Source organism: Carcharodon carcharias, chromosome 10 (assembly GCF_017639515.1).
Source record: "Carcharodon carcharias isolate sCarCar2 chromosome 10, sCarCar2.pri, whole genome shotgun sequence".
In the NCBI taxonomy this organism is placed as follows: Eukaryota; Metazoa; Chordata; class Chondrichthyes; order Lamniformes; family Lamnidae; genus Carcharodon; species Carcharodon carcharias.
The window spans coordinates 96,026,599-96,160,182 of NC_054476.1; the positions used below are offsets into that span (position 1 = coordinate 96,026,599).

A 133,584-nucleotide genomic window follows, 5' to 3' on the forward strand; every position below is an offset into this window, starting at 1 on the left:
CAAAGCATGGTGGGAATCTGGAACCCGCTGCCAGAAAGGGTGGTAGAAACAGAAATCCTCATCGCGTTTAAAAAATACTCAGATGTACATTTAAAGTGCTGTAACCTACAAGACTATGAATCGAGGGCTGGAAAGCTGGATTCGGTTGGATAGCTTTCTTGGCTGGCAGATGTGATGCGCTGAATGGCCTCTTTCTAAGTGTTTTTAGGGCCTAATTGTAACTCTGCATCACGATCATGTAATTATGATATTACAGATTTTAAGGGCAACTGTTTTAAAGGCACATTTTTGTTTTTAAAGCTTTACATTCAAAGAGCTATCCAATTCCTTTTTTCAAAGTGGGAGTATGGATAGACAATATGGCATCTTTTAGTGTTTGTTCAAACCTTGTGAGACTTATATCTCTAGAGCTGGCTACGAAAAATCATTAAAATGCAAAGACCCCTCCAAGGATGACCACTGAATTATAAAAGGTGTGAAAAATCTTTTTACTTCTGAGGGAACAGAGACAGGAAGGGATTTCAAAGGACCTCAACATAATTAACTTCTTTGCCTGGTGGATCACTGCTTCATCGAAATTAACATAGCAGCCATTTTGTTTTGGTTGTGATGGAGACAGGCTGAGAACAGCCATTTTGTGTGCAGAACCCCAGGAAGAACTCTGAGAAACAACGTCAGAGATGGTTCTTGGCCAAGGGAGGACAAAGAGGAAGGTATTAAGAAATCAACTGTTGTTCTGCCGAAAGAGTCCAGGCAATGATAAGAGCTGTGACCACAGAATTAGTGGGGAATAGAAAGCCTTCTCTCCCTCTCTCTCCCAAAAACCTGCTGAGACCACCTGAAAAGGCAAACCTCCAAATCGTTAACTGCAGAAGCCCCCGCAGGTGTTAAACAAAACCTCAAGTTTCAACCCCTTCACTTTGGAAAGAAGGAAATCAAGCTACAGGTCCACAATGATATATTGCAGAGACTGATTTGAAATCTAATCTTTAAGTATCTTTTTTCTTTATCTGCTTTTATCTTTTTCACACACACACAAACAAATTCTTAGCTCACGGACCACTTTAAGGAAACGCCTTTTATGTGGTCATGACACTCTGTGTAAGTGGGGTTTTGAGTGAGTTAATATTGGGCCTTTTGTTTCTAATGATCGAGGAAAAACTCCATTACTGATCAGAATGGGGGAGGAGGGTTTGAAGTGAGTGCATCACAAGGAGTTATAGATTATAGAACTTGCCAAATGCCAGGTCTCAGGTAGGAAGATTTAGAAAGTTGTGTGAGCTGAAATGGCCAAATCAAAGTCACAAATTACATCCTCTATACCTGTGACCATGGTGCTTTATGCTTCCTCCTTCTCTGCAGCCTTTGGTATGATTGTCCACACAATCTTCCTCCATACTTCTCCTCCATTCCTCAGTTCAGTTGGATGGCCCTCTCTTACTTATCTGATTGTGGCTAGAGAATCTTGGGCAATGGTTTATTTTCCTGCACTGTTCCCTTTGAAGTCCTCCAAGGATCTATCCTTAACTTACTTCTTTTCTTCATCTACATTCTATCCCTTAATGACATCTTTCACAAACATAGGGCGGAATCATCCCAGATTTGCACTAAGTGCGAAGCAGGCGAGTAAAACATCATTTTACCCACCAGCCACGATGACGGGTTTCCACATCGTATCATTTCAAACCTGCCACATTATTTATGCATTCCCGGGAAACATGCCATTTCCATGGCGGGCAGGCTGTCATTCACCCACCATCATCTTGCCGCTTCACCACACCAGGTGCCATATTTAAAGTCCAGCCGAGCACACATCTGAGTGCTTCCAGCCCACAACTGCTGCAAGGAAGATGTATATGAAAGGCAAAAAGACTGCAGGCCTCAGGTTTAGCAATGTTTCACTGGAACACCTTTTGGATGCCTTGGACTCCCACCGGGATGTCCACTGCCTCCGCTCTGGCCGCAGGATGGGCAGCGGCGTGACCAACCAAGCTTGGGAGGCAGTGGCAGCGGTGGTCAATGCCAAAGCCCTTCAAAAGATGTCAGCCAATCAGTGCCACAAGAGGATGAATGATCTCCTCGGTTCCAGGGTAAGTCACTCTTCTCATCATTCTCAACTCACACACACACAAACCCATCACATATCCGCAGAGCCCTCACTCACTGCTGGTTCAAGGGACATCACCATTCACTCTCTCATGCTTACCATTATAGTCCTCAATCCATCCATGTGACCATTCACCACCCACATGTGCCAGGCATACTTATTATCTGGCATGTGGTTAGAATGGGTGCACGAAGAACCTGTCCTGGTTAAGTGTGCAGACTTCTTAACGCTTCCCGGAGTGTGCTGGCCACGACTTGCATGGCCAGAGATTAATGCACTGCTTGGCTGTCCGAAACCCCACCCACCTCTGCCCCACTCCACCTGATCGATTGGCATCAGCTTTGCCCAATGGACTGAATGCTATGCTCTCAGCTCAGGTACAGGCATTCTCCTAACCCACACTGCAAGGTTGCACTGTTAGCATGAACCATGAGGGAGACTGGTCCAAACCGGGATGCTGACATTGCAAGGTGCTGTGAGCGTCTCCAGCAGTGACTGTGCTTTAGTGAGGAGATTGTACAATATGTACAGTCGTCCAACTGTTCTGCAATCCACTAAAATGCTCATGGCTTTGCAGTCTGTGCCAGGGGCGTGGTGAAAAGCTTTGGAGTACTTGATGGCACTTTGATGCCTCTGCATTGCTTGAGTAGGCAGATAAGTTAGCCTCCATCATTTTCACATGGTCCATCTCTGACACTTCCCTTCCTTTCCTTGACACCTCTGTCTCAATTTCTGGTGACAGACTGTCCACCAATATCCATTACAAGCCTACTGACTCCCATAGCTACCTCGACTACAACTCCTCAGACCCCGCTTTCTGTAAGGACTCCATCCCATTCTCTCAGTTCCTTCGCCTCCGGCGCATCTGTTCTGATGAAGCCACTTTCAAACAGTTCCTCTGACATGTCCTCCTTCTTCCTTAACCGAGGATTTCCACCCACGGTGGTTGATAGGGCCCTCAACCGTGTCCGGCCCATCTCCCGCGCATCCACCCTCACACCTTCTTCTCCCTCCCAGAAACATGATAGGGTTCCCCCTTGTCCTAACTTATCACCCCACCAGCCTCCGCATTCAAAGGACCATCCTCCGCCATTTCCGCCAACTCCAGCATGATGCCACCACCAAACACATCTTCCCTTCACCCCCCCCCCAAGCCCCGGTGGCATTCCATAGGGATCGTTCCCTCCGTGACACCCTGATCCACTCCTCCCTCATTCCCTACACCTCCACCACCTCCCACAGCACCTTCCCATGCAACCGCAGAAGATACAACACCTGCCCCTTTACTTCCACTCTCCTCACCGTCCAAGGACCCAAACACTCATTTCAAGTGAAGCAGCATTTCACTTGCACATCCCTCAACTTAGTCCACTGCAATCGTTGCTCCCAATGCAGTTTCCTCTACATTGGAGAGACCAAACGCAGACTGGGTGACCGCTTTGCAGAACACCTTCGGTCTGTCTGCAAGCATTACCCAGACCTCCCTGTCGCTTGCCATTTCAACACTCCACCCTGCTCTCATGACCACATGTCCATCCTTGGCTTGCTGCATTGTTCCAGTGAAGCTCAACGCAAACTGGAGGAACAGACCTCATCTTCTGACTAGGCACTTTACAGCCTTCCGGACTGAATATTAAGTTCAACAATTTTAGATCATGAATTCTCTCCTCCATCCCCACCCCCTTTCCGATTTTCCCCCTCCTTTTTGTTTTTTCCAATAATTTATATAGATTTTTCTTTTCCCACCTATTTCCATTATTTTAAAATGTATTTCCATCCATTGTTTTATCTCTACCTTTTAGCCTTTTTTGATTCCTTCACCCCACCCCCACCAGGGCTATCTGTACCTTGCTCGTCCTGCTTTCTACCCTTAATTAGCACATTCCTTTAGATAATATCACCACCTTCAACACCTCTTTGTCCTTTTGTCTGTGACATCTTTTGGTTATCTCCACCTATCACTGCCACTCTATCCAGCTCTTCTTGTCCCACCCACCCCCTCCCTTAAACCAGCTTATATTTCACCCCTTTTCTATTTTTCCTTAATTCTGTTGAAGAGTCATGCGGACTCAAAATATTAACTGTGCTCCTCTCCACAGATGCTGCCAGACCTGCTGAGTTTCTCCGGGTATTTTTGTTTTTGTTTTGGATTTCCAGCATCACCAGTTTTTTGCTTTTAGATAAGCTAGAAGCCCGACTCCAATCATATCAATGTGGCTGAGCCGGAACTGTCTGAGCTGCAGAGGAATATCACTTTATACGGGTTTCCCTAATGCGTGGCTGCTTCCCTCACCCACCCTACGATCCACACCAAATGCTTGTGTGCTATATTCAAAGGCAGGGCTGCCTTGGCTCCTCTCCCCCCCAACCACAAGTCACTTCAACGGCAGAGCTGTCCTTTACGCCCCCCCCCCCACCCCCCCCAACCAATAACACTCCTCAAACTTAAAGTCCAACAGACGGCCCCAATGATTGAGGTGAATATACAGCAATGATGTGCAGCAGAGTGCCCCTTAAAGTGCAGCCTGCCAAGTACACGCCTTTTAGTACCGTTATGAAACATGTCAATGTGCTTTCCCGCTAACGTGGATGATCCAGCGGTTGCGGGGGTGGGGCGGGGTGGCTGGTGAGGGCGAGGGTTATGGATAACTTTAAAGAGGGTGGTTCACTCTGTCTGATCCTCTTGCAATTCTGCATGATGGTGAGTTAGCATGGGGTCCATTCTGGCTGGGGTCCCTCTGCTGCTCAGTTGCGTGATAGGTTCAGTGTTTTTTGGGACACTACTACCCTCTGGGGAATGATCAGCTCTTGCTGTATCTCCAGGTGGCTTATCAGCTAGGTGAGGCATCACCCTTATTCTTCCTGAGGCAATTTGGGAACTTTTCTGTCCCACATTTAAATTCACCATGAAGTGGTCAGCAAAATCAATCAATGGCTTCTTGGCCAGGGCCTTTGGCTTTGGAAGGGGCATTCTCTCACCATGTTCCATGTCCTCTGGAACACCACTGCTCTCGAGTGGAGGTGCAGCTCTAGCCTCCCTGGTGGCTTTTCGACTGGGGGAGGCTCCCTATCTGCATATTAGTTTGGGAACTCTCTTTGTCCCTATTTATTGCTGGAAAGAAGGTTTCTGCAAGCATACTTCAGGCAAGTCCTTAACCGTTTCCTTTCCAGGCTTAATAACCTGTCCTCTTTCAGGCTCTTTAGCTACATGGGACATCTCCCTCATTATTTCTTTCCCTGCTTCAGGACTTCTCTGGTCCCTATTCAACATGTAGATATTTGGGGAATCTATTTCAGATAATAGGGGCCTTCTCTGGACCCCATCTAATTTTATTGGCCTGGTTTGGCCTTGCCATCATCAAGTAGCTCTCGCTCGAGATCTATGACCCTTTTGGGCCTCTGGACCTACTGGCCTGGTTTGGCCTTGCCATCTTCGAGTAGCTCTCACTCAAGATCTATGAGCCTTTTGGGCCTCTGTACCTTCTCCAGCTATCTACCCTTCTGCAGATTTCCACTGTTTAGCCTTAGCCACTTATTTTTCGCTGGCTAACACCTGGCTGCCAGCCAAATCATCCCCAAGGAGGAAATCGATTCCTGCTATTGGTAGCTTGCGGACAATTCTTACTGTAACAGGGCCTGAAACAAGGTCACACTCTAGGTGGACCTTATAGAGTCATAGCATTATACAGCACGGAAACAGGCCCTTTGGCCATCGTGTCCAAGCCAGCCTTCAAGCACCTATCTATTCTAATCCCATTTTCCAGCACTTGGCCTGTAGCCTTGTAACTCTTTCGAGTACAAACCTGTTTCCATCTGTTTCAGATGAAGTTACATTGTTTCATAGTTTGCTATTGTGAGATTTGAACTCTTGATCTTGGGGTTACAAACCCAGTACCATAACCACTTGGCTATTTAGGCCAAGCTGTAGCCTTGTATGTATGGCGTTTCAAGTGCTCATCTAAATACTTCTTAAATGTTGTGAGGGTTCCTGTCTCTGCCACCCCCTCAGGGAAGGCTCAGGGGGTAGGTTTAGGTCTCCCTCCAACATTAAGGACTGAGTGGCCCCTGTGTCCCATAGCAATACCACAGGCTTGCTCATATATTGGGATGGGTAGGGGACACTGTTCCTGAATGGATAAAATTCTTTCCTAACTAGATTGCCTTGCTTGTCTTTCCAATGTTCATGGGAATGGTTTGGAAAGGATCTGTCTGAGTTCCCAGGCCTATGGGTGAGGTCATAGCTTTCCGCTGTGACTTCTGAACCCCTGGCTGTGAGGATTCTCTGCTCCTTGAGGTATATTTGCAGGTTGGAGGGTAGGCAATTTTACTCCAACAGTACTAGCTCATGCAGCCCCTCATAGATGTGTGCAATTTTAGGGATTTTTATCCATCGTCAAAAGCAATTTGTTTCAACCATTCAAACTCGAAGTAGGTTTGGGTTGGCTTCATATGAGTGTTCTGGGATTGCTGGGACTAATCTTATTAATATTAGTCTTCTGGGGCTAACTCGTAGGTACTTAAGATGGCAGCCTTAGTCTGAGAATACAGCATGGAGTAGACTCAATGGGTTCTCCCTGACAGCTGCCCTTGAACTAAAAATGTTCAGATCCCTGAGGGCCATTTTAGTTGCCCTGCTCATTTCTCAAAGATGGCAAAAATGACTCCACATCACTCTTTTCAAATTTGGGAAGGAATCTCACATACTTGAGGGCTTCAGAGAGTGGTTCTGGGTTAGGAGGATAGGGGGTACTGCCAGGTAGAGAGAGATTTTCCCTTGCAGTGGCGAGCTATCTGCTGCCTCTCTTTGAGCAGCTAGCTCCATTTCTAAAAATTGGAGCTGGAATTTTCTTTCCTTTTCCAGCGCTTCCCTTTCTTGAGCTTCCCACTATTTCTCTCTTTCCCTCTCCTGAAATTCTAGCTGCAATTTAAGCTTTTCCAGCTCAAAATTGACTAGGGATGGGGATTTGGAGCGATGATTGAGCTCTTCATCTGATTGTTCTACTGGTAAAGTCAGGTCCAGGATCAGTTCCTTTCTTTTGATTTTGCTGGGCAATTTAAAATGTTTCTCCCTAGCTACAGCTTTCAACTGATCTGTGCTAAAGGTCTCCAAACTTTCCCCATTTAGATTCTCTTGCTGAACAAACATTTGAGCATCAAACATTGCCATTTTCTTAGTATTAGGACAAGGAATTTGCTGTGGTAAGTTATTTGTATTAAAATTAGTTCCAGCCATTGAATTTTCCTTCTTTGGCTTCTAATTGGTTTCTTTCAGTATCCAACTGAGGCTTGTTTTGAAATTTTGGTCTCTGCCAAATTCCAATTGGATTTTCCCGGACTGAACTCCCAATTTCTGTTCCAGACCAGAGGGGGATTAATTTAAACAGCCCTGATCTCTCCCCTCACTACCTGTCCGTATACAGAGAGGTTTTTTTGATTTCTGATTTCTCCCTATTATAAGTGATGGCATGCTTTCCCCAACCCTTCAGTTTGGAGTGATCCAATCCTCTATTAATAGCAAACTCCGATAAGGTACAGTAAGAAGGTTGGTTTATTTTAGACGCCCACAAATCACAGGAAAGGGGTTTCGCAAAATCTGCCTCTTATTGCATTCATTCAACAAAAAAATAAGAGGAAGAAAAGGGTACAGGTCAAGATCATGATAAAAATAAGAGCTATGGTTTCATGTGAGTCCAGATGCCAGAATCAAAAGGTCCAATGGCGTATTCCTCCAGAGTTTAGCAGGCTGAAACTGTTGCAGGGTGATCTGACTTTCCAGAAGGGAGGACTTCCACAATGCAAGAAGGCACATAGAGATGAATTAGTCTTGAAAGCACAGATACAGAAGTTCAAATGTTCCAGTAGTTCACAGTGTAGATGAGGGCCAGGCAATTAAACTGGACAGAGCTCTTTCTGCTGATACCTGTTATATCGTTTCAGTTCCATGCAGCAATGTTAAAGGTTCTAGCAACTGGGGAAGTCATGTGACATATCTCCCACCACTTCTCCTGGGTCTTGGTCAAAGGATGTATTTCCCAGGTCTGGAATCTTGAGATGTTTAATAGAGGAGGCAGCGTCCCTTTAGTCCTTTGTAGACATACCGTCTCTGTTGGTCGGAGCTCTGCCTTAGAAATGCACTTCTTTAGAATGTGATTGTCAGCCGCCATAGAGGATATTAGCACCTCTTTAAAGATAACGAGGTCCCTGCTGGTTTCTGAAGGTTAGAAATTCCTCTGGTATGAGTCATAGCTAGTCAGGATAAAGCCTTGCCCATTTATGAAATAAAAGTAAAAGTATATATATTTACTTCCTATCTTCTGGCTGGGACATACATCACTTACTCCATCTCTGTATCATCCAGTTCTGCCCCTACATCAGCTTATCCTTCATACAAGACTTTAGTCAACTTCAGACTCAAATATTCCATGCTCTCCAGAGACACTTCCGCTCATTCAAAACTCACCAGTTCCTGCTCACTCTTCAGTCTTGTGTTTGCTGACATACATTGTTTTCCTGAATACCTCAAATTTAAAATTCTCATCCTTGAATTTAAATCAGTTTATGATCTTGCCCCTCATCTCTATAACTTTGATGGTCAAGTGACAGATAACTATCTGATTTTAGGGATCAGCTGAAGTAGATCTACACATTTTTTTTGTGTTGTGTAAACCTCAGGGTTAACTGACTGCAGTTTCTGTAACTAAAAGAAATGAGAGTTAATCAGTGCAGACTGTATTTTCCTAGTCATAGTATAAAGTATAAAGCTTTTCCAACTGGGCGATTAATTGAGCTTATGATGGATGCTGTTTTCCAAAACATTTTGATGATTAATCTTAAATAGTTTAGTGATTATTGCAAGATTTATTTGAAATCATTTGGGGGATTTTGTACTGAATAAATGGAGTGTTTCTTAGCTACTGCAGATTTGTGTGAAATTGTGCAAGATATCTCAAAATAACAGTGACAAAGCATCAACCACTGCTTCTTCTGCCTAGTTCCCAGACAAGGCTGATATCTGGAATTCTATCCAAAGCCTTTAACCCTTCTTATATTATCATAGAGTTACTGGGTTTGTGCAGCTGACAGCAAAATCTGCATCAACTCAGATTCTTAGCAAAGGCTAAAACAGCTTGGATGATCTCAGCTGGCAGCCTTAGCAAATCTATCAGTTTATCTTGCATTGCAGCTGGCTGCATGATAACCTGCACTAACGTCTGGCACCAGCATAACGTAAAAGTGTTTTCTCTGGACTCTTGATGCTATCAAATATCTGACATTGTTAAAGTTATCCTTGCTACACAGTCTTGCTATATCACCCAGACCAATAGATCTGTGTCTGAATTCAAAAGCATCTGCTGAACACAGTACTTTGAATAAAAACTGAATAACCAGGTGAGAAAAACAGATGATGTAGAAACCCCTCTTTTCTTGACATCTACCAGGTTGCTTTGACTCTTACCTTCTGCACTCTTGGCAAGTGCACCCAGGTTGGAACAGTTTGCTTTCTTTTCAAATAAAATCTGGAGCTGAAAAACAGTCACAAATTACAGAATCTCACAGTGCAGAAGAGGCCCTTCGGTCCATTGAGTCTGCACCAACACGTGAGAAACACCTGACCTACCTACCTAATCCCATTTACCAGCACTTGGCTCATAGCCTTGAATGTTATGACGTGCCAAGTGCTCATCCAGGTACTTTTTAAAGGATGTGAGGCAACCCGCCTCCACCACCCTCTCAGGCAGCGCATTCCAGACCGTCACCACCCTCTGGGTAAAAGAGTTTTTCCTCACATCCCCCTAAACCTCCTGCCCCTCACCTTGAACTTATGTCCCCTCGTGACTGACTCTTCAAATAAAGGGAACAGCTGCTCCCTATCCACCCTGTCCATGCCCCTCATAATCTTGTACACCTCGATCAGGTCGCCCCTCAGTCTTCTCTGCTCCAATGAAAACAACCCAAGTCTATCCAACCTCTCTTCATAACTTAAATGTTTCATCCCAGGCAACATCCTGGTGAATCTCCTCTGCACCCCCTCCAGTGCAATCATAACCTTCCTATAATGTGGTGACCAGAACTGCACACAGTACTCCAGCTGTGGCCTCACCAAGGTTCTATACAACTCCAATATGACCTCCCTACTTTTGTAATCTATGCCTTGATTGATAAAGGCAAGTGTCCCAAATGCCTTTTTCACCACCCCACTAACGTGCCCCTCCGCCTTCAGAGATCTATGGACACACATGCCAAGGTCCCTTTGTTCCTCAGAACTTCCTGGTGTCATGCCGTTCATTGAATACTTCCTTATCAAATTACTTCTTCCAAAGTGTATCACCTTACACTTTTCAGAGTTAAATTGCATCTGCCACTTATCTACCCATTTGACCATCCTGTCTATATCTTCTTGTAGCCCAAAACACTCAACCTCACTGTTAACCACCCGGCCAATCTTTGTGTCATCTGCACAAGAAAGAATCAATCAATCTCCTAGAACCAACACAGGAAACCACTCCAGCTGGTTTTAAACATTATTTTTCAGCTCCCAATGCCTCAACTGAGTAAGGATGTGGTTTTCAGAGATCAGGAAAGTTCCAATCCCAAATCTGGGATTAGTTAGGTGATCCTAGCCAGGACAACGGGATGAATGCTACAATTGGCTCCAATGTCCTGTTTAGAGATGGAAGATTAGACAGTTTTTTGGTATTCAGTGATTCCTCCACACCCCATCTACCACAGCAGAATATGACTGAGTGTGTGAACATGTGGTAAAGTCAGGACTGAAATCAGCCAGGATGACCTGCTACTACTCATTATCTCTACTCACATTTGAAAAATCTCACTTTACGATTTCCATATTCCTTTAGCCATGCCATTTCGCAAGGCCTCCCCGTTGTCTCAATCACTGACAAGGCCATCGCTGACCACTTCTTTGTATCCTATATCATTACCTACATTGTCCTACTTCATTCTGATTCCTTCCATTTTGCATAGGTTCTTCGGAAAAAAGTGCCGCAACCCCCATCACTTAAAATTGAACTTTCAAACACCAACTGTATTGCATTTATCCCCTGCTGGTCATGATATATCTGCAGTTGTCAATCTGCCCAATCACCCAGGCAGACCTTAGATGCCCTCATTTCTAGTAAAGTCTTTACTTTCTCCTGCTCTGTTTGACCCTTACTGTCATGGCCTCCATCTTAATGCCCTCAGTCCAAGGGTACAGACTTGAATGCACCTGGCACTAACCTGTTTTAGAAATCCATTGTCAGGTCCGAATGGTCCTTCCCCACCCCCTTTCTCTCTCCCATTTCCCCACCTCCTATTCCACCTCGTCCCATTCCCTCTCCTCTGCCCTCTCCATTAACCCTCCTCCCCATTCCCCATCCTCTCAGCCTTGTCCCTATCCCTCCATTCACTCACTCCATCCCATTGCCCCAGCCCCGCCCCCACCCCGTTTCCCCTACCCCATTCCCGCAACTCCAATCATCCTAACCCTCCATCCACCCTACACCCAACCACCCCTCCCCAAGCCCCCTCTTCCCCTTCGACTCCATTACCCCACTGCTCAATTGCTCCTCCTCCCCGTTCCCCATCCCCTCCTCATTAACCCTCCTCCCCTATTACCCCCCTCCCCCATTGCCCCTCTGTTTCATCCTCCCATTCCCCTTCCCCCATTCCTACTCATCCCATTTCCCCTCTCCCAATTCCCCCTCATCCATTTCCACTTCCCCTCCTCCCCATCCCCTACTCCTATCCATTTCCCTACACCCCATTGCCCTAATCCCGAATCCCCCTCACCTCTCCCCAATTTCTCCACCCACCACTTCACTTCCCCGCCCCCACCTTACTTCCCTGCCCCGCCACTGTACTTCCCCGCCCTGCCCCACTTCCCCGTCCCTTGCACCACTCCACTGTACTTCCCCTCCCCACCCATTGCCCATACCCCACATTTCTCCACCCCCTCCCATTTCCCTGTTTGCCCCCCCAACCCTATTTCCATGCTCCCTTCCCATTTCTCCTCCCCCCATTTCTTCCCTCCCCCTCCCACGCCCCATTTCTTTCCTCCCCCTCCCTCCCCCCATTTCTTTCCTCCCCTGCCCTCCCACCATTTCTTTCCTCCCCCATCCACCATCTCTGTCCCCCCTGCCCTCCCTCCCCATCCTCCTTCCACTCCCTCCGCGTCCTCCCACTCCTTATCCCCATCCTACCCCTCCCTCCCTCCTCCTTTTCTTCCCTCCCCGATCCTCCCCCTCCATTTCTTCCCTCCCTCTCCCCCCATTTCTTCCCTACCCCTCCCTCCACCCCAATTTCTTCCCTCCACCCCATTTACTTTCCTCCCCCAATTTCTTCCCTCCCCCTCATTTCTTTCACTGCTCCCCCTCTGCATTTCTTCGCTCCCCCCCATTTCAGCCCTCCCCCATTTCTTCCCTCCCTCCACCCCATTTTCCCTCCCTCCCCCATCTTCCCCCTCCTCCCCCATTTCTTCCCTCCCCTCCCTCCCTCCTTCCCCCACCCATCCTCCTCCCCCTCCTTCCCTCATCCTCCCGCTCCCTCCCCATTTTTGCCCCCTCTCTTCCCCATTCCCTTCTCTTCCCCATTTCTTCCCCCTCCACCTCTCTTCCCCCATCCCCTTCTCTTCCCCGCTCTCCCTCTCTTCCCTCCCCCTCCCTCCACCCCCATTTCTTCCCTCCCCCTCCATGTCTTCCCTCCACCCCCGTCCCATTTCTTCCCTCCACCCCCGTCCCATTTCTTCCCTCCACCCCCGTCCCATTTCTTCCCTCCACCCCGTCCCATTTCTTCCCTCCACCCGCGTCCCATTTCTTCCCTCCACCCGCGTCCCATTTCTTCCCTCCACCCGCGTCCCATTTCTTCCCTCCACCCCCGTCCCATTTCTTCCCTCCACCCCCGTCCCATTTCTTCCCTCCACCCCCGTCCCATTTCTTCCCTCCACCCCGTCCCATTTCTTCCCTCCACTCCCGTCCCATTTCTTCCCTCCACCCCGTCCCATTTCTTCCCTCCACCCCCGTCCCATTTCTTCCCTCCAACCCCGTCCCATTTCTTCCCCCATCCTCCCCTCCCCGTCACTCCCTCATCCTCCTCTCCCCCATTCCTTCACCTTGTCGTCACTCCCTCATCCTCCCCCCACCCCTTCCCCCCTCATCTCCCCTTCCCCCATCTCCCCTTTCCCCCTCATCATCTCCCCTTCCCCCTATCCCCCCAATCTCCACTCATCATCTCCCCTTCCCCCTATCCCCCCAATCTCCACTCATCATCTCCCCTTCCCCCTATCCCCCCAATCTCCACTCATCATCTCCCCTTCCCCCTATCCCCCCCATCTCCCCTTCCCCCTATCCCCCCAATCTCCCCTTCCCCCTATCCCCCCATCTCCCTATCCCCCCCATCTCCCCTTCCCCTTATCCCCCATCTCCCCTTCCCCCTATCCCCATCTCCCCTACCTCCTATCCCCCCATCTCCCCTTCCCCCTATCCCCCTCCATCTCCCTTTTCCCTATTCCTCTCATCTCCCCTTCCCCCTATCACCCCATCCCTCCTTCCCCTATTCCCCCATCTCCCCTTCCCCCTATATCCCCATCTCCCCTTCCCCCTATCGTCCCATCTTCCCCCTCCCTCTCCCCTTACCCTCCCTCCTCCCCCATTTCTTCCCTCCCCCTCCCTCCACCTCCATTTCTTCTCTCCCCACCCCCGTCCCATTTCTTCCCTCCACCTCCCTCCCATTTCTTCCCCCATCCTCCCCTCCCCATCATCTCCCCTTCCCCCATCTCCCCATCCCCCCATTCCCCTACCCCCCCATCTCCCCTTCCCCCTACCCATCTCCCCTTCCCCCTACCCCCCATCTCCCCTTCCCCCTATCCCCCCTTCCCCCTATCCCCCCATCTCCCCTTCCCCCTATCCCCCCCATCTCCCCATCTCCCTACCCCCCCATCTCCCCTTCCCCCTACCCCCCCATCTCCCCTTCCCCCTACCCCCCATCTCCCCTTCCCCCATCTCCCCATCCCCCCATCTCCCCATTCCCCTACCTCCCCATTTCCCCTTCCCCCTACCCCCCCATCTCCCCTTCCCCCTACCCCCCCATCTCCCCTTCCCCCTACCCCCCCATCTCCCCTTCCCCCTACCCCCCCATCTCCCCTTCCCCCTACCCCCCCATCTCCCCTTCCCCCTATCCCCCCCATCTCCCCTTCCCCCTATCCCCCCCATCTCCCCTTCCCCCTATCCCCCCATCTCCCCTTCCCCCTATCCCCCCCATCTCCCCATCTCCCTACCCCCCCATCTCCCCTTCCCCCTACCCCCCCATCTCCCCTTCCCCCTACCCCCCATCTCCCCTTCCCCCTACCCCCCATCTCCCCTTCCCCCTACCCCCCATCTCCCCTTCCCCCTACCCCCCATCTCCCCTTCCCCCTATCCCCCCCATCTCCCCATCTCCCTATCCCCCCATCTCCCCTTTCCCTATTCCTCTCATCTCCCCTTCCCCCCATCTCCCCATCCCCCCTTCCCCTATTCCCCCCATCTCCCCTATACCCCCATCTCCCCTTCCCTATCCCCCCACCCTCTCCCCTATCTCCCCATCCCTCCTCCCCTCCCCCTCTCCATCCTCCCATCCCCCTCTCCCTCCTATCCCCCATCTTCCATCTCCCCTCCCCCTCCCATCCCCCATCTCCCCCACCCCCACATCTCCCACCACCCCCCCCCCCATATCTCCCCCTCCATCTTCCCCTCATCTCCACTTCCCCTCGCCCCGAACTCCCCTCCCCCATTTCCCTCGATTTCTTCCCCCCACCCCAGCACCCGCAGTACTGCACTCAGTAACGGACAGAAAATTCAAAACCGGCACGTTTCCAGTTACTAGCGACCTAGCGGGCGGGGCTGTAGTTTGGTATTGCGCGTGCTCAGCTGCCTCACCGCGTTTACACGGGCCTCGTGCCCGCTTTTCGAAGGACCCATGCCTGCTCGCTCTCGCAGCCTGTGGATCCCATGTCGTCCCGCGTACGTTGCGTCAGAATCCCTTTGTGCCTAGGCTGCCTCAGGATCCCATGCGTGACCGCGCACGCTATTATAGGATCCCGTGCGTGCTCGCGCACGCAGTCTGCAGCTCGAGCTCTACATTCTCCGCTGACTACGTGGCGGCGGCTGGATCCGCAGGATCACAGGGCGAAAGGGGAAGGAGGAGGAATAAACATCGGGAGCCGGCGGCGGCAGCAGTGTCTGTTCCTGGCGACTCGGTGGAGATTCCCCGAGGATCCCGGAGGAGGTGAGTGCTCAGGGTGGATGAGAGCGAGTTGGGGTTCCCCTATCACCCCCCGCCACCAACTTTCTGTAAAGTTGATGCAACCTCAAACTCCACACAAACTAGAAATCACTTTGCCCCTATAGGGCAAAAGGTAGAATAGGGCCCCGCACCCACTCCTACCCTTACAGCTTACAGAATGGGCATATGAGTGGCATAGATAAATATGACAAAAAAACCCCACCACGGTCAAGGGTGGAATTTAAATTCAGTAAATGTCTGGATAACCATGAAACCATTGTCGATTCCTGGCCTCGCTTACATGTGACTCCAGACCCACAGCAATGTGATTGACTCTTAAATGCCCCCTCAAATGTCCTACTAAGCCATTCACTAACATATGGGGGCTAGTGTCAAAATAGGGTGAGCTGTCTCACAGACTAGTCAAGCAACATCCTGACATTGTTGTACTTATGGAATCATACCTTACAGTGTCTAGGACATCACCACCAACAGGACAGACCCAGCAGAGGTGGCAGCACAGCCGTATACAGTCAAGGGGGAGTTGCCCTGGGAGTCCTCAACTGTCGACTGTCACCCCCATGAAGTCTCATGGCATCAAGTCAAACACGGGTAAGTAAACCTCCTGCTGATTACCACGTACTCCCACCCCTTAAGTGATGAATCAGTGCTCCTCCATGTTGAACACCACTTGGAGGAAGCACTGAGGGCGGCAAGGGTGCAGAATGTTCTCTGGGTGGGGGACTTCAAAGTCCATCACCAAGAGTGGCTCGGTATCACCACCACAGACTGAGCTGGCCGAGTGCTAAAGGACATAGCTGCTAGACTGGGTTTGTGGCAGATGGTGAGGGAAAAACGTACTTGACCTCATCCTCACCAATCTGCCTGCCGCAGATGCATCTGCCCATGACAGTGTCGGTAGGAGTGACCATTGCACAGTCATTGTGGAGACGAAGTCCCATCTTCACGTTGAGGATACCCCCCATTGTGCTGTGTGGCACTACCACCGTGCTAAATGGGATAGGTTTCAAACAAATCTAGCAACTCAAGACTGGGCAACCATGAGGTGCTGTGGGCCATCAGCAGAATTGAACTTGACCACAATCTGTAACCTTATGGCCCAGCATTTCCCCCAATCTCCCATTACCACCAAGCCAGGGAATTAACCCTGTTCAATGAAGGGTGCAGGAGGGCATGTCAGGAGCAGCACCAGGCATACTTAGAAATGAGGTGTCAACCTGGTGAAGCTATAACACAGGGCTGCTTGCTTGCCAGATAGCATAAGCAGCAAGTGATAGAGCAAAGCAATTCCACAACCAACAGATCAGACCTAAGATCTGCAGTCTTGTCACATCCAGTTGTGAATGGTGATGGACAATTAAACAATTCACTGGAGGAGGAGGCTCCACAAATATCCCTGTCCTCTATGATGGAAGAGCCCAGCACATCAGTATAAAAGATCAGAATTTGCTGCGATCTTTGGCCAGAAGTGCTGATTGGATGATCCACCTCAGCCTTCTCTGGAGGTCTCCAGCATCACAGATGTCAGCCTTCAGCCAATTTGTTTCACTCCAAATGATATCAAGAAACAACTGAAGGCACTGGATAATGCAAAGGCTATGGGCCGTGACGATATTCCAGCAATAATACTGAAGGCTTGTACTCCAAAAACTTGCTGTACCCCGAGCCAAGCTGTTCCAGCACAGCTACAACACTAGCATCCACCCAGCTATGTGGAAAATTGCCCAGGTATGTCCTGTACAGAAAATGCAGGACAAATCCAAACCGACCAAGTTCTGCCCCATCAGTCTAATCTTGATCATCAGTAAAGTGATGGAAGGGGTCATCAGCAGTGCCATGAAGCAGCACTTGCTTAGCAATAACCTGCTCACTGACACTCAGTTTGGGTTCCACCAGGGCCACAAGGCTCCTGACCTTATTACAGTCTTGGTTCAAACATAGACAAAAGAGCTGAACTCCTGAGGTGAGGTGAAAGTGACTACCTTTGACATCAAGGCAATATTGGACAGAGTGTGGCATCAAAGGAGCCTTAGCAAAACTTGAGTCAATGGGAATCGGGGAAAACTCCGCTCGTTGGAGTCATACCTGGCACAAAGGAAGATGGTTATGGTTGTTGGAGATCAGTCATCTCAGCTCCAGGACTTTGCTGCAGGAGTTCCTCAGGGTAGTGTCCTCAGCCCAACCATCTTCAGCTGCTTCATCAATGACCTTCCTTCCATAACGTCAATAGTGCAGGTGTTCGCTGATGATTGCGCAATGTTCAGCACCATTCGGGACTTCTCAGATACTGAAGCATTCCATGTCCAAATGCAGCAAGACCTGGACAATACCCAGGTTTAGGCTGACAAGTGGCAAGTAACATTTACACCACACAAGTGTCAGACAATGACCATCTTCAACAAGAGAGAATCTAACCACCGCCCCTTGACATTCAATGACATTACCATCACTGAATCCCCCACCATTAACATCCTGGGGGTCACCATTGACCAGAAACTGAACTGGAGTAGCCATATAAAAACAGTGGCTACAAGGACAGGTCAGAGACTAGGAATCCTGTGGTGAGTAACTCATCTCCTGACTCCCCAAAGCCTGTCTACCATCTGCAAAACACAAGTCAGGAGTGTGATGGAATACTCTCCACTTGCCTGGATGAGTGCAGCTCCAACAACACTCAACAAGCTTGACAGCATCCAGGACAAAGCAGTCTGCTTGATTGACACCACATCCATATTCACTCCCTCCACTGCCGACGCACAGTAGCAGCAGTGTGTGCCATCTGCATGATGCACTGCAGAAACTCACCAAGACTTCATAGACAGCATTTTCCAAACCCACGACCATTACCACCTAGAAGGACAAGGGCAGCAGACACATGGGAACACCACCGCCTGGAAGTTCCCTTCCAAGTCGCTCACCATCCCGACTTGAAAATATATCACCGCTCCTTCACTGTCACTGGGTCAAAATCCTGGAACTCCCTCCCTAACAATGCTGAGGGTGTACCTACACCACATGGACTGCAGCAGTTCAAGAAGACAGCTCACCACCACCTTCTTAAGGGCAATTAGGGATGGGCAATAAATGCTGGCCTAGGCAGCAATGCCCACATCCCATGAATGAATAAAAAAAAGAACTAAGTAGGGTCAAGGAGCAAAAGAATCTAGGAATACAAATACACAAATCAGTAAAATTAGTGATGCCGGCTAACAAGGCCGTTATTTATTTCTAGAGGAATAGAACTGAAAAATAAAGTTACACTCAACTTGGATCAAACCCTGTATTACTGTGTACAAGTCTGGGTTGCCATATTGTAAAAAAGACATGGAGACTCGGGAGAGGGTGCAGAAAAGATTTCTAAGGATGATAACAGAAATGTCAGGGTATGTCCAACCGGAGAGGATGTACAAACTCGGTCTGATGAAAAGAGTAAACTGAAAGATGAGCTAATGGAGGTCTTTAAAATTAGGAAAGGTTTTGATACAGTAGACAGAGAATGATTCCACATTTTAAAATTAATTTACAGGATGTGGGCATCGCTGGCTTGGCCAGCATTTATTGCCCATTCCTAATTGCCCTTGTTTGGAGGACATTTAAGAGTCAACCACATTGCCGTGGGTCTGGAGTTGCATGTAGGCTAGACCAGGTAAGGTCAGAAGATTTCCTTCCCTAAAGGACATTAGTAAACCAGATGGGTTTTTACAACAATCAACAATTATCTCATTAGACTTTTAATTCCACATTTTTATTGAATTAAATTCTGCCATCTGTGGCAGGCTTCGAACCAGGGTCCCCAGAGAATTGCCCTGGGTGTCTGGGTGACTAGTCCAGCAACAATACCACGACTCCATCGCCCCCCAGATGAGGAAGTGGGGAAGAGCAAAACCAGAGGTCATCAGTATAAAATGGTGACCAAGAAATCAAATAGAAAATTCAGAAAAAACTTCTTTAGCCAGAGACTGGTGAGAATTTGGAACTCCCAACTACAGGGAGTGGTTGAAGTGAATATATGGATGCATTTGAAAGGGGGCTAAAGATATGAGAGAAGGGCTATGCTGATGGATGAGGAAATATGGGAGGAGGATTGAGTACAGCACAAACACTGGCACAGACTGGTTAGGCTGAATGGCCTTTTCTGTGCTGTACATTCTGTGTAACTGTTGTAGTCACTTTGACAATTGGACCACGAGTCTCAAGAGTAGGTCACGATCGTTTATTCGAGCAATTGCAAGGAGAGAACCATCTCAATGCAGGTTGAGATAGCACTCTGCTAAATTACAAGTGTTCAACATATTTACACTTTATTGGTCACGTACAAGAACAGTTTCCAGATTCCGATCTCATCAACATATAGGTTTACATTAAACAGACATCTCTGGTACATGAATTATATGTCCCTATTTTCACCCAGGCAGAGACCTTCCCTCCTATCTAAGCTGGGACCATCTGTCCTTCCCCTATCTGTTGAAGAGCACACTTAATCTATGTTATTGCCATCCTCTGACTCCAGTCCGGTTCCCAAAGCCTTTCTGTTGCTTACAGGCCCGAAGGCTGTGCAAGGTTCATCTGGTAACCTTTAACTCTTAATGCGCTTGGTAGCACTGGCAGCCTGAAGATTTTAAGTAATGCATTCCTTTTCAATAAATTCTCCCTTACCATAAATTCTTTCTTACTTTCTTCCCCCTAACAGTCCTCCTTTTTGGCCCTTAACCTAGCACAAGGAAGCCAACTATAGTGGTACTGTCCATCCCTTTACGCACCACCGCCCATTGATGCTGGCCAGTCATCCAGCTTTGGGTTGTAAAAGGTGTACCGTCAGACCATCTGTATCATCTGGCCCTTCAATTCAGGCCTCTGGTTTACTAAATTTCTTCTCCACCTGCTAAAACACCCCCCCCCCCCCACCGGGCACCACCTCTTTTGCCACCTTCAGGTACGATGAATCAAGTATGTTAAATATATAACTAGTATCAGCTGAATCACAACCAGGGAATGGGAGATAATCCAAATCCACAGGTGTATTTGTACATTTGAGCCCCAGTTCCACCACCACCATGTGGAGGAACCTATTTGCTCGATATCCTCTTTTACGGCTCTAACCTGTTGCTGCAGTGTATAGTAAGTTCTGTATATCTGCTGAGCCTGTCTCTGAATCGTAGTTAGGTGCTCGGGTAATAAGGGAATTTCATAGGACAACTGGTTCAAATATTGTGTCAGGTTATCCTTAAGGCTTTCCTTGACCTGAATAGTAGTCGTTCCTCTCTTGTATATTTCGACCAGTTCCACTTTCCCTACCCTTGCTGGTGCCTGTGGGTTTAGGCACACTGAATGATTATGGGTGGGGCATATCCAATTGTTCCCGTATTGGATCTTCTGCTGCCACATGGTAATACAATATCTTCCAATCGCCGTGTATGCAACATGCGTCGGTTCTTTTGCAGTCCATATAGTTTCCATTGTACAATTTGTTTCTTTTATTTTTGAAAAATATACTTTATTCATAAAATATCTGGAAGAACATTCCAAAACATTTCAAAAACACCATCACAAAAGTACAATCAGATTCAACTTTTACACATGGATCACGAGGTGCATCAATACAATCAATGAATATTACAATCATTTCAGTATGGTCAATGCAGACAATCAGACAGTGATATTGGAGTTATCATCATACATCATGTTGCACTCTGAGGTGCTTCAATACAATTATAATACAATTAGTATTCACTGCAAACGTTGATTTTGAGCTGTACAGCCCAAGGGACTCTCAACAGTTCCCTGCCCCTCGGTGCCCTATGGCAGAAAGGTCATGGACAGCGACCTTTCCCCATTGCGCCTTTGCGGTGGCTGCCCCAAGCTTTAGTGCGTCCCTAAGCACGTAGTCCTGGACCTTGGAACGTGACAGTCTGAAGCACTCGGTCAGGGACGACTCTTTGCGCTGGAAGACCAACAAGTTTCAGGCAGACCAAAGAGTGTCTTTCACCGAGTTGATGATCCTCCAGCTGCAGTTGATGGTTGTCTCGGTGTGTGTCCCTGGGAACAGCCCATGGAGCACAGAGCCCTGTGTCACAGAACTGCTCGGGATGAACCTCGACAGAAACCACTGCATCTCTCTCCAGACCTTCTTTGCAAAGGCACAATCCACAAGGAGGTGAACAACGGTTTCGTCCCCACCACAGCCACCTTGAGGGCAACGTGCGGAGGGGGTGAAATTCCTGGCACGTTGGAAGGATCTGACAGGGAGGCCCTTTCTCACCACCAGCCAAGCTACATCTTGGTGTGTGTTGGAAAGTTCTGGTGATGAGGCATTCTGCCAAATGGCTTTGACGGTCTGCTCAGGGAACCATCCCACAGGATCCACCCTCTCCTTTTCCCGCAGGGCCTCTAAGACGTTACGTGCCAACCACTGTCTGATGGACTTCTGGTCAAAGGTGTTTCTTTGCATAAATTTTTCCATGAGGGACAGGTGGTACAGCACGGTCCATCTACTTGGAGCGTTCCACGGCAGTGTGGCCGGAACCATCCTTTGCAACACCAGGGACTGGTAGAACCTCAGCACGTAGTGACACTTGGTGTTTACGTACCGAGGGTCTATGCACAGCTTGATGCAGCTGCACACAAAGTTGGTCATCAGTATGAGGACGATGTTGGGCACGTTTTTACCGCCTTATCTAGAGGCTTGTACATCGCATCCCTGCAGACACGATCCATTTTCGAACTCCAGAAAAAGCGGAAGATGGCTCGGGTGATCGCCATCGTGCAGGAGTCTGGAATGGGCCAGACCTGCGCCATGTACAGCAACAGCGAGAGTGCCTCACACCAGATGACCAGGTTCTTACCCGCAATGGAGAGGGAGTGTTGCTCCCACAAGCCCAGTTTTCTTTTCACCTTAGACACTCGTTCCTTCCAGTTTCTAACGCATGCCCTGGTACCTCCAAACCATATCCCCAGCACCTTCAGGCCGTCAGCCCTGACGGTGAAGGGGATACAGGATTGTTCAGTCCAGTTCCCAAAGAACATGGCCTTGCTCTTCCCACGATTTACCTTGGCTCCCAAAGCCAGTTCAAACTGGTTGCAGATGTGGATCAGTCTGTGCACCGACAGCGGATCCAAGCAGAAGACGACGACATCGTCCATGTACAGGGAGGCTTTGACCTGAGTGGGATTGTCACTCCTCTTATGCCCAAATCCTTCCTGATGGACTCAGCAAAGGGTTCTATGCAACACACAAACAGAACAGGGGAGAGAAGGCAGCCCTGCCTGACTCCAGATTTAATAGGAAAGCTATCTGATTCCCACCCATTGATTGAGACTGCGCTACTGATAGTGTAGAGCAGTTGGATCCAATTGCAAATTCCCTCCCCAACCCCCATTTTGGAGAGCACATCCACCATGTAGGTGTGCGATATTCTGTCAAAGGCCTTCTCCTGATCCAGGCTGATGAGGCAGGTGTCCACATCCCTGTCCTGCACATGGGTAATCGTATTCCTGAGCAGCGGGAGGCTGTCAGAGATCTTCCTGCCCGGCACAGTGCAAGTGTGGTCAGGGTGGATCACCAATTCCAGAGCGGACTCGACCCGATTGGCGATGACCTTGAACAGAATCTTATAGTCCACATTCAACAGTGAAATGGGTCGCCAATTTCTAATTTCCTCCCTTTCCCCCTTGTGCTTGTAGATGAGGGTGATGATGCCTTTCCTCATGGATTCTGACATGCTGCCGGCCAGAGGCATACTCTCGTACACTTCTAGCAGGTCTGGGCCGATCCAGTCCCACAGAGCCGAATAGAACTCCGCCGGCAAGCCGTCGCTTCCGGGAGTTTTACTCTTCTCAAAGGACTCAAGGGCCTTAGTCAGTTCGTCAGGAGTTAACGGTTTGTCCAGGCTCTCCCGTATACTGTCGTCCAGGACCTCCGCGATAAAAGACAGGAAGGACTGGGAGGCCATGCTGTCTGTGGGCTTCACGTCATACGATCTGGCATAAAAGGATTTGCTGATCCTCAAAATGTTGGGCTGCGATGACTTTACTGAGCCATCTTCTTCCTTCAGGCTGCTGATCACAGAGCTCTCTCTGTGTACCTTTTGGAAGAAGAAACGTGAGCACATCTCATCCTGCTCCACGGAGTGGATTCTGGAACGGAAGATGATCTTGGAGGCTTCCGAGGCAAAGAGCGAGGCTTGCTGGCTCTTCGCCTCCTGGAGTTCCTCGTTGACATCGACCCCCATTGACTGCAGCCGCAGCATGTCCTGCATGTTTTCTGGAGTCGGGACATTTCCCTCTGTCCCTTTCTAGCTTTCTGGGCGCCTTTGAGGATGAAAAACCTCTTGATGCTTCCTTTGATTGCTTCCCACCAGTGTGTCAGGGACTCAAAGAGGGGTTTCATGGTTCTCCAACCTTTGTAATCCCTCTTGAGCTCCTCAATGTTCTCTGGGGTCAGCAGTTGCACGGTTAGCTTCCATGCCCCCCTGCCCACCCTCTGGTCTTCCTCTAAGTGACAGTCAGCCAGTAGGAGGCAGTGGTCAGAGAAGAACCCCGGCTTGACATCGGTGGATCTGACTGCGAACGCACAGGACAGAAACAGGAAGTCTATCCTGGAACGGATGGACCTTTCTGGCCGCGACCAGGTGTATCTACGCTGCGCTCTATCTGCAGGGTTGCTGAATACCGTTGTACAATTTGTTGCTGCTTTAATTCGGTACTTAGCTTCATCTGTCTGGTATATTAGGTGTGCATACTACTGTCGTGGCCTCTATCCTAGACCCTTCTAAAGAGGTGCTAACTATATTCCCTTCTATGTCTACTGCATATGGCAGAATATCGTGGTACTTAATATAGTAATCCCTCCATATCACCCCAATATTTTCTACTCCATGCAATGTTCTGCCAGGTGTTGACATAGATATAACAGGTATCACTAAGACAATTAGCATATTATTATTCACTGTACATTCAACATTCATTCTATATATACATGTTAAACCTCTGAGCTGGCAACCAGTCAAGTCATGATCCTTATGTCATGAAAGATTAAATGAGTGTTCATTAGTTACCTCTTCATTAATCTGTCTGAAATTCTCTCGGGCTTGTTCTAGTGCCCAAGATCCATAGGTGCTGCAAACGTCATTTCTGCTTGCTTCATCTGAAATATTTTTCCCTATCCCAATCAGTTTATTGATAGTCCCCGCATGACTTTCCGGCATGGTAGTCAGGTTTTGAATTAACCGTGTCATGTCCTGGTCTGTATTTAATTGGGTGTTATGAATTCCCTGTCCCCGCTCTAAAATCTCCTTAAGCTTAAAGCTCAAGGTCCAGACCTTCTGGTCAAAAGTTGCCAGGTTCTGAATTAACCACTGATGTCCCTATATTGAATATCGTAACGGCATCATTTATCAGGCTGCACTTAACACGGTTCCCTCCCAAACCTGATCGCATCCCACCGTTGAACTGAGATGCTTCAGACATCAACTGGCCCATCAGAGCTATGTATAGTGCTCGAATATAGGTTGAGCACCACTGGGGCGGGGCAATTCCGGATATGTTCAAGACTACGGGTACCAGCTCATGGTGTACATTATCATACAAAACTTCTGATTAACCATTACCAAACCATTCGTCGGTCCTGGATGCATAGTCAGACAAGGTGGGTCAGTCGGTGTGGTTTGAGAGGCTTCAATTATCTCTACTCGAACTGTGGATGTAGACATGGGAGGTGGCTGGGTAGTGGTCTTTTGGGTGGACCGCCCACGCCCGACCTGAAGCAAACCCTTACACTTGTTCTCCTACTGTTACATTTATCATTCCCCGTTGCATGTCACATTCGGCACTGTCTGTGCTGTACCAAAGTTCCTCCTGTAGTGATGAGTAGTGATGATCCCGACTTTGTCAGCTGATTGTCACTGATTCGCCCACCACCAGGATCGTAAATCTGTGGAGACATTAAAATCGACTCCCGTTCTCCGGGTTACCGCTTGGTCAATTGTCATGTATCTTTAACTGTATATAATGCCTCCATTTACTTCCCATTCTCATATCTACAAGTGCCCAAGTATCACCTGTCATAATTACCTCGTACGGTCCATGCCTGTTCGCCCCAGGCTCACCTTGACCATCACCTTATTCCCCACTTGGAGGGGGGGGGGGGGGGGGGGGGGGCGGGGTCCATTGTTGCTCTTTGGATTTGCCCATTTCCATATCCTTATCACCTGTTGGTCTGTGACTTCCTTCCTTAACTCAAGCAATTGCTTACTCATTTCCCCCTCTCAGTCTCGCACACCCTTCCTTTTAGTAGTCCTACATCTCCCCCTCCTACTATGATTCTCTTGGTAACTGCATTGCTCTCCTTGTCATTAGTTCAAATGGGGTGAACCTAGTGGTCCTGCTTGGGGTAGCCTTAAGGCACATTAGAATATTGGGCTATTCCCTGTCTCTTGAATTGCTTTTGCTATTGATGTTTTTTTTAAGTTCGGTTCATCCTTTCCACCATCCTCAAGCTCTGTGGCTGGTAGGGAATGTGGAATTTCTGTTTATATTTAAATTTATACATTTCTTTAATGACCCTTCCTGTGATCCCTGATCTGAATCCATCTGGATAGGCACCCTCCACTCCTTCCAATCTACTGTCTCCTGTTGCTGTCCCAGGTCGGACATCAATTCCTTAAACTGCCTACACAACTCTCCAGTGCACCTTCTTATCCTATCTTTCAATGACTCAGTTTCTTCACTTCCAGTGACGGTTCTCCCTGCGAGCTGCTTAACTCTGTCATCATAGTGTTAATCTTGTGGTCTTGCTTTTTGTAGCTCACAGGCACATTAATACAATCAGTAATATATATATTTAGCCTTTTTCCAGCTTTCCCTTTACCTATGTCCATCTTGTGGTAAATTGTTGTTAAGTATTACTTCTCCTTACATTTCAATTCCTGAACTACAGATTCCCCATAGTTTTACCTCTAAGTTTTTTTTCCCCTGACCATGATCATCCTAAGATTCTTTTGAGGTCAGTTTCTCTATTTTCTTGATCGTTTATAATGTTTCCTTGCTCTTTAGGCCAAATTAACTATTCCATGTCAACGTGGGTCTCTGTCTCTAGATCCTTGCTTATCTTCCCCTGTGCATTTCCAATGTCTCAGTTGATGGCCAGATTATCTTCTCTTAAAATAGTTTGTATATTGTGTCCTCTTTCCTTAACTGTCTCTCCTATTTGCCTCATACCATTTTACACATACAACAGACTACAATCTTATTTTGTTCAGGTGTCTGGAGAGAATTTAAAATCCAATAAAGTATTCTCATAACAATTTTAAAACAGAAATCAGGCATTGACATTGCTTCCTTACCTTCTTCTCAAACAACATTTTATTGTCTCAAAAGTAACCCACTAAATTGTGTCTGACCCGTTTCTTTTAGAATTATCACAGATTCATTAACTCGGCCTAAAATTGGATTTCTGCCAAACTTTGTCAAGGTGTTGAGCTTAGCTTCGTATTTTGGGAACAGACTTACAAATATAAAAGCTTGCAGCATTTGAATTAGTGCCAATTGTTGTCAAACCTTTTAAAATGAAAATTCCCTTTTGAGAAATCAGGAACCAAACCTCAAATTCTAAACATTGTAAGAAATGAAATTTACACTATCAAAATTAAAACAACCTCTTTTTCATGTGTAATGATTTGTATCCAAGTCAAAAGTCCCATATGTTTATCGATACATTCTTAAATTACAGTGCTGTTGGGATGCCGATTTCCTTTCATATTTAACTCAGCTCTTCAAAATAAACCCCTTTTTATCCATTGGAACCACCTGGACCGTATGTTTATGTCTTTTGGTTTTCCTGGAATCCTTTTGAATTTCAGGTTATCTTTTTTTTCCACAGAATTTTAGAATACTAACTCGTATGAGTTAATGCAACTTGTAAGTATTAATCCCAATCAGCTTGGAAGCTGGTGATACTAGTCTGCAAGGGGGTGGTACAAAGGTTGGTTCATCTAACCCTGTTTAGCTTTATGATACCTTCAAATTGCGATATTTTTTTTGCCAGAAATCTCAACTCAAACCTTATTCTCAAAACTTTGGAATGTTTTAGTATACTTTTCCTTTAATCTGACATGGGGCTTTCAACCCTAAAGTGCTGAACTACACACAAACGACAATTTACAGAAGAAAACACATTAAAGCTCACATACAAATGCTTCCTTGCACACAACCAAACATATAATTAGAGGTATGTATTTATATTCCTGTATCCTTAACTTAATGACTTAAAACTCTCATATTCTAACCAAAACTTCAAATAGCAATGGGGGAAATAAAGGGATCTTGAAGGCTCCACCTATAGGGACCATCAAACTGTCAAAAGCTCACATTTCCCCTGCTACTGCTGTCAGTGCTTATTAACCTCCCTAGGGTACCCCCCTTTTCTCTCTTTCTCTCTCTCGCTCTCTCTTCAGTACAAGCAGCTCTTGTAACTTAGATCAATTCATTTTTTTAAGTTACAGAAGATTCAGTGGTGGCCCTTTTGAGGCCCAATTATTCTTCCACATTTTCAGGAAAATCTCGTCATCCCGCATGGGATGCAGTTGTCCTGAAAACTGTACATACGCCTCCTACTTCCGCTCTGCATAGTCCATTACGGACTCACCCTTCTTCTGTACTACGGATGTTATACACCCCCAATTCGTCTCTCCCTCCCCCAAGGCTTCCTGAACTGCCTCCTCAAAGTCCCTTCTCCCGACCTGGGACGTCCCCAGGTTTCGCCCAGTCTCCACTTCTAAACTGCAGGGGTAATCTTCCCCAGATATCCCCTGGGCATTTAGCCTTCACCAGTATATGGGTATCAAGGGGGTGCATTGCATGGAAATCTTGCATTTCCTGCAGTTTGGTCCAAAAATCTGGGTTGTTATGCCGAGTTTTAAGTCTCGGCAGTTCTTTAAGCAAAACTTGCTTCTCCCTGGGGCTGAATGGTACATGCTTAACTTGCTCCGTAACCCTCTCAACCTCCTCATCCTCTTCCTATTCCTCAGCCCCCTTACTTCTCCCCTTGGCTTTTAATCCGCCTTTTTTGACTTTTCCTAACATTTACTGCCATAGGGGCCATGGGATTCAACGAGCACAGTGGGGTGGTTGGTACAGTGTTGTATGAGGGTGGTTTTGTCCAAATTCTGTCATAGGTTTCACCTCTGGAGCTTTCCTCCTCCTGGTCAGTATCACTACAAACTGCCGCCACTGCTCTGATCTGTCCTGGATCTGTCATTGTCTCTCCCTCTCTAATCAACTGGACCTTAGTAGTAATCTGTCTATACAACTGCAGATACAAGGTAATAATAACCATCACCCCTTTCTTTTCCTTATCCTTTTTCTGTTCTCCCCACTACTGTTTTTGTTCTCTAGGGGTTCCCTGTGGATTCCACCCCCCCTTTCTGCATTTTTGTGATTAATCTTGACTGTTGTTCCTCTATGAACCTCGTAATGGAGTCCGCGGTTCCCCAGTCGAGTTCCATAGCACTATTCTGCTTCCCTGATGGCACTCTGTTCTTATTCCCATCTATCTCTGTGCGGTACGTTCACGCGGTCCTAACAACTTAGTTACTTGCGGTATGTGCGGTTTCACTTATTTCACTGGGGTCTGGCCTTCCTGCGCAGCTTCAGCTATGGTTGTATTTCAAATCATAACCTGCCAGCACAGCTCTGCTTCCTCTTAACTGGGGTCTGGCCTTCCTGCACGGCTTCCCCTCCTACCCTGACGCCTTCTATCTCTATCCTGTCCTGAATCCTCCCCTTAATTCTTTGATACTCGGCTGGACTATACTCGGGTAGGCTTACTGCACTAACTACGGGTAGTAAATGAAATATACTCACCCACTTTGTAGAGCTGTCCTAAGGGTCCAATCTGAGTATCCTGCCAACTACGCCAAACTGTTGTGGTCACTTTGACAAGTGGACCACTGGAGTCTCAGGTACAGGTCACAATCGTTTATTTGAGCAATTGCAAGGAGAGAACCATCTCAATGCAGGTTGAGATAGCACTCTGCTAAATTACAAGTGTTCAACATATTTATACATTATTGGCCACGTACAAGAACAGTTTCCAGATTCCGATCTCATCAACATATAGGTTTACATTAAACAGACATCTCTGGTACATGAATTATATGTCCCTATTTTCACCCAGGCAGAGACCTTCTCTCCTATCTAAGCTGGGACCATCTGTCCTTCCCCTATCTGTTGAAGAGCACACTTAATCTATGTTATTGCCATCCTCTGACTCCAGTCCGGTTCCCAAAGCCTTTCTGTTGCTTACAGGCCCTAAGGCTGTGCAAGGTTCATCTAGTAACCTTTAACTGTTAATGTGCTTGGTAGTACTGGCTGCCTGAAGATTTTAAGTAATTCATTTCTTTTCAATAAATTCTCCCTTACCATAAATTCTTACTTACTTTCTTCCCCCTAACATAATCCTATGCAAATCACTGAAATTCAGCTTTTATTCATGTTTCGACCAACTCTGTAATGCTCTACCACACTGCTCTTGCTCTGTCTCTCCGCTCTGCCGCACAGGGCTCTCGCTCTGCTTCCGCGGGTGCTCTTGCTCTGCTCCCTATACGGTAGAATTGAAGGCTCTTCATCTGAATGCACACAGAAATCATGACAAGATGGATGAATTGATCGCACAAATAGAAATAAATGGTTGCTTGGTTGAACAGAACTTGAATGTTACTGAAAAGAGAGACATGTTGCTGAAGCTTTTCATTTTACACTCATCAGGCCAAATACAAGAATGCCAGATTTCAAACAATCACAACAATTTATACTGCAGAAAAAAGGGTGCTGATTATTTGGCAAGTCAACTTTGATTAGCTCCTCAAGCTCCCGGGTAACTCAAAAAAGGCGCAAGGCTTGAACATATTCCTTTTGTTTGCAAGAAACAGATCCTGCATATAAATGTATGTTGCTTCTAGTATACGTAAATGAGCCATGTTACCATAAGACCTAGGAGCAGAAATTAGGCCATTCGGCCCATCGAGTCTGCTCTGCCATTCAATCATGGCTGATAAGTTTCTCAACCCCATTCTCCCACCTTCTCCCCATAACCTTTGATCCCCTTACCAATCAAGAACCTATCTATCTCGGTCTTAAATACACTCAATGACCTGGCCTCCACAGCCTTCTGTGGCAATGAATTCCATAGATTCACCACTCTCTGGCTAAAGAAGTTTCTCCTCATCTCTGTTCTAAAAGTTCTTCCCTTTACTCTCAGGCTGTGCCCTCAGTTACTAGCCTCTCCTACTAATGGAACCAACTTCCCCACATCCACTTTATCCAGGCCTTTCAGTATTCTGTAAGTTTCAATCAGATCCCTCCTCATCCTTCTAAACTCCATTGAGTATAGACCCAGAGTCCTCAAACGTTCCTCATATGTTAAGCCTTTCATTCCTGGGATCGTTCTCATGAACCTCCTCTGGACCCTCTCCAGGGCCAGCACATCCTTCCTGAGATACGGGGCCCAAAATTGCTCACAATATTCTAAATGTGGTCTGACCAGAGCCTTATAAAGCCTCAGCAGCACATCCCTGCTTTTATATTCTAGTCCTCTCGAAATAAGTGCCAACATTGCATTTGCCTTCCTAACTACCGACTCAACCTGCAAATTAACCTTAAGAAAATCCTGGACTAGGACTCCCAAGTCCCTTTGCACTCCAGATTTCTGAATTCTCTCCCCATTTTGAAAACAGTCTATACCTCTTCTTCCTACCAAAGTGTATGACCTCACACTTCCCCGCATTGTATTCCATCTGCCACTTCTTTGCCCGTTCTCCTAACCTGTCCAAATCCTTCTGCAGCCTCCCCACCTCCTCAATACTACCTGGCCCTCCACCTTTCTTTGTATCATCTGCAAACTTAGCCAGAATGCCCTCAGTTCTTTCATCTAGATCATTAATGTATAATGTGAAACGTTGTGGTCCCAACACTGACCACTGCGGAACTCCACTAGTCACTGGCCGCCATCCTGAGATAGACCCTCTTATCCCCACTCTCTGCCTCCTGCCAGACGGCCGATCTTCTTTCCATGCTAGTACCTTGCCTCTAACACCATGGGGTCTTATCTTACTGAGCAGCCTCCTGTGCGGCACCTTGTCAAAGGCCTTCTGGAAGTCCAAGTAGATAACATCCATTGGCTCTCCTTTGTCTAACCTACTCGTTACCTCCTCAAAGAATTCTAACAGATTTGGCAGGCATGACCTCCCTTTGATGAAACCAAGCTGACTTTGCCCTATTTTACCATGCACTTCCAAGTATTCTGAGATCTCATCCTTACTACTGGACTCTAAAATCTTACCAACGACTGAGGTCAGGTTAATCGGCCTGTAATTTCCCGTCTTTTGCCTCACTCCCTTCTTAAACGGGGGGTTACATTAGCGATTTTCCAGTCCTCTGGGACCCTCCCTGACTCCAGTGATTCCTGAAAGATCACCACTAGCGCCTCCACTATCTCTTCAGCTATCTCCTTCAGAACTCTGGGGTGTTATCCATCTGGTCAGGTGATTTACCCACCTTCAGACCTTTCAGTTTTCCTAGCACCTTCTCCTTGGTAATGGCCACCATACTCACCTCTGCCTCCCCACTCTCTTGAACTTGTTACTTGTGTCTTCCACCATGCAGACTGATGCAAAGTACCTATTCAGTTTCTCTGCCATTTCTTTGTTCCCCACTACTACTTCTCCAGCGTCATTTTCCAGTAGCCCAATGTCCACTTTTGCCTCTCTCTTACCCTTTATATATCTAAAAAAAACTCTTGCAATCTTCTTTTATATTACTGGCTAGTTTACCCTCATATTTAATCTTCTCCCTCTTTATTTCTTTTTTAGTTGTCCTCTGTTGGTCTTTGTAGGCTTCCCAATCCCCTGGTTTCCCACTCTTCGCCGCATTGTATGCTTTCTCTTTAGCTTTTATGTTGTCCCTGACTTCCCTTGTCAGCCATGGTTGCCTTGTCCTCCCTTTAGTGTGCTTCTTCTTCCTAGGGATGAATTTTTGCTGTGTCTCCCAAATTACTCCCAGAAACTCCTGCCATTGCTCCACTGTCTTTCCTGCTAGGCTCGTCTCCCAGTCAATTCTGGCCAGCTCCTCCTTCATACCTCTGTAGTTTCCTTTATTCAACTGTAACTCTTTAGAGTACAAACACGTTTCCATTTGTTCCTATTCAGATGAAGTTACATTGTTTCATAGTTTGCCATTGTGAGATTTGAACTCTTGATACTCTTTTTGAGTAAACCTGTTTCCATCTGTTTCAGATGAAGTTACATTGTTTCATAGTTTGCCATTGTGAGATTTGAACTCTTGATCTTGGGGTTACAAACCCAGTACCATAACCACTTGGCCATTTAGGCCAAGCTTTATTCAACTGTAATACCATTAAGAGTCAAACTAATTATCTTAAATTGGTTGTTGGTGTAGCTGTTAGCACACTTAGGATTGTTCAAATGCTGTCCAATCACAGTTAAGTTTTGGTTTTGCAAGCACGAGCTGGTTGAGTACAGTCTGTACTCTGCCTACTATGAACAACTGAAGGAACATGCTATTTGATTCAGCCAATCGCTGGGAAGTACAGCCTACGTACCTGGCATCGCATCGGTACTGAAATTCATGCATGTTGCTCAATTGTGTGGTAGGCAGAATATCTTTTTGGACTGACAGCAGCATCCTTTTAAGAACATAAGAACTAGGAGCAGGAATAGGCAATGCAGCCCCTCGAGCCTGCCCCGCCATTTAATACAATCATGGCTGATCTCATCAGCTCCAATTTCCCACCCTCTCCCCATAACCTTTCAACCTGTTACTAATTAAAAATCTGTCTATCTCCTCAAATTTATTCAGCGTCCCGGCATCCAATGCACTCTGAGGTAGTGAATTCCACAGATTCACGATCCTTTGAGAAAAGTAATTCCTCCTCCACTCTGATTTAAATCTACCACTCCTTAGCCTAAAACTATGGCCTCTCGTTCTAGAATGCCCCACAAGCCACTCCACATCTGCTTTGTCTATCGCCTTTAGCATCTTATATACCTCAATTAGATCTCCTCTCATCCTTCTAAACTCTAGCGAGTATAGGCCTAAATTGCTCAATCTCTCCTCATAAGACAAGCCTCGCATCTCTAAAATCAATCTAGTGAACCTCCTCTGAACCACCTCCACAGCAACTACATCCTTCCGCAAGTAAGGGGACTAAAACTGTGCAGAGTATTCCAGGCTTTAACAATAAATGTCAAAATTCCATTTGCCTTCCTTATTACCTGCTGTACCTGCATACTAGCTTTCAGCGATTCATACATGAGGATATCCAGATCCCTTTGCACTGAAGCATTCTGAAGTTTCTCTCCATTTAAATAAGTCGTCTTTTTATTCTTCCGACCAAAATGGATAACCTCACACTTATCCACGTTACACTCCATCTGCCAAATTTTAGCCCATTCAACTAACCTGTCCATATCGATTTGTAAATTTCATATTTCTTCATTACAGCTTACTTTCCCACCTATTTTGGTGTCATCCGCAAATTTAGGTATAGTACCTTCTATCCCTGAATCCAAGTCATTAATATAGATTGTAAATAGTTGGGGCCCAAGGACCGAACCCTGTAGCATCCCACTAGTTACAGCTTGCCATCCAGAAAAAGACCCATTTATCCCAACTCTGCTTTCTGTTGGATCTTCTATCCAAGTTAATATATTACCCCCTAACTCTGTGTGATCTTATCTTGTGTATTAATCTTTTGTGCGGCACTTTATCAGAGGCCTTCTGGAAGTCCAGATATACTGCATCTACAGGATCCCCATTATCCACTTTGCTTGTCACATCTTCAAAGAACTCTAGCAAATTAGTCAAACACAATTTACTCTTCGTAAAATCATGCTGACTCTGATGGATTGCATTTTGACTTTCCAAATGCCCCATTACAACTTCCTTTATAATGGATTCCAACAATTTTTCAACAACAGACATTAAACTAACTGGTCTATATTTTCCTACTTTCTGCCTCCCCCCTTTTTGAATAAGGCCATTTAGCATTTTTCGAATCCACTGGAACCTTTCCTGAATCCAGGGAATTTTGGTATATTGGAGCCAATACATCCACTATCTCCGCTGCCACTTCCTTTAAGATGCTGGGATGTAGGCCGTCAGGTCCTGGGGACTTGTCACCCTTTAATCTCAACAGTTTGCTCAGTACTTTTTCTCTAGTGATGGTGATTGTTCTAAATTCCTCCTTATCCATATCCTCTGCACTACCTGTTACTATTGGGGTGGTACTTGTGTCCTCCACCATGAAAACTGAGGCAAAATATTGATTAAGCGTCTCTGCCATTTCTGCATTCCCCATTATTAACTCCCCAGTCTCATCTTCCAAGGGACCAACATTGACTTTAACTACTCTCTTCTTTTATATACTTGTAGAAGCTTTTGCTATCAGTTTTTACATTTTGTGCTAGTTTTCTTTCGTAATTTACCTTTGCTCTTTTTATCATTTTTTTTAGTAACCCTTTGTTGATCATTAAAAGTTTCCCAATCTTCCAGCCTGCCACCGACCTTTGCAATTTGGTATGCCTTAGTTTTTGCCTTTATGTTACCTTTAATTTCCTTGATTAGCCACGGATGCGTTTTTCCCCTCTCACCATCTTTCTTCCTCTTTGGAATATATTTTACTTGGGAGGAATTGAATATCTCCTTAAATATCTGCCACTGTTCGTCAACTGTCCTACCTTGTAGTCTTCCTGCCTAGTCCACTAGGGCCAAATCTGCCCTCATGCCTATGTAGTTACCTTTGTTTAACTCCAGAACACTAGTTGGGACTCACGTTTCTCACTCTCAAACTTGAAATTCTAGCATGCTATGATCACGCTTCCCCAGAGCATCCTTTATCATTAATTAATCCCATCTCATTACACACAACCAAATCCAGAATAGCCTGCTTCCTGGTTGATTCCACAACATATTGCTCCAAGAAACAATCTCTAATACACTCTATGAACTCTCCCTTGAGGCTATCCTTGCCAATTTGATTAGCTCAGTCTATATGCATATTAAAATCACCCATGATTATTGCGTGCCTTTCTTACATGCTCCCAGTATTTCCTGGCTTATGCTGTGCCCTACTGCTGAACTACTGTTTGGGGACCTATAGATTACTCCCACCAGGGATCGCTTTCCCTTGCTATCTCTTATTTCTACCCAGACTGACTCTACATCTTACTCTGCAGTGCCTATATCATTCTCACTATAGCACTGATCTCTTCCTTTACTAACAAAGCTACACCACCTCCTTTTCCTTCCTGCCTATCTTTCCGAAACACTGAGTACCCTTGAATATTCAACTCCCAGACCTGTTCTCCCTGTAACCGTGTCTCATAATCGGCACCAAATCATACCTATTTATCTCTATTTGCGCTGTTAACTCATTAGTTTTATTCCGAATGCTACGTGCATTCAGATACAAAGCCTTTAAGTTTGCCCTATTGTCAATTTTCCCTACCCTTATATGATTCTTTGGTGCAATATGGCGTTCACACACTCTGTCCCTTCCTTTCACTTTTTGGTATCAATCAGCCTCGTCACTAACCTGCACTGTTACCCTTTCCTTAAACTTTGATTTTTTTATATTTCCATGCAACTGAACCCTTTCCCCCACTATTTTAGTTTAAAGCCCTATCTACAATCCTAGTTATGCGATTCGCCAGGACACTGGTCCTAGCATGATTCAAGTGGAGCCCATCCAAATGGAATAGCTCCCTCTTTCCCCAGTACTGGTACCAATGTCCCATCAATTCGAACCCATTTCTCCCACACCAATCTTTGAGCCACGCATTTACATCTTTAATCTTATTGACCCTGTGCCAATTAGCTCGTGGCTTGGTAGTAATCCGGAGATTATTACCTTTTTTGGTCCTGCTTTTTAATTTAGCCCCTAGCTGCTCATATTCCCTCAACAGAACCTCATTCCTCATTCTACCTATATCGTTGGTATCTATGTGGACCATGACAACTGGATTTTTCCCCTCCCACTCCAAGTTCGTCTGCAGCCTAGATGAGATATCCTTAACCCTGGCACCAGGTAGGCAGCACAGCCTTTGGGACTCTCGATCCTGGCTACAGAGAACAGTATCTATTCCCCTAATTACTATCCCCAATTAGAACTACATTTCTTTTTTCTTCCCCCCACTTGAATGGCTCCCTGTATCACGGTGCTATGGTCAGTTTGCTCATCCTCCCTACAGTCCTCACTCTCGTCCACACAGGGAGCAAGAATCTCAAACCTGTTGGATAAGGGCAAGGGCTGAGGCTCCTGCTGTGCTACTTCCTGGATCCCTCTACCCGTCTTGCTCATAGTCACACCCTCCTGTCCCTGACCACTGGCCGAATTTAAGGTAGTTAATCTAATTAGTGTGATTATCTCCTGAAACACAGCATCCAGGTAACTCTCCCCCTCCCTGATGTGTCGCAGTGTCCAAAGCTCAAACTTTAGCTCGTCAACTCTGAGCCGGAGTTCATCCAGCAACCAACATTTGCTACAGATGTGGTCACTAGGAACCACAATAGAGTCCATCAGCTCCCACATCATGCAGCTACAGCACATTGCCTGGCCCTGCATCTCTTTTATTTAATTAGTTTTTCAGTTTGTTTTTAAATTTCCTACTGGTCGTTAGTTTATCTGTAAAATATTTCTCCTATTTACCTTTAATCTGAAAGCAAGTTAGAATAGAGATTCAAAATACACTTTTTAAAATCGACTGGCATTCTCTCTCTGCTGAGTTGAACCTAGAATGTTAGGCCTCGAATCCTTGGTTTTAATCTGAAATCAACTTAGAATAGGTAGTTCAAACTAGCAGTTACTTACCAACCAATGAACTTACGGTTTTCCTGTGATGTCGCTCTTTGTTTTTTTTAAATACCACTTGCTTTGCCACTGCATAGTAGCAGCGCAAAGCATCTTCCTTAACATGTACAAATTTTTGAAATACTTTACCTTTGCAGTGTAATTTGAAGTAGACCGGGCACTTTTCAGGACCGATAGCGGTGGCCTTTGGCCCATTTGTAAGTTTGCTACCAATGAGAACGAAACAAAAAGTTTTTACAGCATTTCTTGATATAAATTAATTTGATATGATATGACAACCATAACACAGACATGGTTACAAGGTGACCAAGGCTGGGACCTGAATATTCAAGTGTATTTGACATTTCATAAGGATAAGAAGAAATAAATAGGAGGTGGGGTAGCTCTGTTAAAAAGGGATGAGATCAGTGAGAGGTGATCTTGGTTTGGAAAATCAAAATATTGAATCAATTTGAGTAGAAATAACATATAGCAAAGAAAATAAGCCACCGATGGCAGTAGTTTATAGGGCCCCTAACAGCTACACTGCAGATCAGGGTATAAAGGAAGAAATAATGGAGCCTTGTAAAAAGGCACTGCAATAATCATGGACGGTTTTAATTTCATATGGATTGGACAAATCAAATTGACAAAGGTAGCCTGAATGAATTTATAGAATGAATTCCAGCCAGTCCATTAGTACAATGCGTTCTGGAACAAACAGAGAGCAGGCAATGTTAGACCTGGTAATGTGTACTGAGACAGTATTAATTAATGACCTCCTTGTAAAGGATCATCTAGGCAACAGTGATCATAACATAAACAGAATTACCTGGAAAAACTCAGCGGGTCTGGCAGCATCGGCGGAGAAGAAAAGAGTTGACGTTTCGAGTCGTCCGCCGATGCTGCCAGACCTGCTGAGTTTTTCCAGGTAATTCTGTTTTTGTTTTGGATTTCCAGCATCCGCAGTTATTTGTTTTTATTTTTTTGTGATCATAATATGATAGATTTTCACAAACAGTTTGAGGATGAAAAATGTGGGACTAAAACTAGTGCCTTAAACTTAAAGGCAGTTACAAGGTTATGGAGACAGAGTTGGCTAAAGTGGAATGGGAAAATATGTTAAATGATGAGACAGAAGAGAAGCAGTGGTTGACATTTAAAGAGACATTTCAAAACTTTCAAAGATATATTCCATTGAAAGAGAAAGTGCATCCATCTCATAGTCTATCTGTGGTTAACTAAGGAAAATAAGGATGGTATTAAATTGAATGAAAAGGTGTACAATGCTGCAAAAAGTAGTGGTAGGCCAAAAGATTGGCAAGTTATTAGAAACCAGCAAAGGATGAGTAAAAACAAAGGGAAAATTTGGAGCATGGGAGAAAACTAGCAAGAAATATAACAACAGACAGCAAGCTTCCTCAAGTAGATAAGAAAGAGAGTAGCTAAAGTTAGCATTGGTCACTTAGAGGATGAGACTGGGAAATTAATAATGGGAAACAAGGAAATTGCAGAGACTTTGAACAAATATTTTGTATCTGTCTTCACCTTGGAAGACACAAAAGGCATCCCAAGAATAGTAGAAAATCGAGATGCAAAAGGTGGGATGGGGAGGAATTTAAAGCATCACAATCACTAGAGAATAGTACTGGGAAAACTAATGGGCCTAAAGGCTGACAAGCCCCCTGAACCTGCATCCTTGGGTCTTAAAAGAAGTGGCTACAGAGAGGCTGCACATTGGTTGTAATCTTTTAAAATTCCCTAGATTCTGGAAGGATCCCAGCAGATTGGAAAATTGCAAATATAACACCTCTATTCAAGAAAGCAGGAAACTATAGGCCAGTTAGCCTATCGTCTGTCACAGAAAAAATGCTGGTATCTATTATTAAGGAAGTCGCAGCAAGATGTTTAGAAAATTCTAATACAATCGGACAGGGTCAACATATTTTGTCGAAAGGAAATTGTATTTGACAAATTTAGTACATAAGATCATAAATAGAAGTGGCCATTCAAGATTGCTCTGCCATTCAATAAGATCATGGCTGATCTGATTGTGGGCATAACTCCACTGCCCCCCAGAACCCTTGACTCCCTTGTCAATCAAAAATCAGTCTAACTCAGCCTAACTCAGTGTAACAAAGTTGACATGGAGATAGCAGTGGTGTTACAGAGATGGAGAAAGGGGAAAGCATGGAGAGATTTAAACAAACTGAGAATTTCATTTTGAGGAGATTCACAGGCAAGTTATCTTTTAATTCACAGCTTTTTTATAAACAAGGTGTAGAATACAAAATGTAACACCAGATGGTGGCAAGGAAGGAAGGATCAGGCAGGTATGGGTGTGGGGCGACTGTTATTAATCATCTGCTGAAAGCTATGTCAATGCTCTGTGAAGTGTTACCGGTATTAATACCTGCCCTTGGGGCATGTCAAGAGAAAGGCATTGTAGGGGAAGGCTGCAGCAGTCTACAAGTCTTTTCAGTGGCAGTCTGTGTTTGAAAGAGTGGAGTTGGATTTAATCTCTAAACTGCTACAAGATAGGACAGGACCTTACAGCAATGCAAATTGTGAGTCAGCAAAGTGTACTGTACAATAGAACGTGTACACCCAGGATTTGGTGTTTACAAGAACTGAGTGAGAAGTGGGTTTGGAATGCACAAAAAGCATCTGTTTATCTTCATCCTTATGCAAAATGGCAGCAGTTGGAGTCGGTGCAGCAGAACTGCTGCTGGTTTGGAATTGTCTCTTTAGAAAAAGAATTCTTCACATGTTTATTTTTGTACTTGACAGTTCTTGATAATGCCAGCCGTCTGCCAAAACAATTTTTTAGGCTACCAGCAACAATATCTTGCGAGGAAGACATGGTGGGGATGGTTATTTCTAAGAGTATAGCCATGCGATTCACTGGTCAAAACTCCAATAATTCCGAATACAAGGGGGTGGTACCATACTGAACTAGTAACCCATAGGTCTTGACTAATAATCTGAAGGCACTAGTTCAAATCCCATCAAGGCAAGAGGGGAAATTTAAATTGTAGAATCAAAAAGCTAGTACAGTATCACAGAATAATTACAGCACAAAAGGAGGACATTCAGCCCATCGTGTCTGCACCAGCTCTCCGAATGAGCAATCCACCTTGTGCCTTTCTTGCCTTTCTCCAGCACAAAGAAAGAAATCTTGCATTTTTATAATGTCCATCACAACCTTCTCCCCGTAACCCTGCACATTCTTCCTTTTCAGATAATAATCCAATTCCCATTGAATGTTTAAGATTTTTCTCTAACAATCTGTTCCATTCTTTGTTTTTCCTAGCTCAATGGGTGATGTTAGCATTACAGTTCAGGTTATTTCTGTGGATAGGATTCTTTCTCCACCTGCCCTGCTGCTCTGTGGTCCTGGTTGGATTTTTGTGGCTGCCTCTGATACTGCCTTGTGTTTCATATAGGACAGGGCTGACTGATACTCAACTCCTTCGGAATTGCTAGTTCATGTTGTAGAGCGCCATGGGACCTCACCTTGTTGTTTCAGGGATCAAACTTAAATACTTGCCTTTCTCCAGCACAAAGAAAGAAATCTTGCATTTTTATAATGTCCATCACAACCTCAGCTCACCCTAGTAATCTTTTATAGTCAATTTGTGCACAGTAAGTTCCAACAAACAGGGATGTGATCACAACCAGGTAATCTGTTCTTTTAATAGGCGGAGGCTGAAGCACCAGAACAGACCAGTCAGGCCAAATGGCCTGATTCTGTGCTGTAGGTACCGTGCAATACCTATACAAAAGTACAACATTTGCTAAGTTTCTGTAAATATACTTATAAGCCTTGGTTCTATTTGGGCATCATTAGCAGTTTCTGCACATATTTAATATAGCATAGTGTTTATAGACTTCCATTACAAATATGAATGGTCACACCATTTAAAATTATTTCTTTCTTTCCTGTGCTCTTGGAGCTGGGATGAAAGGCACCTGGTTTTAAAAGGCTCGTTCTAGATAAATAACTTTAAGTTGGACAAATATTGACCAGGATAAATGTTGGGGAGTATTCCCCTGCTCCTCTGAATATTACTATGGGATCTTTTACATCCACATGATGACCATGAAGCTATCGGATTGTAGTAAAGACCAGATGTAATTTTATAAGCCAGCTGTGCACTGCTGCTTGAGTTTTTCTGTTTTTTGTATCTTAAATCTGCCATTGAATTTAAAGAGAACAGTTAGGAACAGAGGTTCAAACTAATAAACAATAAATCTAAAATTAATGTTAGGAATCCCTTTGCAGAATATTGATTGGACTTTCAGGTGGGGCAGTACAAGAGTTGAATGTGTTATGACTGGTCCACGGGCCAGGCCCCCCAATTTGTTAACTTCCCAAACATAGAAACTAGGAGCAGGAGTAGACCATGCGGCCCTTCGAGCTTGCTCCGCCAATCATTATGATCATGGCTGATCATCCAATTCAATAGCCTGCTCCCGCTTTTTCCCCATACCCTTTGATCCCTTTCGCCCCAAGAGCTATATCTAACTACTTCTTGAAAGCTTACAATGTTTTGGTCTCAACTACTTTCTGTGGTAACGAATTCCAGAGGCTCACCACTCTCTGGGTGAAGAAATTTCTCCTCATCTCAGTCCTAAGTGGTTTACCCGATATCCTCAGACTGGTTCTGGACTCCCCCACCATTGGGAACACCCTGCATCTACCCTATCTAGTCCTGTTAGGATTTTATAGTTTTCAATGAGATCCCCCCCTCATTCTTCTGAACTCCAGTGAATATAATCCTAATCAACTCAATCTCTCCTCATATGTTAGTCCCGCCATCCCAGGAATCAGTCGGGTAAACCTTCGCTGCACTCCCTCTAAAGCAAGTACATCCTTCCTCAGATAAGGAGACCAAAATTGAACACAATATTCCAGGTGTGGTCTCACCAAGGCCCTGTACAATTTCAGCAAGACATCCATGCTCCTGTACTCGAATCCTCTGGCTATGAAGGCCAACATACCATTTGCCTTCTTTACCGCCTGCTGCATCTGCGTGTTTACCTTCAGCGACTGGCGTACAAGGACACCCAGGTCTCGTTGCACATTCCCCTCTCTCAATTTATAGCCATTCAGATAATCTGCCTTCCTGTTTTTGCTACCAAAATGGATAACCTCACATTTATCCACATTATACTGCATCTGCCATGCATTTGCCCACTCACTCAGCTTGTCCAAATCACACTGAAGCATCTCTGCATCCTCCTCACAGCTCGCTCTCCCACCCAACTTTGTGTCATCTGCAAATTTGGAGATATTACATTTAATTCCCTCATCTAAATCATTAATATAGATATTGTGAATAACTGGGGTCCCAACACCGATCCCTGCAGTACCCCACTAGTCACTGCCTGCCATTCAGAAAAAGACCCGTTTATTCCTACTCTTTGTTTCCTGTTTCCCAACCAGTTTTCTATCCATCTCAATACATACTCCCAATCCCATGCTCTTTAATTTTACACGCCAATCTCTTATGTGGGACTTTGTTGAAAGCCTTCTGAAAGTCCAAATAAACCACATCCACTAGCTCCCCCTCATCAACTCTACTAGTTACATCCTCGAAAAATTCCAGCAGATTTGTCAAGCATGATTTCCCTTTCATAAATCCATGCTGACTCTGTCCGATACTGCCACTGTTTTCCACGTGCTCAGCTACTAAATCATTTATAATGGACTCTAGAATTCTCCCCACTACCGACGTCACTACTGACTGGTCTATAATTCTCTGTTTTCTGTCTACCTCCCTTTTTAAATAGTGGGGTTACATTAGCTACCCTTCAATCTGTAGGATCTGTTCCAGAGTCGATAGAATCTTGGAAGATGACCACCAATGCATCTGCTATTTCTAGGGCCACTTCCTTAAGTACTCTGGGATGTAGATTATCAGGCATCAGCCTTCAATCCCATCAATTTCCCCAACACCATTTCCCTACTAATACTGATTTCTTTCAGTTCCTCCCTCTCACTAAACCCTGTGTTCCCCAACATTTCTGGTATGTTATTAGTGTCCTCCTTTGTGAAGACAGAACCAAATTATGTATTTAGTTGGTCAGCCATTTCTTTGTTCCCCATTATAAATTCCCCTGTTTCTGACTGTAAGGGACATACATTTGTCTTCACCAATCTTTTTCTCTTCACATACCTATAGAAACTTTTACAGTCAGTTTTTATAATCCCTGCAAGCTTACTCTTGTACTCTGTTTTCCCCTTCTTAATCAATCCATTGGTCCTCCTTTGCTGAATTCTAAACTGCTCCCAATCTTCAGGTCTGTTGTTTTTTTTCTGGCCAATTTGTATGCCTCTTTCTTTCATCTAATACTATCTCTAATTTCCCTTGTAAGCCATGGTTTGGTCACCTTTCCTGTTTTACATTTGTGCCAGACAGGAATAAACAATTGTTGCAGTTCACCCATGAGCTTTTTGAATGTTTGCCATTGCCTATCCACCATCATCCCTTTAAGTAACGTTTTCCAATCCATCATAGCCAACTAGCGCTTCATACCATCGTACTTTCCTTTATTAAGATTCAGGACCCAAGTCTTAGAATCAAATACGTTACTCTCCATCTTGATGAAGAAGTCTATCATATTATGGTCGCTCATCCCCAAAGGGCTTCGCACAACTATATTGCCAATTATTCTTTTCTCATTACACAATACCGAGTCAAGGATGGCCCGTTCTCTCGGTTCCTCAATGTATTGGTCCAGAAAAACATCCTGTATACACTCCAGGAATTCCACCTTTACGGTATTGTTACTAATTTGATTTGCCCAATCTATATGCATATTAAAGTCACCCATAATTACAGATGTTCCTTTATTACATGTGTCTCTAATTTCATGTTTAATGCCATTTCCAACATCACCTCTACAGTTTGGGGGTCTATATACAACCCTCACTAATGTTTTTTGCCCCTAAGTGTTTCTCAGCTCTACAGGACCCCAATTTTGCTATGCTACCAGGTGAGGAGGAATGAGCTGGCTCTCCTTCTTTATTCAACCTCCTCGGTTGGTCGCAACAAGGTTAATTTAAAAGGGATTGCTCCTCCCCATGGTTACCTTTTCCCAGTCAAAATGTATTTATTTTTTTAGAAGGAGCCAATTTAACCAGGCTTTCTTGAGTCAAAGAAAGAGTAAGTTTATTAGTGACTAAAAACTTTTTAAGGAAGACTTGTGTGTTTTTAAAGAAATACAAGCAAGGACACTGAGCAAAAGATGGCTGATAATGTGAAGTGACCACTTTCTGGAAAATTCCTATGTGGCTTATTGGCAGACCAGTTCTGAGAGAACATGGAATGTTGCACCTTGAAAGGGAGACACGAAAGATACAAGGGACTGAACTTTAATCTCATGTGGTTGCAGAGACAAAAGATTGATTTGCATGTCTCAGCAGTCACCCAAAAATCCATCGCCTGTTGATTAAAATCATAGAAGGAGAAAAAAAACAATAAAAATGCACCACACACATCAGAAATGAGAAGTTAAGGGTCCAAATAAAAGTTTTAAAAGATGTACAAATCAGTCTTTGGCTTGTCCGTGGGGCATAGATGTTGGTACATTGCGACCATTAAGTTAGGTAATTCCAGTAAAGCTGACTTTGGCAGTTTCGCAGCTCGTTTGGAGAAACTTGGTTCTCCAGAGTAGCCGGAGCGGATGCCCTATTTCATTTTCGATTGTAGCTTCTGCTAAGCCTTGCCTCCAGCAACAGAGAGAGAGAGACAGGCTTCACCTGCAACTGCAGCAGTGACTAGTTGGTGGCCTTGTGCTGTCGCTCTCAGAGCACACCAGCTTTTTAACCCATTTTTCTCCCTATGTATTCCAGGAGTGGAAATAGTCATCCTGCATTCATATCAGAACTATTTACACACTCTATGTTTTTAATCAACAGGCGATGGATTTTTGGGTGACTGCTGAGACATGCAAATCAATCTTTTGTCTCTGCAACCACATGAGATTAAAGTTCAGTCTCTTGCATCTTTCATGTCTCCCTTTCAAGTGTCTCTGCTTCAAGAAGGCTATGACAGGTGCAACATTCCATGTTCTCTCAGAACTGGTCTGCCAATAAGCCACATAGGAATTTTCCAGAAAGTGGTCACTTCACATTATCAGCCATCTTTTGCTCAGTGTCCTTGCTTGTATTTCTTTAAAAACACACAAGTCTTCCTTAAAAAGTTCAATATGTCCATTAGTAATTCGTGGCTGTAATCAGCTTTTCATGACGTGGTGATGGAGAGCTGCAGGACTTTCAACATAAATAAACTAGAATGTTCGAAATGACCTTCACCTTTATTGTGATCTCTCTCTTCCTGGTTTTTCCCTCTATTATTGATTTCATACACTACTGGAAGGCTAAGTTTCTTAAAACTCCATTTTGATTGCCATCAGGCATGAATTAAAACATACCTGTGCATCTGACCTGTTAACATTTGGGAAAATAGGATAATACTACAACTAGACCTTCCATCAGCAGGATCTCACCCACAAAATTAACCTCCCTTTGTGTCTGGCCCACTGACCTGGTGTTCATCTTTAGATCTTTCCCATCCTTACTCAGCTAGATTCCAGCATTTTCTGTGACGAGATATGTAATCAGTTTCAGCCCTCGAGTTAAAGAGGGAACAACTAAGCCAGGTTGTCATGCCTGATCAATATCTAGTTGCCCCTGCTAGAAATGGCATATATAGCCCACATCAAGAAAGGACAAGATTGCGTTTAGCTGTACTGCTGTACAGTCGAACAGCTTGCTAACATTCATATGGGAAGGATCATTTGGAGATGATACCAGAGAGTAACCCTAAAGTTTAGGAGTGAAACAAATAGCAAATTATAGGCAACAAGGTTTAATGACCTTCAGTTTGTGGAATTCTGTAAGGAATTCAGTATTGACTTTGAAGCTGAATGGTGCAAAATCTGAGTGAATATCACCCTGCACTAGTTAATATGAAGGGAAAAAATTGGGCAGTCAGCAATAGACATACACCAATCAGCACAGTGAAGGAATTGAAGTGCACAATGACCATGTGTCTAGGTTGCAGATTGAACACTGGTTGCTGCCTCTTACATAGAAATAGAATATGGGATAGGCCATTTGGCCATTCCTGACTGGTCTGCCATTTAACAAGGTCATAGCTGACCATCCTCACCCTTCCCGTTCTCGCCCCAACAAGCTTGGCGAGGGTGCATGCGTACACCTTTTTTAAAAGTGCGTCCAAAGATGTTAACCTCAGTGAGCCAGGACATATTTGCATTGATGGTTAACAGTCTGGATGACAGGTATTATTGCATATTTATTTCCAATGCTGTTACTGAACAGGATAGGGGTCACAGAAGCTTTTGGTAATGACAGTCCAAACAGGCAGTACTTCTTTCTTGGGAAATGGCTTGAATTTGGGTAAATTCGAGATGTGACGGAAATTGCTTGCCAATTCCATTTTCAGACTATCACCCACCTCCCCTCTCTCTCCCACCCACCCCCCAGCTTTTTAGATTACCCTTTCTCTGTTTGTTTTACAGTGAATGGACTGGTGTTGGTCTACCTCAGCCTGGGATCAAGATGGTGGGACAGAAGCGACTCTGGATTCTTGTGGTCATCTTTTGTATATTATTTCCGTCACTGTCCAATGCAGATATTCACAGAGCCAATGCCAAGAAACTGGCCCGAAAGGCAGCAGCTGCACAAGCTGCCGTTGGGAGCCATAGGTGGTGCCCCGAAAATGTGTTTGAACTCCGCTCATGGTCCGAACTATTCTCTGGAGAGCGTGTTGATGCCTGGATCTGCTCTTTGATTGGCTCGGTGATGGTTGGGCTCAGTGGTATCTTTCCTCTCCTCGTCATCCCAATTGAGGCTGGGGCAGCGCTGAAATCTAAAGGTAAATTCATACAACTTTGGTAAAGAAGAATTAATGTATAGTTAGTTCGTAATTATTTCATCCAGCCTGTCAAACACAATTGTGGCCCTTGTGTATATACACACTCTACCCCACCCAAAATCATATGATTTCCTGGGAGAGGCACGAAAATAGATTTAAAAATCCAGACCCGTTTGGAGGAGAATATCTGACAAATTCTTGTCTGATCTTCCAGACGGTCTAAAGTAACCCAGGAGATCACTCTGGCCCTGATCATTCCTTGTTGTCTTTTGTAAGAGGTGATCTTCACCCTAATCAGAAACAGGTCCAGCTCTTACTTGAAGGGGTTCAGAAAATCAGTGCCCACCAAGCCAGCAAGCTGTTTCAGAAGCCCACTATTCTGAGAAAAGAACCACTTCCTGACATCTAACCTAGATCTGGCATTATATGACTTAAAATGGTAACTCCCAGGCCTATTTAATTGTGTAACAACCCTATTAGGGAACTGTAAACCAAAGTAACCAAATTTACCAAATGACCCCAGAATAAAGTAATTATCAACAAGAGTTTACTTTTTTGTAAATTTTACTTTGAAATGAAACAGAACCAACTCAAATTAAACATAAATTAACAGGTAAATGATACTTGAAATAAATAGGTAAATTTCACTTTACAGGGTTGATACAACAAAGATATGTCTTACACAATGATAAGAATTTGCACCACTCTCCACAGACATGTGACACTACGTATAGTTCCAGAGTTCTTTAATTCGGCCTCTGGTACTTAGGATCTCTCTCTTTCTCACTAAGTTGAGTTGGCGTCAAGTCGCATTCACCGGCAGCCGTATTCCATCCATGGTCCCCAGGACGGTCATCGCCCAAACGGTACGCTCCTGCAGAAATGCCTTAGCGAGGTTCATGACAGTCCTGATGGCAAAGATTCCCCAGAGACTCCTTTATCCAACCCTTAATCCCCGTTAAATGGTCTGATCAGCTCTGGAAAAACAGTAGCAGTAAAATTGTCCAATTCAGAATACCTGCTATAACTCTGTCCTCAGATTTCTGTCCTGTTTAACTCTATTATACACACATGGTTCCTTGTAAACGTGCCTTCTCTGTTCTCCCTTTTGCTGTAGCTTTTCTTTACAGTTTTTTTAAAGCTATAGCTTCTTTGACTATCTTTTCTGTTTCTGGCCATGTAGCTTTTTCCTGTATCTAAATTTCCTTTCTGTTTCCAGGTCAAGGGTCACCAGGTCACACGGGCCAGTATTTATTATTATTCAAGAAAATTGCAATTGATCCCTTTACAATTAATGCAAACTCTTAAAAGTGCTTTTCAAACATGCTTAAAAGCAATTACAGATTCCACAGACCTTTTCTTAATATACTGTTCTGGGTCAAATGTTTTCACAAATTGGAACAAACTCCACGAGCCTATTCTCTTCACTCTCTAAACCTTGATCAGATCACCCCTAAGACTATGTTCCTCTAAAGTGCAAAGTCCCAGCTCTTTTAGCTTATCTTAATATGAAGCTGCTTTAAACTGGGAATTGGACCAGTAGCCGCCCAGTGCATCCATTCCAAAGCCTCAATGTCACCTACCATGAGAGGAGACTAAAATTGGATACACTATTTCAGTTGAGGCCTCACAGAAGTCCTGTGCAACATGAAATAGTTTGCTTTGTCTTGTAGTTACTTGTCCTGTAAATACAGCTTTCTATAGTTATTACTTCACGGCAACACATTTGAACCTTTAGAGATGTATGCACTAGAATGCTCAGACCTCTTTCTCAGCCTTCAGTGCTTTTCCCTGAATGGTGTATGTATGCTGTGCATTCATCTGACCACATGCATAACACTTCTCTTTTTTTTACCACCATATGCCAGCCATGAGATCAATTCCCAACAGATGGAACACTTCACAATCCATCGGAAACAGTTGAGCATTGTCTAAAGTCTTAACACTAGCTCAGATCTTTGTACCATCTGCAGCTTTGCAGATCTTGCCCCCAACGTACATCTAGATCGTTAACAAAAAAGAGCATGGTCCCAACACTGATGGACGTCACTAATGACCAATCCATAACTGCAATCTGCCTATGTCCTTCCAAACAATTCTCAATCCAACTCAATATATTACCAGCAATACCAGAGTGTGTGATCTTATTGAGCAGCCCCTTGTGTGTTACCCTGTCAGAAGCTTTTTGGAAGTCAAAATAGATAACATCTACTGGGCTTCAGTCTCTCACCTATGGCGAATTATGTACTTTGCTAAAAAGCTTATATTCCTGAGATATCCCTTTAAACCAAAATTAAACTAAAGGAGTTCTGGAAAGAGGGGTATAATTGGAATTCCTGGCTATGGGGTCATTAGATTTCTGAGATATAAACTGATTCCTGGTTGCTAGGGAGGCAGGATTCAGAGAAGAGGCAAAGCCCTGAACTGGGCTGTCATTTAGGTTGCTATGGAAATGAGAATTAGCTTAAAAACTAATTGGAGTTTTGGCTTATAGCTTGTGTTCAGCAGAACACAGATTCTTGTGAAAAGAAGAAGTAAATCTCTCTCAGGAAGAGGTCAGGTTTTCTTTTAATCAGAAAAGGAGACAGGAGCTCTTGGAGGCGCTATGTGAGCTGGTAAACTGTAAATAGCTTGGAGATGCTAAAGAACTGGGTGTTTTACTAGAAGTGGCCAGACTGTGAACTGGGGTAGTGTTGGTTGGTTGAAACAGAGCTCTGGAAAGCTACACCATCAGGACTGTCATGACCCATGGGAGTGGGTGTTCATAGAAGTGTGCCTTGCTGATGATAATCGTACCTGTGAAACTCAGGGTGGTGACTCCTGACTTATCCTACTGGGATAAAGAACAGCATATTGTGGAACTGTGTAGTTACATCAGGCAGAATATGCTGAAGGGAATGTGAGACATATCTATGTTGTAGCAACCATTTAAAGTCACATTTTTCATTTTTATTGAAATACTATTTGTCAGCTAATGCATGCTTGATTTTATGTTGATTTTTGATTTGACTTACATTAAAAGTTTGAAAGAGTGAAATCTTGTCCATCAATTCCTTTCGTTGGGATTGTTTGGGGTTTCCTTTCTTTTCAGGTTATTGGTCTTGACAGGGATTATAACATCACCTTGGTGATGCTTTCAAAAAAATGCGATCAAAATTGTAAGACATTACTTTTTTGAAGTCATGTTGTGCCCCAAGTATGTTCCCCCTCTACCCAAGTAATCATATAGTACATTCCTAATGATTCCCTCATGCAACTTTTTTATTACTGATGCCAAACTAATTGGCTGAGAGTTACCATTAAAAGATTTTAAAGATAGGGACAACATTAATCTCCTTCCAGTCTCCAAGAACTGTCCCAGACTACAGTTAGCTTTTTAAAAGTAACTTGCACAACACGTGTCCTATCTCCCTAAAGACCTTCGGGTGGATAACATCGGACTTGACTGCTTTATCTATTTTTAGGATCTCAATTCTACTGAAAAAAGTAGATGTGTGATCTGGATGCCTTGTCATTGGTTATTTAATCTTTATTTCAACTTTGGAGGCCGTCAAAAAATTATTTCCTCTTGTGGGAAATCTAGAACAAGGGGGGGTAATCTTAAAATTAGAGGGAGGCTATTTAGGAAGCACTTCATCCACACAAGGAGTAGTAGAAATATGGACCTTTCTTTCCCCCCCAAAAGGCTTTAAATGCTGGAACAATCGGTACACTAGGTGAACTGCAGGGGTTCAAGAAGGCAGCTCACCACCGCCCTCTCAAGGGCATTTAGGGATGGGCACTAAATGCTGGCCTAGCCAGCGATGCCCACAACCCTTAAATGAATTTTAAAAAAAGGTTGAACAGACAAATCTAAAGGCATTTTATCTGAATGCACAGAGCATTTGCAATAAAGTGGACAAATTAAGAGCACAAATAGATGCTACCAGCAATGATATGATTGCAGTTACGAAGACATGGCTGCAGGGTGACCAAGACTGGGAACTGAATATCTAAGGGTATTCAATATTTAGTAAAGACAGGTGAAAAGGAGGTGGTGTGGCATTGTTTGTTAAATATGAAATCTGTGCAATAGTGAGAAAGGATATTGGCTCAGAAAATCTAGATGTAGAATCAGTCTCGGTGGAGCTAAGAAGCAACAACGGGCGGGTAGCATTAGTGAGAGTTGTCTATAGGTCGCCAAACAGTAGTGGTAAGACAGGGCGTGGTACTAAATCGGAAATTAGAGATGCATGTAACAAGGGTGCTACAGTAATCATGGGTGACTTTAATCTGCATATAGACTGGCCAAACCAAATTAGCAATAATACAATGGTGGATGAATTCCAGGAGTGCATAGGAGATGTTTTTTTTGGACAAGTTCGTTGAGGAACCAACTAGCAAACAGGCTATCTTAGTTTTAGTATCATGCAATGAGAAGGGGTTAATTAATAATTGTTTTGTGCGGGGTCCTTTTGGGAAGAGTGATCATAATATGTTGGAATTCTTCATTAGGATGGAAACGAGGGTCCTAAATCTAAGCAAAGGAAACTATGAAGGTATGAGTTGGCTAAGATAGATTGGGGAACTTCATTAAAAGGCATGCCAGTGGATAGGCAATGGCTAATATTGAAGGAACAAATGTATGTATTGCAACAGTTATACCTTCCTTTCTGGTGCAAAAACAAGTGAAGCAGCCCAACCATGGCCAACAAAGGAAATTAAGGATCGTGTTAGATCCAAGAAGGAGTCATAAGATGATATGGGTGGTTAACAGTAAGGTTGAGTGTCTTGGGCTGCAGGAAGATATTGACGGAATGGTCAAATGGGCAGATAAGTGACAGATGGAATTTAACCCTGAAAAGTGTGATACACTTTGGAAGGAGTAATTTGACAAGGAAGTATTCAATGAATGACATGACACTAGGATGTTCTGAGGAACAAAGGGACCTTGGCGTGTGTATCCATAGATCTCTGAAGGCGGAGGAGCATGTTAGTGGGGTGGTGAAAAAGGCATATGGGACACTTGCCTTTATCAATCGAGGCATAGATTACAAAAGTAGGGAGGTCCTGTTGGAGTTGTATAGAACTTTGGTGAGGCCACAGCTGGAGTACTGTGTGCAGTTCTGGTCACCACATTACAGGAAGGATGTGATTGCACTGGAGGGGGTGCAGAGGAGATTCACCAGGATGTTGCCTGGGATGAAACATTTAAGTTATGAAGAGAGGTTGGATAGACTTGGGGTGTTTTTGTTGGAGCAGAGAAGACTGAGAGGCAACCTGATCGAGGTGTACAAGATTATGAGGGGCATGGACAGGGAGCAACTGCTCCCTTTATTTGAAGGGTCAGTCATGAGGGGACATAAGTTCAAGGTGAGGGGCAGGAGGTTTAGAGGGGGATGTGAGGAATAACTTTTTTACCCAGAGGGTGGTGATGGTCTGGAATGCGCTGCCTGGGAGGGTGGTGGGGGTGGGTTGCCTCACATCCTTTTAAAAAGTACCTGGATGAGCACTTGGCACATCGTAACATTCAAGGCTATGGGCCAAGTGCCGGTAAATGGGATTAGGTAGGTAGGTCAGGTATTTCTCACATGTCAGTGCAGACTCGATGGGCCAAAGGGCCTCTTCTGCACTGAGATTCTGTGATATAAAGTTGCTGGATAAAGTAGCAAGCTCGAGGATTGGGAGCAGTTTAGAATTCAGCAAAGGAGGGCCAAGAGATTGATTGAGGGGAAAAATGGAGCCTTGAGAGGAAAAATAGAGCATGAGAGTAAACTTACAAGGAACATAAAAGTGGACTGTAAAAGTTTCTCTTAGAATGTAAAAAGGAAAAGATTCGTGAGGAAAAATAACTTCCCAGAAATAATAGGGAATCAAGCATCTGGTAAGAAGGAGGAATTGAAGGAAATTAGTATTACCTAAAAAAAAAATAGTGCTGGAGAGATTAATGGGACCGAAAGCCAATAAATCCCCAGGTCCTCATAATCTACATCCCAGGGTACTGAAGGAGGTGGCTATGGAAATAGTGGGTGTATTGGTTGTCATCTTCCAAAATCCTTTAGATTCTGGCAGATTGGAGGATGGCAAATATAACCCCACTATTTTAAAAAAGGGAGGGAGGGAGAAAATGGGGAATTACAGAGCAGTTAGCCTAACATCAGTAGCAGGGAAAATGCTTGACTCTGTTATAAAGGATGTGATAACAGGACGCTTAGAAAATATCAACGGGTTTAGGCAAAGTCAACATGGATTTATGAAAGGGAAATCATGTTTGCAAACCTGCTGGAGATTCTTGAGGATGTAACTAGTAGAATAGTTAAGGGAGAACCAGGGGATGTGGTGTATTTGGATTTTCAAAAAGCTTTTGATCAAGTCAAGATAAGAGGTTAGTGTGAAAAATTAAAAGCACCTGGGACTGGGGGTAATATAGTGGCATGGATTGAGAAATAGTTGACAGACAGGAAACAGAATAGGAATAAATGAGTCTTTTTCGGAGTGGCAGGCAGTGACTAGTGGGGTACCGCAGGAAACAGACCTTGGGTTATTCACAATATATAATCAATGATTTAGATGAGGGAACCAAATGTAATATTTCCAAGTTTGCTGATGATACAAAACTATGTGGGACTGTAAGTGGTGAGGAGGATATAAAGAGGCTTCAAGGTGATTTAGACATGTTGGGTGAGTGGGCAAACACATGGAAGATGCAGTATAACGTGGATAAGCGTGAAGCTATCCACTTTGGTTGGAAAAACAGAATGGCAGAGTATGATTTAAATGGTCATAAATTGGGAAATGCTGATGTAAAAAGGGACCTGGGTGTCCTTGTATACCAGTCATTGAAAGCAAGCATGCAGGTGCAGCAAGCAGTTAAGAGGGCAAATGGTATGTATGAGAGCAAGGATGTTTTACTGCAGCTGTGCAGGGCCTTGGTGAGACCATACTTGGAGTATTATGTGCAGTTTTCATCTCCTTGCCTCAGAAAGGATATACTTGCCATAGATGGAGTGCAGCGAAGGTTCATCAGACGATTCCTGGGGATGGCAGGATTGTTGTATGAGGAAGAATTGGGTCGACTAGGCCTGCAGTTACTGGAGGTTAGAAGAATGAAAGGGGATCTCATTGAAACATACAAAATTCCGGCAGGGCTGGATGCAGGGAGGGTATTTCCCCTGGCTGCAGAGGGGGTTGGTGGGGGGCGGGGTGGAGGAGGTGATGCGTGTGTCTAGAACAAGGTGTCATGGTCTGAGGTGAGGATATGGGGTAGGCCATTCAGGACTGAGATGAGGAGAAATTTCTTCACTCAGAGGGTGGTGAACCTGTGGAACACTCTACCACAGAGGGCTGTAGAGGCCAAGTCACTGAATATATTTAAAAAGAAAATAGATTTCTGGACTCTAAAGGCGTCAGAGGGTATGGGGAGAGAGCAGGAGTTTGGCATTAAGATAGCAGATCAGCCATGATTATATTGAATGGCAGAGCAGGCTCGAAGGGCCGATTGACCTACTCCTCCTATTTTCTGTGTTTCCATGTTCAATGCTGTTAATGTACAAAACAAGCATTTGGCTGCAAATCTTTAAGCCTGCATGACTGACTGATCTCTTGGGAAGAAGGGAGTGTGAAATTGCCAAGGAAAATGATGTATAAACAGGAGGCCTATGTGAAATTTCTCAGATACAATTAGCAGTTTGTTCCCTGGTGGGGATGGGGGTGATAGATGTGGAGGTGGGAAAGAGGAACCCCAGCAGGGTGCACCAAGAATGACAAATGTAGCTTTGTGTTCATGATATTTTGCACATTGAACTCCGGATTGTATTGTGGAATGATGCTGAGTGGAAGTTAAATCTTTCTTCGGAAAGAGAATCACCAAATACTACTCTGAAAGGACAATGCCAGAGCCTGGACATTGCTGTTTCATAAACTGGACAAAGTGAGAAACTAGCTTAGATGTGGTGTAGTCTTGCTGTTGAGAGTACGATTGTGTACCTTGATCAAGCAAAGAAATCGGAAACTCTCCAGGTAGCTCTAAATCTTAATCCCTAAGTATTTTCTGGTTATAGTGATGTAGGATCCAGTGGCTGTTAAATTTAATAACACTACAATACAGGACTGAACGCTATCAAGTTAGCTCATTAAGCCACTTTTCTGCTGACCAGTGGTTATTACTGTCACACCACAGTCAGTTATTAATAGGTGCATTGACATTCAGATACCTGACCAACATACCAATACAAACTTCTCTAAATTCATGGTTGCCCTTTGTGTTGTTGATGGAAAAAGCTTGACTTCCATGTTTTTCTTCTTCTACTGTTGTAGATGGATCCCAGCGTTTGAAACGGTTGCTGAGTTTTGCTATTGGTGGGCTGCTCGGGGATGTCTTTCTGCACCTATTGCCTGAGGCATGGGCCTACACCTGTAATAGTAATCCAGGTAAGGAATAGACTGATGGACCCCACAACTTGTATTCCTGTAGCATCCTTAAAGGATGATATAGGGCAACCAAAAATGGCAGCATAGAGCCTGATAAACAAAAAGGCCACCGTGTAATTTGCTGCCTCGGCTGTGGGGGCATGGATATGAAGAGCTGAGCTTATCTCATTTAGTGACCAAGTAGGGAAACCGAAGAAATGGTTGTTGAAGAGGAGTTATACTTCCCCTGAAAGATCTTAATTGGTATGATTTCCATACGTTACACCCCTATTTAGAAAAGGGGAGCAGGATAAACCCAGTAGCTACAGACAGGTTAGTCTGATAGCGGTGGAGAAAGCATGTGTGACTTAATAGGCGGTAGCAGCATGGATATGAAGTTGGCAAAATGTCGTGATGAATGGTCGTCCATCAGACTAGATGGAAATATACACTGGTCCCTGGGGATTAGTATTAGAGCCGCAACTCATTTTAATGGGTGCAGGAACAGAGAAACCTGTGACTCACATACATAATTCTTTGTGGCAAGACAAGAGGATAAGTTTCATTAAAGAAGCATGATGGGATCCTGGGCTTTATAAATAGAGGCATAAAGTACAAAAGCAAGAACATTATGCTAAACTTTTATGAATCACTGGCTAAGTGTTCTGGGCATTGCACGTTAGGAAGGACATGAAGGTCTTGGAGAGAAAATGTATTAGAAGTGTATCAGAGATGAGGACTTGAGTTAAGTGAAGAGACTTGATAAGCTCATGTTCTCCTTAGCGCAGAGAGGACTCGGGGCAGATTTAATACAGATGCTCAAAATTATTAAAGGTTACCATTGACCAGAAACTGAACTGGACTAGCCATATAAATACTGTGGCTACAAGAGTAGGTCAGAGGCTAGGAATCCTGTGGCAAGTAACTCACCTCCTGATTCCCCTGAGCACCATTAACAAGGTACGAGTCAGGAGTGTGATAGAATACCCTCCACTTGCCTGGATGAGTGCAGCTCCCACAACACTCAAGAAACTTGACATCATCCAGGACAAAGCAGCCCACTTGATTGGCGGCACATCCACAAACATTTACTCCATCCACCACTGACACTCAATGGCAACATTGTGTACCATCCACAAGATGCACTGCAGGAATTTACCAAGGCTTCTTAGATAGCACTTTCCAAACCCATGACCACTACCATCTAGAAGGACAAGGGCAGCAGATAAATGGGAGCACCACCACCTGGAAGTTCCCCTCCTAGTCACTCACCATTCTGACTTGGAAATATATCACCATTCCTTCCCTGTTGCTGTGTCAAAATCCTGGAACTCCCTTCCTAACAGCACTGTAGGTGTACCTACACCACATGGATTGCAGTGGTTCAAGAAAGCAGCTCACCACCACCACCTCAAATAGTGATGGGCAATAAATACTGGCCAGCCAGCGATGCCCACTTGCCATGAATAAAATTTTTAAATAAATAAATTGGGTAGAGAGAAACTGTTCCCAGTGGCAGGAGGGTTAATGATTGAAGGACGCATATTTAGGATAATTGGATAAATTGAAAGAACTGGGAGAAATTACAAATGAAGACTTGTTTTTGTATATATGCCGTGAGTTATCGTTTGAAATATAATGCATGAAAAGGCGGTGAAAGCAAATTCAATAGGAACTTTCAAAAGGGAATTGGATAAATATTTGAAAAGGAAAATTTTCAGTACTTTGGAGAAAGAGCAGGTAATGGGACTAATTGGTTAGCACATTCAAGGAGATGGGCCAAATGCTGTATTTTCTCTATGCTTTAAGATTCGATGATTCTAGTATGTAGATTTGTATGTTGAAAGGGAGTGACCATGAAGTTGCTGGATTGTCTTGAACCCAACTGGATCATCCTTTCAAGGAAGGAAACCTAGCATCCTTACCTGGCTGGGCCCATATGTGGCTCTAGGCCCTCAGCAATGTGATTGAGTCTTAACTGTCCTGTAGGTCAGCAAGTTGACCAGTTGTATCAAACAACTACAAAGAAGGTAGTCTATCACCTTCTCAGGCTAACTAAGGAAGGCAATCAATGCCAGCCTTGCCAGGATTGCCCCACATCCTGAAGATGAATATTTTTTTTAAAATGCTTGAGGTAGTCAAGCCAGGTTTGACAGTGAAGCTGGTCTGATTGTTCATTGCACGTTCAAAGCCACAAATTTGCACCTGAGGAAGGAAAATTTCAACTGTTTGTCAATAGGTTCTTGCTTGGATGAGTTTGTTGGTCTCCTACTTCTAATCTGCTCCTCCAACCATTTTTTCTGTTTGTGTAGATGGAAGCCACAGTCGTAAACAGCAGAGGAAGTTGGGTTTGTGGGTGATTGTCGGATTGCTTGCCTTCTTCATTTTGGAGAAAGTCTTTCCAGATAAAGAGGAGGATACAGAGTATCACAAAGTAAGTTACTCTAGTAGCGTACAAAGAGATACAAAATAACTATTTACAAAGCACCAAAGAAGAATTTGGTCCAGCAAGCCAGTTCCTTCCACAGCTTCCCACCAATCAACTCCCTTTCACAGTGCTTATGGACTCCCATCATTTGATACAGCAAAAACAGGAAGCAGTTTGTGTTGGTTAGCGATGCAGAAAATACAGGAGAGAGTTTGAGGAAGAGGAAGGGCATACGGCCCTGTGAGCGAGACTGATCGGCAAGTGCTGTGACAGAGAAACTGGGAGAAACTCAACAAGGGATGTGGAAGGCAAACATTGAGGACAACCAAGTTGGAGTGGGAGCACAGCTTTTTGAAAAATCCACAGGTGATAGAGGGGAGAGAGAGTGGATGATTGAGCAAGCGAACTCAGAACAGTAAAAGAGAGTGATCTCCAAGAACAGCACAATGCGAAATGGAGAAAGAAAGTGAATCCCCAAGTAAGGAGGAGCGTGAATACAGCACAGGTTGAGAGAACTTTGAGGGCAGTATGAAGGAAGCGCAGATGAGGGAGCTCAGAATGCAGCTAAATGAAGGATGGAGAGAGAAACCCAACCCAAAGGGAGACCGATACTGACTGGCAGTGGGCATGGTAGTTCTGATTCTGCAATCAATCCTATCTCAATCATTTGTATTACTTTTGGATACCACATTAATTAAGTGTGACAAAGTACTAGCTCTGAAAGGAACACTACTGCATACAATGGAGAGATGGTGATGCAGTGGTAATGTCACTGGACTAATAAACCAAAGGCCCAGACTAATGCCTTGGAGATGGGGTTCAAATCCCACCAGCAATTTAAATTGGAATTTAAATTCAAATAATTAATAAAACCTAGGATTGAAAGCTAGTAATGGTGACTATGAAACTATCGTTGATTGTTGCAAAAAAACCATCTAGTTCACTAATGTCCTTTATGGAAAGAAATCTGCCATCCTTACCTGGTCTGGCCTACATTCTGGTCTCCTATTTAAAGGAGGATGTAACTGCATTGGAGGAGGTTCACTAGATTGATACATGGAATGAATGGTTGTCTTATGAGAAAAAGTTCGACAGACTGGGCTTGTATCCACTGGAGTTTAGAAGACTGAAGGGTGATTTGACTGAAGGATACAAGATCCTGAACAGTCTTGACAAGATGGACATGGAAAGGATGTTTCCTTTTGTGGGTGAGTCCAGCACTAGGGGGCACTATTTTAAAATTAGGTGTTGCCCTTATAGGACAGAGATGAGAATTTTTTTTTCTGAGGGTTGAGAGACTTTGGAACTCTGCCTCAGAAGGTGGTGAAGGCAGGGTCATTGAATATTTTTACCTATACTTCTTAAATATACCCCTCAATATTCAGGACCCAATCCTTGTTATCCTGCAGCTTCATAATGGCTATCAGATAATATTTAATGTAATTTAATATTCAATGTGCACGATCAATTAATTTACTTTGTTGTGAATGCTATGAGCATTCAGATACAGAACCTTTAGTTTTGTCTTTTTATCTTTGAAACATCTCGTCTTGACTATTGGTGTAATTCTTAGGTTTTATTTCTGTCCCTTCCAGTTTTCCTGCTATTCTGTGTCTCTCATTTCCCATTTTACTCTCATGGTCCCCTGCCTTAAGTCTACCCCTTGATTTGCCACACCTGTCAAAACTTGATCCCTCATGCCATCCCCCTTTTTTAGTGTAAAGCCCCCTCTACTTCCCTAGTTATGTGATTTGCAAGAATACTGGTCCAAGGGTACAGCCCCGTCTTTCCCCAGTTCTGGTGCTAGTGCCCCACGAACCAGAACCCACTTCTCCCACACCAGTGTTTGAGCTGTGCATTGGTCTCTCTAATTTGCTCTAATCCCGTGATTATAACCTTTGATGTTCTGCTACTTAATTTGGTTCCTACTCCTCAACTGACTGTGCAGAGCCTCTTTCCTTGTCCTACCTATGTCATTGGTACCTACATGGACCACAACAATTGGATCCTTCCCCTCCCACTGTAAATTTCTCTCCAGCCCTGAGCAGATATTCCAAACCCTAACACTAGGCAGGCAACACAACCTTCTGAACTCTTGCTTTTTGCTGCAGAGAACAATGTCAATCCCCCTCACTGTACTATCCCCTACTACCACTACATTTCTATTTGCTCTCCTGGCTTGCACAGCTTCCTGTACCATGGTGTTATTGCTAGCCTGCTCATCCACCTTGCAGACCTTGCTTTCTTCCACACAGGTTGTGAGCACCTCAAACCTGTTTGACAATTGCAAAGTCTAAGAATCCTCCACTATTGTCTTCTCAGTCCCATTACTTGCCTCACTCACAGTCACATTGTCCTGTCCTTCACTGCTGACCAAAACAGACAACCCGATTCTAAGGCGTGACCATCTCCTGCAACAAAGTGTCCAGGTATTTCTCCCCTTCCCTTATATTGCATAGTGTCTGCAGTTTGGCTTCTAGATCAATAATCCTGATCTGGAATTCCTCTAATTGCTTACACTTTCTGCAGACGTGTTTGTCATGGATTGCCTTGCCATCCAAAAGCTCCCACATTCCACAGTTGCAACATAACCCCTGCCCTGCCATTGTTACTTATGCTATTTAGTTAACTTAATTTAACTACTCACTTAATTAATTTAGAATAATTGCTATGTATACCACACCTCTTTCCCTGTGCACTTAATTCCCATGTGAACCTAATTAGCTACTCACTCAGTGTCCATGTCACTCCAGCATAGTCACCTGGTTCCTCATGCAGTCTTTACTGATCATGTAGTTTGAAAAGCCTCTCTTTTCTCGACCCTCTGATGAGTCACTAGCTAGTTTAGCTTCCTGCTACAGTAATTAACACCACTTGAACCAATTGCTTTCAGGTGATTGTCAAATAACTGCCACTCCAGGCAGTTTTCTATTTTCCAAGCTAACCTCACTCACTTGAAGGTTAGTACATTGTCAGACCTTGCTTCTTAATCTATAGTTGAAACCTGAAAAGGATTTACCACATGAACGTAATTCACTACTTAGTCAGTCTCTGTTTCAGCATAGTGTCTGGGTCAACACTTTGCCAGGGACAAACCAAGATTCATCCCATCACCCTAATTTCTCCCATTGTCCTGTATCTTCCTCTGCATAGATACAATTATACATTCAATTTCCCTTTTTAAAATAAAAATACAATGACCAGATTATTCCATGTGGCAAAGCATTCGATGTCCTCTCCTAACTTTTTTCTCACAGTCATGTCTTCCCCATCATTCCCACCCATCCCCTAATCAGTCATACATACAGACACACTTTTTTAAAAACTTTTTTGACTTACTTTCCAGCAGAGGCCAGTTAGTAACAGTCAGGAGTCAGGACCCTGGCTGATTTCATTCATGATTTCCATTATCACACTGATAGTAGCAACATACTGAGAATGAATGTGGGATCTTCCAGATCTGCTTCTGCTGCTAGAAATTGTTTTTTACATAAAAATTGTACTTTTAACAACACAAATGGAGATTGATGTGTTGGATATTGCACAAGTCACTGATTTGGGTCATTTTGTAATATTTTGCAGCGGTTGCATACCTGCTCTCTGAATTTCCTCCTAAGAATTTTTCTGCATCTGATTGCTTGTTGATTCATTCTGTTTTAACAATGCTGTTGGTCTGAGCTGCTAAGCTAGCAACTCTTGCTGGTGACATTGATTATTTTATGGTCTGAGATGTGAGCCAGATGCAAGCAGCTATTGAAGTGCTACAGAACAAGTAGTGATGTCTCTTTTGATCAAACAAAATGCTCCTATAATTGCAGCAGGCATCTTTAAAAAGTTACCCTTCAAAACCCAAGAGGAAGCAACAGAGACACAGTAAAACATCAGAATTTCAAGATATGTTATCATCCTCTCTCTACATGTGTTGTTTACATGTATTTGAAATAGATCCTTTCCAGACCCATTGATAGATTCTGATCTCTTTAGCACAGGTACAGCATTTCAAAACCCGCAACTTCAGGACGCAATCCATCCTGGATTTTGGATCTTGCTGGCTTTCGGGTCGGGTGGTTCAGGTCAGGGGGCTAATCAAAACTAGCCGAATTTGAGATACTGTACCCGTACACAATTCTTCCTCATGAGTGTGTAGTTGATAAATTATAATCAATGTTTCACAGAAGTTGCAACTGCAGCTCTTAATTGTGGATGTATTTTACATAATAGCCAGTGAGCTATTAAAGACAGTCTTGAATAACTGAAGTATGCTGTTACATGTGTTGACCAGGGCACAACATTTTATTCCTCAACCAGCATCATAGATTATCTAATTGTTTGTGGGATGTTGCTGTGTGCAAATTGACCATGTTTCCTGCATTACAACAATAACTACTTTTCAAAAGTACTTCATTGGTTATGCTTTGTGATGTCCTGAGGCTATATAAATGCAAGTCTTCCTTTTCCTTTGAAAAAAATATTATCACTTCCTACAGCAAATGGGCCCCTCATTTTCTGTTCACATGAAGTATTATCATCCTTCTTCTACGCACCTTTTCAGACCAAGAAGACATTGCAGAATGGGCATGTTTGTGTGGATAAGGCAATCAAACACCATAAAAATCGAAAACTCATTCCCTCTGCCAGCACTCATCGCAATGGTTCTTGTGTGCAGCTTACTAACGGCCACTGCCATAGCTCCACTCTGCAGCTTAGGGAATCCACTCAGCCTGTCCAAGCCATCAAGGTAAGTGGTCACTGTTGTTTGTTACCACTGATCCTTTCTTGAATTCTGCTTGGCTGCGCAAGCAATTCTTTTTTTGAGAATTTGACACTTGCCTTTGTTTTGTAGATTAGTGGGTACCTGAACCTTGTTGCCAATGGTATTGATAACTTCACACATGGCCTGGCAGTGGCTGGGAGCTTCCTTGTCAGCAGAAAGGTAGGTGAAAGAGGAGAAAATGATTTGCAAAGAGAGTAGTGAAGTGCAAATCTTAACATCAGTACGATTTTTTATTTGTATAATTCCTTTAATGTAGTGAAATGCCCCAGGTTGGTTCACAGGATTGTATCAAAATTTGCCACTGAGTCAAGTGAAATATTATCAGAGGTAGGTTTTAAGCAGCATCTTAAAAGAGGAAAGAGAGGCAGGGAGATACATGGAATTCCATAGCTTAGGGCCTTGACAGCTGAAGGTGTGGCTGTCAATTGTAGAACAATTAAAATTGAGGTTGCTGAAGGACCTGACTGCAGATATCTGAGGATTATAGACATGGGGTGGGAAAGGCCATGGATAAATTTAAAAACCCAGTTGAGAAGTTTAAAATCAAAGCATTGCTTAACCCAGAACCAAAGTAGGTCAATGAGCAGTGGGGTGATGGGAAAATGGTTCCTGCCTGTTTGTTCTCCCCCAGTCACAATTCCAGCAGTGAGTCAATAAACTTAGGTGTTGCTCTTATTGAGTGGCTATAGAATTTGAAGGATTACTTGACTAATTCATTGGCCCAAAGCTCTCATTGCTCTTTAGTTAATTGGTAAGTCTGACCTGGTCAAAAAATCTACAGGCTTCTCTTCGTTTCTTCAGAAATTCTTGTCCAGAGGGGGAAAAGTCATCAATGTTTCAAGTTTCTTTTGGAGGCAATGACGATTATAGATAAGCATGTGTGGGATGGGATAACATATCCAGCTGTGAATTAAAGACTGAAATGACTAGATACCCAGGGATGAGTTATAGGCTGGAAGCTAATCAAGTAATACCTAGGACTGTGAGACACCTCTTGGCCTCATGCTCACTGCTTGGTGTGTATTGGTATGTAAACGGTAAACATCATGGATAATGTCTGTTGGTAAGCCTTACTGTAATTTTTGATGTTGATTGCACTGTATTTGTCTGCCTCTTGGTGATGCTCACACTGGTAAAGCTCATTGTGACTTAACCCCCAGTGTGACAAAATGGATTCTGCAGTCAGTTTTACCTGAGTACCTGCCAGACTTATGTTGCGTGTAACAACTGTGCTCCACAAAATGTGTAGCTTTCATGGTCACTCTAGGTTTGCTGTGGGATGAGGGAGAAATAATGTTCCATTTTGAAAGGGTTAACTGAGGACATTAAGGAAACCCAACACTGCCACCTTTCTACAGCTCCCAATCTGTGTCCCAGGTGCAGATAAACTGCTTGTGTTTCTTGGTCCCCTCTCTCTGTACTGCACTCATCTTCATGATCCACCCTCCTCAGTGATCAAAGCAGAAATGCTTTTTCCAAGGGCAGTCTTCTGAAAATCTGTAAACAAAAACAGAATTACCTGGAAAAACTCAGCAGGTCTGGCAGCATCGGTGGAGAAGAAAAGAGTTGACGTTTCGAGTCCTCATGACCCTGAAAATCTGTGCTTGCTCCAGAAAGAATGTTAAGTTACTTTCCAGTTTTTCTGTAGATTGTCACTCCATGTTTTCCTTCCAGACAGCTTTGGTGGTAATGTCAAAAAAAACTGACCAGAGACGATTGGCCTGTCCACTTTAATATTCAAGGACATGGCTGACCCAAGTCCTACTATATGTGTAACAATAAGAAAATACTGGAAATACTCCAGGTCTGGCAGCATTTGTGGAGAGAGAAGCAGAGTTAAAATTTCAGGTCATTGACCTTTCAACAGAAGTTGCTAAAAGTTAGGAATGTAATCTATAGGGCAAATGGTTTCTGCCTGTTTGTTCTCCCCCAGTCACAATTCCGGCAGTGAATCAATAAACTTAAGTGTTGTACTTGAAGTATGGCCATTGAATTTGAAGGATTGCTTGACTACTTCATGGGCCCTAAAGCTCTCATTGCTCTTTAGTTAATCGATATTTTGAGCAAATGCAGTGGCAGTAATGGGGTTGGAGGGTGAAGAAGATCAAAAGGAAAGTTCTATGATGGGTTGGAGCCAGGAGAGATTAAATGACAAGAGGGATGATGATGCAAGGCAACGGGACAGACAAAGAAACTATAGATGGATTCCGAGGAGATGGGAAATGGGAAAAGCAGAATCATCACCAACAGCTGCCTTGTAAAAACAAAAAAAACATTTAGGGCATGGGCTATGATGTGAAATTGCTGATTGCAATGTTGAGTTCTGAATGCTGTGAAGTGCTTAATTGAAAAATGAGATGCTGTTCTTCAAACTGCTGTTGAAACATAGAAACTAGGAGCAGGAGAAGGCTATTCGGCCCGTCGAGCCTGCTCTGCCATTCGTTATGATCATGGCTGATCATCCAACTCAATAGCCTGCTCCCCTTTGATCCCTTTCACCCCAAGAGCTATATCTAACTCCTTCTTGAAAGCATACAATGTTTTGGTCTCAACTATTTTCTGTAGTAACGAATTCCACAGGCTCACCACTCTCTGGGTGAAGAAATTTCTCCTCATCTCAGTCCTAAATGGTTTACCACATATCCTCAGACTGTGACCCCCTGGTTCTGGACTCCCCCACCATCGGGAACACATTTCCTGCATCTACCCTATCTAGTCCTGTTAGAATTTTCTGGAAAAACTCAGTAGGTCTGGCAGCATTGGTGGAAAAGAAAAGAGTTGACGTTTCGAGTCCTCATAACCCTTCAACAGAACTGAGTGAAGCTTAGGAAAGGGGTGAAATATAAGCTGGTTTAAGGTGGGGGGTGGGGGGGAGCCAAGTGGAGGGGGGGTGGTGTGGTTGTAGGGACAAGCAAGCAGTGATAGGAGCAGATAATCAAAAGATGTCACAGACAAAAGAACACAGAGGCATTGAAGGTAGTGATATTATCTAAACGAATGTGCTATTTAAGAATGGATGGTAGGGCACTCAAGGTACAGCTCTAGTGGGGATGGGGTGGAAAGGCTAGCAGGGCATAAAAGATTTAAAAATAATGGAAATAGGTGGGAAAAGAAAAATCTATATAAATTATTGGAAAAAAACAAAAGGAAGGAGGAGGGAGTTCAAGATCTAAAGTTGTTGAATTCAATATTCAGTCCAGAAGGCTGTAAAGTGCAGTGAGGAAGTCACAGCCGAGGGCCGTGAATCAGCTGGAAGCGGAGCTCTGGGTCACCTGATCTTGATTTTCAGTATGTAAAATTTGGTAAGCGTGGATGTTCGTCACCTAGGTATTGATGAAACTAGGTAGCCGGGCACATGGTTAGTGGTCCGAAGACCTACCCTGAATCACATCATCTGAATGTGTGTTACTTTATTAATTATTTATTTACATTAACCCAAGAAAAAGCCGTATTTAGTTAACATAAGGTTTGATGACAATGTTGGGGTTGGACCTGAGAGAACAGAGTGCAGTAAGTTCAGAGAGAGACAGATTAGAATGGGTGAGAAGAGCAGAGAAATTGAGACGACTAATGTCGCACCGACAGTTCTCAATGAAAGGATCAAGAGAAGGTAAGAACCCAGAGGGAGGGGTCCAGGTGGAGGGAGAATATTGGAGGTGGGTAAAAGGATCCGTTGAACGGAGAGAGGACTCCTACCCTAAGAAGTGAGCACGGAGACGAAGACAGCGGAAGAAGAGTTCAGCGTCTTGCCGAGCCCGAAATTCATTGAGATGAGGGCGTAAGGCGACACCAACACCCATCTAGGACCCTCCACCCCTGCCTGTCCCTCCGTCCCCACCCCTTCTTCCAATCCCAGCCCTGGCCGTGTATTCACTATACCCCCGGACCTTCTCCTCTCCGACGCTGAATGTTCAGTGCTCAGCAAAGGACTTAGTTTCATACCCTTACGCCCTCATCTCAATGAATTTCGGGCTCGGCATGATGCTGAACTCTTTTTTCGCCGTCTGCGTCTCCGTGCTCACTTCTTTGGGCAGGAGTCCTCTCCCCGTTCAAAGGATCCTTTTACCCACCTCCAATATTCTCCCTCCACCTGGACCCCTCCCTCTGGATTCTTACCTTCTCTTGATCTTTTCATTGAGAACTGTCGGCGCGACATTAGTCGTCTCAATTTCTCTGCTCCTCTCACCCATTTTAATCTGTCTCTCTCTGAACTTACTGCACTCTGTTCTCTCAGGTCCAACCCCAACATTGTCATCAAATCCGCTGACAAGGGTGGTGCTGTTGTTGTCTGGCGCACTGACCTCTACCTCGCGGAGACTGAGCGTCAACTCGCAGACACTTCCTCCTACCTCTCCCTGGACCATGACCCCACCACTGAACATCAAGCCATTGTTTCCAGGACAGTCACTGACCTCATCTTCTCTGGAGATCTTCCTCCCACAGCTTCCAACATGATAGTCGCCCAACCTCGGACGGCCCGCTTCTACCTCCTACCCAAAATCCACAAACAGAACTGTCCCAGTAGACCGACCGTGTCAGCTTGCTCCTGCCCCACGGAACTCATTTCTCGTTATCTTGACTCCCTTCTCTCTCCCCTTGTCCAGTCCCTTCCCACCTACATCCGTGATTCCTCTGATACCTTACGTCACATCAACAATTTCCAGTTCCCTGGCCCCAACCGCCTCCTCTTCACCATGGACGTCCAATCCCTCTACACCTCCATCCCCCACCGGGATGGTCTGAGGGCCCTTATCTTCTTATTTGAACAGAGGCCCGAACAATCCCCATCCACCACTACTCTCCTCCGTCTGGCTGAACTTGTTCTCACACTGAACAATTTCTCCTTCAACTCCTGTCACTTCCTATGGGTACCCGCATGGGCCCCAGCTATGCCTGTCTCTTTATGGGGTATGTGGAACATTCCTTGTTCCAGTCCTACTCCAGCCCCCTTCCACAACTCTTTCTCCAGTACATCTATGATTACTTTGGTGCTGCTTCGTGTTCTCATCGGGACTTGGAAAAATTTATTAATTTTGCTTCCAATCTCCACCCCTTCATCATTCTCACATGGTCCATCTCTGACACTTCACTTCCCTTCCTTGACCTCTCTGTCTCAATCTCTGGTGATAGACTGTCACCAATATCCATTACAAGCCTACCGACTCCCACAGCTACCTCGACTACAGCTCCTCACACCCCACTTCCTGTAAGGACTCCATTCCATTCTCTCAGTTCCTTCGCCTCCGTCGCATCTGTTCTGATGATGCTACCTTCAAAAACAGTTCCTCTGACATGTACTCCTCCTTCCTTAACCGAGGTTTTCCACCCACGGTCGTTGACAGGGCCCTCAACCGTGTCCAGCCCATCTCCCGCGCTTCCGCCCTCAAGCCTTCTCCCCCCTCCCAGAAACATGATAGGGTCCCCCTTGTCCTCACTTATCACCCCACTAGCCTCCACATTCAAAGGATCATCCTCCGCCATTTCCGCCAACTCCAGCATGATGCCACCACCAAACACATCTTCCCTTCACCCCGCCTGGCGGCATTCCGTAGGGATCGTTCCCTCCGGGACACCCTGGTCCACTCCTCCATCACCCCCTACTCCTCAACCCCCACCTATGGCACCTCCCCATGCCCACGCAAAAGATGCAACACCTACCCCTTCACTTCCTCTCTCCTCACCATCCAAGGGCCCAAACATTCCTTTCAAGTGAAGCAGCATTTCACTTGCATTTCCCCCAACTTAGTCTACTGCATTTGTTGCTCCCGATGCGGTCTCCTCTACATTGGAGAGACCAAATGTAAACTGGGCGACCGCTTTGCAGAACACCTGCAGTCTGTCCACAAGAATGACCCAAACCTCCCTGTTGCTTGCCATTTTAACACTCCACCCTGCTCTCTTGGCCACATGTCTGTGCTTGGCTTGCTGCATTGTTCCAGTGAAGCCCAACGTAAACTGGAGGAACAGCACCTCATCTTCCGACTAGGCACTTTACAGCCTTCCGGGCTGGCTATTGAATTAACAACTTTAGATCTTGAACGCCCTCCTCCATCCCCACCCCCTTTCTGTTTCTTCCCCCTTCCTTTTGTTTTTTCCAATAATTTATATAGATTTTTCTTTTCTCACCTATTTCCATCATTTTTAAATCTTGTATGCCCTGCTAGCCTTTCCACCCCACCCCCACTAGAGCTGTACCTTGAGTGCCCTACCATCCATTCTTAATTAGCACATTCGTTTAGATAATATCACTATCTTGAACACCTCTGTGTTCTTTTGTCTGTGACATCTTTTGATAATCTGCTTCTATCACTGCTTGCTTGTCCCTACAACCACACCACCTCCCACCCCACCACTTCTCTCCCCGCACCCCCCACTTAAACCAGCTTACATTTTGCCCCTTTCCTAAGATTCACTCAGTTCTGTTGAAGGGTCATGAGGACTCGAAACGTCAACTCTTTTCTTCTCTGCCGCTGCTGCCAGACCTGCTGAGTTTTTCCAGGTAATTCTGTTTTTGTTTTGGATTTCCAGCATCTGCAGTTTTTTGTTTTTACCTGTTAGAATTTTATAGTTTTCAATGAGATCCCCCCCCCCTTCATTCTTCTGCACTCCAGTGAATATAATCCTAATCGACTCAATCTCTCCTCATATGTCAGTCTTGCCATCCCAGGAATCAGTCAGGTAAACCTTCGCTGCACTCCCTCTATAACAAGTACATCCTTCCTCAGATAAGGAGACCAAAACTGCACACAATATTCCATGTGCGGTCTCACCAAGGCCCTGTACAATTTCAGCAAGACATCCCTGCTCCTGTACACGAATCTTCTGGCTATGAAGGCCAACATACCATTTGCCTTCTTTACCGCTGTTGCATCAGCGTGCTTATCTTCAGCAACTAGTGTACAATTACACCCAGGTCTCGTTGCACATCCCCTCTCAATTTATAGCCGTTCAGATAATCTGCCTTCCTGTTTTTGCTACCAAAATGGATAACCTCACATTTATCCACACTATACTGCATCTGCCATGCATTTGCCCACTCACTCAGCTTGTCCAAATCACACTGATGTATCTCTGCATCCTCCTCACAGCTCACTCTCCCCCCAACTTTGTGTCATCTGCAAATTTGGAGATTTACATTTAATTCCCTCACCTAAATCATTAATATATATATTGTGAATAACTGGGGTCCCAACACTGATCCCTGCAGTACCCCACTAGTCACTGCCTGCCATTCGGAAAAAGACCCGTTTATTCCTACTCTTTTTGTCCTGTCTGCCAACCAGTTTTCTATCCATCTCAATACACTACTTCCAATCCCATGCGCTTTAATTTTACATGCCAATCTCTTATGTGGGACTTTGTCGAAAGCCTTCTGAAAGTCCAAATAAACCACATCCCTCGTCAACTCTACTAGTTACATCCTCGAAAAATTCCAGCAGATTTGTCAAGCATGATTTCCCTTTCATAAATCCATGCTGACTCTGTCCGATTCTGCCACTGTTTTCCATGTGCTCAGCTATTAAATCTTTTATAATGGACTCTAGAATTCTCCCCACTACCAACGTCAGGCTAACTGGTCTATAATTCCCTGTTTTCTCTCTGCCTCCCTTTTTAAATAGTGGGGTTACATTAGCTACCCTCCAATTTGTAGGATCTGTTCCAGAGTCTATAGAATCTTGAAAGATGACCACCAATGCATCTGCTATTTCTAGGGCCACTTCCTTAAGTACTCTGGGATGTAGATTATCAGGCATCAGCCTTCAATCCCATCAATTTCCCCAACACCATTTCCCTACTAATACTGATTTCTTTCAGTTCATCCCTTTCACTAAACTCTGTGTTCCCCAACATTTCTGGTATGTTATTAGTGTCCTCCTTTGTGAAGACAGAACCAAAGTATGTATTTAGTTGGTCAGTCATTTCTTTGTTCCCCATTTTCAATTCCCCTGTTTCTGACTGTAAGGGACCTACATTTGTTTTCACCAATCTTTTTCTCTTCATTTACCTATAGAAACTTTTACAGTCAGTTTTTATAATCCCTGCAAGCTTACTCTTGTACTCTGTTTTCCCCTTCTTAATCAATCCATTGGTCCTCCTTTGCTGAATTCTAAACTGCTCCCAATCCTCAGGTCTGTTGTTTTTTTCTGGCCAATTTGTATGCCTTTCTTGCATCTAATACTATCTCTTATTTCCCTTGTAAGCCATGGTTTGGCCACCTTTCCTGTTTTACTTTTGCGCCAGACAGGAATAAATAATTGTTACAGTTCACCCATGCGCTCTTTGAATGTTTGCCATTGCCTGTCTACCGTCATCCCTTTAAGTAACGTTTCCCAATCCATCATAGCCAACTAGCGCCTCATACCATCGTAGTTTCCTTTATTAAGATTCAGGACCCAATTCTCAGAATCAAATATGTCACTCTCCATCTTGATGAAGAAGTCTATCATATTATGGTCACTCATCCCCAAAGGGCTTCGCACAACTAGATTGCCAATTACTCTTTTCTCATTTCACAATACCGAGTCAAGGATGGCCTGTTCTCTCGTTGGTTCCTCAATGTATTGGTCCAGAAAAACATCCTGAATACACTCCAGGAATTCCTCCTCTACGGTATTGTTACTAATTTGATTTGCCCAATCTATATGCATATTAAAGTCACCCATAATTACAGATGTTCCTTTATTTCATTGCGTCTCTAATTTCCTGTTCAATGCCATTCCCAACATCACCTGTACAGTTTGGGGGTCTATATACAACCCCCACTAACGTTTTTTTGCCCCTTAGTGTTTCTCAGCTCTGTCCGTACAGATTCCACATCGTCGGAGCTAATATCATTCCTCACTTTTGCGTTAATTTCCTCTTTAACCAGCAGTGCAACTCCACCGCCTTTTCCTTTTTGTCTGTCCTTCCTACAAAGTGAATACCCCTGATGATCAGTTCCCATCCCTGGTCGCCCTGCAGCCATGTCTCCATAATCCCGACTATATCATACCTGTTTACATCTATTTGCGTGGTTAATTCATCCACTTTATTGTGAATGCTCCTCGCGTTAAGGCACAAAGCCTTAAGGCTTGTCTTTTTAACATTACTTGCCCCATTCCCACTATTTTTCACTGAGGCCCTGTTTGATTCTTGCCCTCGATTTCTCTATCACTTTTCTTATCCTGCTTCCTGTCTTTTGTTCTTGTCTTTGATTCCCCTTAATCTGACTCCTTGCATCGGTTCCCATCGCCCTGCCATTTTAGTTTAAACCCTCCCTAACCACTCCAGCAAATGCTCCCCCTAGAACATTAGTCCCGGTCCTGCCCAGGTGTAACCCGTCCAGTTTGTACTGGTCCCACCTCCCCCAGAACTGGTCCCAATGCCCCAGGAATCTGAAACCCTCCGCTTCACACCATCTCTTCAGCCATGTATTCATCCGATATAGCCTGCTATTTCTACTCTGACTGGCACATGGCACTGGTAGTAATCCTGAGATCACTACCTTTGAGGTCCTACTTTTCAACTTACTTCCTAACTCCCTATATTCTGCTTTTAGGACCTCATCCCTTTTTTTACCTATGTCATTTGTACCAATGTGTACCACGACCACTGGCTGTTCACTCTCCCCCTTCAGAATGTCCTCGAGCCGCTCTGAGACATCCTTGACCCTAGCACCAGGGAGGCAACATACCATCCTGCTGTCTCATTTGCGGCCACAGAAACGCCTATCTATTCCCCTTACAATTGAATCCCTTATAACTATTGCATTCCCACACATTTTAATCCTTCCCTGTGCAGCAGAGCTGTGGCTGTTGCTGCTTTCTCCTGAGAGACTATTCCCCCCAACAGTATCCAAAGTGGTATGTCTGTTTTGCAGGGGAATAGCCACAGGAGATTCCTGCACTGCCGGCCTAGTCCTCTTGCTTTGCCTGGTGGTCACCCATTTCCTTTTTGCCTGTGGACTCTTTAGTCTGCTGTGTGACCACTTCTCTATACGTGCTATCCACGATACTCTCCACCTCGCGGATGCTCCACAGTGTCTCCGGCTGCCGCTCCAGCTCCAAAACCCAGGCTTCCAGGAGCTGCAGCTGACTGCCTCTAGGTGCTGCTGACTGCCTGTCCCAGAGTCCTCCTCTCGCTTTCTCCTGTTCCTTCATTGGAACAGTACAGGAGTCTGAGGACAGAGAGATCAGACTGGGAGCATGGTGGAGAATTAAAATGGCAGGCCACCAGAAGCTTGGGGTCATGCTTGCAGACTTCTCAGAAGTGTTGCACAAAGCAGTTTACTCTGCTCAATGTAGAGGAGACCATATTGTGAGCAGCAAATACAGTATTTTAAATTGAAAGTACACATGAACCACTGTTTCACCTGGAAGAGCATTTGGCACCTTGGCAGTGAGAAGAGAGGAGATAAAAGGGCAAGTGTTGCATCTCCTGTTCTTGCATGACTAAGTGCCATGGGATGGGGAGAGAGTATTGGGGGGAAGATTGAGGAGTTGATCAGGGTGCTTGGGAGGGAATGCTGAAAGGAGAGGAGACAAGATGCGTTTGGCTGGAGATGATGTAAAATGATGCATTGAATGTGGAGGCTGATGGGTTGGAAGATGAGGAGGAACCATAATGTGGTTTGGGGTGGTGGTGAGAGCAGGGATGCGGGTAGTGAAGTGGACGTGGTTGGGGCAGGTAGAGAAATCGACAGTAACGATAAAGGAAGACATCTGAAGCACTGATATTGAAGGTTGCATTGTCAGAACAGATGTGATAGAAGTAAACTGGGAGAATGAAATGAGGCCCTTATAGAAAGCAGGACATGAGGAAATGTAGTTGAGGTAGTTGTTGGAGTTAGTGGGCTTAAATGGAAATTGATTGATAGCCCATCTCCTGAAAAGGAAAAGGATGTTGAGGAAAGGAAGAGTTAGAGATGGGTCGAGTGATGGCGAAGGAAGAGTGGAAATTGAAAGCAAAGTTGATGACATTTTGCAGTTAAGGGTGAGATAGGAATTAGCACCAATGTTCTGTCTAAGCTGAACGGGTGTATGACCACACAGCAGTCAGGAATGTGCTGCACAAGAAACAAACAGGCCTTGCAGAAACAATGTTCCCTTCAAAGGTGCACATGCAAAGCTGCCTTACCAATCTTAAAAGCAGCCGCTCATAGCAAATAGAAATTACTGGGACCCTTGATGCAGTCATTAAGGTACCAGAAAAAAGAAGTGAGGGAGGGAGCCTGAGTAGCACTGGAACAAAGAATGTTTCTCACATCCCATAAAAAGGCAGACACACCAAGGACCCATACAGATTCCCATAGCAACACCTTTTAGTTGAAAGAAGTGAGTGGAGCAAAAGAAGTTCTTCGAGGTGAGACATCCTGCATGTGTGCTTGTTTTTGGAATGTAACTGATTTTATCGGGGCTTTTTTTTCCCACACCCTGGTAGTTAATATTTTTGAATGGTGCCTGGGCTGCTTTTTTTCTACAAATGGATATAGTTAAATTGATTTTACTATCTCTTTATCATGGTTTCCTTCAGCCATCTCTGCAGTGATGGCAGAGTGCTAGAGATATGCTTCTTACAGTTGCATTATCCAGTACAAGTCATTACTATGTCTAAGGCTGTCTGCTAGGTCAGTTCCATTGTTGACATGTAACCTGTCTTATCCTGCAGGTTGGACTCACAACAACCCTGGCCATCCTCCTCCATGAAGTTCCACATGAGGTGAGTGAGCTCATACTTCATGTGAATAATTGACCCTTTCAAACCTCCTTTTTAAAAAATGTTTCCTTAGTACAGGGCACTGCCATTTCCCCCCTTCCTCTTCTCTTCCAACAGAAATACCTCTTTTGGATGGGCAGATGGCAAGGAGGGCAGACATCCCCATAGCATACATAGTTAAGCATAAAGCTGCCGTAGTCTTGCTCATAGACTCATAGAATGGTTACAGCACAGAAGGAGGCCATTCAATTCATTGTCTGTGCTGGCTCTGTGCAAGAGTAACACAGCTAGTCCCACCCCCCTGCCCTTTCCCCTTAGCCCTGCATTTCTTTTCTCTTCAGGTGCTTTTCCAATTCCCTCTTGAAAGCAATTGTCTGCCTCCACCACACTCAGGCAATGCATTCTAGATCCTAACAGCTCGCTGTGTAAAAAACTTTTCTCATATCACCATTGCTTCTTTTCCCAATCGCCTTAAATTGGTGTAAGATCATAAGTTAGAAGACCAATTCTGTACACAGTAATCTAGTCTCACCAATGTCCTGTACAGTTGTAGTAAGACTTGCCTAACTTTATATTCCACCCCCCTTACAATAAAGGACAACATTCCATTTGCCTTCCTAATTACTTGCTGTACCTGCATGCTAACTTTTAGTGATTCATGTATGAGGACACTTAGATCCCTCTGTGCTGCAGCATTCTGCAGTTTCCCTCCATTCAATAATTTTCTGCTTTTCTATTCTTCCTGCCAAAGTGGACAACCTCACATTTTCCCATGTTATACTCCATCTGCCAAATTTTTGCCCACTCACTTAACCTATCCCTTATCCTGTTGCAGACTCTTTGTATCCTCCTCACAACTTGCTTTCCTACCCTTCTTTGTATCATCTGGCAAATCTGGTCACTTTATCCAAGTCATTGATATAGATAGTAAATAGCTCAGGCCCCTGCACTGATCCCTGTAACACTCCACTCATTACAGTTTGCCAGCATAAAAATGATCCATTTATCCCAACACTATCCATGCTAATATATCACCCCCAACACCATGAGCTCTTATCTTGTGCAGTAACCTTTTGTGTGACACCTTATCAAATGCCTTTTTGGAAATCTAAATACACTATTTCTACTAGTTCCCTGTTATCCACCCTGCTTAATACATCCCCAAAGAATTCTAATAAATTTGTCTTATCCTTACACCCATTTTTGAACAAGGATGTAACATTTGCAATTCTCCAGTCCTCTGGCACCACCCCCACATCTAAGGAGGATTGGAAGATTATAGCCTGAACCAGTGCAATTTCCACTCTTACTTCGCTCAGCATCCTTGGATGCAACCTATCTGGTCCTACTGACTTGTCAACTTTATGTACAACCAGACTTTCTAATACCTCCGTCTGGTCCATCACTGTTACCTGTTGCTCTCCAGCACTGTTTTCCCCTCAGGCACGTCTTCATAATCATACCCTCCAGTCAATGTCCCAGATTCCTACATCATCACTTTTGGGTACCCCCTGTCCCACTGGCAGGGCAGACCCACCAGAGGTGGCAGCACAGCAGTATACAGTCCGGTGGGAGTTGCCCTCTGAGTCCTCAACATTGACTCCGGACTCAGGGAAACCTCCTGCTGATACCACCTACTGCTTCCTCTTAGCTGATGAATCAGTATTCTTCCATGTTCAACACCACTTGGAAGAAGCACTTCTCGTAACAAGGATTCTGAGTATACTCTGGGTGGAAGACATCAACGTCTCTGAGTGGTCTAGTAGCACCACTCCTGACTGAGTTGGCCGAGTCCTGAAGGACATATCTGCCAAACTGAGCCCATGGCAGATGGTGAGAGAATTAACACAAGAAAAACACCCATTTGATCTCATTCTCCCCAATCTACATGTCGCAGATGCATCTGTCCATGGCAGCATAGGTAGGAGCAACTACAGTTTGTGGAAACACACCCCCAAAGTGTTTTGCAACACTACATTGCGCTAAATGAGATGGATTCGGAACAGATCTAGCAACTCAAAACCGGGCAGCCAGTGGGCCTTCAAAAGCAGTAGAATTGTACTCCCATCCCAATCTGTAACCTTAGGACAGCATGCAAACAGCAGCATCAGATGTAGCTAAAAATGAAGTACCAACCTGGTGAAGCTACAAGACATAACTAAATGCATGCTAAACACAGAAGCAGCTTGCTATAGACAGTGCTAAGCAATCACTCAGCCAACAGATCAGACCAAACTTCTGCAGTCCTGAGAATGGTAGTGAATAATTAACCATGTAATGGGTTGAAGGAGGCTTCATGAGTATTCCCATTCTCAATAATCCTGGAACCCAGCACATCAGCGCAAACAAGAAGGTCAAAGCATTTGTAACCATCTTCAGCCAGAAGTGCCAAATGATGTTCCACCTCAGAGTCTTGCTTCACGCGATCAAGGAATAGCTGAGCGCACTGGACCTTGCAAAGTCTGGGGATCCTGACAACATCACATCTGTAATGCTGAAGACTTCTGCTCTAGAACAGGCTGCACCCCTAGCCAAGCTGCTCCACTACTGCTGCTGCAACACTGGCATCTACCCAACAATGTGGAAAATTGCCCAGGTGTGTCCTGTCCACAAAAAGCAGGACAGATCTCATCCCTTCAGTAGCATTTACTCATTGATTCTCAGTTTGTGATCTGCCAGGAACACTTAGATCCAGACTGCGTTATAGTCTTGGTAGAAGTGTGGACTAAAAGCTGAATTCCAAATGTGAGATGAGAGTGACGGCCATCAAGACAGCATTTAACCAAGTGTGGCATCAAGGAGCCCTAGAAAATTTGCTGTCAATGGGAATTGAGGAAAACTCTCCAGTGGCTGGAGTGATACATACATTGTTCAAAATAAGATGGCTTGGCTGTTGGAGGTCATCTTAGAAAATTGATGCATGAATTCCTCGGGGTAGTGTTCTAGGTGCAAGCATCTTTGGCTGCTTCTTCAATGATCATTTCGCCGTCAGAAGTGGGGATGTTTGTTGATAATTGCAGAGTCTACTTCCATTAGCAAATTCTCTGTTCATGAAGCAGTCCATGCCCTCATGCAGCCAGACCAGGACAGTATTCCGGACTTGAGCTGATGAGTAGCAAGTATCTTGCCTAGTGAAGGTATGCCCTATTCATATCTTCAAACGTGGATTACACTCAGTATATAATTTTCTGGAACCATCTTTTATTTGAAAATGGGCACTAACAAGACTGTTAAGCTGGCTGCAAAGGGTCAGGTGCCTTTTGCATTTTCTGCACAGACAAAGGATTAACTCTGTCTGAAAGTGCCTCTGAAAAGTTCTCAAATGCAAATGGGGTTCTCAAGTGCAAAGGGACCATCCTTACCAGCTCAATGGAAGAGATCTAACAAACAATGGCTGTGGATGTGTCAGAGCCATGAGGGTGGAATGTCAAATAAGGTCAATGACCTAATTGTAGCTGATATGTTGATGGGTTATATTTCCCCCACCCCCACACCCCTCGTGTATCAATTATCCAGGTTCCAAACCATTATGTGGACAACAGAAGTTGATCATATAACCAAAACTGTCTTCAGATAACAAATTATATTTATCTCAGGACCCAGAGAAAAACTCGAGCTGTCTGTGCAGCACGGGCTGCAAGACATCAACAGCAGAAAAGGCAGTAGATCCACACCTTTTAAAATTGGAGAATGTTGCATTTAAATAATCTCCCAGCCTGATTCATATTCCAAGCCCACCTGTAAAGAAACTTTATGATCTGGTAAGAAGAAATTACAAATGATTAATGTCACGACCTGCCGAGCATCCATCTCTTGGAGGGAATCCTACAATAATCCCTGATATCCAACTAGTTATTGAAACCACCTAAAATACCCATCGGGTTCACAGCTACTGTTTTCCTACAATGAACCAAACTCTTCTTTTGTTTACAACTTGTAAAAGTGCATTATTCTCTTGAACTGTATCTTTCTCGTGTGTGTACGAGTGATGTAGCCTTTAGATTTTCAGTGTGAATGCGCGAATAAATAATCCTCTTTATTTAAACCCACAAAAGCTTGCTGCTGTTATTTAAAGTGACCACACACTCCAGGGGCTAAGAAACACACACATCTTCCTTTCCAACAACACTGATTACACTTTAAGGGAAAAGGGTACAAGGGTTTCAGTTCTCACCCAACCCTGTCTGTAACACAAGTAACATTCACACAAGTGCCAGGCAATGACCATCTCCAACAAGAGAGAATCTAACCATCTCCCCTTGTTATTCAATGGCATTACCATTGCTGAATCCCCACTGTCAACATCTTGAGGGGTGACATTGACCAGAAACATAACTGGACCAGCCTATAAATACTGTGGCTATAACAGCAGGTCAGAGACTAGGAATTCTGTGGCAAATGACTCACCACCTGACTCCCAGAGTCTGTCCACCATCTACAAGGCACAAGTCAGGAGTGTGATGCAATATTCTCCACTTGCCTGTATGAGTGTGGTTCCAACAACACTCAAGAAGCTCGATGACATCCAGGACAAAGCCCATTTAATTGGCATTCCATTTATTACTTACACGTTCACTCACTCCATCATTGGCACATCATGGCTGCAGTGTGTACCATCTACAAGATGCACAGCAACAATCTGCCATGACAACTTCAACAGTAGTTTCCAAAACTCTGACCTAGGACATGGGCGACAGATAGGCAAGAACACCTGAGAGTTCCCCTCCAAGTTGCGTACCATCCTGATTTGAAATTATATCACTGTTCCTTCATCGTTGTTGGGTCAAAGTTCTGGAACTGCCTTCTTAACAGCACCATGGATGTACATTTTCTACATGGACTGTAGCTGTACAGAAAAGCTGCTCACCACTACCTTCCCAAGGACAAATGGGATGATCAACAAATGCTGAATTTGTCAGTGAGGCTCAGATTCCATGACTGAATATAAAAATACTTCTGCTACCCTTAGTCGCCAGCTATTATAAGCACTCTTGACTTATCCAGTCATTTTGAGCTGGAGATGGAAAATGCAGGCCATAATACTAGTGTAGTGACCTGACTCAAACTGGCATTAAGAAATAAATTCAAAAGCAGTGCATGTTGGAACTGAAAATAGAAAATGTTCCAAATACACAGCAAGTTATGCAGAATCTGTATAGAGGAAGCCAGCTATGAAACATTAACTCTTTCATCAGATCAGAAAATTGTTGAAATGTAATAGGTTTAAGGAGGTGAAAGGGAGAGAGGGTGGAAAAAAACAAAAGGGAAGGTGGAAGATGTTAAATGACTAAAGAGTTGGTGGAAATAAAGGGAGTAGTAATGGGACAGGTAAAGAAACAAAAGATGTGGCCAGAGGAGGTGTGAAAAGCAGAATGATACACAGCTGCTGTCCAAAAGAAAAACCAGGTTAAGACCGAAACGTGCAAAGAAAGTGAGACAAAATGGGAAGGGCTGAACTTGAATGTTGAGTGCAGAAGGTTGTAAAGTGCCTAGTCAAAAGATTCCTCGAGCTTGCGCTGAGCAACATTGGAACACTGCAATAGGCTGAGAACAGAGGGGTCAGCATCAGAGCCAGATGGTGAATTAAAATGAAAAGCCACCTGAAGCTCAGGGTCATTCTTGTGAACTGAGCAGAGGTGTTTCGCAAGGCATTTGGTCTCCCCAATTTAGAGGAGAGTGCATTGTGAGGAGTGAATGCAGTTGGAAGTACATGTTTCCAGGTGAAGCAGTGATTTACATTTCTGAAACAGGCATTCCTTTTGTTAGGAAACCAAGATAATTTAAGTAAGCTATATTTATATTTGTGGGTGTTAGAAATAAGGCATATCTTTAAGTTTAAGTTCAATTTATACTTTTTTCTACTTGTGGGTTAAAAGGTGAAACCTGGGATCTAGTTTCATTTTTGAGTGGAGACAGCAGGTCTAAAACACAATGTAGACCTGCATTTCTAATGAGTTTTATGACCCTTGAAGTGGAGAGCTGTGTTATCAGTTGGGGGAGAGGGAGATAATGGTTTAAGAAAGTTAAAACAAGGTTTAAAAAAACTGTGCTGTTGCCTAGCAACAGGGTTCCGGAGAGGGAGGTCCTACACATACACGTGTGCGCACATAAAACTAGAAAAGCAGTTTCACCTCAGTTTGAGTTCTGTTGAAGCCAGAACTCCAGAAAGGCTGGACAGGTAGCAAGTCCCAAACTAAAGTTGAAGCCAGCTGCCAAGAGAGGCTGGACAGTATAGGAAACTGCAGAAGCTGGTTCTAGAAACTAAAGAAGTTCCCAAATTGGGAACAGGGAAGATCCAAGAGGACAGTCTAGTCAAAAGACAAGGACAGGAATCTGGAGAAGGTCCTGTTCTGTGGAAGTGAAAGTAAGGAGCGGAGAGGAAGGCTTCAAGCTTAAAGGGAAGAAAGCTGCAGGATGCAAATTTAAAGCGATATAGGCATACAAAAAGCCAGAAGTTCCAAGGAGACAACTGAAAGTCTGAAACTCTTTACTATGAATATGTGAAGCAGTGGCGTACTGTTAGCATGGCTGAGTCAGAGAGAGTGTGTGTGGAAGAAAGCTTGAATGCATGTGGCAATCTAAGGGAGAGGAACACTGGAAGGAGAGTTCGAAACCCTGGAGGTGGACCCTTGTGGAAGGCATTTGAGCGACGATTCCAAAGTGAGTTCTTCAAGAGTGGAGATTGGAAACCCTCGTGTGAAAGACAGAATTCACTGAGACCGGTTGGCTCGTGTTGTGACAAGTGGGGAAGTTGATGACAGATCCGTAGCATCTGTTTGGGGTGCGATCTGTCACTTGGTTTCAGTGTGTGGTCTGTCTGACCACAGGTCACCTATTGGTTTACATGAACCGTGTACTTATTGTGAACATTAGAGTATTAGACAGTTTTTGTAATTTGTGTTATCCTTACAAATCTGTATCATCTGTAAAAGTATAATTGTGGATGAAGGGGTATTGTAATATAGTTAATCTTTTCTTGTTTAATAAATGTTTTATTCTTATTTGTTAAAAGCTTATCAGCAGACTCCTATGACTCTGTTCAGTAGCCACCCTCCACATGTCTAAACAAAAAGTAAAAGTCATGACCTATCAAGCCAGGTTCCACCCTGGGATCAGGCTTGTTCAGAAGTAACATCAGCTGGGATCGTAACACTTTTAAACCACAGAAATCTCCTGCCTAATGTTTTTCTTGCATCTTATTGTTTTGTCCAGAGATGAATTTCCCTTGGTAAAGATTTAAAGCCAGAATTTTGGATTCCCTCTGGAAAAATTAATCTGAGTGAACTTGGCCTGACTGACTACTTCACTGTTTAACCCATAGGTCGGAGATTTTGCCATCCTGCTCAGGGCAGGATTTGATAGATGGAGTGCAGCAAAAATGCAGCTGACAACTGCGTTTGGAGGAGTGCTGGGGGCCTGCTTTGCCATGTGTGCACAGTCTCCAGAAGGGGCAGGTACTGTTTAATCTGCTTAATGTAAATGAGAAACTTGGCAATGCGGTGGGGAGGAAAGCGAGAGAGAGCCCCATTATTTCTCATTTTGTTTGAGTCTTGAACAGGACCCAATGTAGAGCTGTGCACTCAGTCTGCTCTCTCCATTTTTCACTCGCCCCATCTTCCCCTGCTCAAGTACCCGCTCTCTATATTCCTGTCTTTTTCTGTTTTCCCCACTCCCTTTGGGAACTCCCAACCCCCATCAACGCATCCCACTCTGGGTTCCCTCCCCTCCCCTCCCCTATCCCAAACGAAGTTCTTCTGGGTTCTGTCACTTTCACATACCCCCTCCCTCTGGGTTCTCTCTGCCCCAGTCCACACCACCAGCCCTCCCCCACCAAATTCCCCTCAGTTCTCTCCCCTTCCCCCACCCCTCTGGACCTTTCGCTTCCTTCACCCCCTCTCTGGGTCTACACCATCCCCCACGCCCTCTCTCTCTGAGTCCTGCCCGCTTCCCCGACTGTCCACTCTCTCTCTCTGGGCCTTCCTTTTGCCCCACCCCCCTCTGGGTCCTCCCCCCATCCCCTCTCTGAGTCCTCTCTGAATCTTCATCTTCCCCTAAGCCTTCACCTTCCCCCACATACTCTGTCTGGATCCTCCCCCTCTCTCTCTCATTGGGTCTTGCCCTTACCCCAGCCCCTCTCTCTCTGGTTCCTCACCTTCCTCAGCCCCTCTGAGTCCTCACTTTCCCCCACCTCCTCTCTCTGACTGAATCCACCCCATACTCCATCTCCCCTCTCCCTCTCCCTCTGCTCACCTTCCCCCACCCCCTCTATGTCTGGGTCCTCACCTTCCCCTTCCCTCTCTAGGTTCTCTCCCCTTCTCATCAACCCTCACCCCCACCACGCAATGCTCCCTCCGCTCAACACTTCTGCCCTCAACATTCCCTCCCCCCACGCCTCTGTCTTGGGTTCTCTCCCTTCCCCCTTTGAGTTCTCTCTTTTTCACATTCTCCATTACCTACTTTCTCTGGCTTTGTGTCTCACTTGCCATTCCACTGTGTAGAGGCCAATTCTTCCCCACGTTGTGAACTCCTATCTCTGCCCCACGCTCTCATTCTTATGCACTGCATCCCCCACCTCACCACCAAAACACACCTCTGCTCTCCCCTCTCTAGCCCACCACACTCTGACCAACACCGGTCCACACCTTCCCTCGCTGATGCCACCCCTGGCCCGCCTGCCTGCTCCTTCCCTCTCTGAACCCCACCCCTCTCTGACAGCCCCCTTCCCTCTCCCTCTCTGATGCCCTCCTGGCCTTCCCCCTCCCCCTCTGCCCTCCCCAGCCTGCCCACTCCCTCTCTGGTGCCCCACCCCATCAGCCTACCCCCTCCCTCTCTGACTTGCCCTCCTGCAGCCCACCCCCTCTCTCTCTGACATCCCCCATCCCCTGTAGCTGTCTGACACCTGTTGGCCTGCCCCCTCCCTCTCTGATGGTCCCGCCCCCTCCCTTTCTGACTAACCCCCTGCAGCCCACCCCCCCCCTTTTCTGATGCTCCCCCTCGGCCCACCCACCCCCTCTCTTCCTGACGCTCCCCCACAGCCCGCCCGCGCACCCCCTCTCACCCTGTCGCTCCCCCACGGTCCGCCCGCCCACCCCCTCTCTTCCTGACCCTCCCCCACGGTCCACCTGCCCACCCCCTCTCTCCCTGACCCTCCCCCATGGCCCGCCCACCCTCCCCCCCTCTCTCTCTGATGCTCCCCCATGGCCCGCCCACCCTCCCCCTCTCTCTCTCTGACGCTCCCCCATGGCCAGCCAACATGTCCCCTCTGTGTCTGGCCAGCTCACCTGACCCCCCCCACTCCCACCACCACCAAGCCCCTCCCTGTCATTTGCCGCACACAGGTAGTTCTATATTCTGTGACACGTTCATATATAAGGTGTGTCTCAGGAACTCAGTAGCCTGTCTTTATAATTCTCATGCATCGAGCTCTTTTTACAGGGGACAGCGTAGCTTGGATTTTACCATTCACTTCAGGAGGATTTCTGTACATTGCTCTGGTTTCTGTGGTACCTGACCTCCTTCAGGAAAAGGATGTGTGGTAAGTAATCATTCCTGTCAGAGGCTCCATATAGTGTCTCTGTTGTTTCTGGAAATGTTGGGCAGAGAGATGAAGTAAAACCCAGACCTTCCCGCTCATCAGAGAGATGATATAAGTTTGAAGACCTTCACATCCTGGTGTTAACAGTTTTATAATGCTAGTGCTTAATGCTTGACTCCATTGTGCTTACATGGGAGGGGAGTGTTGAGCCATCCCAGCCGTGTGGTATAACTGCACTTTTACACTACGAGTGATGGAGGACAGAGTTGAAGCAGATTGGTTTTGCTCTGGACAGGTTGGAGGAAAAGGTCATGTTTACTAGTGGGAATGTTGGTAAGGATTGTTGTACTTCATGGCCACTGACTTGGTTTCTTTGCAGGGAATTAAAGGTGCTCACTGAGTCTCCAAGAACAGGTCCTAATTATTTGGTATTTCCCCAGTTTCAGGCAGAAGCTGAACACCTCATGACTTGACTGCGGTGTGTTCATATGTATTTCTGTCACATCTTTGTTGTACTTCAATAGTTTGTACTAGCCTGCTTGTAATGGGAAACCTCACCTGTTGACAGGCCCAGCAAGCAATGAACTCAGCTCGAGATCTGAGTCATCTCCTAGAATGTGGTCCAGAACAGCTGGATGTCAGAACAGCTATGACCAAAATACGTGTAGAGTGTCCTTCTGGGCAAAAACCATTCAACGGTTATCTGGTATCAAAGGATGAAGAATGTTGTTTGAAGACCCAAGTAACAGTTAAGGGGTCTTCACATTCTCCTGGTCCGATTCCATATAGAGTGAGGTACACTCAATCATAAACAGCAGTACTTCACATTCTGCCTCTCCTGCCTCCTTTCATATTCCTATACAACTTTCTGTATAAAACATTGGCTGTAAAAACCTATCTGATACTTTCTGTTTCAAATGAAAGGCTCGTGCCACTGTGTTGTAGTCTCAACTTAGTTTAAGGCAGCAGTACATCCACAGTGCAAAACTGCCCCTAATTGGGCTTAAGCTGGCAACTTTCTGAGGTAGATGTGAAAAGTGGAACAATATAAATGTGATACAATAAGGTCTACTCTTCAATGACTGCAGTTAAGTAATAAAAGCAGAAAATGGTGGAAATATTCAGCAGTTCTGTCAGCATCTGTGGAGAAAGAAACAGTCCATGTTTAAGGTTGATCTTTTGTCATAACTGCTCTAACAAAAAGTAATTGATCTTAAATGTTAACTCTGTTTCTCTGTCCACTGATGTTGCCAGACCCACTCAGTATTTCCACTATTTTTTGTTTTGTTTCAGACTTCCTGGATCTGCAGAACTTTGCTTTTGTATTGGGGTTAAGCTATGTTCCTCAAGGGCCCAGGGCAATAATTATCCCCCAGCCAGCATCATTGAGTAATTATCTGTTTGTTTATCACTGCTGTTTGTGAGACTTGACTGAAGCAATTTGATTGCTATGTTTTTCACAATAGTAACTAAATTTCAAAGTTACATAATACTGTAAAGCACTTTGGGACATCCTGACATCATGAACGTGCTGTGTCGATGTAAGTTGGTTACAGCTAACTAGTGCTGTACCTGTCCTGGGAGTGTTTGATGGGGACAGTGTAGAGGGAGCTTTACTCTGTATTTAACCCTGTGCTGGACCTGTCCTGGAAGTGTTTGATGGGAACAGTGTAGAGGGAGCTTTACTCTGCATCTAACTCTGTGCTGTACCCATCCTGGGAGTTTTGATGGAGACAGTGTAGAGGGAGCTTTACTCTATATCTAACCCTGTGCTGTACCTGTCCTTAGGAATGTTTGATGTAGGCAGTAATGAGGAATTTTATGCTTTATGCTATCTATCTGTACCTAACATGTTTGGTCCTGATTTATCACCAGAAGCACAAAGATTGTTTTTTGAAGAATGTTGGAAAAGCTTTGCTTTCTGTTTGTCTACTCTTGCCTTTCTGCAGTTGGTAAATGTATTTGCATTATTACACATCTCTGTGAGGGTTTAGAATACGTAGAAACCTTAAAGTGATCTTTAGTGTGTCCCAGTCTTCTGCTTGTTTGTGAATGTGCGGAGAGTCCTCAGATTAAGACTTACATTTATGTTGCTTCTCATCCTCTCCTCTGAATTTCCCAAAGTGCTTTGCAACTAGTGTATTCCATTTTGGGAATGTCATCACTGTTACAGAGCCCAACATACCAAAGTTTTCTTTGATCACCATGCTTTTTCCTAACCCCTGCAGAATTAACCTGAGAATTTACTTATTTTGTGCTTTTGCTGCATGGTGCATGTGCTGCACATAAATCATCCTCTGTACTCAAATAAGTCAAGCCAGAGACTCTGTCCTGAGGCCTACTACCTTGTTTTCAGCCACAGATTTCTGTGCATCAGCTATCAAAGCAGTAAATGATTCTGGGAAAAGAAGTGGATTTCTGATAGGCAGGGAATTACACGCACTGCACTTGTATTCTTCAGCGATTCCCTTTGCAGTACCCGCATTTTTGATCTTTGTGTGTTTCAGGAACTCAGTGTATCAGATGTTGCTGCTGTTCAGTGGGATCGGAGTCATGATGCTGGTCTCTGCCATTATCTGAGGTCCAGACCAGAGTGCCATTTCAGTACAACCTAGGGAAGGTGACCTGCAGACAACTGATCAAGATACTGTACAAGTATGAAAAAAATAATGATGTTCTTCCCTCAAGTCTAAATGGAGCAATGCAAAATGACTCGTAAACTCCAGTAAAATGCTGAACCAAAGAAAAATGCAATAAACCAGATGTTGCACAACTAGGAACAGCCACTATACAATTGATGGTGCTTCAGTGTCAGACAACCAAGCCCTTGGCTTACCTAACCAAGTTTGTTGCTTTGTTGTAAGTACTCGGCAATTTTTGAGTCCTGCTCTGCACAGACTGGTCCCCACTGTGTTCCCCACTCCACACTCTTCATTCAGAAGGAGCATAGGAAATGTGCCTTGTCAGTTGTTTGACTGTTGATTTGAGATTGCTGCCTGGAGCTTGGACATTGCTTCTCAACACAGGTCAGACTTCGACAGGTTAAAGCACTGGGATGCTGCAATAAGTATTGTTACCATTACTGAAATACTTCCACTTGCAGGTGTCTGCCCAACCCATGTCTTGCCTCAGTATGCTCTCTGAATCAGGTTGGGGTCAGGAAGATCTCTCGGAGGAACAACTGGCACCTGTAATTGGAGTTGTGTCCTTTCTGCTGGACCACATCAGGCTCAATGACACCCATTTCTCTTAGATTGTGTTACCAGAATGTAACAAACTGGGAGGAAATGACCTGAGCCTGATGACGCTAACAACTATCTTCCTCGATCTTATTCTCCAAGCACTACCCGTCTATCTTCCTCAGTCTTATAGTTCAAACACGAGCCGTCTGTCCTCCTCGATCTTATTCCCCAAACGCTAGCAGTCTGTCCTCCTTGATCTTATTCCCCAAATACTAGCAGTGTGTCCTGCTCGATCTTATTCCCCAAAAACTAGCAGTCTGTCCTCCTTGATCTTATTCCCCAAATACTAGCGGTCTGTCCTCCTCGATCTTATTCCCCAAACAGTACCAGTCTGTCCTCCTCGATCTTATTGTACAAACACTACCAGTCTGTTCTCCTCAATCTTGTTGTACAGACAGTACCAGTCTGCCCTCCTCGATCTTATTGTACAAACACTACCAGTCTGCCCTCCTCAATCCGATTCCCCAAACAGTAGCCGTCAAATCACCTCACTTCTATTCCCAAACATGAGCCATCTGTCCTCCTCGATCTTATTCCCCAAACGCTACCTGTCTGTCCCCATCGATCCTATTCTCCTAATAGTTACTTGAAAGTCCCCCACATTTCCACGGTACTCATAATCACATTGTGTTAATTTCTTTATGCCTAACATATGGGTGATGGTTTCAGCACATTGGGTGGTTGGTTACCACAACCAAAAGGACTCTGCTGAAATCTGCTGTTGAGCACATCAGCCAGGAATTACAGCCATAATGATGCTTTTGGCGTGTGGCAACAGCCCATCTACTACATCGCTTTAACCAGGCCATCAGAGGAATCAAACTCCTTTGGTTATCAGTACTGCCATATTAGCGAAATCAGTCGTTAGGAACGTAGAAACATTCCTCAATCTGGGTATTCAGATGAAGCCTGTGGACTGACTGTTACTACCAGCTGTTGGTGTTAATGGTGCTGTCTGTTCTAGTGTGAGGCTGTTGCTCATTGCACAGGGATCAGATCTTCAGTACCTCCCAGCTATATACAGAGCCATCAATGAAATTAACTCTCCGCACTTTCTCCTATTTCTTGAGGCATAGATTTATTTTAGGTATTCTTTTTAAAGCCATTTTATGTATTTTCATTTTACTTGTAAATATTTAGCATGAAATATTTAAATAAACTATGCATATTCAGTTTGTGTCATGTATATGTGTATTTTGTTGAAATCCAAAGATGAAAAAACCATGCTAATGCACAGGTCACCCTGCCCCTGGCCCACATTGAGAGGCTGGTCACCCTGCCCCTCGCCCACAGTGGTAAGGCTGGTCACCCTGCCCCTCGCCCACAGTGGTGAGGCTGGTCACCCTGCCCCTCGCCCACAGTGGTGAGGCTGGTCACCCTGCCCCTCGCCCACAGTGGTGAGGCTGGTCACCCTGCCCCTCGCCCACAGTGGTGAGGCTGGTCACCCTGCCCCTCGCCCACAGTGGTGAGGCCGGTCACCCTGCCCCTCGCCCACAGTGGTGAGGCCGGTCACCCTGCCCCTCGCCCACAGTGGTGAGGCCGGTCACCCTGCCCCTCGCCCACAGTGGTGAGGCCGGTCACCCTGCCCCTCGCCCACAGTGGTGAGGCCGGTCACCCTGCCCCTCGCCCACAGTGGTGAGGCCGGTCACCCTGCCCCTCGCCCACAGTGGTGAGGCCGGTCACCCTGCCCCTCGCCCACAGTGGTGAGGCCGGTCACCCTGCCCCTCGCCCACAGTGGTGAGGCCGGTCACCCTGCCCCTCGCCCACAGTGGTGAGGCTGGTCACCCTGCCCCTCGCCCACAGTGGTGAGGCTGGTCACCCTGCCCCTCGCCCACAGTGGTGAGGCTGGTCACCCTGCCCCTCACCCACAGTGATGAGGCTGGTTTGGGGGAAGTGGCATGGGGAGAGGATTTAAAATGATGCATCAAGATGGAAACACGGTAACAATTATTGGTGAGAGATTTTTTTATGAGCTCATCTCTTGTGTGCAGTCTGGGTATTTCAATGGTCTGATTGAATTTGCCTGTTACATACATGCCTTGGAGTGAAGACACAGTTTGAATGCCATGACACTGCTGAATCCCAAATGTCTTTCAATCTTGGACTAAATCTGACTCCTGGTTCGCTGTGAACTCAGCCGCAAACGTTCATTTTGTGGTGGTTTGTAATGAATGGGTTGCAGTCAGCATTACATATGGATAACCTAGGTGCCATGGTGCTCTACTGTTCAATGGACCATCCTGTAGCTCCTAACAGGCCTCCATAATCTCCTGCCAGTAAATCACCCGAATGAACTGTATTACTATTACCTATGTTAAAGCAGTGAATACCCTTCAGAAGTGTTTCATTGACTGTAAAGCACTTTGGAACAAGGCTAGATATTGTAAAAGGTGATTATATAAGTGCAGTGTTCCTTTACAGCGACTGTTCTAAGAGTTACTAATCCTGGGGAAATGCAGCAGGAAGACAGAGTACCTGGAGCAAGTGGTATGTTTAATGATTGAGATTGCAGTGAGTTTTTAAGCCCTATATTTAAAAAAACTAGGAAAAGTAACAGCATAGGTTTGATACAGAGTAAAGCTCCCTCTGCACTGTCCCCATCAAACACTCCCAGGACAGGTACAGCACAGGGTTATATACAGTGTAAAGCTCAAACACACTCAGGCCCTCAGATAAGCAGCTTAAATAATGAGCTCTCTCCCGGTACTGCATTGGAGTGTTGACCGAGGTTATGTCTTCCCAACCCAGCAGCCTTATGACTCATAGTTACCTCTCCTTAGGTATTGTTCCCCTCCCTTTCAAATATGCTATCCTTAATCTAATTAGTCATTTAAGGTTAACAAGAATACTGAACAATTTGAAGATTTCAAACACTTCATCTTGCTTTGCATTAATTTGATGAAAATCCCAGTTCAACCCCTGGTATGGTTAATTCAAATTTACGGTTTGACCCACTTCTTCCTTCTGACAAGCTTTTATCTGTCCTTTATAACACGGTATAATCTAAACAGTATATACTTTAATCACTGGTTAAAAAACTCACCCCTGCTGTACTTCCCAGTTACCTCTCATCTCCAGCCTCCTTTTTTGTCACCCTCACCAAATCCATACCCATCTTCACAATCACATAATGATAAGCACAGGAGGCCATTCAGCCTATCATATCCACGCCAGCTCCCCGGAGGAGCAATTTACCTAGTGCCACTCCCCAGCCTTCTATCCGTAGCCTTGCATTCTTCCTTTTCAGATAATAATCCAATTCCCTCTTAAATGTCTCAATTGAGCCTGTTACACCACACACTCAGGCAACATTTTCCAGATCCCAACCACTTGATGCGTAAAAAGGTTTTTTCCATGTCACCATTGTTTCTTTTACCAATTACCTCAAATTTGTGCCCTCTTATGCTCCATTCTTCCACCAATGGGAGCAATTTCTTCCTTTCTACTCTGCCCAAATTCATGACTTTGAATACTTAAATTAAATCCCCTCTCAATCTTCTCCAAAGAAAACAGTCCCAACTTCTCTAATCTATCTATATAACTGAAGTTCCTCATCCCTGGCACCATTTTCGTGAATCTTTTCTGCACCCTCTCTAATGCCTTCACATCTTTTCTAAAGTGCTGTGCCCAGAACTGGACACAGTACTCCAGTTGAGGCCGAACCAGCATTCTATACAAGTTTAACATAACCTTCCTTTTGTGGTCTGTGCTTCTATTAATAAAGACTAGGATGTGTATGTTTTATTAACCACCCTCTCAACCTGTCCTGCCACCTTTAATGATTTATGCATAGATACACTCCAGGTCCCTGTGCTCCTGCAACCCTACTGGACGACACCAAGCAATGTAATTGCACCTTTTTTGTTCCTTAGCTCTAGCCAAATAGCTTCTTTCCTTGACTGCTCTGGGACACCCTCTCTCTCCAGCACTGCAATGCTCTCCTTAATCAAAACTGCAACGCCTCCCAATTTCCTTCCTTTCCTGAACACCTTGTTTGAGCCTGTCCCCTTTTTGAGCCAAGTCCCTGTAATAAGCACATCATATTTCCACGTGGCAATCTGCACATTTAACTCCCCAATCTTATTTACCATACTTGCACATTCACATGCATGAACAGTAACCCTGATTTAGACTTTATTACTTTCTCCTTTACTCTGACCTCACCTAATACCTTTCTGTTTCCTACTCCAGTGCTATCTGTCTCTCCCATTATTCTGTGCACCTTGGTGGTACTCTGAAACTGGTTCACTAATATCCTTTAGGGAAGGAAATCTGCCATCCTTATCTGGTTTGGCCTATATGTGGCTGACTCTTAAATACCCTCTGAAATGTCCTAGGAAGCTACTCAGTTGTATCAAACCACTTAAAAAGTCTAAAAGGAATGAAACCAGACAGACCACCCAGCATCAACCTAGGCACCGGAAACAGCGGCAAACAACCCTGTCAACTCTGCAAAGTTCTCACTAACAACTGAAGGGCTTGTGCCAAAATTGGGAGTGTTGTCCCAGAGACCAGTCAAGTAATAGCCTGACATTGTCACACTCAGGGAATCATACCTTACAGATAATGTCCCAGAAACCACCTTCACCATCCCTGGGTATGTCCTGTCCCACTGGCAGGAAAGGCCCAGCAGAGGTGGCAGCACATTCGTATACAGTCAGGAGGGAGTTGCCCTGAGAGTCCTCAACATCAACTGTGGCCCCCATGAAGTCTCAAGGCATCAGGTCAAACATGGGCAAGGAAACCTCCTGCTGATTACCACATACCCCACATCCCCCCCCCACCCCGCTCCCCTTCCCCACCTCCATGGTGAATCAGTACTCCTCCATGTTGAATACCATTTGGAGGAAGCACTGAGGGTGGCAAGGGCGCAGAATTTACTCTGGGTGGGTGACTTCAATGTCAGGAGGGCATGCTAGGAGCAGCTTCAGGCATACTTAAAAATGAGGTGTCAACCTGGTAAAGCTACAACACAGGACTACTTGAGTGCCAAGCAGCATAAGCAGCAAGTGATAGACAGAGTTAAGTGACTCCACAACCAACGGATCAGATCTAAGCTCGGCGGTCCTGCCACATCAGCCGTGAATGATGGTGGACAATTAAACGACTCACTGGAGGAGGAAGATCCACAAATATCCCCATCCTCAGTAATGGCGGAACCTAGCATATCAATGCAAAAATAAGGTTTGAGCATATGCAACAATCTTCAGCCAGAAGTGCTGTGTGGATGATCCATCTTGGCCTCCTCCGGAGGTCCCCAGGCTTCAGTCAGTTCAATTCACTCCAGGTGATAGCAGGAACTTGTTCCAGAACTTGCTGTGCCCCTAGCCAAGCTGTTCCAGTACAGTTACAACACTGGTATCTACACAGCTATGTGGAAAATTACTCAGGTATGTCCTGCACACAACAAGCAGGACAAGTTCAACTCGGCCAATTACCGCCCCATTGGTCTACTCTCGATCATCAGTAAATTGATGGAAGGGGTCATCAACAGTGCTATCAAGTGGCACTTGCTTAGCAATACCCTGTTACTGACGCTCAGTTTGAGTTCCACCAGGGCCACTCAGCTCCTAACCTCATTACAGCCTTGGTTCAAACATGGACAAAAGAGCTGAACTCCAGAGGTGAGGTGAGAGTGACTGTCTTTGAAATCAAGGCAGCATTTGATTGAGTGTGGCATCAAGGAGGTACAGCAAAACTGGGGTCAATAGGAATCGGGGAAAACACTGCTGGTTGGTGTCATACCTAGTATAAAGGAAGATGGTTGTGGTTGTTGGAGGCCAGTCATCTCAGTTCAGGGACATCACTGCGGGAGTTCCTCAGGGTACTGTTCTAGGCCTAACCATCTTCAGCTGCAATACAGTAGATGGATATACAGGGGGCAGTGTAGGGGAGTAGATGGGGATACAGGGACATTGGATGGATATACAGGTGACAGTGTAGGGAGAGTGGATGGATATACAGGCGGCAGTGTAGGGGGAGTGGATGGATATACAGGTGGCAGTGCAGGGGGAGTGGATGGATATACAGGCGGCAGTGCAGGGGGAGTGGATGGATATACAGGCGGCAGTGCAGGGGGAGTGGATGGATATACAGGCGGCAGTGCAGGGGGAGTGGATGGATATACAGGCGGCAGTGTAGGGGGAGTGGATGGATATACAGGCGGTAGTGTAGGGGGCGTGGATGGATATACAGGCGGCAGTGTAGGGGGAAGTGTATGGATATACAGGGGGCAGTGTAGGGGGAGTGTATGGATATGTAGGGGCAGTGTATAGATATACAGGAGGCAGTTTAGGGGGAAGTGTATGGATATACAGGGAGCAATGTAGGGGGAGTGTATGGATATACAAGGGGCAGTGTAGGGGGTGTGTCTGGATATACAGGGGGCAGTGTAGGGGAAGTATTTGGATGGCCTTGACATCAAGGCAGTATTTGACTGAGTGTGGCATCAGGGAGCAAAACTGGAGTCAGTGGGAATCAGGGGGAAAACTCTTTGCTGGTTGGAGTCACACCTAGCACAAAGGAAATGGTTGTGGTTGTTGGAGATCAATCATCTCAGTTCCATGACATCATTGTGGGAGTTCCTCAGGGTAGTGTCCTCGGCCCAACCATCTTCAGCTGCTCCATCAATGACCTTCCCTCCATCTTAAGGTCAGAAGTGTGGGTGTTCGTTGATGATTGCACAAAGTTCAGCACTATTCACGACTCCTCAGATACTGAAGCAGTCCATGTCCAAATGCAGAAAGACCTGGATAATATCCAGGCTTGAGCTGACAATTGTCAAGTAACATTCACACTACACAAGTGCCAGACAATGATCATCTCCAACAAGAAAGAATCTAACCATCGTTCAATGGCATTACCATCATTGAATCTCCCACTATCAACATCCTGGGGGTTACCATTGACCAGAAACTGAACTGGACTAGCCATATAAATATGGCTATATAAATACTGTGGCTACAAGAGCAGGTCATAGGCTAGGAATCCTGCAGCAAGTAACTCACCTCCTGACTCCCCAAAGCCTGTCCACTATCTACAAGGCACAAGTCAGGAGTGTGATGGAATACTCTCCACATGCCTGGATGACTGCAGCTCCAATGACACTCAAGAAGCCTGACACCGTCCAGGACAAAGCAGTCCACTTGATTGGCCCCCCTTCCACAAGCAATCGCTCCCTCCACCACCAACACACAGTGGCAGCAGTGTGTACCATCTACAAGATGCACTGCAGGAACTTTCAAAGGCTCCTTAGGTAGCACCTTCCAAACCCACGACCACTAACATCGGGAAGGACAAGGGCAGCAGATAGATGGGAACACCACCGCCACCTGGAAGTTCCCCCCCAAGCCATTCGCCATCCTGACTTGGAAATATATCGCCATTCCTTCACTGTCATTGAGTCAAAATTCTGGAACTCCCTCCCTAACAGCACTGTGGGTGTACCTACACCACATGGACTGCACCAGTTCAAGAAGGCAGTTCACTACCACCTTCTCAAGGGCAACTGGGGATGGGCAATAAATGCCGCTCTAGCCAACGAAGTCCACATTCTGTGAAAGAATACATTTTTTAAAAATCAACATAGATGAATAGATTACCTGATCATTATCACATGGCCATTTGGGGGAACTTGTGCACAATTTGGTCGTTTTGTTTCCTACAAGTGATGACACTTCAAAAGTTCTTCATTGGCAGCAAAGCACTTTAAGACATCCTGTGGTAATGAAAAGTGCTATATAAATGCAAGTTGTTCTTTATAAATAGAGGAACAGAACACAAAAGTCAGGAAGGTATGCCGAACCTATATAAGACATGGGTTTGGCCACAGCTGGAGTATTGCAACCAACAGTGGACACTCATCTAGGAAGGACGTGAAAGCATTGTAGAGGGCACAAAGAGATAAATAAGAATGATTCCAAGGATGATGGATGAAGTTACGTGGATAGACTGGGGAAGTTTAAGGTTTTTCTCCCTAGAACAGAGAAGGTTGAGAGGAGATTTGCTAGAGATTTTAAGATCATTAAACATTTAGGTAGTTTAAATAAATGAGAGACCAGAGCAGTCCAGGAGATTACTAAAAATATATAAACAGTGCAGTGGTGGCAGAGACCAGAGCGGGACTCAAAGTGGACTATCAATCAACAAAAACAAAGGAATGATACCACAGGGCAGAAGTTAGGTGATTGAGTATTGTACTTTTATTTTGTTCTTTAAGTTGGGGAGGTGTGTCAAACTCAGAGCTAAGATTAAATTAATAAACTAGATAAATTAAGCATAGAACAAAAATAATTGATTGAACAATAAATTTAACTAATTAAATAGTAAGTAATTTAGATAGCAATGGCAGGCAGGTGATGTGTTATAGCTGCGATGTGGGAGTTTGCAGACAGCATTGTAATCCCAGACAATCACATCTGAAGCAAGTGTGCGCTGCTTGAGGAACTTCAGCACAGATTTATTGAGCTGGCATCTGAACTGCAGAAATTGCAGGGCAATTGCAGGGGACAGTTACCTGGATACAGGAGGCAGTCATACCCCTTGGGTTAAGTAGTACTTCAGAAGTGGTCAATGGTCAGGGACAGGAGTGTACGACTGTGAGTCAGGCAGGTATAGGGATCCAGGATATTGTGATGGAAAAGCCTTGGCCCTTGTCTTGGACCAACAAGAATGAGGTGATTGCTACCTGTGTGCATGAGAATGAGGAATTCAGGATGGATGGGAAAACTGACTATGGCACCATGGTGCAGGAGGCCATTCAAATCAGGCAAGTGAATAGAAATGTGGTAGTGATAGGGGATGGTATAGTCAGGGGATAGACACTGTTCTCTGTAACCATGACCAGGAGTTCCAACGGTTGCATTACGTGCCCAGTGCCAAAGTTCAGGACACCTTGCAGCCACGGATGAGTGGGAAGGGGAGGATCCAATTGTCATGGTCCATGTTGGAGCCAATGACATAGGTAAAACTAAATATGAGGTTCTGTGGAGGGATTTTGAGGAACTGTGTTCTGAACTAAGCAGGTAATAATGTCAGAATTATTACCTGAACAATGCATGGCAGTGTCAAGTAGATTAGAGAATTAAACGTGTGACTTAGAGTGGTGTGGAAAGAAAGGGTTTCATCTCATGGGGCTCTAGTACTCAGGAAAAAGGGAGCTGTTTTTTGGGATGGGTTGCATTTAAATTGGCCTGGGATCAGAGTTCTAATGAATCACACAGCTAGGTGTGTGTATAGGGCTTTTACCTAAAAGGAGCGGGTGATCAGGAAAATTTAAGAATCTCAAGAGAAAAGTCAAGACAATAAAGCAGTGTAACAATTTCAGTAAAGGCACTCAGTGTGGGACAGGAAGGGCCAAAGAGTTTAACAGGAATAGTATACCGGCGAGTAAGGTCCATGTAAACAATAATGGTAAACATAACATTAAAGGCTCTTTATCTGAGAGCATGAGGCAATCATAACAAGATAGGTGAACTAGCAGCACAAATAAGAATAATGGGTTGAGTAGAATCGCTATTACAGAGACATGGTTGCAAGGTGACCAAGGTTGGGAAATAAATATTCCAGGGTGCGCAACATTTTGAAAAACCAGATAAAATGGAAAAGGAGGAGTTGCCCTGATAAAGGGTAACATAAGGACATTAGTGAGGAAGGATCTTGGCTCAGAAATTAGGGAAGTAGAATTAATACAGGTGGAAATTAGGAATAATAAGGGTCATAAAACATTGGTGGGAATAGTTCATAAGTCCCAAAACAGTAGTTATACCATTGGACAAAGCATTAAGCAAGAAAAAATTGGAGCTTGTAACATAGGCAATATAATAATTGGGGGATCTTTAATCTGCCTACAGGGCCCAGGATGCAGATGGTGCCAAACACTGGGGCCCAGGGGCTAAAGGGGACCAGGCTTGTTGCTCTAAATGGAATTTCTTGTTGTTCCCCCAGCTTGAACAGCCAGAGGCAGATCTGAAAGACTGACTTTAAAAAAAGCCATCATCTTGATAGTTCGGATATTTTAAAGCCGATCTGCCGGGTCAATTTCACTGGGTTGCTGCATTGCTACTTCTGATCTTTGGGGAGCTTTGGAGTTCTGATTTGTTCTTTGAAAAGCCTGCCAGAAAACCACAAATTTGTCCGAAGGTCAACAGCAGCGCCTCACCTACCTTCCCCACACCCCTCCAACTGAGAGTGTTCTTTTTGAAAACTGGTAAGTGAAAGCTCTATGTTAGAGGCAATTGGGGCTGGGAGAGAATGTTCATGGAAGGTTGGGGGTCGTTGGAGGAGGTTGGGGGTGTTGGAGGGGATGTTGGTGTTGGATAGGTGGGGGAGGTTGTGGGATGTTGGAGGGGAGCAGGAGATTGGGAATGTTGAAGGGGTTGGGGGTAGGCTGGCAGATGTTGGAGGGGAGGGGGAGATTGGGAATGTTGGCAAGTGTTGACGGGGGTTTGTAGGGGGTATTGGAGGGGCGGGAGGAGGTTGGGGAATTTGGGGTTGGGGAGGTTGGAGGGTTTTGGAGGGGTAGGGAGGAGGTTGGGGCAGTTGAGAGGGTGGAGGGTTTGAGGATGTTGGAGAGGTGGGGGGCAGTTGCGGGTGTTGGAGGGGTGGGGGGAGGTTGGGGGAAGTTGGAGGGGTAAGGGGATGTTGGAGGGGTGGGGTGAGGTTGTGGGATGTTGGACAGGTATGGGAGATTGGTGGTGTTGGAGCAGTTTGGGGGTAGGTTGGTAGGTGTTGGAGGGGTGGGGAGGGCGGTTGGAGGTGTTGGAAAGGTCGGGGGAGGTTGGCACAGGTGGGTGGGGTTGGAGGATGTTGGAGGGGGGGTCATTGGGCGAAGTTAGGGGGTGAGCGGAGGTTGGAAGCATTGGAGGAGTGTGGAAGAGGTTGGCAAGTGTTGAAGGGGAGGAGAGAGGTTGGACGATGTTGGTGAGGTTGAAGGGGAAGTTGGAGGAGTGGAGGGAGGTTGGAGGGGTGGGGGTAGATTGGGGGTGTTGGACGGATGAGGAGATTGGGGCAAGTTGCAGGTCTGGGGAAAGGTTGAAAGGTGTTGGAGGGGCAGGGGGAGGTTGGGGGTGCTGGAGGAGGAGGTTGTGGGTGTTGGAGGGGGAGGTTGTGGGTGTTGGAGGAGGAGGTTGGGGTATTGGAGGAGAGGGGGAGGTTGGGGGGTGTTGGAGATGTGGGGGAAGGTTGGGACTATTGGAGGGTTGGGAGGGAGGATGTGGGTGCTGGGGGTGTGGGGAGGTTGGGGGTGTTGGAGGAGAGTGGGAGGTTGGGGTGTTTTGGGATGTGGGAGGAGGTTGGGAGTGATGGAGGGATGGGTAGTGTTGGAGGGAAGGTTGGGGGTGTTGGAGGATAGAGGGAGATTGGGTGGTTTAGGTGTGCAGGGAGGTTGGGGAATGTTTGAGGTGTGGGGGAAGTTGGGGGTGTTGGAGGGGTGGAGCAAGGGTTGAGGATGTTGGAGGGGAAGGGTGCAGGTGTTAGAGGTGTGGGGGAAGGTTGGGGGTGTTAGAGGATGGAAGCTGGGGAGTATTGGATGGGTGGAGCAAGGGTTGGGGATGTTGGAGGGGGGAGGTTGGAGATGTTGGAGGTGAGGGGGAGGTTGGGGTAGGGGTGAGATTGGGGGCTTTTGGAGGGGTAGAGGGTGGGGGGGACTTTGGGGGCTGTTGGTGGGGTGTGGGTAAGATTGGGGGTTATTGTTGGGTTTGGGTTAGGTTGAGGTTTGTTTGGGTGGGGGGAGGTTGGGGCATGTTGGAGGTGAGTGGGGCAAGTCGGGGTTGGTGCGTGGAGAGAGGTTGCAGGTTGTTAGTGGGGTGTGGGGATGGTTGGGGGTGTGGTGGGCTGTGGGATGGTTGGGGGTGTTGGTGGGGTGGGGGTGGTGAGTGGGTGGTTGTGGGTGTGGGTAGAGGGTGTGTGGGTGGTTGGTGGGGTGTGGGGGAGGTTGGGGGTGTTGGTGGGGTGTGGGAGTGGTTGAGGGTGTGGAGGATGGTTGGAGTTGTTAGTGGGGTGTGGGGATGGTTGGGGATGTGGGGGTGGGGTGTGGGGGGTGGTTCAGGGTGTTGGTGGGGTGTGGGGTGAGGGGGTGTTGGTGGAGTGTGGGGGTGGTTGGGGGTGTCGTGGTTTGGGGGATGATTGGGAGTGTTGGAGGGGTGCGGGGAGATTGGGGGGTATTGGAGGGGTGCAGGAGTAGTTGGGGGTAGGGTAGCAGGGGTGATGTGGGGTGGTGTGGGGTGGGGGTATCACTTTTTCTACTTTTGGAGTTTCTTATTTATGAATTACATTTTTCCATTTAAGGATGTAAATTCACAGTGTGCAACACAATATTTTTGACAGTTTCTGGGGGAAGGAGAAAGAATACAGCTCTTGAGCTAAGGTTGTATTGAATTTATGTATCTTGTATCATTCTGCTCTGAAAAATTCAGATCAACAATTCAATCTACATTTTTCCTAAACTACTGGTAGATATCTGATTGACAAATGCTAGGGATGGTGTCATTAGTGTAAAAGGAGCAGATTCCATTTGTGGTATATTGTGGGTTGGTGCCTGAGAAGTCAGAATGGTAAGGCTGCATTAGATACAGAGTTGACTTATTTTGTAAATGTAATGATTTTTTTGTAGCCACTTTCCTAACATCAGTTGATTGCTCTGATTAATTATCCTTAGAGAATCAGCATTGGGCCTCCAATTTTACCATTGTGACATCCACTCTATCCACTGCATTCGGGTCTAATGAAAAAAAGACAAAATTTACATTTATACAGCATCTTTCACAATGCCTCAATCTGCTTTACAGCTAATTAAGTACTTTTGAGTTATTGTCGCTGGTATAATGTAGGCAATGTTATCAAATGGCAGAGCAAGCTCGAGGGGCTGAATGGCCTACTCCTGCTTATAATACATATATTCATATGGGATGCTCGATGGATGAGATGAACTGGGCTAGATGACCTTTGTCATCTATAATTATGTTGCGAAGAGGGTGGAATCATGGCTGGAGTTCTGATTATATTGTTCCTAATGAAAGTTTATTGTGAGTGGCATTTGTGGGGTGAGATTGCCAGGACAGGAGTGTGTAATGGGCTCATAGTGAATCAGTAATCTGTTTTACACTGTGCATGATTCTCAAGTGTCTTTTCCATTGACTTCAATCTTGTCCTTTGTCTACTTACCTACTATCCCACTCTATTTTGGTGCTTTTTATGAGCTTTTTGAGGAATGAAATATCGTGATAAAGTTGTGTTGTATATTAGATAATGAAATATATATTGTAGTGAGAAGTAGCAATCAGCAGAGTCTTCAGACTTGCTGATCAAGGGGACACAAACACAATTGTGAACCATTCAGTCTTTGTGCTTTGGCCTCTTAAAAGTTGTGTCACACAGAGACATCTGAGGGCTCTAATGCTTCTCACTGACAGTGAAAACCTATGTCATTTGATCTTTCTAACCCATGAGCTTACTGATAAAATAGAATCCAATTACACCTCTTCTATGAAATAATTATATTGAATAATATCATGCATCCAGTCCGAAGAAAGTTTCCTAATTCTTCTACAGAATGGAAAAGATCTTGTGCAGTTATCTGGGTTGCTAGTATTGAATCTTTCCCCCAAATATGAATTTACTGTCACTGTGTTCATATGGTGCAATGTGCAGAACATGTTAATGAGGGCTGGGGCAGTCATCAAAATCAGTGTTATCATCTGCACAGTGTTATAAATAAGTAATGGGATATTATCCTGTCAAATTAACAATATTGCACAATGCTGATAAAGTAAAATTTGCACTCTCTGATTTGTTTAATAGTTATGGTGAGATCACTAAAAGGGCGCACACAAACTCACATTGTATTATATCATTGCTGCTCTTAATATTAATGACCCATGCAGCATATATATTGAATGAATTTGTAACCAAATACCAACAATTTCCATTATCATTTTACTATTACCTTTCTATGATTGGTCAATTGATTGGTGAATCTTAAAAAGGGGGATATATATCCCGGGGGTGGGGGGGAAGGGGGGATGGTTAAGTGGGGCCGGGGGTGGGGGTGGTAATGGAATAAGGGGCCCGGAAAATGGAGAATCAGCAGGAGCCGTGATTTCTCTCCCTGGCCCTGTCTATATATCAACTGGACGAAGGTCAAATAGAAGATGAGTTCATAGAATGCTTTTACAATGGTTTCCTAGAACAATACATTATAGAATCAACTAGAGATAAAGCTATTTTAGATCTATTGCTATGTAATGAGGCAGAGTTAATTAGTAATCTCATTGAAAATGACCCTTCGGGAAAGGATGGTCATAATACAATTGAATTCCATATTAAGTTGAGAATGACATACTCAAGTCCCCAAAAAAAATCTTAAATTTAGACAAAGAAGGGAGGAGGAGGGGGTGGAGAGAACTAGCAATAGTTGTTTGGGTGAATAGACTAAAAGGAATGGCAACAAATAAACAGTGGGGAAGAATTTAAAGAAATGATTCAAAATGTTCAATAAAAATATATTTCTTAAAATAACAAAAACTCAGCAAGAAAAATTATATCTGTGACTTACGAAGGAAGTAAAGGATAGCAGCAGATTAAAAGAAGAGGCTGATAATGTTGTGAGGAAGGGTAGTGTAAGGATTGGGAGAGTTTTAGAAACCAGTAAAAGATGACCAAAAGGTTATAAAAAGAGAAACAGAATGAAAGTAAACTAGCCAGGAACATAACAGATTGCAAGAGCTTTTACAAGTATATAAAAAGGAGAGTAGTCTAAGTAAACATTGGACCCTTAGAGGCAGAAACTGGAAAAAGTATAATGGGGAGTGAGGAAATAGCAGAAACATCGAACAATATTTTACATCTGCTGCACAGTGGAAGATACAAGTTATATATCAGAAATAGAGGGCAACCAATGGACTAATAAGATTGAGGAACTTTAATTAATATAGTGTCATGAAAATATAATAATTTTCATAGTATTATTTTGATTTATTGTAAAGGTAGGCTAATAGTGGGATTTTGATTAGTTTCTGTGTGTGGGGGGATTTAATTGAATTGGAGACTGCTGGTCTGGAGGTTTTGAACCATCAACAAAGAAGCTATGTTTGAAATACTAAATACGTAAACATGGCTGAAGTTTTAGAATGGGAGGTGTGAGGAAAATTTGCATTTTTAGATAAGCCAGAGTAGTTTGAATTTCAAAGAGATGGTAAGATATTACTTCTAGCCAGAAGAAGCTAAGCCAAACAGTCTGTTTATTTTTCCCCAAAGGTTACTGATAAAATTAGTACTATGAAAAGATTTATGAGAAAAGTAAAGTTGCAAAAATATATGGGAGCAATGGAATTTGCATTAAAAGGAAGAAACATGTATAAACGAGATGAGGTTATGTGTAAGGGGGAAGGCATTCTAAGATCTAACACAGGTGTGAAAAGCCTCCAGCCTCTGTGCATCAAGTTGCTGTCCACAGGAACCGAAACTGAGAAAATTCACTGCCCAGGGTGTCATGTTGTATTGTATTTGTTTTTACTGTTGTCTTAACGCAGGTATAACTGGGAGCCTGATTAACTAGGAGTGGTAGGAGTTATTACAGTAGTAATTTAGAGACCTATGTATGTGCTTAAAATCTTTTCTTTTGTTAATAAATGTTTAATTTAGTTTTCTAAAACCTCTGATGTCGTGGCAGTCTTATTACTTCTGAATTTAGGGCACGCAACTCGAAATAAAGTATAAATTGCAAAATAGCTATGACAGCTGTTTCAAGTTTCCCTCTGGGATTTGAGCAGCTCAGTAGTTACCATCTACTGTGCCACAACAAATAACCAGAGAAAAATTATTAGAGAAACTTAAAATAATAAACGCTGACAGATCCCTAGAACCAGATGATCTACACCCTAGGGTTCTAAAAGAGGTGGTTATAATTTCCCCAACGAACAAAGGCTGCCTGATCAATCTTCTGGAATGTGTCTTGTATTGTATAAATATTCCAGCCAAACCAACACAAAGGATTCGTGGATGATATGCCTGTACCAGCCAGCTCTGGACAAAGGCAGAGTTGTTTGGGACTTGTCATCTCCAATGTTGTACTAATAGCTATTGAGTCACCCGCTAAAAATACAATGGGTTTTAACAAGGGAGCCTTGTTAACTGAATAGCTCAACCTGAAACCACCCTGTCACATGACTGAGACTTGAGTTGTTTGAATTCCTTTAATTATACAGCTTTTGAATTTTATCTTCAGTTGCGGTTTAACCTCCGAAGGGAGCTAGACTCCAGGCTAGCAGCCTGCCTTTGACCTCCATCTCTCTCTAAGTCTGATTTCCAGAAAGAACCCTGTATTTTTGCCTACAGAGTGAACTAATACCCAGGATGCAAGAATACTTTGTTGCATCTTCACAGACTCAACATGCAACTGAGTTCCTAGGACAGACAAAGCCACCTAAAAGAAACTTCCTTGGACATTGATTCTGGACTGACATGAAACCATAATTCGTATTTTTATCATGGTCTTTGCCCTGAACCCCTTTCTTTCCCTTGCCCCTCTTTTATTGTATGAATGCAAAACCCCACCTGCATTTTTTGAGTGTGTGTAAAATAAACTACCCCTCTTATTTTACCTTATCTCGAGCTTGCTGTAGGGTTATTAATAGAGGATTGGATAACTCCAAACCTGAAGGGTTGGAGAAAATACGCCATGACTTATAAAGGGGGAAGTCAAAAATCAAAAACATTTTTCTGTTCAATGGGTGATGAGTAGAGAAATCAGGGCTGTTTAAATTAACCTCCATCCTTTCCGCAACAGGGTGTTAACAAGGCACTTTGGAAACCTTAGTATGATCAAACAGAGTCAAAATGGTTTTACAAAAGAGAAATCATGTTTGGCAAATTAAAGTTTTTTGGGCATGTATCTAGGAGAATAGATGAAAGAAAACTAGTAGATGTAGTATACCTGGATTTCCAAAAGGCATTTGATAAGGTGCCACATAAAAGGTCAATATACAAGATAAGGGCTCATGGAGTTGGAGGTAATATATTAGTGCAGATAGAGGATTGGTTAATGGATAGGAAGCAGAGAGTAGGGATAAACATGGCATTTTCACATTGGCAGACTAACTAGAGGAGTGCCATAAGGATCAATGTTGGGGCCTCAGCTATTTACAACCTATATTAATAATTTAGATGAAGAGATCAAGAGTAATGTATCCAATCTGATGATGATACAAAGCTAGATGAGAATGTAAGCTGTGAGGAGGACACAAAGAGGCTGAAAAATGAAATAAGCACATTAAGTAAATGGACAACAAGATGGCATTTGGAGTATAATGTGAGAAGTGTGAGGTTATTCACTTTGTTAGTAAGAATAGAAAAGCAGGATATTTTTAAAAAGGCATGAAACTTTTAAACATTGATGTCAGAGAGACTTAGATATGCTTGTACAAGCAATTAGGAAGGCAAATTGCAAAGGGATTGGAGTACAAGTCTTGATACAATTGTGTACAGATTTGACGAGAACACGTGGAATACTGTGCACATTTTTAGTCTCCATTTTTAAGGAAGGATTTACTTGGCTTGGAGGCAGTACAGCAAAGGTACACTACATTAGATCCTGGGGTGAGAAGCTAGTCCTCTCACTATAAGCTGAGTAAATTGGGCCTATACTGTGGGAGTATAGCAGAATGAGAGGTGATTTCATTGAAACATACAAGATTCTGAAGGGGCTTGATCGGGTAGATACTGAGAGGTTATTTCTGCTGGTCAGGAAATCTAGAACATGGGACAGATTCTCAAGATAAGGGGACAATCATTTAGAACTGAGAGGAGAACTATCTTTGTTCAGAGAGTTGTGAATCTTTGGAATTTTTTACCTCAGAGTTGTTGATGTTCCATTGTTGTGTATACTCGAGGTTGGGAGAAATAGATTTTTGGTCTCTTAGGGAACCAGGAGATATTGAGAGCAAGCAGGAAAGCGGTGTAAGATCAGCCATGATCATATTAAATCGCAGAGCAGGCTCAAGGGAACATATGGTCTTCTGCCTCTATTTCTTAAATGCCTGTTTCCAATAGCTGAAGGATCAATACTCAGAGGACATGGCTTTAAAGTGATTGACAAAAAAAGAGGTGACATGAAAAAAAACCTTTTTGATACAACATGTGATTATGATTTGAATTGTATTGCCCAATAGGGTGGTGGATACAGATTCAATATTAGCCATCAAAATAAACTGGATAAATATTGAAGGAGAATTTTTTCAGGGATCTGGGAGAAAACTGGGGAAGTGGGATGGATATCTCTTCTAAAGAGCCAGCATAGACTCTGGACCAAATGACTACCCCCTTCTGTGATTCTACAGGCTGGAAGTCTGTGTGGATCAACAAGGATTGGGGGATAGGTGAACAGAACTTGGTGCAAGTTCAGATTCAAGAAGCAGAGTTTGAGATGAGTTCACATTTCTGAAAGGATGAAGAAGAGGAGGCCAGCCGGCACAGCAGGAGAATTGTCAAGTCTGCAGCCAACAAGAATGTGGATGTGGGGTTTCAGCAGCAAATGAGCTGAGGCAGGGGCAGAGACAGGTGATGTAATGGAGGCGGGAATAGGAGATCTTTGATGGACAGCATAAGGGGTTTGGAAGCACAGCCCAGGGTCAAATAAGATGGTGAGGTTGTGAACAGTCTGGGTCATCCCTTACACAGTGGCAGGGATGGAAATGGAAAGTGTGAAGGATTGGAGATTGTGGCAGGGGCCACATCCAGTACTGGATATCATTCAAACAGTCTGACAACACAGAGGCAGCAGAGAGGTCAAGAGAGATGGTGAGATATATCTGGGTATCATCAGTGTAGATGTGGAACCTTACATGTTTTCTGATGACATTGCAAAGGTACATACATGGGTGAGAAATAGTGGGGGGTGGGGGCTGAGGTGAGGGGGAAGGTGAAAGGATGTAGCCTTGGAGGCCTCCAAAGGTTTCGGCGTGAGGTTGTGAGGGTGTGTTAGGGGAAGGGGATCAGGAAGGCAGAGGAGTGTGGAAAAGGGCAGGAAATGAATTGGGGTGGAGTGAAGGTTTGGTTAATGAAGAGAAAACAGTATGAATAAATGGATTTTTTTGGGATGGCAACTATTGGAGTGCAACAAGGAAAGGTGCGTAGGCCCCAGCTATTTACAACCTTAAATGAGGGGACTGAGCATAATATAGCCAAGTTTTCTGACAGTAGAAAGCTAGATGGGAATATAAGTTGTGAGGAGGACATAAAGTGACTGCAAAAGGCTACGAACCAGTTAAGTGATCGGGCAGGATGGAGTCTAATGTTGGGAAGTGTGGAATTATCCACTTTGGAATTAAAAAGGAAAAACAGAATATTTTATTAAAAACTGAGGGACAAATAAATATCAGAGGAACTTAGGTGTCCTTGTACATGAATCACACAAAGTTAATAAGTAGATACAGCAATTAGGAAGACAAATGATATGTTAGCGTTCATTGCAAAGGAGCTGGAGTATAAATGGAAGGAAAGAAGTCTTGCTGTATTGGTTTAGGGTTTTGGTGAGACCACACCAGGAGTACTATGTACACTTTTAGTCTCCTTACTGAAGGAAGGATATAATTGCCTTAAGAGAGTGTCCAATAAAGATTCATTAGATTGGTTCCTTGGATGAGAGGGTAGTCCTATGAGGAGAGATTATTTAGAATGAACTTTTACTCTCTAGAGTTTAGAAGAAGTTTCTCATTGAAACTTAGAAATTATTCGTGGGCTTGTCAGGGTAGATGCTGAGAGGCTGTTTCCCCTGGCTGGAGAGCTTAGAACTAGGGGTCAAAACCTCATGTTAAGGCGTCAGCCATTCAGGAATTCAGAGTGAATGTTTGGAATCCTCTACCCCCGAGTGCTGTGGATTCTATGTGGAGTATATTTAAGATGAGATTTTTGGGCACAAATGGAACCAAGAATGATGGGGATAGGGCGGGCAAATGGAATCACGTATACACTCAGTCATGATCTTATGAAATCACAAAGCAGGCTTGATGGGTCAAAGCAAAATGGGTTACATTGAACTCGGTCCTACTTGTCTGAGTTACTGATATGGGTTGTAAATAACTGAAGCCCAATTCTGGGAATGGGGTCATGGGGAGAAGTGGAGGGGGGAAGTTTGGGAAAAGGAAAAGGGAAGGGGAACTACTTCGGGTGGAATGGGGAGGGGAAGGGCTTGGGTAGTGAGAAGTGGAGGAGGAAGATTTTGGGATGGGAAAAAGGGGGAAGAAAAGTGGGGAGAATGGGGAGAGCGGGGAGAGAGAGTAAATGTGAAATTGTTCATTTTGGCAGGAAGAGTAAAAAAGAAGCTTATTATCTAAATGGTGAAAGATTGCAGAGCTTTGAGATTCAGAGGGATCTGGGTGTCCTGGTGCATGAATCACAAAAGGTTAGCATGCAGGATCAGCAATTAATAGGAAAGCTAATTGAATGTTATTGTTTATTGTGAGGGGAATTGATTACAAAATTCCCCTCACAAAAGTAGGGAGGTTATGCTTCAGTTGTACAGGGCGCTGGTGAGACCACATCTGGAGTATTGTATACAGCACTGGTCTCATTTAAAAACGTAAATGCGTTAGAAGCAATTCAGAGAAGGTTTACTAGACTAATACCAGGAATGGATGGGTTACCTGATGATGGAAGGCTGGACAGATGAGGCTTGTATCCACTGAAATTTAGAAGAGTAAGAGGCAACTTAATTGAAATCTTTAAGATCCTGAGGGGTCTTGACAGGGTGGATGTGGAGAGGATGTTTCCTCTTTTGGGAGAATCTAGAACTCGGGGTCATTGTTTAAAAATGAGGGATTACTCATTTAAGACAGAGATGAGAATTTTTTTCTCTCACAGGGTTGTGAGTCTTTGGAACTCTCTTCCTCAAAAGGCAGTGGAAGCAGAGACTTCAAATATTTTTAAGGCAGAGGTATATAGATTCTTGATTAACAAGGGGATGAAAGATTATCAGGGTAGGCGGGAATATGGGGTTGAGGTTACATTCAAATCAACCATGAACTTATTGGATGGCGGAGCAGGATCGAGGGGCTGAGGGGCCTACTCCTCCTAATTCGTATGTTCGTATGAGAGGGTTGGGGAGAGGGAGGGATGGGGAGAGTGGGAGAAGGTGGAGAAGGGATGAGGAAAAGAGGAGGGATAGATTTTGTGGGGAGAAGGAGAGGGGAATATTTGTGATGGGGCCCAAGAGGAAGATTTTTAGGTGTGAAGGTTTGGAGTAATTTGGTGTGAAAGGTGTGGAAAGAGCTGTGGGGTGTAAGAAATTGGAGTCTTTAATAAGTGGGTGTATTCTGCATTTTATGGGATTAGCTAAACAGCCTTGATTCTCTCTCTGGTGACACAGAAGGAGGGTGGTAACCACCCTGACGTTTGGAATACCTATATACATTGTCCAATGGTCAGAATAGTTAGATAGATGAGTGACACTGGGTAAGCTGCGAGCCCCCCGCCCCCAAAAAACGGTATATAGATTGGTGTCATACTGGTGGCAGGGGGCTGAGGTGGCAGTGCTCAATGGGCAGCTGCCTTCTTCAGATAGAAGATGGACCAGAGTAGGATGAGGAAGATCGAGGGAAGAGTTTCCTAACTCTTCGACTAGAGAGTGGAATGCTGTTATCATAAGCTGTTACAGGTCATATACTTCTCCTGTCTAATTAGTTAATATATCATATCTAAACTATTGCTTCTTAATAAACCATCTTAAAATTACTTTTGACTAGCTAGACTGCCTATTTAGGTACCTGTGGTCCCGAATCCAGGAAATCCTGCAAATGGTGTCAGGAGTGGGATACACAGTAGTTGAGGTATAATTGGCTTGGAATTTGAGAAGCAGCAGTTTTAAATTGTAGTCAAACATATGGTGTAGTTATTAAGTGAAGCCGGGAGTCACAACGGCATATGCTGGAGAACGACTAATAGAGAGTTTGACTGAAAACAAGCAAGCTTGGAGTGAAAGATTACAAGTGTATTTTTGATAAGCTTTCTAAAAGGGTTCAGAAAGAAAAGGTGACATTGAAAAAGCACCAAATAGGTTGGTCCATGGTGCACATGTGTTTGCCTTACAGCTGAATAAAAAGGTGAAAAATTAGACCAAGCACTGGAACCCGTGAGGGTTGAAGTGGCTCCAGAGAAGCCACCTGAATCTTTCTTTTCAGAGTTCAACAGGGACCAAAGCAGGTTCCAAAGCAGAGTTAGGAAACGATTTTAAACTGATCCTAGCTGCAGGCTCCCTGGAATCAAAACAAGAGATGGATTGGGACACGCATGAGGTCCTAGTTAGCATCAAACAGTTCCCTACCAAAAGCTCGAGTGTATTTCAGAGAGATCTGCCTCCTGCCTCAGCATGATTTAAGATCCTTACCCCGACCCTATGGAGTACTTTAGCCCAGCTGAGAGTATATTGTACATTCGAATTGTTTCATTAAAAAGGGTGTTGTTCGCAAACATCAAAGATTCAAAAAAATTACTTTGGAAAGGAAGCTAAAAAATAATTTCAACGGCTGAGAGTTTCTGTTTAAAAAGAAATGGGAACTGTGCTAGAATATAACTGTAAAAAAATACAGTTTGTTCCCAAAATATAAAGATAAGCCTGGAGTTCGGCAGCAATCCAACGGGAACCTTTCAAAATCATACGATTCACTGAACTGCTAAAATTTCAACTAAACTCACATTTTACTGACTATTTCTTTTACACTTGTTTGAGTGCAGACTTGATGGGCCAAAGGGCCTCTTCTGCACTGTGTGATTCAGTGAGTAGCAAATGTCGGGACTTGAAAATTGGTTTAAAGGAGTAAAGGATAAACAAAAGCAATGAGGAGGATTCAGTTCCTTTTCTGGAGTCTGTGAGGCCATTGTGTGTGTTTTTTTAAGCAGCTGTTGTTTCTTACAAAATGCTAACAACCTTTCAAAATAATTGGAATTTAAACTAAAATTTGGGGAAGTTGAAGAAAAGAATTTAATACAGCAAGTTCAAAATCGAGTTTGGTTTTTGTGCTTTGGGAAGTTTTATTAACTTGTGTAAAGTGATGCAATTGTGTGCCAAGTTTTCTTGGCGCTCCCTGCCCCAACCCCACACAACCCCCCTAAACATGCAACGGAGTTAACTCTTTCTGCTGACAGCTGTTTTTTTAAAAATTCCTCACACAGTCTTTGGATTACTGATGTATATTGGGCATTATTACATTTTTAATTTCTAAATTTGCAGATATGTTTGGATATCTTAACCCATTGGGCTCTTGGCCAGAGCCACAATCGATTGTTTGAGTTTTTTAAACAGGTGATGATGGTTCCCAGCTCCAAGTGAAGCCAGCAGTTTTGAGAATTAAAGCGCAGCAAAAGGACTTTACCTTTCAGAGACTGGGCCTTAACTACTCAGGCTATTTGTTACATTATGAGATAAAGTGTTTGAGTATGGGAGACATGGAAATCACCTCTAAACTGATTTTAAACACTTTTGTCTCTGATGCAAAACCACAATTTAAAACCACCAAGCCTGTTTCTGAAATTGGAATTGATAAGTAACTGGACATGAGCTGCTATTTCAAGCATTCAAAGGGAAATTTACCTGATGTTTAAGGGGATAAACAGGTCAGATCGCTGGTGGGCAGGTTCGGATTTGCCCGCCATGCCGTGAGCTCATTCCGGGTGTCATGCTTAAAGCGCACCAGAGTGCATGCCTACTTCATGTCTATAGACCAGGACTGCTCCAGGCGACAGCTGGACCTGAAAGCAAAGAAGATGGCAATCCCTAAGTTTAGTGGCACCTCTGTATGGCACCTGTTGGATGCAGTGGAAGGACACCGCGATGTCCTCTACCCCCGCTCTGGCCTCAGGAGTCAGCCTGGAAGGCGGTGACAGTGGCGGTCACTGTTACCAGTGCTCAGAGACCAGCCATCCAATGCAGGGAGAGGATGAATGCTCTCATCCGTTCTGCCAGCATAAGTCAACCACCTCATCACTCTCAACTCACAAGCTCACAAAACCCATCACACATCCACATGGATCTCACACCTCAAGGGACAACACCACTAACTCTCACACACACCCTCACATCTATGAGCCCATCAAATTCATATCCTCTGGAGCTCGCATTCTCATCCCGTCCACGGCTCCGCTCACCACACAAACATTCCACACAGTGCAATGTGCCCTGCTCCCAATCTCTCCATCTGTTTTCATGCAGGAGAAGCTGGCTCACAACAGCAGGGAGAGATCCCAGACCAGGGGTGGAGTGGCCCACGTTAGGCCCCTCACTCACTTTGAGGAGTGTGCCATCGCGCTGACTGGTGAGGACATGGACCCTGCCTGTGGCGACGGTGAGGCCCCACCCACGTGAGGATCCTGCACCACATCATCCCTCTCTCAATGCAAATGTGAGTGCTTTCTCTCCTGCTTTTACCTCTGCTGCCATGCACTATCTCTACTTGGATTCACAGGGAAATCTGCCAAGCGACCAACACCCTCAGCCTGCCAGTCCCTCAGCTCCATCCACGTCCTCACTTCCAGCTAAGAGGACCCCCTCCAGTGAAGAACTGGAAATAAACGGCGTGGGAGACATATCACAGCACTTACCCACACCTTGCACCAGTGCAGAGACACACACCTCGGTGGGACCTCGATCCAGAGCAGGCTCGGGATCACAATCTGGTGGTCACCTCATGGACAGGAGGAGACAGATTTGGCTGAGCCCCCCGGCACTCAGAGGACTGCTGGGGAAGAGACACCTGTGAGGCCCATGACAGATGATGAGCCTCTATATTCGCATTCCAACTCATTGTGGAGAGTCAGCAAAAGGCAGGGGATCATCACACAGAGCTGTTGGAAGCCATCAACAGAGTGGCTTGCGAGTCAGAGGAGTGCGTCTGCCTGCTCTCTGATGAAGTGGTGCCCCACGTGCACGTATGTAGGTCTCCGTGGGAAGGATGGTGGACGCCATGGAGACCCTGGTCCAGCAGAACACGGAGATGTGTGCAGACCTGCACTCCATTGTGGGAGCCATGGGTGAGTTCCTGTGGTGGTAACGTGAGAGGGAAACACGGCGCCTCAATGTCCTTCCAGGTGCTCCTTCCCTTCAAGGAGTCAGGCCAGGGCCCTCGGGCACCTGAGGGGAGGAGGAGCGGCAGCTGAACACCCCGGGTCATCCACACAGGAATCTCAGAGGCTGTCCTCTCCCTCCGAGTCCATTTTGCCCGTGAGCCCCTCAACCTCGTCCTCTGTCACCGCAGAGGGAGCAGCTGGCCCACAGGAGGACAGCCAAGGCAAGCTGTGGCCCTCCAGGCCTTGGCTCTCCAGAGGACCCATGCTGAAGTCATCAGAGGCAACAGGATCAACCATTGCACAGGCTGTCTCCACCCCTGCTGCGGATGTCAGGGCAGCACCTAGAAGAAGTGGTGGGCCTAGAAAAGTTAAGAAATTCGGATGACAAGTGGTGAACACATTTTGTTACTTTATAATTGGAAAATATATTCACTTTCACTTAATAATGTGTAATGTTGTCTTTCAGCTTCATTGACAGGCTTTGCAAGTCCTCCCCCTGCATCCACCACCCCTTCTAGCAGTTCAGTTGCACTCAGCCAGACCATGAATTACTCTGGAGGGAGAAGTGTGTCTGTCTGTGTGTGTGTAGTCAGATTTTTGCTCAACTCCCCCATCCTTTCCCCTCCCCCAGTCACCCATGTCCTTTCCCCCATCACTGCTGACCCCCCTGGCATCACCTTCTACCTCCACACCGTCACCTATCAACCCGAACCCTTTTCTTTCCAGGATATCCAAGTGAACACACATGTTCCCCACCTTCCTGAGAATCCCACCCCCACCGCACTGACCTCCCTGAGCTCCTCTTCCCACCCCCAGGGTCTGTGTCTGCCTCCAATTCCCCACCGACCACCCTCGCCATCCCTTCTACCGCTACTGACACACCCTTACCCTCCCACCCTTCAGGCTCCCTCAGCCCCCTCTCAGATTCACCATTCCCTCCTACCATGCCCACTCCCAGTTCACTCCCTAGGAGACCCCTGTCTTGCATGTTCACCTGGACAAACCCCCCCCTCTCCCTCTTTACTCCCTCCTCCACCCTTCCTCCCTCTGAACTCCCTCCTCCCCTGGGGCAGCTTCCTCCCCCTGGACTCCTTACCCCTCAGAGCTCCTTCCCCCCTCCAGAATCCTTCCCCCCTCTGAACTCTTTCCCTTGCACCTTGCTCCCCCCTTACACCTACCTCTCCACCCGCTACATTCGCCCCCATTACACCCTCCTCCCAACCTCATCTCCAACACCTTCCTTCTCCCTCCCGACCTCACCCACCCCCAACACCTTCGTTCCCCCCGCTCAACCTCACCCCCCCAACACTTTTGTTCTCCCCTCAAAACCTCACCCACTCCTGACACCTTTATTCCCCCCCAACCTCACCCCTCGACAGTTTTGTTACCCCCTCCCAACATCTTTGATTCCCCCCTTCCAAACTCACCCCTCCAACATCTTCAATTTCCCCCTCACCGTACCCCTGCCCTGGTACAATTTCCTCTCCCAGTCAAACTTAGACCTTCCTCTCCCCCCTCATATGCAACCCACTCCTCCCAGTACACCTTCCTCTCCCACTCACAGCTGGACCTTTCTCTGCCCCCCCTTCACCGATCATCTGTAGCAGCCCATGGCCAAGACGATGTTCCAAAGCAGACCCCACACATCAATGGAAACCTTCCACCTTCCGTGAGCTGCTTCGCAGCAGAGCCATATCCATGAGAACCCACCCAGCATGTGATGGACGTGTTCCTCCAGGGTCCAGTCACTGTAGGGCTCCAGCGTCCAGACGTGTTCTGGGCCAGTATGTTTTCCTGCCGGTGTAACAGTAAATCTGCTGTGGGGGTATGATTCCGGTCGGGATAACTTTGCATCCCATTAGTGGACAAAGCAGGTTCACACCAGCCTCCACTGGGATTGGTGTTCTGCCATGGTGGACCCCATTGGATGATCCCACTGTGCCTTCACTCTGGCATTAAACTCATTTTTGGCCTTTTTGCCATATTGTTCCCCACCCACCTCCGCACGCCATGCCAACGGTGCCAGAATATTCCAGCCTCAGTATCAAAACAAATAAAGTTTGTTTTTGGAAGAAATAAACAGAACACTAATAAAACCTGCCAGCCAAACAACATTGCCATTTGAATGTGGGATAATTTTAAAATAAATAAGTCAGGCCCAATCTTGTGCAAGCTTGTCTAACCTTTTCGCTTGGAGGGGCCACATTTTAAATTTTTGGGAAGAAAAGGGAACAGGTTCAGAGGAATGGCAAAACAAAAACAGAATTACCTGGAAAAACACAGCAGGTCTGGCAGCATCGGCGGAGAAGAAAAGAGTTGACCTTTCGAGTCCTCATGACCCTTCAACAGAAATGCAATTTATCTCACTATTACTCCAAACAACACACATCTGCATCTCTGTGAACAAGCTGCAGAGGAGAAGACTAACTTATCACCTTACCTCTGCCCTTTTTGTCTACCACAGGGAACCAATGTAACGCCATGGCACATCCCAGACCTGCTGCCCATCTGTCAGCCAGTGAGGAGCCCTTCCTCACCACCACACCCCCGCGCCCCCCAACAACAACATACTGTATCAGGGCCCTGCCATACCTGCCTTGTGTGCCAGCCCTTGCACAAACCCGATCTAGTGGATAACTTTTGAGAAAATAAAATGTTGTTTAAGGGCAAGAATAAACAAGCAAAATTTAAAAATTAATGCCTGGAATCAAGTGGGGATGTTTAATTTCTGTTTTAAAGATATGATGAAAACATGTTATTGGCCTATAAAGTTTTTCTAGAGCTCCTGAAAGAGATACAAAGGTAGTTAATGGGATGCCCCACTTAGAATAAAACATGGAGTCAGGGAAAAAGGACACAAACCCAAATGGGAATTGGAATAACTTCAATGGAATATATAAATCTGGTATTGATGTACTCTAGTGAAAGGGAAATGTAGATAAGATGAATAAGGACAGCTTTCTCTTGGAGTCTTTGCGATGAACTTTTTAAGAGAACCAAATTTGATAATCTGACCACTACCATTTGGACCATGCAGAAGAGGATAAGAAATGATCTTAAGACAGAGACTCCCTTTGATCTTTTGAGAAGATTACTGGAAAGTCAGGCAGAATTATCGAATGGTGCATCCTTTTAAAGACAGTGAAATCCCAGATGATGAAGTTAATTAGCAGAATACACAGCAGAATCATGGAAACAGGAGCAGGAGTAGGCCATTCATCATGATCATGGCTTATCATTCAACTCAATAGCCTGCTCCCACTTTCTCCCCATATCCTTTGAGCCCTTTCATCTCACGGGCTATATCTAACTCCTTCTTGAAAACATACAATGTTTTGGCCTCAACTACTTGCTGTGGTAGCGAATTCCACAGGCTCACCACTCTCTGGGTGAAGAAATTTCTCCTCATCTCAGTCCTAAATGGTCTACCCCATATCATCAGACTGTGACCCCTGATTCTGGACTCCCCCGCCATCGAGAACATCCTTCCTGCATCTACCCTGTCTAGTCCTGTTAGAATTTTATAGGTTTCTGTGAGATCCCCCCTCATTCTTCTGAACTCCAGTGAATATAATCCTAACCGACTCAATCTCTCCTCATAGGTCAGTCCCGCCATCTCAGGAATCAGTCTGGTAAACCTGCGCTGCACTCCCTCTATAGCAAGAACATCCTTCCTCAGATAAGGAGACCAAAACTGCACACAACATTCTAGGTGTGGTCTCACCAAGGCCCTGTATAATTGCAGCAAGACATCCCTGCCTCTGTACTCGAATCATCTTGCTATGAAGGCCAACATACCATTTGCCTTCTTTATTGCCTGCTGCACAGCATGCTTACCTTCAGGGACTGGTGTACGAGGACACCCAGGTCTCGTTGCATTCCCCTCTCTCAATTTATAGCCATTCAGATAATAATCTGCCAACCTGTTTTTGCTACCAAAATGGATAACCTCACATTTATCCACATTATCCTGCATCTGCCATGCATTTGCCCACTCACTTAGCTTGTCCAAATCACACTGAAGCATCTCTGCATCCTCCTCACAGCTCACCCTCCCACCCAGCTTTGTGTCATCTGCAAATTTGGAGATATTACATTTAGTTCCCTCATCTAAATCATTAATATATATTGTGAATAGCTTGGATCCCAGCTCCGATCCCTGTGGTACCTCACTAGTCACCTATCAACTTTGGACCTGATAAACCTTCCACAAATGCAAAACAAGAATTTGTGGGAGAGGGCTGAAAGATTACCACCAAGCATGATGAAAGAACACTGCCCGAATAGAAGATCTGGTAAAAAGAGAATCCTTAGAGGCCATGTCCAACAGATAAGGAAATATGTGAAGATGAGTAACGAATGTGAAATTCCAGCAGGCGATTAGAGGAGGAATTGGAACACCAATGTGAGTGTGCAGAAGTGATTTGGAACTTGTGAAGTAATGAGAGGACATAGTGCAGCTGCACTGAAGAACGGGTCTGAGACTTGCTCAGTTAATTGACAAACAACGTGACATGAAATGGTTAATATGGCCTGAAGAGTAAGAAAACAATTTTAAATGATCAAGGCACTGACACATATTCCATAGAGAAACGGACTTTAAAACAATTAATTTTACTCCCTCTGAACACCACCATCATAGATTAAAGTGAATGTAAAAGGAATTTGAGATTGGGACAAATTAAGGCTAGGGCGAAATAATACTTAGTAAGATCTCCCCCTTCTCCCCACCACCACCCCCCCTCCCCCCACCTTAAACCAGCTTATATTTCACCCCTCTCCTTATATTTGCTCAGTTCTGTTGAAGGGTCATGAGGACTTTTCTTCTCCGCCGATGCTGCCAGACCTGCTGAGTTTTTCCAGGTAATTCTGTTTTTGTTTTGGATTTCCAGCATCCGGTTTTTTGTTTTTATCTAAAAATTAGTTGTGAGAAGTCAATAAGGATATTTCCTCCTCAACGGGGTAACTGTAAGAAATTGGGGTCTTTAATAAGTGGGAATTTTCTGCATCTTATGGAATTAGCTAAACTTTCTCTCTCTGGAAAGAGGATTTCTAAACACTTTGACCTCTAAACAGTTAGTTCAGGCTGCCATGTTGACATTCCTAAGTTGGTAGAATGGCGACTTGTGCACCCCCTTATCTAGCCAAGTGTTTAGAAAGGGCCAGGATGTGACCCTCAGCAAGATGTAAACTAAAAGCTGACATCGAGCAGGGTGACACACAAGGAGGGTGGTAACCACCTTGATGTTTGAAGCTTATATTTCAACTCTTTCTTGGACTCGAACTCAAGTTCTGTCGAAGGGTCATGAGGACTCGAAACGTCAACTCTTTTCTTCTCCGCCGATGCTGCCAGACATGCTGAGTTTTTCCAGGTAATTCTGGTTTTGTTTTGGATTTCCAGCATCCGCAGTTTTTTTGTTTTTATATATATATTGATGTTTGAAGTACCTGTCCTATATCCATTGGTCAGAATAGTTAGATAGATGATTGACACTGAGTAAGCTGCCAGCCCCCCGCCCCCAAATAAGGGTATATAGATTGGGGTCATACTGGTGTTAGGGGGCTGAGGCGGCAGGGCTCGATGGGCAGCTGCCTTCTTCAGATAGAAGATGGACCAGAGGAGGATGGGGAAGATCGAGAAATCAAGGGAAGAGTTTCCTAACACTTCAACTACAGAGTGGAATGCTGTTATCATAAGCTGTTACAGGTCGTATATTTCTCCTGTCTAATTAGTTAATATATCATATCTAAACTGTTGCTTCTTAATAAACTCAATAAAACTATCTTAAAATTACTTAGGACTAATTGACTGCCTATTTAGGTATCTGGAGCTCATTATCCTCCTCACCAGCCCACACCCCTTCCTCGCTGACCCCCTCCCCGCTCCCTCCTCACCAGCCCACCTTCATCTAGATCACCAGCCCCGCCCCTCCCTCACCAGCCCATCCTCTCCTCCTCATGGACCGCCCCCTCAGCTCCCTCCTCACCAAACACCCCCTCCTCACCGACACCCCCAAATCTGCCTTTCCCTCTCTCCCTCTCCCCTTCCCTCTCTCTTTCCCCATATCCTCCATCTTTCCTCCTCCCCTCCCTCTTTCTCCCTCCCCTCCCACTTTCCCAATCCCCTCCCACTTTCCCCTTCCCCTCCCTCGCTCGCTCCCCCTCCCTTCCCCTCCCTTGTTCCCCCTGCCATCCCTCTTTCCCCATCCTCCATCTCTCCCCCTCCCTTCCCTTTTCCCTCTCCCGTCCCTCTTTCCCCTTCCCCTCCTTTTTTCCCATCTCCCCTCCCTCTTTCCCGCCCTCTTTTCACCCCTCGCTTCCCCCCCCTCCCCTTTCCCTCCTTCCCCCCTTTCCCTCCCTCATTCCCTCCCTCACTCTCTTTCCCTCCCCTTTCCCTTCCTCCCACATTACCTTCTACCCTTCCTCCCTCTTTCCCTCCCTGCCTCTTTCCCTCCCCCCTCTTTCTTTCCCTCATTCTGTCTCTCGGTCATTCCCTCCCCCTCCCTCTTTTCCTTCCTCCTTCCCTCCCTCTCTCTTTCCTTCTCTCCCTCCCTCCCTCTCTCTTTCCTTCTCTCCCTCTCTCCCACACTTCCTCCCTCCCTCTTTCCCTCCCTCCCTTCTCCCTTCCCTTCCTCTTTCTCTCCCTCCCTCTTTCCCTCCGTCCCTCCCTCCCTCCATCCATCCCTTTTTCCCTCTTCCCTCCCTCTTCCCCCCTCCTTCCCATTTTCCCTCCCTCTTTCCCACTCTCCCTCTTTCCCACTCTCCAACCCTCTTTCACTCCCTTCCTCTCCCTTTCCGTTCCTCCCTCCCTCATTCTCCCCCTCCCTCTTTCTCCCCCTCCCCTCCTTCTACACCCCTCCCACTCCCTCCATCACTTTGTCCAACCCCCTCGCCCCTCCTTCCCCACATCCTCCCCTCCCTCCTTCTCCCCCTTCGCTCCCCCTTTTCCCCCTTCTCTCCCCCTTTTCCCCCTTACCTCCCCTCTTCTCCCCATTCCCTCCCCCCTTCTCCCGCTTCCCTCCCCCCTTCACCCCAGCCCCCCTCCTCCCCCTGCCCCCCTCCTCCCCTTCCCCTTCTCCCACTGCCCCCCCCTCCCCTTCCCCCCTCCTCCCCTCCCTCATTCTCCCCTCCTCCATTCTCCTTCCTCCTTCTCCCCCTCCCTCCCCCCTTCTCCCGCTTCCCTCCCCCCCTTCTCCCCTGCCTCCCTCCCCCCCTTCCCCCCTCCTCCCCTCCCACATTCTCCCCCTCCCTCATTCTCCCCCTCCTCTATTCTCCTTCCTCCCCCCTCCTCCCTCCTTCTCCCCTCCTCCCTGCACCTTCTCCCCTCCTCCCCCCCACTTTACTCCCCCTCCCTCCTTCTCCCCCTCCTCCGTCCATCTCCCTCCTCCACCCCATTCTCCCCTTCTCCCCCCCACCTTCTTGCTCCCCCTCCTTCCTTCTCCCCCCTCCTCCCCCTCCCTCCTTCACCCCCTCCTCCCCCCACATTCTTCCTCCCCTTCACTCCTTCCTGCCCCCTCCTTCTCCTCCCTTCCTCCATCCCCTCCCCCCTCTGTCCCCTCCCCTCCCCCTCCCTCTCCCCTCTCCCCTCCCCCCCAACCCCCCTCCCCCCTTCCTGCCTCCCTTCTCTCCCCCCGCCCTCCTCTCCCCCTCCCTCTCCCCTGTCCCTCTCCCCCATCACTCTCCCCCCCGTCCCACTCCCCAACTTCCTCTTCCCCCCTCCCTTTCCCCCTCCCCCTACCACCTCCATCTCCTCTCTCCCCCTCCCCCTAACCCCTCCCCCCCAACCCCTCCCCTGTCCCTCTCCCCAGTCCCTCTCCCACCCCTCCACCTCCCTCTCCCCTTTCCACCTCCCTCTCCCCTTCCCTCTTCCTCTCCCCCTCCCTTTCCCCCCTCCCCCCACCTTCTCCCCCTCACCTGCTCCACCCACCCTCTCCCCACCCTCCACCCTCCCTCTCCCCCCTCCCCATCTCCCCTCTCCCCCCACTCCCCCCCCTGTGCCCCCGCCCCCCATCCCTCTCCCCCCTGCCCCTCTCCACCTGCCCTCCCCCCGTCCCTCAACCCCCACACCCCCCGTACCTCTCTCCCCGCCCTCCACTGCCCCCCCTGCCCTGCTGTCCCCAACCCCACCCCCCCTCCCTCCCACACTCCCTCCCTCCCTCTCCCCGTTACTCTACCCCATCACTCTCCCCCCGTCACTCTCCCCCCGTCCGACTCCCCAACTCCCTCTCCCCTCCACCCCCTCCCTCTCCCCCCTCCCCTACCACCTCCATCTCCTCCCTCCCCCTCCCCCAGCCCCTCCCTCCTCCTACTCCCCCCTCCCTCTCCATCTCCCACCCACCCCGTACCTACCCACTCCCTCTCCCCCCTTCCCCCTTCCACCTCCCTCTCCCCCCTCCCTCCCTTCCACTCCCCCCTCCTTCCTCCTCCCCCGTCCCCCTCCCCCCGTCCCTCTCCCCCCTCCCTCTGCCCCCGGTCCCCCCGTCCCTCTCCCCCCCCGTCCTTCTCCCCAACTCCCTCTCCCCCCTCCCCCTACCAGCTCCAGCTCCCCCCTCTCACACCCCCCTCCCACAGCCCCTCCCTCCTCCCACTCCCCCCACACCCCCCTCCCTCTCCATCTCCCACCTGCCCCCTACCTACCCACTCCCACTCCCCCCTCGATCTCCCCCTTCCCCATCCCTCTCCCCCCCACCCCTCTCCCACCCCTCCACGTCCCTCTTCTCATTTCCACCTCCCTCTCCCCCCGTCCCCCTCCCCTCCTCCCCCCACCCTCCCCCCTGCACCCACCTTCGCCCCCCTCACCTGCTCCACCCACCCTCTCCCCACCCTCCACCCTCCCTCTCCCCCTCCCCATCCCCCCTCTTCCCCCCTCCACTACCCTCTCCCTCTCCCCCCACTAGCCCCTCCCTCTCCCCCCTCCACGGACCCTCTCCCCCTGCCCCCCCATCCTGCTCCCCCGCCCCTCTCCACCCGCCTTCCCCCCCGTCCCTCAACCCCCACACTCCCCCCTGTACCTCTCGCCCTGCCCCCACGCCCCCTCCCTCCCACTCTCCTCGCCCTCTCCCCCTCTCCCTCCCTCCCTCCCCTCTCTCCCATCCCTCCCTCCAACTCTCTCCCCTCGCTCCCTTCACCTCTCTCCGCTTCCTCCCTCTCCCTCCCTCCCCCTCTCTCCCCTCCCTCCTCCTCTCGCCCCTCTCTCCCCTCCCTCCCTCCCATTCCCCCTCACACACCTCCCTCCCCCTCCCACTCTCTCCCCCTCCCCCTCCCCTATCTCCCCTCCCTCCCTCCCCCTCACCCCATCCCCTCCTTCCCTTCCCTCCCCCTCTCTCCCCTCCCTCCCTCACTCTCTCCTCCCCTCTCTCCCTCTCCCCTCCCCTCTCTCATTTCCTCCCTCCCCCTCTCTCCTCTCCCTCCCCTCCCCCTCTCTTCCCTTCCCCCTCTCTCCCCTCCCCCCTCCCATTCCCCCTCACACACCTCCCTCCCCCTCCCACTCTCTCCCCCTCGCCCTCTCCCCCTCCCCTATCTCCCCTCCCTCCCTCCCCCTCACCCCATCTCCCAGCCCCTCCTTCCCTTCCCTCCCCCTCTCTCCCCTCCCTCCCTCACTCTCTCCTCCCCTCTCTCCCTCTCCCCTCCCCTCTCTCATTTCCTCCCTCCAGCTCTCTCCACTTCCTCTCCCACCCTCCCCCTCTATCCCCTCCCTCCCCTACCCCTCTCTCCACTTCCCCCTCTCACCCCTCCCTCCCCCTCCCCCTCTCTCCCCCTCCCCCTCTCACCCTCCACGCTCACCCTCTCCCCCGCCCTCCCCTCCCCCTCTCTCCTCCTCCCCTGCTCTCCCCTCCCTCCACCTTCTCTCAACTCCCCCTCTCAACACTCCCTCCCTCCCTCTCCCCTCCCCTCTCTCCACCCTCCCTCCAGCTCTCTCCCCTTCCTCCCCCTCACTCCCTCCCCCTCTCTCCCCTCCCTCCCCCTCTCTCCCCTCCCTCCCTCTGACCTCCCCTCTCTCACCTCCCTCCCTCCAGCTCTCTCCCCTTCCTCCCCATCCCTCCCCCTCTCTCCCCTCCCTCCCCTTCCTACCCCCTCTCTTTCCTCCCTCCCCCCTCCGCCTCTCTCCCCGCCTCCCCTTCCTACCCCCTCTCTTTCCTCCCTCCCCCCTCCCCCTCTCTCCCCCCTTCCCCCCTCTCCTCTCTCACCCCACCCCCTCTCTCCTCTCCCACTCTCCCCCTCTATCCACCCTTCCCCCCTCCCCCTCTCTCCCACCCTCCCCCTCTCGCTCTCCTTCCACCCTACCCTCTCTCCCCCTCCCCCTCTCCTCTCCCCCCTCTCCTCTCCCCTTCCCCCTCTCTACCCCCCTCCCCTCTCTCCCCCTCCCCCTCTCCTCTCCCCCCATTTCCTCTCCCCTTCCCCCTCTCTACCCCCCTCCCCTCTCTCCCCCTCTCTCCACCCCTCCCCCTCCTCCCCCTCTCTCCTGTCTCCCCTCCCCTTCCTCTCTCCTCGCGCCCTCTTCTCTCCTCTCTCCTCTCCACCCCTCCCCCTCCTCCCCCTCTCTCCATCCCCCCTCCCGCCCTCCCCCCGTCTCCTCTCCCCCTCCCCTCCTCCCCCTCTCTCCTCTCCCCTCTCCCCCTCCCTCCTCTCCCCTCTCCCCCTCCCTCCTCTCCCCCCTCCCCCTCCCCCTCTCTCCTCTCTCCCCTCCCCCCTCTCCTCTCCCCCCTCTCTCCTCTCCCCCTCCCCCCTCTCTCCTCTCCCCCTCCCCCCTCTAGACCCTCCCCCCACTCTCCCCTCCCCCTCCCCCTCTCTCCTCTAGACCCTCCCCCCACTCTCCCCTCCCCCTCTCCTCTCCCCCTCTCTCCTCTGCCCCCTTCCCCCCCACTCCTCTCCCCCTCTCCTCTCCACCCTCCCCCTCTCCTCTCCCCACCCCCTCTCCTCTCCCCACTCCCCAGCTCTCCTCTCCCCCCTCACCTCTCACCCCTCCCCCTCTCTCCTTTCTCCCTCCCCCCCTCCTCTCCCAGCCTCCCCATCTCCTCTCCCTGCTCCCCCCTCCTGCCCACCTCCCCTCCCTCTCCTCTCCCCCACCCTCCTCCCCTCTCCTCTCCCCCCTCCCCTCTCTCCTCTTCCCCACCCCCTCTCCTCCTCTGCCCCTCCCGCCTCTCCTCCTCTCCCCCTCTCCCTCCCCTCCCCCCTCTCTACTCCCCCTCCCCCTACCCCCTCTCTCCTCTCCCCCTCTGCCCCCTCTCTCCTCTCCCCCTCCCCCACTCTCCTCTCCCGCACCCCCTCCCTCCTCTCCCCCTCCCCCACTTTCTCCCTCCCCCCTCTCTCCCACCCCCTTCTCCCGCTCCCCCCTCCCCCTCTCCCCTCTCCCCCTGCCCCTCTCTCCTCTACCCCCCGCCCCCTCTCTCTTCTCCCCCTCTCTCCTCTCACCGTCCCCTTCTCTCCTCTCCCTCCCCCTCTCACCTCTGCCCCTCCCCCTCTCTCCTCTCCCCCTCTCTCCTCCCCCACTCCCCCCTCCACACCCCCTCCCCCTCTCTCTTCTCCCCCCGCTCCTCTCCCCCTCCCCCCTCTCTCCTCTCCCTCCTCCTCCCTTCGCCCACTCTCCTCTGCCCCCTCTCCCTCTCCTCTCCGCTCCCCCATCCCCCTTTCTCCTCTCCGCTCCCCCCTCTCCTCTCTGCCATCCCCCTCTCCCCCTCCCTACTCTCCTCTCCCCCTCCCCCTCGCTCCTCTCCGCTCCGCCCCTCCTCTCCGCCAACACCCACTCCCCCTCTCTCCTCTCCCTCTTTCTCCTCAGCCCCTCCCCCTCCCCCTCTCTCCTCTCCCCCTCCCCCTTCCCACCCTTCCTCTCCCCCTCCTCCTCTCTCCTCTCCCCCTCCCCCTCTCCCCCTCCCCCCTCTCCCCCTCCCCCCTCTCTCCTCTCCCCCTCCCCCTTCCCACCCTTCCTCTCCCCCTCCCCCTCTCTCCTCTCCCCCTGCCCCCTCTCTCCTCTCACCCTCCCCCTCTCTCCTCTCCCCCTCCCCCTCTCCCCCTCCCCCCTCTCCCCCTCCCCCCTCTCTCCTCTCCCCCTCCGCCCTCTCTCCTCTCCCCATCACCCCTCTCCCCCTCCCCCCTCTCCCCCTCCCCCTCTCTCCTCTCTCCCCTCCCCCCCTCTCTACTCTCTCCCCTCCCCCTCTCCTCTCCCCCCTCCCCCCTCTCTCCTCTCCCCCTCTTTCCTCTCCCCCTCTCTCCTCTCCTCCTCACCCCTCTCTCCTCTCTCCCTCTCCCCCTCTCCTCTCCCCCTCTCTCCTCTCTCCTCTAGACCCTCCCCCCACTCTCCTCTAGACCCTCCCCCCACTCTCCCCTCCCCCCTCTCCTCTCCCCCTCTCTCCTCTCCCCCCTTCCCCCCCACTCCTCTCCCCCTCTCCTCTCCACCCTCCCCCTCTCCTCTCCCCACTCCCCACCTCTCCTCTCCCCCCTCACCTCTCATCCCTCCCCCTCTCTCCTCTCCCCCTCCCCCCTCCTCTCCCAGCCTCCCCATCTCCTCTCCCTGCTCCCCCCTCCTCCCCACCTCCCCTCCCTCTCCTCTCCCCCACCCCCTCCCCTCTCCTCTCCCCCTCCCCCTCTCTCCTCTCCCCCTCCAGCCCTCTCACCTCTACCCCTCTCAACTCTCCCCCTCCCCTATCTCCTCATCCCTCCACCCTCCCCCTCCCCCTCTCTCCTCTCCCCCTCCCCCTCTCTCCTCTCTCCCTCCCCCCTCTCTGCTCTCCCCCTCCCCCTCTCTCCACTCCCCCTCACCCCCTCCCCCCTCTCCACTCCGCCTCACCCCCTCCCCCCTCTCCACTCCGCCTCTCCCCCTCCCCGTCTCTCCTCTCCCCCTCCCCCCTCTCTCCCTTCCCACTCTTTCCCTCCACCCTCTCTCCCTCCCCCTCTCTCCTTCCCCCATCCCCCACCCCTCGTCTCCCCCCTCACCCCCTCCCCCTCCCTCCTCTCCCCCTCCACCCCTCGCCCCCCTCTCCACTCCCCCCTTCTCCCCCTCTCTCTCGTCTCCTCCCTCTCTCCTCTCCCCCCTCCCCCCTCTCCTGTCCCCCCTCCCCCTCTCCTCTGCCCACTCCCCCTCCCCCTCCCCCCTCTCCTCACCCCCTCCCCCTTTCCTCTCCCCCCTCTGTCCCCTCCCCCTCTCCTCTCCCTCCTCCCCCCACCCCTCCCCCTCTCCTCTCCCCCCTCCCTCTCCCCTCTCCCCCTCTCTCCTCTCCACCCTCCCCCTCCCCCTCTCTCCTCTCCCCCCTCCCCTCTCCCCCCTCACCCCTCTCTCCTCTCCCCTCCTCTCTCCCCTCCCCGCCTCTCTCCTCTCCCCCTCCTCTCTCCCCTCATCTCTCACTCTCTCCTCTCCCCGCTCCCCCTCCTCTCTCCTCTCCACACTCACCAAGCCTCTCTCCTCTCCCCCATCTCCCCCACCCCCTCTCTCCTCTCCCTCTCACCCTCCCCCCTCTTTCCTCTCCCCCTCTCTCCTCTCCACCTCTCTCCTCTCCCCTCTCCCCCCTCCCCCTCTCTCCTCTCCCCTCTCCCCCCTCCCCCTCTCTCCTCTCCCCTCTCCCCCTCCCCCTCTCTCCTCTCCCCTGCCTCCCCCCTCTCCTCTCCCCCTCTCTCCTCTCCCCCTACCCGCCTCACTACTCACCCCCCTCACCCCTCTCTCCTCTCCCCCCTCCCCCCTCTCTCCTCTCCCCCTCCTCTCTCCTCTCACCCCTCATCTCCCACTCTCTCCTCTCCCCCCTCCCCCTCCTCTCTCCTCTCCACACTCACCCCGCCTCTCTCCTCTCCCCCATTTCCCACTCCCTCTCTCCTCTCCCCCCTCTCTCCCTCCCCACTCTCCCCGCTCCCCCCACTCCCTGCTCCCCCCACTCCCACCTCTCTCCTCTCACCCCTCCCTGCTCTCCCCCTCCCCCCTCTCCTCTCCCCGCTCCCCCCTCTCCTCTCCCCGCTCCCCCCTCTCCTCTCCTCTCCCCCCTCCCCCCTCTCCTCTCCCCCATCTCCTCTCCCCCCTCCTCCTCTCTCCTCTTCCCCTCTCACTCTCCCCTTCCCCCCTCTCTCCTCTCCCCCATCTCCTCTCCCCCCTCCCCCCTCTCTCCTCTCCCCCTCCTCTCTCCTCTCACCCCTCATCTCCCACTCTCTCCTCTCCCCCCTCCCCCTCCTCTCTCCTCTCCACACTCACCCCGCCTCTCTCCTCTCCCCCATTTCCCACTCCCTCTCTCCTCTCCCCCCTCTCTCCCTCCCCACTCTCCCCGCTCCCCCCACTCCCTGCTCCCCCCACTCCCACCTCTCTCCTCTCACCCCTCCCTGCTCTCCCCCTCCCCCCTCTCCTCTCCCCGCTCCCCCCTCTCCTCTCCCCGCTCCCCCCTCTCCTCTCCCTCTCCTCTCCCCCCTCCCCCCTCTCCTCTCCCCCATCTCCTCTCCCCCCTCCTCCTCTCTCCTCTTCCCCTCTCACTCTCCCCTTCCCCCCTCTCTCCTCTCCCCCCTCTCTCCTCTCCCCCCTCTCTCCTCTCCCCCCTCCACCCTCTCTCCTCTCCCCCCTCCCCCTCCCGCTCTCTCCTCCCCCTCTCTCCTCTCCCCCTCCCCCTCTCTCCTCTCGCCCCTCCCCCATCTACTCTCCCCCTCCCCCTCTCCTCTCGCCCCTCCCCATCTACTCTCCCTCCTCCCCCTCTCCTCTCCTCTCCTCCCTCTCTCCTCTCCCCCTCCCCCTCTCCTCTCCCCGCTCCCCCTCTCCTATCCCCACTCCCCCCTCCTCCCCTCTCCACCCCCTCCCCTCTCCCCCTCTCCTCTCCCCCCTCCCCCTCCCCATTCTCTTCTCTCACCCTCCCCCCTCTCCCCCCTCCCCCTCTCTTCACGGCCCCTCCCCCTCTCTCCTCTCCCCCCTCATCCCTCTCTCCTCTCTCCCCCTCCCCCCTCTCTCCTCTCCCCTCTACCCCCTCTCTCCTCTCCCCTCCACCCACCTCTCTCTTCTCACCCTCCTCTCTCCTCTCCCCCTCCTCTCCCACTCTCTCCTCTTCCCCCTCTCTCCTCTCCCCACTCTCTCCTCTCCACCCCTCTCCTCTCCCCCCTCCCCCTCCTCTCCACACTCACCCCCTACTCTCTCCTCCCCATCACCCTCTCCCACTCTCTCCTCTCCCCGCCTCTCTCCTCTCCCCAATCCCCCACTCCCCCTCTCCCCCATCCCCCACTCCCCCTCTCTCCTCTCCCCCATCCCACACTCCCCCTATCTCCTCTCCCCCTCTCTCCTCTCCCTCCTCTCCCCCTCCCCGTCTCCCACTCCACCTCCCCCCTCTCCTCACCCACCCTCCCTCTCTCTCCTCTCCCCCCTCCCCCTCCCGCTCTCTCCTCCCCCCACTCCCCCTCCCCCTCTCCCTCCCCCACTCCCCCCTCTCTCCTCTCCCCCTCCCCTTCTCTCCTCCCATCTCCCACTCCCCCTCTCTCCTCTCCCCCATCCCCCACTCCCCCTCACTCCTCTCCCCCCTTCCCCCACACCCCCTCTCTCCTCTCCCCCCTCCCCCTCTCTCCTCTCCCCCTCCCCTTCTCTCCTCCCATCTCCCACTCCCCCTCTCTCCTCTCCCCCTCCTCCTCTCTCCTCTCCCCCTCCCCTTCTCTCCTCTCCCCCTCCCCTTCTCTCCTCCCATCTCCCACTCCCCCTCTCTCCTCTCCCCCTCTCTCCTCTCCCCCTCCCCTTCTCTCCTCCCATCTCCCACTCCCCCTCTCTCCTCTCCCCCATCCCCCACTCCCCCTCACTCCTCTCCCCCCTTCCCCCACACCCCCTCTCTCCTCTCCCCCCTCCCCCTCTCTCCTCTCCCCCTCCCCTTCTCTCCTCCCATCTCCCACTCCCCCTCTCTCCTCTCCCCCTCCCCCTCTCTCCTCTCCCCCTCCCCTTCTCTCCTCCCATCTCCCACTCCCCCTCTCTCCTCTCCCCCTCCCCCTCTCTCCTCTCCCCCTCCCCTTCTCTCCTCCCATCTCCCACTCCCCCTCTCTCCTCTCCCCCTCCCCCTCTCTCCTCTCCCCCTCCCCTTTTCCTCCTCTCCCCCATTCCCCACTCCCCCTCTCTCCTCTCCCCATCCCCCCTCTCTCCTCTCCCCCACTCCCCCTCTGTCCTCTCCCCCTATCTCCTCTCCCCCTCCTCTCCCTCCCTCTCTCTCCTCTCCCCCCTCCCCCCCCTCTCTCCCATCCCCCTCCCGCACTCTCCTCCCCGGACTCCCCCCTCCCACCTCACCTCTCCCCCCAGACCCCCTCTCCTCTCCCCCCTCTCCTCTCCCCCCTCTCTCCTCTCCCCCCTTACCCCCACACCTCTCCCTCTCCCCCCTCTCCGCTCCCCACTCCCCCTCTCTCCTCCCCACCTCCCCTCTCCCCCCTCCACCTCTCTCCTCTCAACCCCTCCCCTCTCACCTCCCCCTCGCTCCTCTCCCCACTATCCCCCCTCTCCTCTCCCCCCTCGCCCTCTCCTCTCCCCTTCCTCCCCCACTCCCCTCCCTCCCCCCTCCCCCTCTCTCCTCTCCCCCTGCCCCTCCCTCCTCTCCCCCTCCCTCTCTCTCCACTCCCCCATCCCCCACTCCCCCTCTCTCCTCTCCATCTCTCCATCTCTCCCCCTCCCTCCTCTCCCCACCTCCCTCTGTCTCTCCTCTCCCACCCTCCCCTCATCTTGCCTCTCCCCCTCCCCCTCTCTCCTCTCTCCCCTCCCCCTCCCGCTCTCTCCTGCCCCCACACCCCCCTCCCCCCTCTCTCCTCTCCCCCATTCCCCCCAGTCCTCTCCCCCTCGCCCACTCTCCTCTCCCCTCTCTTCTCTCCTCCCCCTCCCATCTCCCCCTCCCCTATCCTCTCCCCCATCTCTCCCTCCCCCTCTCCTCTCCCTCCTCCACCCCTCCTCCCCATCCCACTCTCATCTCTCTCCTTCTCCCTCCTTCCCCCTCCTCCCCCTCCCCTCCCTCCACCCCTCTCCAGTCTCCCCCTCCCCACTCTCTTCTCTCCCCCTCCCCCTCTCTCCTCTCCCCCACTCCCCCTCGATCCTCTCCCCTCTCCCCTCTCCCCCTCCCTCCTCTCTCCTCTCCCCCCTCACCCCTTTCTCCACTCCCCGCTCTCTCCTCTCACCTCCTCTCACCCATCCCCCGCCTCTCTCCTCTCCCCCTCCTCTCTCCTCTCTCCCCTCCTCTCTCCTCTCCCCCCTCTCTCCTCTCCACACTCCCCATCCTCTCCCACTCTCTCCTCTCCCCTCCTCTCTCCTCTCCCCCCCCTCCTCTCCTCCCTCTCCTCTCCCCCTACTCCCTCTCACCTCTCCCCCATCACCCCTCTCCTCTGCCCCCTCCCCCCTCTCCTCACCCCCACTCCTCTCCCCCCTCCCCCCCCCTCTCCTCTCCATGGTCTCCTCTACCCCCTCTCTCCTCTCCCCCCTCCCCCACTCTCTCCTCTCCCCGCTCCCCCTCTCTCCTCCCCCCACCCCCCTCTCCTCCCCTCAATCACCCACTCTCTCCTCTCCCCCTCTCTGCTCTCCCACCTCCCCCACTCTCTCCTCTCCCCCCTCCGCCCTCCCCCTTTCTCCTCCCCTCACTCCCCCTCCCCCTCCTTCTCTCTCCTCCCCCCACTCCCCCTCCCCACCTCTGTCCCTCCCCCTCCTCCCCCCGCTCCCACCTCCTCCCACACCCCCTCTCTCCTCTCCCCCTCCCCCCCTCTCCTCTCTGCTCCCCCCTCCCCCCTCTCCCTCTCTCCTCTCCCCCATCCCCCTCTCCCCCCTCTCCTCTCCCCCTCCCCTTCTCTCCTCTCCCCCCTCTCCCCACCTCCCCCATCTCTCCTCTCCCACCCTCCCCCTCCCTACTCTCTCCTCTCCCCCTCTCTCCTCTCCCCCATCCCCCCCACTCCTCTCACCCCTCCCCCACTCTCCTCTCCCCTCTCTCCTCTCCTCCCCCCACACCCCCGTCCTCCCCCCTCCCCTCCCTGCCCCCCTCCCCCTCTCCTCTCCCCCATCTCTCCCATCCCCCTCTCCTCTCCCTCCTCCACCCCTCCTCCCCCTCCCCTCCCTCCCCCCTCTCCTCTCCCTCCCCCCTCTCCTCTCCCCCAACCCCCCTCCCCCTCTCTCCTCTCTCCCCTCCCACTCTCATCTCCCTCCTTCTTCCTCCTTCCCCCTCCTCCCCCTCCCCTCCCTCCACCCCCTCTCCAGTCTCCCCCTACCCTCTCCCCCCCCCACTCCCTTCTCTCCCCCTCCCCCTTCTCCTCTCCCCCCTCATCCCTCTCTCCTCTCTCCCCCTCCCCCTCTCCCCCTCCCCCTCTCTCCCTCTCTCCTCTCCCCTCTACCCCCCTCTCTCCTCTCCCCCCTCACCCCTCTCTCCTCTCCCCTCCTCTCTCCCCTCCACCCACCTCTCTCCTCTCTCCCCTCCTCTCCCACTCTCTCCTCTTCCCACCATCTCCTCTCCCCCCTCTCCCCCTCCCCCTCTCTCCTCTCCCCTCTACCCCCCTCTCTCCCCTCCCCCCCTCACCCCTCTCTCCTCTCCCCTCCTCTCTCCCCTCCACCCACCTCTCTCCTCTCACCCACCTCTCTCCTCTTCCCACCATCTCCTCTCCCCCCTCTCCTCTCCCCCCTCCCCCTCCTCTCCACACTCACCCCCTACTCTCTCCTCTCCCACATCCTCTCCCACTCTCTCCTCTCCCCGCCTCTCTCCTCTCCCCCATCCCCCACTCCCCCTCTCTCCTCTCCCCATCCCACACTCCCCCTCTCTCCTCTCCCCCTATCTCCTCTCCCCCTCTCTCCTCTCCCTCCTCTCCCCCTCCAATTCTCCCACTCCCCCTCCCCCTCTCCTCTCCCACCCTCCCCCACTCTCCTCTCCCCCCTCCTCCTCCCGCTCTCTCCTCACCCCACTCCCCCTACCCCCTCTCCCCCTCCCCTTCTCTCCTCCCCCCATCCCCCACTCCCCCTCACTCCTCCCCCCCTTCCCCCACACCCCCTCTCTTCTCACCCCCTCCCCCCCTCTCCTCTCCGCTCCCCCTCCCCCTCTCACCCTCTCCCCTCTCCCCATCTCTCCTCTCCCCCATCCCCCTCTCTCCTCTCCCCCTCCCCTTCTCTCCTCTCCCCCATTCCCCCTCTCTCCTCTCCCCCACTCCCCCTCTGTCCTCTCCCCCTATCTCCTCTCCCACACCCCCTCCCCCTCTCCTCTCCCACCCTCCCCCTCTCTCCCCTCCCGCCTCCCCCCCCCACTCCCACCTCCCCCCACTCCCCCCTCTCTCCTCTCCCTACTCCCCTCTCTCCTCTCCCCCTCTCCCTCTCCCCCTCCCCCCTCTCTGCTCTCCCACCCTCCCCCTCTCTCCTCTGCCCCCTCCCCTCCCGCTCTCTCCTCCCCCTCTCTCCTCCCCCCCTTCCCTCTCCCCCTCCACTCTCCCTCTCCCTCTCCCCAACCCCTCCCCCCCTCCCCCTCCCCCTCTCTCCTCTCCCCCTCTCTCCTCTCCCCCTCTCTCCTCTCCCCTCCCCTCCCCCTCTCTCCTCTCCCCTCCCCTCCCCCCCTCTCCTCTCCCCCTCCTCCCCCCTCTCCCCTCCCCCTCCCCCTCTCCTCTCCCTTCCCCCTCCCCCTCCCCTCCCGCTCTCTCCTCCCCCTCTCTCCTCCCCCCCTTCCCTCTCCCCCTCCACTCTCCCTCTCCCTCTCCCCAACCCCTCCTCCCTCCCCCTCCCCCTCTCTCCTCTCCCCCTCTCTCCTCTCCCCCTCTCTCCTCTCCCCCTCTCTCCTCTCCCCTCCTCTCCCCCTCTCTCCTCTCCCCTCCCCTCCCCCCCTCTCCTCTCCCCCACCTCCCCCCTCTCCCCTCCCCCTCCCCCTCTCCTCTCCCTTCCCCCTCCCCCTCTCCTCTCGCCCCCTCCCCTCTCCTCTCCCCTCCCCCTCTCCCCTCCCCCTCTCCTCTCCCCTCCCCCCTCTCCTCTCCCCTCCCCTCCCTCTCCTCTCCCTTCCCCCCTCCCCCTCCCCCTCTCCTCTCCCTTCCCCCCTCCCCCTCTCCTCTCCCCCTCCCTCCTCTCCCCTCTCCCTCTCCCCTCCCCACTCCCCCTCTCCTCTCCCCTCCCCCCTCTCCTCTCCCCTCCCTCTCCTCTCCCTTCCCCCCTCCCCCTCTCCTCTCCCCTCCCCCCCTCCCGCTCTCCTCTCCCCCTCCCTCCTCTCCCCCCACCCCTCTCTCCTCTCTCTCTCCTCTCCCCCCTCCGCCCTCCTCTCCTCTCCCCCTCCCTCCTCTCTCCTCTCCCCCTCCCCACTCTCTACACTACACCTCTCTCCTCTCTCCTCTCCCTCTCCCTCTCCCGCCTCCTCACCCCCACACCTCCTCTCTCCTCTCCCCCTCCCCCTCCTCTCCGCCCCTCACCCCCTCTCCCCCTCCCCCCTCCGCTACCCCCTCTCTCCTCTCCCCTCCGCTACCCCCCTCTCTCCTCTCCCCTCCCCTCCCCTCTCCCCCTCCCCCCCACCTCTCCCCTTCCCCCTCCTCTCCCTTCCCCTCTCCCCTCCCCCTCCTCTCCCCCTCCTTTCCCCCTCCCCTCTCCCTCCTTTCCCCCTCCCCTCTCCCCCTCTCCCCCCTCACCCCTCTCTCCTCTCCCGCCTCCCCCTCTCTCCTCTCCCCATCCCCCACTCTCCTCTCCCCCTTCTCTCCTCTCCCCTTCCCCCCTCTCTCCTCCCCCCTCTCTCCTCCCCCCTTCCCTCTCCCCCTCCCCTCTCCCTCTCCCCATCCCCCTCCCCCCTCTCTCCTCTCCCCCTCCCCCTCTCCTGTCCCTTCCCCCTCCCCCTCTCCTGTCCCTTCCCCCTCCCCCTCTCCTCTCGCCCCCTCCCCCTCTCCTCTCCCCCTCTCCTCTCCCCCTCTCCTCTCCCGTCCCCTCTCCCCTCCCCCCTCTCCCCTCCCCCGTCCCCCTCTCCTCTCCCCTCCCCCCTCTCCCCTCCCCCGTCCCCCTCTCCTCTCCCCTCCCCCCTCTCCCCTCCCCCGTCCCCCTCTCCTCTCCCCTCCCCCTCCCCCTCCCCTCTCCCCTCCCCCTCCCGCTCTCCTCTCCCCCTCCTTCCTCCCCCTCTCTCCTCTCCCCCTCCCTCCTCTCCCCCTTCCTCCTCTCTCCTCTCCCCCCTCCCCCCTCCTCTCCTCTCCCCCTCTCTCCTCTCCCCCTTCCTCCTCTCCCCCCTCCCCCCTCCTCTCCTCTCCCCCTCTCTCCTCTCCCCCTCCCTCCTCTCTCCTCTCCCCCTCCCCACTCTCTACTCTACACCTCTCTCCTCTCCCTCTCCCGCCTCCTCTCCCCCCTCCTCTCCCCCCTCACCCCCTCTCTCCTCTCCCCCCTCCCCACTCTCTCCTCTCCCCCCCTCCCCCCTCTTCCCCCTCCCCCCTCCTCCC

At 47.7% G+C, this 133,584-nt stretch overlaps 1 protein-coding gene across 2 annotated transcripts; it reads left to right on the forward strand.

The window, feature by feature from the left end:
- The first annotated feature begins 15,210 nt into the window (after window positions 1-15,210).
- On the forward strand, window positions 15,211-88,385 carry slc39a13 (solute carrier family 39 member 13). 2 transcript variants are annotated; one of them, XM_041197644.1, is made up of 11 exons: window positions 15,211-15,367; window positions 15,836-15,976; window positions 46,797-47,152; window positions 55,448-55,561; window positions 57,853-57,974; window positions 62,521-62,706; window positions 62,812-62,901; window positions 74,389-74,439; window positions 81,758-81,890; window positions 83,872-83,971; window positions 86,479-88,385. In XM_041197644.1, the coding sequence occupies exons 3-11, from the start codon at window positions 46,837-46,839 to the stop codon at window positions 86,549-86,551; spliced, it is 1,185 nt and encodes a 394-aa protein (XP_041053578.1). In that variant the 5' UTR covers window positions 15,211-15,367; window positions 15,836-15,976; window positions 46,797-46,836; the 3' UTR covers window positions 86,552-88,385. The 2 variants fall into 2 exon arrangements, with proteins under 2 accessions (XP_041053578.1, XP_041053579.1); XM_041197645.1 differs by lacking the exon at window positions 15,836-15,976.
- Window positions 88,386-133,584: the final 45,199 nt, after the last annotated feature.

What these genes read in the sequence shown, in the direction of transcription:
- slc39a13 (XM_041197644.1), top strand. Translation starts at nt 46,837, where the DNA reads ATGGTGGGACAGAAGCGACTCTGGATTCTTGTGGTCATCTTTTGTATA. An exon ending in AGGATACAGAGTATCACAAA is followed by an intron (nt 57,975 to 62,520) that starts GTAAGTTACTCT and finishes GCACCTTTTCAG; the next exon opens with ACCAAGAAGACATTGCAGAA. An exon ending in ACAGTCTCCAGAAGGGGCAG is followed by an intron (nt 81,891 to 83,871) that starts GTACTGTTTAAT and finishes CTCTTTTTACAG; the next exon opens with GGGACAGCGTAGCTTGGATT.